General features: G+C 37.5%; 13 protein-coding genes across 41 annotated transcripts; 7 read left to right on the forward strand and 6 right to left on the reverse strand.

Moving 5' to 3' along the window:
* Window positions 1-404: 404 nt before the first annotated feature.
* Window positions 405-1,884, reverse strand: LOC140785772 (NAC domain-containing protein 67-like). Its single transcript, XM_073133771.1, has 3 exons — window positions 1,600-1,884; window positions 1,139-1,443; window positions 405-1,033 (listed from the first exon to the last, which is right to left on the reverse strand). Exons 1-3 carry the CDS (start codon window positions 1,874-1,876, stop codon window positions 512-514), a joined length of 1,104 nt encoding a protein of 367 aa, XP_072989872.1. The 5' UTR covers window positions 1,877-1,884; the 3' UTR covers window positions 405-511.
* Window positions 1,885-3,730: 1,846 nt separating this feature from the next.
* On the forward strand, window positions 3,731-8,842 carry LOC140785795 (pentatricopeptide repeat-containing protein At5g57250, mitochondrial). 4 transcript variants are annotated; one of them, XM_073133833.1, is made up of 4 exons: window positions 3,731-6,408; window positions 6,483-7,181; window positions 8,128-8,281; window positions 8,366-8,842. In XM_073133833.1, exons 1-2 carry the CDS (start codon window positions 3,796-3,798, stop codon window positions 6,564-6,566), a joined length of 2,697 nt encoding a protein of 898 aa, XP_072989934.1. In that variant the 5' UTR covers window positions 3,731-3,795; the 3' UTR covers window positions 6,567-7,181; window positions 8,128-8,281; window positions 8,366-8,842. The 4 variants fall into 4 exon arrangements, with proteins under 4 accessions (XP_072989934.1, XP_072989925.1, XP_072989915.1 ...); XM_073133824.1 differs by adding an exon at window positions 7,788-7,983 and having other exon boundaries at window positions 3,737-7,181; XM_073133814.1 differs by adding an exon at window positions 7,788-7,869 and having other exon boundaries at window positions 3,737-7,181.
* A 70-nt stretch (window positions 8,843-8,912) lies between these two features.
* LOC140785813 (rhamnogalacturonan I rhamnosyltransferase 1-like) lies at window positions 8,913-17,300 on the reverse strand. Of its 6 annotated transcripts, none has more exons than XM_073133854.1 (8): window positions 16,838-17,299; window positions 11,402-11,469; window positions 11,163-11,251; window positions 10,928-11,081; window positions 10,554-10,843; window positions 10,258-10,462; window positions 10,024-10,181; window positions 8,913-9,635 (listed from the first exon to the last, which is right to left on the reverse strand). In XM_073133854.1, exons 1-8 carry the CDS (start codon window positions 17,124-17,126, stop codon window positions 9,374-9,376), a joined length of 1,515 nt encoding a protein of 504 aa, XP_072989955.1. In that variant the 5' UTR covers window positions 17,127-17,299; the 3' UTR covers window positions 8,913-9,373. The 6 variants fall into 6 exon arrangements, with proteins under 6 accessions (XP_072989955.1, XP_072989965.1, XP_072989975.1 ...); XM_073133864.1 differs by adding an exon at window positions 16,272-16,365 and having other exon boundaries at window positions 10,928-11,251; window positions 16,838-17,296; XM_073133874.1 differs by adding an exon at window positions 16,300-16,365 and having other exon boundaries at window positions 10,928-11,251; window positions 16,838-17,295.
* A 1,290-nt stretch (window positions 17,301-18,590) lies between these two features.
* LOC140780695 (probable galacturonosyltransferase 7) lies at window positions 18,591-27,669 on the reverse strand. Of its 2 annotated transcripts, none has more exons than XM_073126404.1 (9): window positions 27,319-27,669; window positions 27,075-27,103; window positions 26,923-26,982; window positions 25,893-25,992; window positions 24,342-24,397; window positions 23,819-24,105; window positions 20,860-21,217; window positions 20,220-20,762; window positions 18,591-19,358 (listed from the first exon to the last, which is right to left on the reverse strand). In XM_073126404.1, the coding sequence occupies exons 1-9, from the start codon at window positions 27,437-27,439 to the stop codon at window positions 19,077-19,079; spliced, it is 1,836 nt and encodes a 611-aa protein (XP_072982505.1). In that variant the 5' UTR covers window positions 27,440-27,669; the 3' UTR covers window positions 18,591-19,076. The 2 variants fall into 2 exon arrangements, with proteins under 2 accessions (XP_072982505.1, XP_072982506.1); XM_073126405.1 differs by having other exon boundaries at window positions 26,923-26,970; window positions 27,319-27,663.
* Window positions 27,670-32,638: 4,969 nt separating this feature from the next.
* LOC140781534 (protein LURP-one-related 8-like) lies at window positions 32,639-33,649 on the forward strand. The gene is made up of 2 exons (XM_073127588.1): window positions 32,639-33,018; window positions 33,151-33,649. The coding sequence occupies exons 1-2, from the start codon at window positions 32,779-32,781 to the stop codon at window positions 33,529-33,531; spliced, it is 621 nt and encodes a 206-aa protein (XP_072983689.1). The 5' UTR covers window positions 32,639-32,778; the 3' UTR covers window positions 33,532-33,649.
* A 1,360-nt stretch (window positions 33,650-35,009) lies between these two features.
* On the reverse strand, window positions 35,010-39,045 carry LOC140781614 (large ribosomal subunit protein uL16-like). Of its 13 annotated transcripts, none has more exons than XM_073127789.1 (7): window positions 38,848-38,979; window positions 37,823-37,922; window positions 36,021-36,206; window positions 35,837-35,889; window positions 35,698-35,745; window positions 35,447-35,553; window positions 35,010-35,335 (listed from the first exon to the last, which is right to left on the reverse strand). In XM_073127789.1, exons 3-7 carry the CDS (start codon window positions 36,152-36,154, stop codon window positions 35,213-35,215), a joined length of 465 nt encoding a protein of 154 aa, XP_072983890.1. In that variant the 5' UTR covers window positions 36,155-36,206; window positions 37,823-37,922; window positions 38,848-38,979; the 3' UTR covers window positions 35,010-35,212. The 13 variants fall into 13 exon arrangements, 12 of the variants coding, with proteins under 12 accessions (XP_072983890.1, XP_072983980.1, XP_072984154.1 ...); XM_073127879.1 differs by lacking the exon at window positions 38,848-38,979 and adding an exon at window positions 38,009-38,061; XR_012107835.1 differs by lacking the exon at window positions 37,823-37,922 and having other exon boundaries at window positions 35,447-35,561; window positions 38,848-39,045.
* Window positions 39,046-40,894: 1,849 nt separating this feature from the next.
* Window positions 40,895-43,228, reverse strand: LOC140780537 (large ribosomal subunit protein uL16). The gene is made up of 4 exons (XM_073126163.1): window positions 43,118-43,228; window positions 42,116-42,617; window positions 41,836-41,917; window positions 40,895-41,229 (listed from the first exon to the last, which is right to left on the reverse strand). Exons 1-4 carry the CDS (start codon window positions 43,125-43,127, stop codon window positions 41,155-41,157), a joined length of 669 nt encoding a protein of 222 aa, XP_072982264.1. The 5' UTR covers window positions 43,128-43,228; the 3' UTR covers window positions 40,895-41,154.
* Window positions 43,229-46,075: 2,847 nt separating this feature from the next.
* Window positions 46,076-47,412, forward strand: LOC140793696 (pathogenesis-related genes transcriptional activator PTI6-like). Its single transcript, XM_073145346.1, has one exon. It carries the CDS (start codon window positions 46,318-46,320, stop codon window positions 47,068-47,070), a length of 753 nt encoding a protein of 250 aa, XP_073001447.1. The 5' UTR covers window positions 46,076-46,317; the 3' UTR covers window positions 47,071-47,412.
* A 1,316-nt stretch (window positions 47,413-48,728) lies between these two features.
* Window positions 48,729-50,609, forward strand: LOC140802736 (uncharacterized). The gene is made up of 3 exons (XM_073158317.1): window positions 48,729-48,815; window positions 48,897-49,817; window positions 50,289-50,609. Exons 1-3 carry the CDS (start codon window positions 48,729-48,731, stop codon window positions 50,607-50,609), a joined length of 1,329 nt encoding a protein of 442 aa, XP_073014418.1.
* Window positions 50,610-53,924: 3,315 nt separating this feature from the next.
* On the forward strand, window positions 53,925-60,444 carry LOC140791783 (eukaryotic translation initiation factor 2 subunit beta-like). 3 transcript variants are annotated; one of them, XM_073142439.1, is made up of 10 exons: window positions 53,925-54,049; window positions 54,228-54,316; window positions 54,509-54,614; window positions 54,930-54,985; window positions 55,083-55,137; window positions 55,275-55,372; window positions 56,329-56,474; window positions 57,490-57,632; window positions 58,214-58,299; window positions 60,110-60,444. In XM_073142439.1, exons 2-10 carry the CDS (start codon window positions 54,272-54,274, stop codon window positions 60,185-60,187), a joined length of 813 nt encoding a protein of 270 aa, XP_072998540.1. In that variant the 5' UTR covers window positions 53,925-54,049; window positions 54,228-54,271; the 3' UTR covers window positions 60,188-60,444. The 3 variants fall into 3 exon arrangements, with proteins under 3 accessions (XP_072998540.1, XP_072998556.1, XP_072998548.1); XM_073142455.1 differs by lacking the exon at window positions 53,925-54,049 and adding an exon at window positions 54,050-54,121; XM_073142447.1 differs by lacking the exon at window positions 53,925-54,049 and having other exon boundaries at window positions 54,129-54,316.
* A 2,118-nt stretch (window positions 60,445-62,562) lies between these two features.
* On the forward strand, window positions 62,563-66,722 carry LOC140802217 (protein NETWORKED 4B). 3 transcript variants are annotated; one of them, XM_073157662.1, is made up of 3 exons: window positions 62,563-62,682; window positions 64,415-64,570; window positions 64,689-66,722. In XM_073157662.1, exons 2-3 carry the CDS (start codon window positions 64,477-64,479, stop codon window positions 66,347-66,349), a joined length of 1,755 nt encoding a protein of 584 aa, XP_073013763.1. In that variant the 5' UTR covers window positions 62,563-62,682; window positions 64,415-64,476; the 3' UTR covers window positions 66,350-66,722. The 3 variants fall into 3 exon arrangements, with proteins under 3 accessions (XP_073013763.1, XP_073013778.1, XP_073013771.1); XM_073157677.1 differs by having other exon boundaries at window positions 62,586-62,682; window positions 64,438-64,570; XM_073157670.1 differs by lacking the exon at window positions 62,563-62,682 and adding an exon at window positions 63,217-63,606.
* A 1,719-nt stretch (window positions 66,723-68,441) lies between these two features.
* On the reverse strand, window positions 68,442-72,829 carry LOC140780768 (transcription elongation factor TFIIS-like). Its single transcript, XM_073126523.1, has 2 exons — window positions 72,437-72,829; window positions 68,442-69,732 (listed from the first exon to the last, which is right to left on the reverse strand). Exons 1-2 carry the CDS (start codon window positions 72,569-72,571, stop codon window positions 68,710-68,712), a joined length of 1,158 nt encoding a protein of 385 aa, XP_072982624.1. The 5' UTR covers window positions 72,572-72,829; the 3' UTR covers window positions 68,442-68,709.
* Window positions 72,830-75,612: 2,783 nt separating this feature from the next.
* Window positions 75,613-100,163, forward strand: LOC140789843 (phospholipid-transporting ATPase 1-like). Of its 4 annotated transcripts, XM_073139708.1 has the most exons (10): window positions 75,657-75,979; window positions 76,498-76,568; window positions 76,647-78,502; window positions 82,326-82,659; window positions 82,834-83,701; window positions 83,908-84,031; window positions 86,059-86,278; window positions 87,363-87,821; window positions 87,908-88,208; window positions 99,695-100,163. In XM_073139708.1, exons 3-9 carry the CDS (start codon window positions 77,077-77,079, stop codon window positions 88,107-88,109), a joined length of 3,633 nt encoding a protein of 1,210 aa, XP_072995809.1. In that variant the 5' UTR covers window positions 75,657-75,979; window positions 76,498-76,568; window positions 76,647-77,076; the 3' UTR covers window positions 88,110-88,208; window positions 99,695-100,163. The 4 variants fall into 4 exon arrangements, with proteins under 4 accessions (XP_072995802.1, XP_072995819.1, XP_072995829.1 ...); XM_073139701.1 differs by lacking the exon at window positions 76,498-76,568 and having other exon boundaries at window positions 75,613-75,979; XM_073139718.1 differs by lacking the exon at window positions 76,498-76,568 and having other exon boundaries at window positions 75,613-75,979; window positions 99,699-100,163.
* Window positions 100,164-116,140: the final 15,977 nt, after the last annotated feature.

Raw genomic sequence — 116,140 nt, forward strand, 5'->3', positions numbered from 1 at the left:
ACAAATTAAGGAGCCTTCTTTGGTATCTAAAACATGCCAAGTTAAACTATTAATTTTACTTTAAATCTTGTGAATAAAAAAAAATTTGAACAGTTTTTGATTGTGAAAGTGGCTTCAAATATTTATCTTAAAGCTTGTAGTCTAGCAGGTTATAGCGATATAAGATTGAGGATGTCAATTGGAGGAATCAACTCTAGACAAGTGATGGATATATGATTAATTATGACTCGATAATCAATATCACTTTCATCCCCTCTAATACAAACAAACTAAAAATGAAAAAGTTGAACAGATATCCTGAATTACTGGAGTATATCCCAGTCGTGTTCACCAACTCTATCTATTATTTGAAGCAAAAGTGGCCACATAACTTCTCAAGAAAGGAGAGAGAGAGAGAAGAGAAATTGTTCATGGCCCATCTCATAATTAAGCAAATGAACTTGTGCGTGTATTCTTTCCCAATAAATATTTTCCTTTTTTTCTTTACCTTTCTACAAGTCTAATTTCTAAATCAGTTTATTCCGAAGTTAGAATTCAGTAGTAACTGCTGAATCTGACTGGAGAAAGATTGGTTAAGCAAACTGTGTTGAAAACCATCCAAGCTCTGATGATCAGTGCAAGAACCATTCTGCCTCTTGGGAGGAGGATGTAATAAGCCATTCATCTCCTCTTCCACCAAGCGACTCTCAGCATGATCTCTCTGGCGTTTTATAGACATGTGATCAGCTACTGCAGCAAAAGAGCACTCTTCTTGTTTCACCTGCTGCACTGAGTTGCTATTGCTGCCGTTACTGATCATCATCAGTTGATTCAAACTTGGATGAGCAAAAGATGATCCATCTCCATCTCCATCTCCATTTCCATGTCCTGGCAATTCTGGTAGATTATCAAGTACTAAATTTGGCAGCAGCGAGTAGTCGAGAAACTCAGAGATCGGCGAAGATTTACGCCCTTCCGAGGACAAGTCATCGTCGACATCTTCATCCTGATGGCTACTCTTCTTGTAGATTCTGCAGAGGACCCAATCATCCAACTGCATGAAAGCAAACGCATCGATCATTGCCGGTAAACGTCATAACAAAGTCCTACTAAAGAAACAAGTAATGTTTCTCAGACAGCGATTAATTAATTTGCTTACCCTCATAGAGGAGGAGTCTCTAAATGTCACGGGCTTGTACGTATTTCTTGCTTGAGGATTAGCAAGTCTATACTCATGCATGATCCAGTTAGTCTTCTTCCCCTTTGGTGGCCTCCCCTTGTAGAACACTAAGGCCTTCTTAACTCCAATGTTCTCATTCCCTCTGCTCTCATAGATCGGCTTATCGGTCCCCGTCGCCTTCCAGTACCCGGACGCCGCCGCCCGGTTCGGCCGGACTCCGTTAGGGTATTTTCGATCCCTAGGGCTAAAGAAGTACCACTCTCTATCGCCAAACGTCGCTTTGGCTGAGAAAAAAAAAATAATTAAAAAAAAAAAAAATATATATATATATATATATATATATATATATATATATATATATAAGAACATCATAAGTCACCAAACAACCATTTAAAATCTCAATATATGTAGTTGTACGTAAGAGCAGACATGATACTAACCAGGGAGGTCCCATGGATCATGCTTGTAGATGTCAACCTCGGCGATGACGGCAACCAAGCAGGGTTTTGAAGCCGCCTGGTTCCTAAGGTAGTGGAGGATGAGCTCCTCGTCGGTCGGGTGGAATCTAAAGCCCGGAGGAAGTGACGGGGGACTTGACATGGTATCAGAAGAAAAGAAGAGATGAAAGTTTTTGGGAGAGGAGGGATGGGGTTGGGTTTTGATGGTTAAGAGAGGTTTGGTGTTTAATGGGAGGAAGTCTAAGGACAGGAACGTCATTAAGGGTTTTGTACTGAGGGCATATTAGGGGTTAACATATGGAGTTCGTGGTAACGTCCTTCTCCACGAATGGCATGGCAAAGTCAACCATGACGTCGTTTTGTACTGAATAATACTCTGGCTATGCAACACGTTTTTTGTTTTTTTAATCATTCACGAGTCTAAAATCGGGCTGAACAAATAGCAGAACCGATCTAAATAAGGAGGCACCTAAATTTTACTAAGCTCTACCTAATTTAAACTTGAAATTAAGACCCGATGTTTATTCTGTCGAACTGCTTCTCCAAATCAACCATACTATTGAGTTATCAACCATCTCAAGCCGTTGGCTAAGCTAACAATCACCATCCCACGACCTCCTTGATCATGAAGAAGATACCATATATATATCTCGTGGACACATCTAGATCACATCCTAGCCGTCCACAATGATCCAAGGATCATCTACAACCTATGTTGTAGTGATCCGTTACAACCCAACCGGTGTCATACAACTATTTTTTTCAAAAAAAAAAAGGTAGGGAAATTTATTACTAACACACTCAGGTAATAAATATTTATCATTAAACTCTTGCTTTTTTTTTAAAAAAAATCTCATTAATTTGCACCTAATAAAATAGTAAATATTTGATTAATAAAAATACAAAATAGCTAAAATACCCTAATTTTAACCTTAAAATTCTATTCAATATTAAAGCCATTATAGATAATTTAACTCATTTATATGGTAACTGTTCATTAAAAAAAACAAATATATAATATTTTCGAGGCATTAAAAGCAAACGGCCTAATATAATAATAAATATAGAGTATACACTATAAAATCAAGTTAGTCGTCCAAATGAAAGAGAAATTTTCCACGCACGTATCCCATTACGATCACTAGTTTAATTCGAACTAATCCAATTGAGCACGCGAATTGGTTTAAGATACTACGTCTCATTAGTAGAAAGTTATGGTCAATTTCGTCTTAAGATCGAGTCGTGTGGTACACGTGGCCATGGTCGACAACGAAGTTAATCATAAAAAAGAATCTTCAAGTGATTACTACGTGGCTAAACTGGAGAGGTTGGAGAGGTCCTTAAGTGGTCCAAGATAACTACTTGTTAATATATACTTGTAGATAATTAATTGGTCACTAAAATTTAGAGCAAGTGCTTGTCATGAGCTTGGATACTGTGACAAGTTTCCGTAGTAAAGTCTCTGTATACTATCAATGGAAGGGATGCTATCAACAATGACATGCACCGCATACGTGGGTGTGAATGCGATGAAGCTTAGGGCAATTAAGTGGTCATCTCATCTCAATCTCCACTTATATACTTCTTTGTTTACTTGAAAATTACGTTATTATCAGCTAACTAATTCGCGTGTCATTCTTTTTCTCTCTCTCTCTTTTTTTTCTTTACTTTTTGATATATTTTTCTTTTGTCACGGATGTGGATCAGGAATATAATTCTCGTCGTCATGCTGATGATGATGATGATGATGATGATGATGATGATGATGATAATTCTAATTTAGCTTAAAAATGTTGAAGATAATGCGAGAAATATATTAGTGCATGTGTATATAATATCTGGAAGGGAAAAATTACGTACCTGCAAATTAACACTTTAGATAGAATGTTTGTAAAGATATTATAAGCCTTAGGCTTGAAAATGAATCGCAGGACCAACGCAATCGAAATCCTTGCAAATTCTCATGTAAACTTTGAGAACAAACTCGGTATAAGTAAGAATTGAACCTCGAGTGGGTGGGTTTGCCACGAAAGGGTAATCAAATGTGACCCGCCCTTCCACACTTGGCCTATGCCCGTCTGAGAAAAAAGCAGGCTAAGATTGACCCTGTCCAAAAGTTGGCCGTGTGTCAGGTCCGCTCTCATTCAGGCATAACCACAAACACCTGTATGGCTGTATATGTATAATTTCCTATCCCTGGAAATAACTTCACTCTCGATCACAAGCATGGTCTTGCCTTCTTGTCTCATCAAGAGAGGCTTAAACCCCTCCATCAAAGACCTCAACCAATTCCTGTCGTCCCTCCTAAGAGCCCAAAAGCTTGAATTGGTTCTCTATCTCTTCTCCCAAATCACTTCAAACTCCATCGTGATCGACTCCAAAACTCGTTCCTTGATCTCCCACACAATCCTCAAAACCCGCCGGTTAGAAGAAGCCGAGCGGTTCATCTCCGACGCCGGAAGATTTGGTTTTCTTCCCCAGAACCGCCTGTGGAACTCTCTAATTCACAAAGTTTGCGTCTTGGAAGGAGACCCTGATAGAGCGCTCAAGTTGCTGCAAGAACTCACGAGGAACCGTGGTGTAGTTCCGTCCGCCAATACTTTTCGCACGTTGGTTTCGACCTTTATCTCTCGGGGTAAGATGGACAGTGCACTGGAGGTATTCGAGATAATGATTGATAGAAAAAATGGATACCAAATTGATAATTTTGTCTGCAGTTCGATAGTTTCTGGGTTTTCGAAGATTGGGAGGCCGGATCTCAGTTTGCGCTTTTATGAGAGAGTAAAAAAGCTTAGTGGGTTTTCACCAAATTTGATAACGAATACAGCTGCAGTTGATGCGTTTGGTAGAGAAGGTAGAATTGAGGAGGCCTGTGATTTGGTTCGGAAGATGGAGGAGAAAGGAATAGTTTTGGATGCTGTTCTCTACAGCAGCTGGATTTCTGGGTATTTGAGAGAGGGACTTCTGATGGAGGGTCTCAGGAAGCATCAGTTAATGGCGGATAGAGGCACAGTCGTGGATGTGGTTTGTTATACTAATATAATTGATGGGTTATGTAAGGAAGGGATTGTAGAAAAAGTAATTGGGTTTCTGGATGAGATGGAGAAGCGAAACATTAGACCTAATTTAATTACTTATACAGCAATAATTGGTGGTTTCTGCAAGAGAAACAAATTGGACGAGGCATTTTGTATGTTTAAGAAAATGGAAGAATCAGGAATGGTGGTAGATGAATATGTTTATTCAATTTTGATTGACTGTTTGTGCAAAAAGGGAGATTTGGACAGGGCTTTCTCTTTGCTCGAGGAAATGGAGAACAAAGGGATTAAAGGGGGAACTGTGATATACAATGCAGTGATAAATGGTTTGTGTAAAGCAGGAAAGACACGAAAGGGAGATGAAATCTCTGAAAGCCTTGTTGCTGATAATTTCACATATAGTACATTGTTACATGGTTATATGAAGGAAAAGGATGTGCAAGGCATGATGGCCGTAAAGCAGAGATTTGAGAATGATGCCATCTCCACGGACGTTGTCATGTGTAATGTGCTTATCAAGGCTTTGCTAATGGTGGGCATGGTGGATGATGCGTGTGGCCTGTTTAATAAAATGCCTGAGATGGGTTTAGTAGCTAATTCTATCACATACTACACAATGATAGATGGACATTTTAAACTAGGAAGAACTGACAAGGCATTGGAGTTGTTTAATGAGTATAGAATAGCTTGTTCATCCTCCAGTGCTGTCTGTCATAATTGTGTTATCAAAACATTATGTAAAGAAGGAATGTTAGATATGGCTGTTGAAGTGTTCCTGGATATTATTGATAAGAAAATATTTCCTGATTCGATTACTTACAGGAAATTGATTGCTGCTCACTTTAAAGAGCATGCTGGAGAGGGGGTCTTGCAGTTCATCCACAGGATGGAAATATCAGATCCTGAAGTACTTTCTTTGATATGCAATGAAGCTGTTGCTTTCTTAAGCACAAAGGATTGTTGTACAGCTGCATTGGATTTGTACATGTTAGTCAGAAGGAGAGGCTTTGCTGTTACAAGTAAAACTAGTAATGTACTCCTAAAATGTCTTCTCCGTAATACAAGTGAACAGGTTGCTCGACTTTTAGTGAGTGATTGCATTAAGTTTCATGGCATTTTTGAACCTAGAATGATTAATTTATTGTCTCGTTATCTTTGCAAGAAGAATGTTGAAAAGGCTCTCCAGTTTTCTAATGACATGGGCAATCAGAATATTTCTGTCACTGTTCTCCGAACAGCTGTTGATGCTCTCAGGAAAGACGGCAAATTTCATGATGCATATAACTTTCTGAAGGAATCGGAGGAAAAAGGCTTGGCTGTGGATTTAGCTGCTTACTCCATGGTGGTGGATGAGCTTTGCAAAGAGGGGTATGTCAAAAAAGCATTAGATCTTTGTGCAAGCATGAAAAGGAAGGGGATTTATCCAAACATTGTAATCCATAATTCAGTGCTTAATGGTTTGTGCCGGCAGGGGTGTCTGTTTGAGGCATTTAGGTTATTCGATTCCTTAGAATGCAATAATGTGCTTCCAACAGTAATCACATATGCCACTCTTATAGGAGCTTTGTGTAGAGAGGGATTCCTGCAGGATGCTAATGAATTATTTGAGAGTATGCCCATTAGGGGCATCGCCCCTAATACACGTGTTTACAATTTGATGATAAGTGGATATTGCAACTTTGGATTAGTTGAAGATGCATTGAAGCTTCTTAATGACTTGGAGGAAAATTGTCTTCTGCCGGATGCTTTTACAGTAAGTGCTATTATTAGCGGTTATTGTTTGAGGGGTGACATTGAAGGTGCCTCAAGTTTCTTTGATGACTACAGGAGGAGAGAAATTGTCCCAGACTTCCTAGGTTTCATGAACCTCATAAAAGGATTCTATGCAAAAGGAAGGATGGAAGAAGCTAGGGGTATCCTAAGGGAGATGTTTCAATGTACAGAAATAGTGAATTTAATAAATAAAGCTGGAGATGAAATTCATGCTGAGTCACTAGATAGTCTTCTATTACTTGCATGTGAGCAAGGCAGAATTCGTGAAATCATAGTTATCCTAAGTGAAATCAGATCCATGTCTATCTCTTCATTGCATTATACCAGTGATAATAGAGTTATACGACTCAAGAACTTGCAGAAGATCGGAGTTTTAGATATTGATACTGCAAGAAAAGGTCCTGGACAAGGAGGTTCATATCCGGTGGCATTTGAAGCTACTAGAAATTTCTATGACAGGTCAAATCTCAATACTGGACAGAGAGATGTAAGTTATGTAAATGGTTGTCCACCCATGGACGATCACAGTGTCATGGAGGGCGATGAGAATCTGATAGGGAAATCACTGTATGATGACTTTGATATATATTATCCTGTCATTGCAGCACTCTGTTCAAAAGGGGAACTGCAGAAAGCTAATAGTGCAGTCAAAACAATGCTTCTAAATTCAGGATAAGATGTTAATTTGGGCTTCCAGAGCTTCTGGGAATTTGTTCTTTGGTTCTGTACAAACTCTAGCTAATTGATCCAGAGGTATGTTATTGTTTTCCACTCATATGAGTTTTTAATTCACTTGTTTGCTATGATAAGATATACCTCCTCCAGATAGTTTGAATTTTATCTAGAGGTATCCTTTATTCCCTTTCTTCTCTTATAATTTGATGCACACAAATGAAGTCCAAGGGATCTTGGAAGTACACTTGAGGGTACTCGTATAGATTCAACATAAATATACCATCTTTATTCAGAGTTGGAGCATCTAACTGAAGGTCTTCTTCAGATTGTTGATACACACATTAGCCATTAGGTAAGCCCTGTTTTACGTAGGATAGCTGCCTATTATGTGACAAAATAAACTCCACATACATTATCATTCTTAATGTTCTCATTCTACACAGTAGACATATTGGTCAGTCTTTTTCTCCTTCTTTGGCATAGGGATTTTTGTCAATATAGCAATATACAAACATAAAATCAAACAAGTTATTGAGGGAGTCACTTCTTGCCCTTATTTATTTATTTATTTTGAATGCTTTCTTTTAAAATTGTAACAAAGTGGAGCTGATATACTTTGTATTCAATGTTGTATCCAGCTTATCTCACTACCTTTCATATGACCCTTTCACCTTTTGTATTTAGATATGTATCTATTGTATCTGCTCTGCAAAATGGGGATGGATGCATGGTTTGAGTCACCGAGACAGCCTCATTCGAAAATGGGGTAAAGACTGTGTGATCTTGCCCTCTTCAAACATCTATGCACTATGATGCTCTGTCTTAGACATATTTATGCATTTATCGTGAGGTTTTCAGTTCTTCAGTAATATCTTTTGAGGTGAATCATTCCCAAAGACTGATGAATGTAACTTTTATTAATAAAGACCACAATTCTGTTTTTTTGGATTCATCCATCTTGAAGTTTCTTCAAATGCTATATTCCTGTTATGTAAAATTTATTCTATATATCATTGCCTTGCAGCAATCTTTGATCACCATGGATGGATCTCTGCTGCCGAGAACTATAGGGTAGCAACAACTCATGCACGTCCAGATCTTCACATAGTGCAGTTCCTGCGATTGTATGGCATACACCAGGAAATGAAGTCATGGCTGTTCCTGATTTAATCATGCAGGTGACTGTCTATGTCCTTTTTAGACTTGTGCTCAAGTGTTTGTACTTTGTGTAGAGTTCTTAGTAAACTGTATTGCTTGCCTAGGTGCTTGCTGGAAGAAATAATCCTGAGCAGGCAGCGAGCATGGAGCTCCCTCGCTGATGATCTTGCCCCATGTTTGGGATTGTTTGTGGTGAGGCATCTGCAGAGGATGAGACGCTGAAGGATATGGTGCATTAAAAGTTACAGCTGAGTCTGCTGATAAGTATCTTCACTGAACAAATAAGCTCTTCTCATAAGCAGAATTGTATCAATCTTTTATTAATATGTAACTAATCATTCCAGTCTATAGAAGCAGAGAGGCATACTAACAGCTCTGATAGGCAACTAAGAATTATCTTTAATCAATTTTTATTTCTACTTATTTTTGTAACAGCAAGTGTTAATGAACTGCAGTATCAACAGTTCTCTGATTGTAAAACGGATTAGAAAGAGTGCTCCAAATGCCCTGCTATCAAAAATGTATCAACTCTGAGAATTTGCACAAATAATGGGAAGAAAAGCTTACAATTTACCAGTTAATTTGGTATGTTACCAAAATTAATATAGCTTGAAAATTGATGCAGCTCAAGCTACATTTGAACAGTTACTATTGTTGCAGCTGGAGGTGATTTGTATGAATTTCAACTTGCCAATGTTTCGTAAAAGAAATGGGATACAATCCTAAGAGATGATCGTGTTCATTATTACAGCGCTGATCAATGAAACAAAGAAGAAAAAAAAAAAACAATTGAAGAATCAAAAGAACTAATCTATAAAAAATGACAAAGAAGTCATCAAAAATGCAGCTAAGGACACCAAGGGACGCGGGCTGATATCACTTTTTGGGATGCCTGACAAGCTTCAATCTGCACAACCTAAGCTATGAAGGGGCAACCCAATTATCACAGCCTTCCTCCTGTTTTCTAATCCAGAGTAGACTCCAAAGTGCATTTCTGTACCACAGTTGCTCTTCAAACCAGAGTTGGGAAAAGAACTTGGTCAGCTGTACAACTAGCTGCAGGTCACCTCATATTTTGAAGTACATTGTGGTTAGAAGAAAGTGAGCAATTTTTATATATCAGAGTATCTTGATTCAGTTCTCGTATTCCTTGGAGGGCCAAGGCATTCTTGAGGATTGGCATAAAAATAATCCTCTTCCTTAGGCCGTCCAGGAAGAACTTTCCTTCTTGTAGGCTGGCCCATGCGATTCTTGTGTACCTCTTTAACGGCAATTGAGAACTCATCCCACGATAGTTTACCATCGTGAAGAAGATCCAAAACCTTCACCAATTCTCTCCTATCCAACAGGATGGTCTTACGAAAGCCTGTGTACCTACATAGACCAAGAGAAAGGCCTATCAGCATATTTTAAAACCATGAAACCCCATGCAAGGATTAATTTTGTCCAACCAGAATATTCAAAAAAAAATTCATAAACCAAGAGAAAATTTTATATTCTTTATGATATTTGGGTAAATTGGAAACAGTCTAGTAGATAGTTCTCCCAATTTGCTTGATTCATAATGTCTGTCTCTATCAAACTACAGGATCAAATACACATTCTTTGGTTATGCAAGTATGAATTTTTCTGAAGAAGCTATTCATTGATTTTGACAGGATGATGGGGCTCCTGAAAGCATGTTTTTGTGTGTGCTGCGATATTTGATTAGTGATTAATGCTAACCAATAAATGAAGCAACATCCCAAATTTGGAGGCAAACCTGCGGTGTCCTTCAACAAGTTTTGCCATATTCCCATCATAACTGGGAATGAAAACATCACTTGAAACAGAAACCAGATAATCCAATGCTGCCATCTGGGTTGAATGGTTCTGGAATGGCCTCAATTCATCAGGAGATAGAAGCATCTCCTTTCTTACCTATATTTAGAAGGAAAGAAAAAGTATCAGGGGAACATCTTATATGAAGATTCAGGAGAAAAGAAATACTGCTTACTATTTTAGGATATGCTGCCCTCAGCATTGCCAGCCTTCTTTCACCACCATATATTTCACCAGAGGCAATGTATATTAGAGTGTCCCTTCTGAATCCTAGTGCTTTGAGCACCAATGTAATTTCCTCAGGTGTAAGCGGACATAGTCCTTCCAGCCTTCTCATTTCAGAATCAATTTCCTTCTCTTTCCACCATGGAAATGCATATCTGAAGGTTAAAAAAATGACCCAAGATTACTAAGTATTAGGCCAAAACAAATAAGAAAAACAATCACTAAAGAATAAAATAAACAGCAAACCTCATTCTTGTGAGTTCCTCAATTTCGCCTTCAGAACATCCATGTGTACAACCAGAAAAAGATAACATATCCATCTCATATCGCAAGTGGAGGACAACAAAGAATCCACTTCTTTGAAGGACTGATATAAGCTTGTTGCCTAGGGCCTCGATCTGTGGAGTAAATCTTATTGCCTCATAGTTAATACGACAACGAAGCTTTTGAAGCTTATTGGGGAGACCATTGTTTGCAAGACGGGCATCTGTTTTATTGAAGTGGAGTACTTTGTGCTTCCTTACAAGAGGTAAGATCTGAAAGAAATCAGTATCCAAAATCACATCCTTTTTTAGACAAAACAAAAAGAACTACCCATAATTTGAGACAAACTCTTGTACCTGTTTTAAGTAATATTTTTCACTAGACCAACTGACTGGAGGCATCGAGAATGGAATTTTCTTACTGAATTTCTGAGGAAGCCTTTTGACAATTTTCACTTCATCTCTCAATGAATTTATGAAGTAATTTACATTAAAGATATCCCCAAAATCACTGCAAAATTTACCAACTGCATCAAGACAGCAGCAACTAAAATAGTAATACAACATAGAGCAAGCAAGCAGAAGTCCAAACCTTGGATCAGCCCAGAAAGATGTTTTATCAAGTTCAGGAATTACTAAGGTCAAATTAAGATAGCGTGCAACAGTAACCATATCACAAATCTGCAAGGATCCATCATTTTGATATGAACTAGAAATTAGCAAACCAACATATAGTCCAACATTAGCATATTACTTAGTCACCATGTCTTGTAGCAAAAGGTGACCTCAGAAAGAATCAACTGGAAGTATATTATGATAAAATTTACATACCGCTGCTCGCATTTGATTCAGGCCCCCATTGCATGACACCTGAAGATAACCATTGCTTCTGTAAACTCCTGTACAAGATTAAAAAACCTCACTATATCAATATGCAAGGTCAACTGCTAAATGCTCTATGAGCAATATCCAACAGGAATGGCTATAGAGCAAGAAAATTTGCTACCATGGCTAATCAAAATGCCTGAGAGGAAAAATGAGAAAACAATGAACATCAAGATAAACCAAATAACAAGAATAGAATGGTGAGAAGACTATTTATTTTGTCATACTTAATGCCAATATTATGGTAATTCTGTATTCCATAATTCTTATGCAACTATCCCCCCTTTGAATTAGAACTCAAGCAGATGACATCATGTAACAGATCTTAAAGTAAAGATAGAAGAAGAAAACGAATAAAAGAAGATTTACTGGGATTATTTGCCATCTACTGCACCCGGCATGCATGCAACCATGAGAGAGAGAGAGAGAGGGAGAGAATTGGTTTACGTGGCATGGTCATCCATAATATTGGTTTCCTCTAAGTACCGTTGAAGAGTCCCGCATAGTGCCCTTCTTATACTGTTAGAACCCTCCTATAGATGCCGACAAATGCACACCCCGGTTGTTACGGCTTTGGTTGTGGAAACCAAGTTCCCAAGTTCAAGTCCTCTCAAAGATGTAAGCTGGAATTTATAATGGAATTGCAAAAGGCGCTGGATGTGGAAACTCCAGTGATGTCGCTACTGCTGGTCCTGCTGGCTGCAGTTGATGTGGCTGACCTGTTGGGCCCTGTAAACTGTAATTGGAGAAGGTAGGCCACATGTCATCCAACTCACCTAGTCTATCGGCTCATCTAATAATCCTTTTGAAGAGTAAAAGACATCCATAGATAACATACAAACTAACAATGGAGTTCTAATTACAGGCTCAATAACAAAAATGTGGTAGTCAAGGAAGATCCTATTATCCAAATTAGACAAACAGCCAAAGCTAATACCATTGGTTTTTCTTTCCACAACCTGCTTTAGCTGCTATTGGTTTGTTTTCTAAGAATCCACCTTCGTCAGCTCAGTGACGAATTTGATACGTGCCTATATATGGTCAATTTAAAACAATCCTATTGTAAAAGTTAGCTAATAGTTTATTTGCAGAAGAAATAAAGGTTCCAATAGTTGAAAGAACCAATTTTGGGATTGAGTGTTCGAACGACCCTTCAGGTTTTCGAAACGTAAATTCCCGAAAGCAGAATATTAAATAGGCATTCGAATGCATTTTCAAACTCCCAAAAGAGGAACTCTAGTCTAGGTGTTTTATTTATTATTTTTGTATGTTGGGCAATAGGACTAGAGAATGTTCTATCCTATTGCTAAGTCTAATCGAGTCAGGGAACCACCTATAAATAAATGTCGTGTGCACCTGGTTAATTATCTTGGATTATTGAAGTTAATTTGCAAGATCGTCTCCTTCCTCCTTATTTGACTACATCTAAGCTTTAAAACCCTAACCACTATCTAGGATATTCATTGCTATCTTCCTCTTCGTCTAGTCAAACCCCCTTGATGCTAAAGAACGACTCTACTTCTTCTCTATCCCTTTTCTACTGACTATCTCGACTTCCCTCTTTGTCATCTCCACAACCCTAGGCCGATCACCACCATGCCTCTTCGACCTCCCCTTTCTTCGATCCATCTCGATAGATTCGGTCCCCATCCCAAATGTATCTCAATCTCAAAAGTAATCTACTATCTAATCATTTGATCTAGTTACATCTTAATTTTGGAGATCTGCGGTAACTCTAATTTTCTGTTCGTGAGTCAAAATCTAATTCCGTCTTCAGATTTGGACTCGCAGAGATTATGGGGTTAGAAAGGTGATCGTTACACCTATGTTTAAAGATTATCTAACAGACTAACTATATGTTTTCTGGAAAATATTCTCAAGAAATGTGTGACATAATATTTTTGCTCAAATATGCTAAATCTAGATAATAAACTAATTAGATTTCTTAGCAATCAAATCATTAACAAACAATCCTATAAATGCTTTATTGTATAATCCTGCTCCCCTAGCACCTCTAAGCAAAAGCATCATTTGGGAAGGTGTTTAAAAAGTAAAGAGGAATCCTAGCTAATGTGTTTTCTACGGTCACAAGATTCACAATACAATCTATACAAATTGCAAGAAAAGTAAGTGAAATAATGACGAAGATGCTATTCAGGTAGATACAACACTTAGCTAGATTATAAAGAGAAGGTTGCCAAGTTAGCGAGTTTTAGAGAGAATCTAAGTATGTTTAAACAAGACAAATACTGTTGGAGGAAAGAAAAGAATAGATTGTTTTCCACCTTCTGGAGTTTAGCAGATTAGTTATGAGTTCAATAGATCCTGTTAGCAGAAAGACAAGTTCTCACCTCCTTGAAGCATTCCAATCATCGAAATGGCAAATTGTAAGGGAGAAAAGTCAAAAATAGCAAAAGATGGGAGAAAGATGTTACTAGATGATGATGATGATGATAATAATAATAATAATAATAATATAATAATAATAATAATAATAATAATAATATTATTATTATTATTATTATTATTATTATTATTATTATTACTAGTACTAGTAGCAGTAGTATTATAATAACAAAAATAATAATAATAATAATAATAATAATAATAAATAACAAGAGAGATGTAGAAGCTAAAGAAAGAAGGCATTGGAGGATCATTGAATAGACACAATGGAAAGAGAGAAGATTTAATATTGATTTTATTCAGATAACATTAAGTGAAACAATATTTCGCGTATTCCAGCCATGTCCTGAATATAGAGCGATAAACTTTGGTCAGCAACTATCTGAAACCATAAGATCTTGCAACAAAATCTTTTTAACTATAAAAGTATAGCTCTAGAATTTTCTTTGCTGGTAAAAGGAACTAAAGTTTTGACAAACTTATCATAAGGCAATACGAGAAACCAAAACAAATATCATAAGGTTCTCAGTTTCAATCTTCCTACATCTTGCTGTAGATTGACTTTGTAAGAAACTTATAAGGGGAACACTTTCAGAACCTCAATCAAACTTGTAGCACTGAATATGAGATATTCCTACTACCACTGGCAACACTGAATTTATTGGATTCACCTTTTTGAATAAGTAGCCTATTCAACCCCACAATTTACAGCACGCCGGAGGTATATCACTGTCTTAAGTCTTCACTTCTTGCTTGGGGCTCAAAGAGCCAAAAATAGGAGAATTTACAATCATAGCCCTCTAATAACTAATAACTAATAACTATCTTAATGTTCTATTCTTCTTTTTTCTTCATCTTCACTATTCAGATGAAGCTCAGGATACAAATGATGTGATAAAATAACTTGTATTTTACTGGAGAAAATATTCAACAAAATAAATACATTGCGAGTTGTTTCACACTTCCATTACTAGAGAATCTACAAAAGAAAGCAGATCTGAATGAAATGGACCCAATAGAATCTTCTCCCACACATCATATTCATATAGGCTTTTGTATTATGCTGACTAAAAGCAGAAAACTGTAAACAGGATAATCAGGAAATGCATGCATCAAAATAACAAACTTCATTTTTCTGCTTGATGCACCATATAATGATATAACAAAAAATGCAATGACATACAAGAATAATGTCAAGGTGGTGGGGATCAACGTTTCCTAGTAGCCCTCAACTCATATTTTGACCTATATAAAGATTTTCTATATACATATATATATATATATGGTTCCTTATCTAATCCCTATATAGATAACAAAAAAAATCAATTAAAACTAAGCTTATTGGAATATTGAACAGATGATACGATAGAAGTCATGTCATTTCCACCTTTAGCTTGTTTATATGCTGAGAAGTCATGCCATAATGTCATCATTGTCATACTCTACCATCAATTTTTACTTCTTCTGGATAGAAAGAGGCTTAATGTGAAAAATCTCTTAACTATTGGTCTCTCCTTATTCAACAAAGCTTTATCAATCATATGGTCAAAGTGATTGGCGATAATGGCTCTAAATGATAGTTTTCTTGGTAGTATCATGGAAATTCATTAATCTTCTGATCCATCAACAGCCATGTGCCTCCACATTGATAGTCAAGAGACTCAATAAGTCAATAACCAAGCATTGCATGGAAGCCTCTTCGCTGCAGTCAATCCATGAAATTTGGAAGCCTTTTAGCATTATATTAACATTGTCGGTGTTTTCTTTGGCATAGAAAGTAGCAGCTTCTTCTGGGTTATACAATAGTTCAACTATTATACCATCTAAGACTTCTTAGCATCAAATTCTAGGGCATCACTAGAGCTGATTTTACATGCCACACATCCAAAGGCAAGTAGATGTTGAGATAAAATTATGATGACAGTAGGGCAACAATCATACAGCTGTGTATATAGAAATTGAAAGAGGCACGCATTAACATGATATATGTAGCACCAAATAAACGCATCCTTTCTTAAGCCAAGAAATTCGAACCTATACTGTCACCCATTATAATCCCCCATCCTACAAAAGAATCTATCCAATTCATGAACACACCCCTTAAATATGCCATTCATAATACTCGACCAAAAGAAGCTAAGCATCACAAAACAAGGACCAACATCATCATTAAACGAAGGCCAAAGATTCCCAAAATCCAAGCTTAATATGTGAATATATTCACCCACGACATTACCCACTCCTGGTGCATTGATCCACCACTAGAAGCAACAGATCATAAAATAAACAATAACCAGACCATAAAACCTAATCCTTATCCCTAATTCCAACCCCTATCAACACATAAGGGTAGTACATGAAAACCATAGATTTCAATGCCCACTTCAACAGAACCAGTAAAAGATCCAACCATCACAATAACCAAGGAAGGAGAGTACGAGAGACAGAGAGGTATGAATGCATTCGCCCACATCATTTCCCATTCCCCACGCATCGATCCACCACTGCAAGCAACATCCAAGATCACAAAGCGAACAGTTACCAAACCCTAAATCACAAATCTCATAAAATATTCCTAATCCTAGCAACGGAGAAGCTAAAGCAGACCACAAACAGAACGACATTCGACAAAAAGATCGAAGCTTTCCTCTTCCCAGCTCAACAAAATCTGGAAAGAGCGAACCTACTCCACATGTATCACGCGATCACCCAACTTAGTCAAATCAAGAACATCGTGCGAGAAGAAAGACCCAATCTTGATACATGAACCTAACGGTCACCGACATCCCTTCCCCCATCCCCCACGCATCGATCCACCGCAACAAATATCAGTAATTAGAACACAAGCCCAACCACATTCGACTTAAAATCCAACATTATTACCACGCAAGATCCAACCCATCACAAAAAATCAAGGAGAGAGAGAGAGAGAGAGAGAGAGAGAGAGAGAGAGAGAGAGAGAGAGAGAGAACCGACTCCTTGGGAGCAGCACGGGCGGCGTCGAGTGGGCCCCGCGAAGAGCGCCGTCCTCGCCGAGGACGGAGAGGTTGCTTGCGTCGGCGGTGGCGTTGTTTACGAGGCGTCCGCGGCGGTCGAAGCAGGACGCGGCGGGCCACGAGTTGGGGAGGCGTGTCTGCCAGACGCCGGCAATCGACGTCAGCTGCATCACCACCGTCCAGATCAGCGCGCTAGTCCCCACCCGCAAGATCCAGCGGCGCAGGCGGCGCCGCGGCAAGAGCTTCCGAGACCTCGCCTCGTCCGCCATCGCCTCTCGGCGGCGGTCGCGTAGTTCCAAAGAGAAGCCGGAAATAATTCGAGATCAACGAGAGGGGGAAATGGTAAAAGGGACCTCCCTCTTTCCAATTGCAAAGAATAGACTATAAAGAGAAGTTAGCGATGTCAGAAAGCGGAGTACGAACTACGAAGGGGACAATCCGCCCGCCGATAGACTGAGTAGCCTGGAGGGAATTAGGAGGCTTTTTTTTTTTAATATTTTATTTTTCCTTTATTAATTCTAAATCTTTATTTCACCAACCGCAGTGACCAATCAACGAAAATTTCCCTTTTATTAAAAATTATTATTATTACATGTGTTATTATATTAACAACGAAAATATACCAAAAGGTAGGTGATAAACAATTAATTTTACAACAGATAACTTTCAATTTTCAATATTAATTTCTTATCAAAATCGAATCCAATCCAAATTTTTTTTTTCCCACTTTCGCTTTGACAGCGTGGAAGAGGGGAGAGAGACGGAGGGGAGTGGGACAGGTGGCAAGCAAGAAGAAGAGTACAAATATGATATACTCCAATCTCGTGCGACATTTCCTCCGACTGGAATGGCGCCAAAAGTCATGCCATGTATACAGACACGTGGCACAACCTCAATGCGTCGTTGGCAGTTCTCGTAGGATTTGCGATGAAACTGACGGCGGATTGGGCTGGCTGGGTTTGGTAGGTTTAGACATACATTTATTTAACTTGAAAGACGAAAAATATTTATGCAAAAATTTAGCATTAGTTTTTTAGGCTACTTTTACAATAAGACCCTTGGATTAACATTACTTATCTCCACATACGACCTTTGATAGAACTCTATTTTGTAATACAAACACTTTTCGCAATGCAATCTTAAAAGTTTCTTCCAAGTATATTGAGAGTTGTTGACCAGATCAAAAGAGTTTACTTTCAAAATTATTTACTCAGGTAGTCCATCCTCCAAACTTAGTATGAAAAAAAGGTCTACTTTTTTCTTACACTATACTGTATGCCACTTTATGGTTTCGGTTAAAAGAACATTATTTACACTATTTTTTTTTCATCTTTTCATTCACTTTATATCACATCAAAATTAACTGTTATATTTTTATTCTAAAATATAAGTGAATATAAAAATAATTATTTCTAAAATAAAATTCTCATTTTAAGAATAACAAAAAATAATATCTATTCTAGAATTGATTCCGCTTGAATACAAAAAAATATAAACTACTCCTACTATATTTTTTAGTTGCAAAGGAAGCTCAGCAAGTCTTCCATAATAATGCAAGATGACTGCTCTCTGCTAGTTTATGCCCACTAATTACAAGTGCAAAATCAGGTAGTGGGGGAAAGAAATCCCTGAACAATAGTTCAATCGCATGAAGTGTTTTGCAATCAAAGTTTCATTCAACAATCAATGTGCAATAGTTGAAATCAAAGAATTTAACAAATCTTAACAAAATCTGAATAAACCCTTATTATTAATAATTAAACAATAAGGGCTAAAAATACAGTAGAAAAAAAAAAACAACTCAAAATGACAGCCTAACACCATATGTGCCATGCTAATATATAAATGATCCAATTATGGTGCAAAATGAATGATAAGATCAAACCCACATTGCATAGAAGCACCTGTGCGGAGATTGATAGCTACTGGATATCCTTGATTTTACAAGAAACTATCAACATCTAAGAACTGCAGATTCAAGATGCTCTTCAAGTCCAGTAAACAAGTTCTTCTGGATCTTCTATTCTTCTCGGATTAAATTGTTCCTACAGCTACCTCTTGGCCTTGTGCTGTACTGACCTCCATACGTATGCCATATGACATAGCTTCCCTTTGGGTAGCTACAGTCATCCATCCGGCACAGGCAAAATGTATTTTAGCCGATAGACTTAACAATCCAGTAGGACTTGTCAAATTGCCTAACCTTACACTATCCTTAGCTATAAATGTACATTGCACTCATCCAGAAACCGCTCTTCTTGCGTAAGAAATTTCTTCCAGTACTTCTTGTGATCTGGTATACCTAATTCAAGCCAAGGTTTCATGTTGCCATTATAATGCAACGATATAGCACTGCTTATAGCATCCTCACTGATATCATAATCATAGCCAAGCCCTGATAAACTCCATGTGTCATTCAAGGGATAAATGAGATCTTGAAAGGCCAGTAAGCTTATGGGCAGTGCTGCAGCTTGCAAGGACGCCCCCTTCCTACTTTGGAACTGTAATATCAGCAAATACAGCACGAACTTTAGAGCCAAAATTAAAAATGTCATTTATAGTATTTTTTTCAACAAATATTCCATACTTTATAAAAATAAACAAATTCCAGCTATATTTAATGCATTTATAGTTTAGGATGATTTATAGTTTAGCATGAAAATTCTATATGTTAAAGGATTGTATATGAATTACATGTTCTCTTATCTCCTCCGAAGTAAAAGAATATTTACTTTGATATATGAAAGAATCTAAATGCCTCTCTTTGTCCCCCGCTGGGGGGAGCCTAATATTAATTTTAAAAAAAACTCATCCTGGAGTGAAGGACAGAACACAAAAAGCCTTTTTTTTCTGGAAATGGAGAGAAAGTCAGCACTCGAATGAAATGAGGTGTCGACCAGTTTTTCAAGACAAAAAGGCACAGGAAGCAAGAGAATGACATTTGTTCATAATCAGTATCACTATCTAATACCTACAAAAAGACAGACAATACTATTCTAGTTGCCTTCACTTAAAGGAAAATTTAGAAATTATTTTCAGGTTGGATCCTAGAATCATATAGTTCAAATGACAAACAAGTACAAAAATTAAAGGATGCTGAGGAATCTCAAATAGTTATACGACAATATCATTTAATAGGACTGTATCATAACTCAAATAGAAAGAACAACACTTTTATTACCAACTATCTTGGATATAAGCAACACCAGTTGTTTAAGATTGCTATCTTTTTCAATATCTGAATGATGTAAAGAAGTGATTATTAAGATAAATAAATAAACACACAGTGCAGATTCCAGTTTTGCTGATATAAACCTAAGAATGTAGGCTCACTATAACGTCTCCTAACGATTTATACTGACCTGTTGGAGGATCTGCAGATACTTCCCTGTAACATTAAGCTCTCTCCACTTCTCCAAATCCACTATATTCAAGCCAGACATCCAGGAACAAGAATAATCATCATAGCTGTTCTCCCTCAAGTATCTTTTTAGCTGACCAAATCTCACGCGACAAAAATTAACAGCACCATTTACCTTTTCTCCCAAATCAAGGTTCCATAATGAAGAAAGGTCATGCTGGATGACCACATCATCATCCAATATGATCACCTTCTTCAACTTCTTGAATATTTCTGGAAGAAGAAAATGCGAGTGACTGAAAATTGACAAGTATTCTGTACTCATCCTTGCAGCGGGTTGATCAATGTTACGAATGGAAACACGGAACTCCTCAGACAAATAGAGTTGCTGAAGGCCCACATCACGCAAGTTCTCGAGACTATGTTCGTCATAGTTTATGACTTGAACAGCTGCTTCCATATAAGAATTTCTTGCAAACCAGAATTTCATGGCATAATAATTCTGTGAATCTGTTAGCAGATGAAAAACCATATTTCCTGTTACCTGTAAAAAAAATTGAAAAAAATAGTAATCAATGCCAATAAAGCATGACATATTTTAATGGCTAAACATCAATGTACTAATGTACTACCTACACTACCTCAGAACTCATCACAGTTGAGTTGATGACAACAGAAGCTGCAAGAACATTTCTAGAGAATACGATATAGTGCCTGTATTTTGGGATATCAAATTTATGAACATTCAAGTGCTCTAAGTCCACTGGCGGAGATTTAAAGTACTCCACTGTCAACCTCATAGACAAACAATGGAGACTTTTGGGCATTGTCTGAACACCAAGATTGTAGAGGAAAGCACTTTGCTTCATATGAAAGTGAGCTTCATCCTCTGTAAGATCAAGTATCTGCCTGAGTTTCTTGTCAACATTATTGCAATCTGCAGTGTGCGACTTGGCCCTTGCAATTGTTTGATCCATTGTTTTAATCTTCTTTCCAATACTAGAAGTAAATAAGAATGTCATCATCATCCCATATAGGCAATTTAAAGCATAATGGAAAGCCCAAAAGCCCTTCCAGATATTCAGAAGATACAAGATATAAAGCAATGAATTGCAAGTTCATCCACAGCTGAGAGAAACAAATTGCAGAATGTTTGTAACCTACATAATACATTTTCATGTCTTAATTTTGTCCAAATAAATAGGAGCATATTATTCAGAAGCATTTTCAGTCTTCAACAATCTGTTGTACACTTCGTTAAATGCCAGACCACAATTTTAGCATGACAAAAGACCAATCAATTATAGAATAAGAAGTATAAGTTCCCACTTGATAATGGAGGTATTTCTATCATTATCCACAGAAGTATTGAAGAGTCTATCCCTAGATTATTGATCTTTGATCATTAAAACACTATCTCAAGGAAAACTAAGAAGATCCAAACACGACCCCTTTAATATTATTTTAATACAAAAAATTTTAAATTAGTAGAATTTTAAAACTATTAATGAATCTAGGTTTCTCTCTCCTTGTCATTTGACATCTCATTCATTTTCACCATGTCATTATCTTCTCCACCTCTCTCTTATCTCTCCTCTACTCTTTTTTCCCCTCTCCATCGTCCAATCAAAACCAACTCTTCTCTCAACCTCATCCTAACTCTCTACCTCTGCTCTCATCCTTCCCTTTCCCATTCCACCACCCTCCTCCTCCAATGCACTGTCGAGCCAGACCCTACCTTCCCCAGCTAGCGCTGCCATTTCTCCTCCGCTCTCTTGCACGATGATTCCTCCTATGGTGAGATACTTAGATGTGGTTTAAGAGGGGAGATACTTAGATGTGATTTTGGAGAGGGGGGAGAGGTGGGGTGGGGTGGGAGAGAATAGATGTTTTTGATTGGATGGGATAGAGCAAAGAAAAAGAAGAGAAATGAAGGGGAATGGGAACGGGAATAGGAGAGATGAGGAAGATAATGAGATGGAAAATGATAAGTAGAGAGAAAACCTAAGCAGGTAAATAGTTTAGAAGTGCTACAAAAATTATATTAAAATAATATTAAACAAGAAAATAGTCTCCAAACAAGAAAAGCTCAATCCAAAATTGATCTTCACAAATCCAAGAAACATCCATGTACCTGCCAGAGAAATTATGTTATTATTGCATCCAAACTCACAATGAGAATGATAAGATCAATGGGTTCGAGAAACTTTCTTGACAATAAAGATTTGTATTCTAGGGAAGAAAAAGGATCGGATATGAATCAAATAGCGGTCAACCCACATTAGGATTTAGTTCTTTGCTTTAGATATGGATCGGATCTTAAACGGATACTAATACAAATTGAATACGGACCGGATCTTAAATGGATTTGGATACGAACCAGATTTTAAACAGATTTTATACAAATTGGATACCTATCGGACCTTAAACAAATAAAAGTGCAAATAAAGATGAAATATAGATAAATTTATAAATGGGTGAATCTAAAGCTAAACATATCCGGAGTTTAAGGATATGCAATATAATAAAATTCACTAGTATATTTATAGATAAATGGAAATTTGAAAATGTATCCTACATCCATATTTAACAATGGGACATATATTATGGAAGATGAAAGGGCTAACAAATTATAGCCAAACAAGTTAAGAGAGCTAGGAAGTTTAAGAATCTATTAATACTAGTGGATTGAAGTTATATATTTGTGGATGACCAAATATCCGAATATTTGAATCCGAATCTGTATAGGAATCCATATCTCAGTGAAGTTTATAAATTTGTATCCAGATCCAAATTCAAAAAAAATTTCAAATTCCTATCTGCATTTGAATCTGGGTCGGATAAGAAATTTACAACTCATATCATAATATCATATGCTTTTCAATTATGGAACAAGGTCAAATCAAATATTATCCAACTCATTTTCACCCCTATCTGTATCACATCATCCTCCACTCGTAATTCTCATGTGTAACAGCAAACCTAAGATTATATCCTGAAACGGTGTCTTAACTACGGATATCCATGGCATGATTTGTATGATCCTTAGTTATGGGTAGGCTCAGATGGAAGCAAAGATAAAGACTAAATTTGCAAATTTCACCTGCATACATGTCGGATATATTACAGCTCCTTTAAACATTTTAATATATGAAGCATACCATTTCACCTCATAAGTACTAGGGGGCTAGACTATTCTGCTACCCTCGAACTAGAATATGTTGGATTTCAAAATCGGATCAATAAATTGAGACAATAGCCTATAGTTGCCTTGATATGTGATTTAATCTAGAAGTTAAAGATATGTCTTGGCTTTTGTTAATTTCATCTGTTCACAGCAATTACACAAATTGAAGAAAATATGAATCCTTGACAATATGAATCCTTGACATTATCTGACTTCTTATTAATAGGAGCTTGTGAACTTTCAAAAATTAAGTAATGACTATACAGTTTTTGAGTGATCTCTTAATTCAGGTCCTTGCTCCTCAGGATTGTACCATCCAGCAGTACTGTTATCGTGCATATCAAGTCTTCATGGAGAGCATAAGGACATAAATCAACAGAACTGCAGAACAGAAAGTAGAATTTAATACTTACAGAGGTGGAAGATCAGCATCTATAATGGCCTCACTAAGCATTCGTTCATGCTCCTGAATATTCTGCTTCAATAGACGAGATAATGTCTCCTCCCCACGAAGCTTCGTGATGCTTGGATAGTAAGCTCTAGCCTGAAATAGCTGATCTTTTAGTTTTTTAACAACTAAATCCTTCATTTCTTCTTTGTTTTCAATGGACCAGAGGCAGTAGCTCCCAAATTCAACTTGGCAGGATTCTTCAGTCTCATCATCATTCAAACCTTTGGCTTTCTTCTTCTTCTTGTCATTCTTGCCATACAGGACAATGTAGAATGCATGAACAATATAATCATAGAATATGAAAATGAAGAAATTATGAAACATACAAAAAAGTCAACTAAAATATCAAGTTGCCAACTTAATTAGCTAAAATGTAACATAACAAATATATGAATCACTAAAGTATTTAATAAATTGAAATCATCAGCTCAAACCATATCTAGTAATTTCCTTTTTGCATTTGCTAATATGAGAGGAAGTCTTACTCGCATACTCAAAGCTAGAGGTGCTTTTGGTATAGTGGTATGTGGCGTAGGAACAACTGCATTTAACGGAAGAAAGCACAACAGTAAGTATTTGAAATATTCGAATTGAGGGAAATGAAATGTGAAGAGAGTAAAAGAAACAGTCAATAGAAGGTAGATTACTAGGTTGATTCCCAAAATAGGCTCACATTGTTACATTTTTCCCATGACCAGTATGTGGCCAGGTCATGAGATCAGACATGAAAAGCAAAAGTAGATTTGCACCAAAAAGACCTGTAAGTGATGTTGGACAGGTTAAACATTTTATATATTTTCCCTTATATTTTAGAACCACTACCAAAGCTGGTAAGGAAGTTCATCATAAGCTCCTCCAAATTCCTACTTGGTCTTATGGAATGAATACACCACATACCACAATCTTATTTAATATTGTGACTCTTTTATGTAAAAAAAAAAAAGAGTTTAATTCGTATTAGCACATAAACACATGAAAAATTAAAGACTAATATCTAACAAATTTTGCAGCCTTACACCAATAAGAGAAATAAGAACAAGACATTGCTAAGTTTCTGCAGTTCATTTTAACTTTTCTTGCTTTCTCAGAATGCTCCTTTTCTATTTCAATCTACAGGTAAGTAGGTAAATGGTTATTAGTTTGTCCCTAGCCCCTTCTCAAACCAGATCAAAGCCAAGTACTTACTACCTTTTATAAAGCCCTAATAGGATAATACTCAAATCCAATGTTCCGAGTATCGAGATTGGAATCGACTGCCTTAAAAAACAATATGTATCAGACCATTCATAGTAGCATGTATTTTTAATATACATAAAAATCTAAAAATTAAATGAAGAAAGATATAAAGTATAATTTATTCACACATGAAGTCTAAAAACTAAAAAAATATTATTTTCTCAATCTTTATCTCTCTCTCCCTTTCTCCCGCTCACTCTCTCTCTCTCTCTCTTCCCTCTCTCTCACACAAATAAAAAATCCATTTCTTTTCCTTTCTCTCACTAACTCTCTCTCTCTCTCTCTCTCTCTCTCTCTCTCTCTCTCTCTCTCTCTCTCTCTCTCTCTCTCTCTCTCATCTCCTCCCTATCTCTCTGCCATCTCTAATCTCTCACTCTCACCCAAAGAAAAAATCTCACTCAAACCCTCTCCCTCTCCAACTCCCCCTTCTCTCTCCCTTTCCCTTTCATAGGGTTCGGGGTGGGATCGAAATCAGTAGAAAGCTTGCTCAAATCATATATTAAAGTATCAATTGTACCTTTTCATATTGAGTAAGGTATCACACCAATGGCAGAGTCATTGTGGGTCTTCTTACTATTTACTTGCTAATAGAAATGAGAACAAGACATTGCTAGGATTTTGCAATTCAATTTAATTGTTCTTACTTTTTAAAACCTCTCTCCTTTTCTACTTTTATCTACAGTAACTGATTATTAGCTTGTTCCCAGTCCCTACTCAAAACAGGTTAAAGCCTAATATGTGCTATCATTAAATATGCTCTAACTACGCAAATCATATATTGAAGTATCAATGCAGGATACCTTTTTGTGTTGAGTTAGATATCACACGATTGGCAGAGTCATTATTGGTCTTCGTATGCAAGTTTACGTTATCTTCGAGTGCTTTCTCTTCCTCAACATCCTGAGAAGCAGAACGTGAAGATATCTAAATCAGAATAGTCACTGGATAAATTATTAAAATCAAAATATTTCATCCAACTAAATACCAACCGTAGCAAAAAAGAAACACCATCCATAAATCCGTAAAAATTAAATAAGTATAATTCCTATAAGAAAAGTTAAAATGAAGCAAAAACTGGTAGTAGCATTAAATAAAATGATTGTTACAATCATTAGTAAGATATGCTAAACTGTGAAGAGCTTAAAAAAAATCCCAGCAATTGCTCTCCAAAAGTGTAAAGAGCACCTTCAATAAAATAAGTAAATGACACAAACTGAGAATGTTGCTCCATTGTGATAGCATAACAGACATGGACACTACTCTCTTGAGATGTTAATATATTTTGAACAACATACCTACCTGAATCAAGTAGAATCTTTCAGTCTATCACCATGTTGATTACTTCCAATATGAAAGACAATAGAAAGAATGCTTATAAGCAACATTGTACTGATGTGCTTTGAATATATATCACACTATTGACTTTGAGCATAGAGTTCCATAACCTACCATTCTGGATTTCCATAAAAAATAGCACCTCTAAAATTGAAAGGTAATGAAGCACTTAGCCCATGATCATTCATGAGTTGATAATACAAAGCAGCTCGACTTACAACAAGCATGATCATAAATAAAAAAATTAAAAAAAAAAACTCCTTTTATTCTATCCAAATTAACATATCTAAGAGAATTCTGCAGTCTATGGCAAAGAATCAAATATAAGGCTTCCAATGCGGTTAACAACTCAAATGACAATATGGAACCGTTGGCAAAGATGGCCTAATTTATTTATTTTCCTGTGACATGAAGCAAAGACAATAATTGCATATTTCACTACCTTTTACACCAACATCCTATGACTACTCAAAAAATAAATAATGCGAAACTAACCTCTGGCAAATCTCGGCCACCTTGACCAAAAGAATGGAATCTAATCTCCTGCAGATCAAGCTTAGAAATCCACTCATTACCAAATAGCACCATAGGACCCCAAAAAAAAAAGGCAACCAATCCATTAGCACTTCACGTCAAAATATCCTTACCTGCTGCAATCGTTCATCGGTCACATACCCTGCATAAATAATCACAAATAGCATCACCCACCTAATCCATTATAAGAATAACAGACTATTTCCTTAGACCATCAGAACAATCACAGAGATCTCTTGATCCGAGATCCGTCGGAAACATATTACAATGGCAACCAAACCGTGATTTCTGAGTCGAATCCATCTCGGATCGGAGAAAACCCCTAGGGATCAAAACAAGATTTTAAAGATAACGCACCTGCAGGGAACCGACCGAAGAGGAATGCGACAGGGACGAGAAGCGAGCAGACGACGAGCGCAAGCACCGCCAAGGCGGGACCCCTCCACCTCCTCTTCGCCTGCTGCAGCGTAGCTTTCATCTCTCTCCCTCCTCCTCCTCCTCCTCCTCTTCCTCCGCCTACCTTCTCCTATACACCAAATTGGCCATTCACGTAGATTACATTCTGCAATCAAAATCTTCTTCTGTGCACAAATTCGGGGAATTGCTTCTGCTTTCGAGTTTGGATTCGGTCGGCTTTTTTGTTCGTTACTATTTGTGATCTCGAAGAATCAAGAGAGAGAGAGAGAGAGAGAGCGAGAGAGCAGTAGTGAAGGCGAGAAGAACGGAACAAAGTGATGTTTATCGGATCTTCCAAACAACACCGGCTAATAATTGTTGATTTGTTAGTTAATAATTAGATTTATCCAACTACTTAATGAGGAGTGAGCGAGATTAGTTTGTTATTTTTGTTGAGATATGGAAAAGTAGGGGAAAAAAAAAGAGATTAACATTATAATGACGCCCTGCACTTTTTATATTTTGCAGATTCACACCTATCTTTTTACTATTTATGCTTCGAGCCTCATATTCAAAAAAAAACTTATTTTAAAGAACTCAAGAGTGTTTTCTAAAAATTTATAATTTGGTACATAACATGAAGCCAAAATAAAATTTTAGTAGTAGTGAAAGTGCACGTGTATCCACCTACAATAAGGAAGTAATAAAGGGTGCTAAATGATAAAAAAAAAAGGAAGATATAATATAGCATGGACCCACGAGTCCAAGAGCATTTAATGGATGAATCTGAGACCAGTACTTATATTTTTGTTCTCATCTCCTTTTTCTCTCTCCCTTTTTAAGACTCTTTGTCTCATAAGCGAACAAAGCCGAGTCCACATCGACCAATTTGGTGACCCGTTACACGTCTTAATCAGAACACAGAGTTGAAACTTTTCTTTTTCTTTTTTTCGAAAGTTTACAAAAGATTCCCTGCATTTTGTGTTTATTACCATCGCTATTCTTTTGTACAGCTATTTACTAATAAGGCCCTACATTTTATTTTTATTATCGTCTAAAGAATATCATACTATTAGTTCGCTTAATTGACAGTTATCTCAAATTTTTTTAAACATTAACTCAGATAGACAAATAAAGATTTCATATTAAAAATAGATCAAAACATAAAAGTCCACAACATTGTTGATAATTTGCGATGACTACTAGAACAGAGATAGATAAAGTTATTCTTAACCTACAATATAAGTACTCTTTTGACAGTAGAAGGAATCATCTTATCACATCTTATCGCTTCGTTGTGAAGTTCTTTTTGAGATTCACCACTTTGAGGGCTAAAATATATTATTATTATATTATTGGGGTCCTCCTAGCTTTCATATGTACCTCCATTTAATGGTAAATATATTATTACTATTCATTTTATTCCTACACCAAAGTTCTCATCATAACAAGTCTTTTACCTGGCAAAGTGATCAAATTGTAGATGTGATTAAGTAGTAGTCCATGCAATCTCTTGCAAAGCCATAAGTAGTAGTACAACTAGAGCCTAGAGGCCCTTAGTTTGAATCACAACTTCTCAATATCTTAACAAAGAAATTAAAGATAAGTTTGAAATCTTTATGTATATGTATATGATAGTATAATATCAATCATGCTATAAGCCAACTAAGGATGGATCTATTTATTAAACGAGTTATTGAATTACATGAATTATTTAAAATTATGTGAGTTATATTCAAATTATAAGTAAAATTATTCAAATAAATTAGTTATGTGAGTCAATACATTTTTTATCTGAATCTGATTATATTAAATCCAAACTCACATTTATGTCAAATAAAAAATTATCACCCTTAGCCACAATAAATCATAAATCTTGAATTCGTTGGCATAAGACATGGAGAAGATTACAGAATAATCTCTCTTGTTGCTGATCATAAACTAAGTAATAGAGAATCACAATAAGAGAATACTTTATAAAAAGAAAATTTGACACATTATGTATGATATGTTGTTAATATGAAAAGTAGATGAATAACTTAACACCTTAGAGAGAGAGAGAGAGAGAGAGGACGAGTCCGGTCACACGCATGGCGCATGACTCTACTCAATCATCTTCCTCTTTCCCCATCTCACTTATAAATCTTCTGCAACATGCCACAAGCATGGCGTGCAGCATGCGGCGGCCTCAAGCTAAGCGTCACACACTTCCCCATTTTTCTTTAACTTTCCCTTCTCTTCTTCTCTAACTCTTCATCTCTATCTCCTCAGTCGGAGCGAGCTAGCTCCGGCTTAGGCTCGGCTAGAAATTAATTTTGAGCCTTAGAATTGAACTCAGGCTCGGCTCAATTCAACTCGAGCCAAGCCTAAGCCGGGCCAGACCAAACTAGAGTCTGAAATGAGCATATCATCAAGCGCCATTCAAATCGAGCCGAACTAAGCCAAATTGAGCCCAACCCAAATCGAAGAAGAAGGAGGAGGAGGAGGAGGAGGCGGGCTGGCAGGGCACCACGACGGCACACGGCGACTTGCTGCTACCGAAGGAGGAGGAGGCGGCAACCGCGGCACCGTTGCTGCAGAAGGAGGAAGAGGTGGGGCATCACTGTCAAAGGAGGAGGAAGTGGCACCGCTGCAGCTTTGCCACTACCGAAGGAGGAGGAGGCGATAGCCACGACATCGCTGCTGTAGAAGAAGGAGGAGGGGCACATTAACGAGCCTATCGAGCCAAGCCCGGCTCCAGCTCAGACTCAGCTCATATTAATTTCGAGCCGATTTTAGCGGCTCGGGCTCGGCTCAGCTCTGACCGAGTCGAGCCCAAGCCAAGCCCGAGCTGCTCGTTGAGCTTGACAGCCCTATATATGTCCTTTGTTTTTTGGAAATGAAGTGATATGGAGTGATAATTAAGATTGTCAAATGTAATTAACTCTAAATTTAACTCGGTATACATGTTGCTCAATGTTTCAATTTAGTAAATAGGACGTTATGTTTATAAATAAATAAAAAAGAGTTTTACATGTAGAGTATTATTTTATAATTATCTCATAATTTAAAGGAATAGTAGTACTAAAGTAGTTGATCAACCAATACTACAAAATAAAAATTCTTCATGTTCGTACCACCTACGTACTAAAATGTACTAATTGTATTTTATTAAGCAACTCTTAATTTATATACTTTCATTTATAATAATTTTAAGAGCAAGTGGCCACTTTGAGAATTATTTATTAGGTATACGTAACTATCGTTGCACTTGCTATCATCTATATATACATTCACATATATACACTTCAATAAACCCATCAACTTCGTATTATAGTTGTCATGCAAGCTGGATAGTTTTCATGGTAGAATATGTTAAAAACTATTGCTGTCAATATATATTCGAGCATTTATAATTATATATCCTTACTTTTTCTATTAAATAGCATGATAGAGTAGCCATAACTAACTTATTTTATTAAATAATAAGTATACAGCTTGTTTAATTTTGGCAATATGCAATCATGGATGCATATATATTCTCTACAGCTCCAAATAAAGTACAAAAAGGGTGTTAGATAAGTCACAGACTTTGTCAAAGAGGAAGTCCAAAGAAATTAAAAAGTTTTCTCTAGGGTTTCATTGATTAATATAAGATGAATATATAGTACTAATGTGTACATAAAAAAAATGGAAACAATAAGGTGTACATAATAGTAAATAAGGAATTAGAGGGTCATATCCTCATTAGTGCATAAAGATCCATACCGTCCAACTAACAAATAAATGAAGAAAATAAATTCACTTCACGCCCAAGATTTTAGTGAAGATATCAGCAAACTGCTCGCAAAGAAAAAAAAATAAAATAAAAGAAGTTGAGTAATCATAATCAACCTTATTATGAATAGTATGGTAATCAATTTCAATGAGTTTGTGAGAACTTAGATTCTTGACAATTTTCTTTGGTTTTTCATTGATCAATAACATAAATATATAGTGCAATGCTCTAATAAATAAATAATATACATATATATATATACATATACATATATATATATAGAGAGAGAGAGAGAGAGAGAGTTCCTTTTTAACTTCTTATTTTTGGGTGCTCATAAATCCTCATGGCCATCGTCAACTTGCTCATTAACATCACATGATGCTAAAACTTGGGACCAAATGGAAAGAGAGATTCATCAAAGTTCACATCAGAAGAATGTGATAGACGAAACCTAAAGTTTGTCCCTTTTTTTTTTCTTTTTGTGAAGGATGAGTAACTCATTTGATTTTATTTTTTTGTCCTTATTAGTTATTACCCAACATGTACATTCATTATTATACATATATATATGATTCTCTTGTAACTTAGTCCTTTATACATGTTAATAATTGTTCCATCTTCTTAATAGTTCCTTAGACCATATAAGATGGTGACATATATGTAGGCCGGTGGACAAATTAAAGCTTAATTTCTCTTGCGTCTTGGCCTCTTTCTATACTTTGTTTCCATGTCAAAAGATGGAATATTAGGAATATTGCACGCTTGTATTATTGGATTAGCACCCTCTTTTTATATATAATATATATATATATATATATATACAAAGTGCATGCAACCATACGACGACTTGGATAAGTTGTAATATGCTATCCACTAGCTATGCCACATACTACGTGTCATTGTCTTAGGTTTTCTTTTCTTGCGTGTATATCTCTCTTTATTTGTTTGTATACCTTTTCTAAATTTTAAACCCATATATCCTTAACCGAGTTGTGCATGAATACCGTATAGGTTATATTTTGTCAGTATAACTTTCTTAGGAAAAAAGAAAATAGCTTTAAAACAAGACAAAATATATACAAACTAGAAGGAATATATATATATATATATATATATTGCCATTTTTTATTAAAATTGATAAAAGTTATGAGTAGTTAGTTAGCTTTGAGAGTATTCATAAAAAAAAAGTAGAGATATTAAGATTTGCACACCAAAAAAAAAACGGTATATTATGCTCTTCTAATACCTTTATACTATTGAGATTAAGGTTATTTTGTACATAACTACCTACACTTTTATTATATTATTATGAAAAACAAACCTCTTCGTTGGACGTTGACGCCAAAATAACCGCCCACAGACCACAAACCCCATGAAACTTATCGCCACCATCATATGTTATTAAGGTCTTAAATCCCTGTCATCCACCACGTGGCACTCCCGTAGCCACGGAGTTCCGTTTACCTTTGAAGTTAAGAAACACTAATTATTTAATTAACACCCGAATGCCCCCAGCTTAACGTCACGCCAGGTAATTTCTCCCATTTGACGAGGGCGTTTTCGACCATAGGAGGTATAAATACCCTCTCCCTGGCGACCAGCAGAGACCTCGCCAGCGGTCTATCTCCTTCCTCTCTGATCCAGGCGGCCGGAACCCTAGAGGGATGCCGAAGGTACACCCGAACGCCGACCCGTCGGAGGATACTATGCCTGCCGTATCCGGCGATGGCGTGGCGTTGCTGACGGTGTGGAGGAAGTCGCTCCTGTTCAACGGGAACGGGTTCACCGTCTTCGACGCGAAGGGCAATCTCGTCTTCCGCGTCGATAACTACGCGAAGGGGAGCGGCGGCGATATCGTCCTCATGGACGGCGCCGGTAACCCGCTCCTCACCTTTCGCCGCAAGGTGATTAGATCATCTATTGCTCTATTTTGCCCTTCTTTCTGCGTCCAATTTGGTCGGATATTTCTAGAGTTGTGCCTAAAATTTCTCGATTTCAATTGAACAATTAAGTAAAGTTTCTTACCACATGTGAAGAAGCTGAGCCTGGTCGAGTGTTGGCAAATCTACGACGGCGAGGAGTCGGCGAAGCCGAGGTTCTCCGTTCGGAAGCACGTGAGCCTCCTCCACCCGAGCGCGCTGGCTCACGTGACGCCACACTCGTGCACGGCGAGGAGCGGCGGCGGGTGTGAGGTGGAGGGCTCCTACTCGGAGCGCCGCTGCGTCGTCTACGACGAGACGCGGCGGCAGCTCGCAGTCATTAGGCGGAAGGAGACTGCCACGGGAGGCGTCGCCATTGGCCTCGACGTCTTCCGCCTCGTCGTCGAGCCGGGGGTTGACGTGTCCTTCGCCATGGCCATCGTTATACTTCTCGACCAGATGTTTGGATCTCGTAGCTGGATGAGGCTACTTATTTAGAGGCTAATAAGTAATGAGAGGCTTTTTTCTTTTCTTTTCTTTTTCATGTCAATACTTTAAAACTTCTTGTGAAAAAAAAAACTCTCACATACTTGTAAATTGGCTTCGTTTTTTCCCAGAGTTTTTTTTTTTTGTTGTTGTTGTTCTTCCAGTATACCTGAGAAATAATTAAATCTAATTCTCAAATATTTTAAAATATAGAGGTTATATGGAACAAGAATTAAGCTGGAGTTTGGGGTTCTAATCACGGTTTAAAGTTTCACCTGAGATAAAACAGTGATGGGGGGCTAAGGACGAAAGTATTAAGACGTTTTATTTTGACATTTATACTGACTGGATCACAATAAGTTAACTGGAGCCGAACCCAAAACTTCGAATCAAATTGTATTATTACCTTTCTACTGATGAGTATTTATTAAGCCCTGCTAAAATGAATCATACCATTATGTGCCCACCTGACGTATTATGCACGTAGTTGGTGAAAGTAACAAGTGGAGAAAGGAAAGCTGCGAGAAGACAAGCAGTAGCTAGAGAAATCATACCAAACGACTCAACCATTAGTTTCCTACACTCCTGTTATTGCATTTGATGATAACAATAATAACACACACATCTGTGCTTACCAGAGTGGGATCAAGACATGGATGTCTTACAGAATCTGAACACAGAGACATATACAAGGTCTATCCTCACACACCCAGCTGCAAAAGATATGATGTGAACTGACCATTAGTTGACTAAGAATGTTTTTCACGAAAATCACATAATCAGAGCAAGGATCAGTGCCCCTCAGCACACACGGTTATACTAATTTAGACAAACAGTGCTACCCTAACCAAAATTTTCTGGAGAGCGAGTTCACAGAATCAATATCCAATATCCATCCAACAGGAGCGGGGGCACAAAATTTGAGGGGGATTGGTAGAGCCTAAATTTTGGCTAGAGCCTAGTGGAGCAAAATGAGTTAACCATTATCTGGTCCATATTTAGCCTTCGAACTCTTGAATAATGAAAAAAAATTTTAAAAAAAAATTATGATAGAGCATTTGGAGGGAGATGAACAGTCAAATTTTTCCGCAAGACTGCCTTCGCATGCTCATGATTCTCCCCAAAACTAACAGGGCTTCGGAAACATTTATTCCCACATAAGAGAAGGGTCTCCTTTTCAGACTTTTCCAACCTTTGTAATCATTAATTCTTTTCCCCTCTTCTCTTTCTCTCTGTAAATTCTTTCTTTCTAAGGGGCATTCATTCTGTGGAAGTTCTATACCAGTATAGTTATGCTTGCATAACAAATATTATATCGATATAAGTTATTATAATATTTATTTATAAATTACTATACTGTATAATAATTATATTTGATGTAACATAAGGTTAAAATAATAATTTAATAAATGACTAAAATACTATTTATAATAGATGGATGAGAAGATGAGAGAAACAAGAAAGAGATACTAATGTAAGGAAGCTTATACTAGTGTAAGATTTTTCTTGTTCTATAAAGTGAGCTCAGGCACAATATAATTGAGTTTTACCCTTTCTTCTCAAACAAAAATAAAATAAAAAATATAATCCAACAAAGAGTAATAACTAGCAGCAGATTCCTACTCATGAAAAGCTGCTGCAGTCTGCAGCCAAGGGAACACGATACAGAACTGACTTAAAGATGTTTTAGCAACTAAAACATGCCTGAGCAAAACGACTGCTTTAATGAATGCACAGAATCTAAGAAGCTTCTGATGCTTGCAATAAGGCACTTACAGGTGGGCGTGCAGCAAAATGGCCCATGGCATCCAACTAACTGCACAATTAAATGCCAACAAAATCTACCTTAGCTCTTGCAAATAAAGTAGAGTATGACAGGCAATACTCAAGAAACACATTAAATCTGTTCCTGTCACACTTCACATACGATTGAATCATTGTTGACAATCAAAGAGCAAAAGCATGTGCAAAGGATGAGCAGAATCACAAGTACAAGTGAGCCCACATGAATTGCCGATGAAGGAGGACTCATTCCTGTATCACTAGTTAGAATAAAACATTAGAAACTAGAATTCTTATAGGTTTTCGTTGTAATGGTTTTTTTAGAAGGCAATAGAAATTATGGCAGAGATGAAAGCAACAGGCTGCATAAGGAATTGCAAGTTGCAAAAGCGTTACCATTTGATAGAATAATCCTTTCGTAGCAACAGAGGATAGTGGAGAGCTCTGTTAGAAAAAAAGAAGCAACATCAAGCAATTATGCACTCTTATAAACTAGGGGAAGTCTACATGCTCCAAGAAAAGAACGCAGCCTGACGTGTTCGAGTGCCTGCTGCAGAGGAAGTGGTCACTAACAAGGGCAACAGGTATCTGATATTAGGATGTAGAAACATGCTAATATTAGAGAATGCGATAACATTTCCATGAAAATTATAACAAACAAAAGAGAAATGACACAAATAGCATATAGATGTAGAAATAGAAAAGGCAATCTAAGACACCTTAGTGTTCGTCCACGGAGAGATTCTTGGGCAAGATTTTCATTGTTGTTGTCCTTGCAACGAACCAAAAGGAGGGCCTGAACAATGCTAACTCTAGAACAGGTTCCTTGAGGCTTCCCAAAAATACCCCTCATTCCAGTCTATCAGCTCCAGCCTCCGGCACATGAAAGCATCTTGTTTGACGTCCTGTACCAAGCATTAAAGTTCAAAAAACTAAGTCTTTGAAAATGAAATGTTAAACTTGTGCAAAGCAATGATTGTATTTTTATATCAAAATGAATCTTGTTAGGTTTTTATTATTGGCAATTGTGTACAAAATATTCTAAGTGTATTTATACATGTATATGAGCTTTTATACAAGTCTAGAAAGTATCTGTTTTGAAGAATTGCAAGATTATTGGAGAAGAGTTTATGAGTATATATCGCCTTCACACCACGTTCACAGCGCATTCACAGGGCGTTCATACAGACAGAGAGCAGCGTTCGCAAGCGCGTTCAAACGCAGATATATGCGTTCGCACAGACAGAAACACCGCGTTCACAAGCGCGTTCGAACGCGAGTACATACGTTCACACAGACAGAAACATCGCGTTCACAAGCGCGTTCAAACGCGAGCGAACGCGTTCGCACAGACAGTAAGTGATGTTTCTGCGCGCGTTCGAATGCAGCCTAGGCCGTTTGAACGCAACCTGTAAAAATCAAGCTGCCGCGTTCGAACGCACTTGGGCCCGTTCGAACACACTTGGGCCCGTTCGAACGCACCCGGGCCACGTTCGAACGCACCTACGAAGTTTGTAATTTTTGGACTTTCGTGAGTTCGAATAAGACTTGGATTTGACTTTATCTTAGAGATCTTATATAAGTATAGTGATGCCCTAACTCTATGGTGGTTGGTGAAGCAATTTTGAAGGAGACTTCTTGAGGCTACATCGTTTCTTCAACCAACAAGGTCCTTCTCATCTACAAAGCTTAATCTTTCGTCTTAAGGGCTATCTAGATGAAAGAATAATCTCGAGGGCTACTGAGGTTGGACATCAATCACGAGAAGCAGTGAATCATGGGTTCTAGCGAGCAAAACTGAGAGGAACAAAGTCGTTTGGATCGACGGGTTATTTTGTGAGTCGGTCTTGTAACTGCTACTATTCTAGTGATTGGTTTTGATCCAAGTTTGGATCCGTAGTTTTTTCCCGTTTGGGTTTTTTCCACGTTAAAATTTTGGCGTTCATCTCTACTTTCATTTTTTAATATTTCTTTCGATTTTATTTAAGCAAACGAGTGATATCATTGCCTAGGGTTTAGATACATACGTGTGTTTAGGTGTTTTTTAAATCTAATGTTAAGTATCAAACAATGTAAACAATAAAATTAGAGAGAAAGCGACATAAGTAATCACTGTAAATATCACCATATTCTCATTAGCACATAAGACACAGCCGCATCGCTAACAAGAAGTATCAAATTCCTCAAAATAAACAAAAGTATCAAATGACATTTACTCAGTGGCATGGACCAAAATGTGCATTGAGGCATATAACTATATAAGTGATGGTATGTGTGCATGTACGTTATAGATAAGAGCAGAGCATCAAACAACACAAGATATCCATGTATAGCACAAAAGTTAAATAACTACTGATCTCAACATGCTATGGATACACTATTAATAGATAGCAATTTATAAGATATTGCATGGAGTGCTTGGTAATATACCACATGGTAAATACCAACATAGAATTCTATGCCCAATTATAGGCTACTGTTTAATAATAAAATAATACTCAAGTTATGGACGTCCACTCGCCTGGATTTATTGGACACTATCTGAATGCACCAAGTCCAAGCGCTAAGAGTCTCCTCTCTCGAACCTCAAAGGTCCCAACTTAAACTAATCCACAATGAGTCTGTTAGAATCATTCTCATTTGGTTAATTCCTCTACTAATAGGCGTTTGAATACATATATGGTGAAGGAAAGAGGGCCATACGTACTGTGTTCAGGAGGAATGTTGGTGGAGAAAGGGAGGTGAGGGTTAGAGAGATGATATGCGCACTCATCATAAAGCCTTCACATTTCTTATACTTCATGGTTACAAGAATATTAAAGGGGAAGGAGGGCGATAGCAAGCTAGATAAGCAAAAAATATACACATATATCTATCTAGTCATGCGTACATATTTATACATGACAAAACTTATAAATAACCGAATACCAAAATACAGACAAATGCATATATATATACACTTCATCCATAAGGATAATATAGCCATGCTTAGTTGTATAGGGTTGGTTCTAGAGAGAGCCAAAAAGAGTGATGAGCAAATTCTAAGTAATTTCTCCATACGGGAATGTTGAAATTAACAATATGAATGAAGGCTGTAACACATAAATGAATGCAGTCTCGAACAACCTTGACATGCATGTCCATCTAATCAATCAAGGGATGTATCAAACCGAGTTCTTGATTCAAAGAAGGAAACTACAAAGTCTCTCCTTATTTACAAAAGGAGTTCAATAATGATGAGTATAAATCAGTGCAAAGGTAGGGTATTTAGGCTTTAGAATTTGGATCAAACTAGACACATTAAAGATTTCAATAGTAGAACATTTCATTAGGATCAACAAATCCAGATTGACTTTAAGTAATCGCAGAGATAAATTATACAGTCAAGCATGGTATACTTTATTTTTTAAGCCCACTTGTAGAGATTATTATATCCACCCTTGGTTAATAGAGTTCCAAAACTCCTGTAAACTAGACGTAAACGGCTTATGAGATAGTTAGAGAGAGAGAGAAGTGGTGAAGAAAAGAGAGTGGAAGAGAAGCTACCTACTGCGGTGACGACCACAGCAACGTCGATGAGAGCTACAGCGACTTTAGCTGCCGCGGCGGCGTTGGCTGCGGCAACGGCGGCTGAGACAAACAAGGCCGCGAGAGGAAGAAAATTAGAGAAGGGGCCGCAATTTTGTGAGAAGGGAGGGGAATTCTTTTATTATTATTATTATTATTCTTTTGCGGGGTGGGGGTGGGGAAGGTAATTTTGGGGTCAGGGGTTTAAACTGTTGTAGTATTGTGGCCAATGTTCTTTTATGGGGAAAAATTATATTTTACTACTGTATTACTTTACCCACTTATGATTATATTTAAATTTTAAAAAAAAATTCTAACATATTTGACCGTATCATAAGTCAAATTTAAAGATACTAGTTATAAAATATTAAATAAACTTCACAGTGCATCTAAAATTATATTGATTATATAACAAAGATATAATAAAAGGTTAACTACACTTTAATCTCTTATGATTTGGCTTAGTTTTACAAATCTACTCTGCTCTTAACCTTACATATATTGTCTTAAATAAAATGCATTTTACCATACAGAAGTTGAATTTGAAGATTTTTATTAAAAATAAAATTATAGATGATTTGATAGGCTTTCACATATATCTAAAATAATAATAATAATATAATTTTAGATGACAAAGATAGACATACATATATTTAGTATATTTATAATATCTTTATCATTTAAAATCTAATTAATATTATTTTATATAAGCATATCTAATCTTTTATAACTGTCTATGATTAAATATGATGAAAAAAAAGTACATTTTAGCCAGAACTATATGAGTGCTTAAGTTAAAAATATACACAAATTTTATGAAATTAAGTCAAACCACAAAGAAGTAAAATATAATTTTTATATAATAAAAACATACATCTGATTAATATATTTATCATGTTTTTATTATTTAAAAACTATTTAGTATTATTTTAGATGCACGAGCACGAAACATTTATTCAATTTTATAGAACTTTATTGATGATATTCAAATTCAACCTCTAATTTAGTTTAATATTTTAAGAAAAAGATTGTTGTAATTTAGTCTATACTACAAGGGCGTAAATTAACATAAATAAAACTATAGGGTAAAAACCATCAGATAAAATATAATTTCACTTTCTTCCTTTATAATTGTCGATACCATGTCCAATCGTGTTTAATGACCAAAATATAAGATTATCACAATCCCAAATGACCAAATATTGATACTAATTAAACCCCCGTTCACTTCTACCAGTTCCTATGTCCAGTAACTAATTAAGTCAGATATAGTAATAATATACTACACACTTACACAGTAATTGTATATATCACATAGTAATTAAAGATAGACATTTAAGGAAATATACGTTTTTATCAAGTCACTAATTACTAATATATCATTTAAAGTAATATACTAAGGGTAGAGTACATTTTTATAGTTGAGGGAGTAAAGTTGTACTGAATTAAAGTACCAAGAGAGTGTAATTAAGGCTATTTAAATTAATAAAAGAGTAGTGATATACTGATATCTTTGCTGATAGTAATATAGAAATTAATAAAGAATATATTTAATTCCATATCATTAAATAATATAGGAAAGTTATGTTGCATTGTAAAATGGGGGGCTCTATCTCATGCCTGCTAAATGTACTTACATGTTGTATATCATCACCAACACTGGAGAGATGTAATGTTTATCAAACAGGGCTTATTGTTAAACCCAAGTGAATTGTAAAAGAAATGATACCCGTCTAAAAGTTTCAATCACTCCCTCAGAGAGTATTTGCACCAAAAACAACAACAACAATATTAGACTCTCATAAGCACTTTCTATGTAAATTATATAGTCTAGTGGTGTTCCGGCTGCTCTCGACTTATAAAAAGACCCATTTGTGCTTAATGCTAGATATTTGCAACAAAAGAAAAGAAGTGAACTAGCCATCAATTAACGATGTTCTCACTGAAAAGCACATAATCAAAGCAAAGAAGTAAAGCTCAAGCCCCGCAGCAAAAGTAGACCATTCATAACCTCACTAATACTACCTTTAGGCATAGAGTGCTCCACTGACCAAAATTTATACTGAAACAGAGTTCTCGAGATCGACATCAATCCAACAGGAGTTAGGGCACACAATGCGACAGAAACATAAATGTGCTAAAGCAACATCCAACAAAGAGTAAAACTAGCAGCAGACTCCTACTTATGAGAGAAGTTGCTGCAGGTAAGGGAACACAATACAGAATGAGACTTAAAGATGTCTTAGCAACTAAAATAAGTCTGAGCAAAAGTACTGAGTCCAGAATCTAAGAAGCTTCTGATGCTTGCAAGAAGGCCCTTCCAGGTTGGCGCCTAGCAAGTGGCCCATGGCATCCAAGTAACTGCACAATTAAATGCCAATAAAATCTACATCATGCCTTGCAAATAAAATTGTATGACAAAGAACAATACTCCAGAAACACATTAAGTTTGTTCACAATGCACTTCACATGTAGATGAATCATAGTCGGCAATCACAGAGGTAAAGCAAAGGATAGAATAAAATCCTAGGGAGCAAGAAAGGGGTATAGCAGAACACCAAGTACATTTAAGCCCTCATGAAGTGCTGGGAAAGAGGACTCATTCCCACATCACTTGTTATACCACCAGAGGAATTTAAGAGTAAAATATTAGAACCCAAAACTCCTAGGTTTCGTTATAACTATTTTTGTTGATAGAAAATTCTTAATGTAACAGAAGCAACATCAAACAATTATGCACTTTTATCAACTCAGGAAATTCTACATGCTTCAAGCAAAAAACATTGCCTATGGTGTTCAAGGAGTGCCTGCTGCAGAAGAATAAGGTGGAACAGCTTATCTGATATTAGGATGTAGAAACATGCTAATATTAAAAAATAAGATAACATTCCCATGCAAATTCTATAACCAAAGAGAACTGACATAACTAGCATATAGATGCAGAACTAGAAAAGCAATCTAAGATACCTTAGCATTGACGCCATCAGGAACAATTCTGTTTTCACTCTTCCACTTCAAATAATCAGTGCGGCTAAATTTGGTAAATCCCCTGAAACATAACATTTCAATATGAACTTCCATGTCATTGAAATAAAGAAGAATTCTGACAAAAAAAATGCATATATGGAATATCTGAGACTACCCAGTAGAATGAACATGTCAAATACCATCATATTCATAGGGTCAAACACTAAAATAGAATTAAAAGAACACCCTCAGATAGGAATAAAAAAGATCTAATATTTACCACTTCCGGCTGACGATGATCTTTTGACGGCCAGGGAACTTGAACTTGGCACGACGGAGAGCTTCTTGGGCATGATTGCTATTGTTGTCCTTGCAACGCACAGAGAGGAGGACCTGACCAATGCTGACTCTGGCACAGGTTCCTTGAGGCTTCCCAAAAGCACCCCTCATTCCAGTCTGGAGCCTATCAGCTCCAGCGCATGAAAGCATCTTGTTGATACGCAGTACATGGAAGGGATGCACCCTCACCCTTAGATGAAAAGCATCCTTCCCAGCAAATTTGGTCATGTACTTGTTACAAGCAATACGGGCAGCCTCAAGAGCCTCACTCGAAACATTCTCCTTTTCCCAACTCACCAGATGAACACAGAAGGGAAACTCATCAACTCCTTTCTTCTTCATGCCGACATCATAGATCCTAATCTTTGGATCAGGAACACCACGACAATACCTTGATTTTGGGTAAGGCTTGTTCTTAATCTGACGATAGCATCTTGCAGGCCCTGCATGCGATACATCATATCATCTACTTTTGTGACATAGATATATATCTGAATCATGGGTATATGATTGCCAAGGCCGAGCGACTAGATCTAACAGAATTTTTCTAGACGGCAATCTAGCTAAATTCTTCCAATACAATTATCGAGCTTAACGAATACAAAACAACACACCAATCCAACAAGCAAATAAGAATATGAATTTGTAAGTTCTCCATGCTATATAAGATTCCGTTCATATGATCACTTTCATAACATCAATTTCATACCATCAAGCACGGTCAAATTAAGATCCAAATGATAAGATGTTCAAATCCAAGTAAGCGAAATCCGCAAAGCAACCCACTTTCTCTAATCGTTTGCACAAAACCCACATATATGAATCGGTTAACAACAAATCGCTTAAGAAATAAATCTAAATCGATTCCATCATCAAGGATTAGAGCAACAATCGATTACAGCCAAAAGTACTTTTAATTGAGAGTAGAGATCGAGATGCTTACTTCTCCCCATGGCGAAATCCTATTGAGGAACGACGGAGGCGAAGGCGTAGAAAAATAGTAAACCCTAAAAGGGCGAGACGCCAAGAAGAGCATTATATAGAGAGATATCCTAGCCACGAAAACCCTAGGAGTGGCTTAAATGGGCCGCAATATGGGCCTTAGTGGTCATTGTTTTTTAGTTTGGGCTGGGGTAGTGAATGAAACATTGACATAAGTTACTTGGGCTGGATCGGATTCGGGCCGGGCTGAAATATTTCAACCCTATTGCCCATTAGCCCGTTAGCCCGTGACGTATCAGCCGAGGCCCGAGGCCGAGGGTCAGGCATAATAGGCCACGCCTAGCATCGAGAAGCAAGCCTATTCCAAATATGGGCCAAATAATTAATGAGCGATTTGCATGACAAAAGTACAAACCCCTTAGTTCTAATATTGGCCGTTTTATGCTCTTTAATTTTCGAACAGTAAATTTAAGCTCTTTTAGCTTCTATCGAAAGCCTAATTTAGAACTCTAGATTAATTTAGACGCACTAAAAAAATATATATATATTCTATTATAATATACAAAATAAATTATAAGTACTTAAATTATCTCTATCTTTTTCATCATCTTTTTCACTTTCTAAAAAAAATAAAAATAATAAGAAGAAAAGTAAAAGAAAGAGGAGGGAGAAGGTAGAAGACGAGGAAAGACGGTGACGGACGACAATGATGGATAAGATAGGTAAAGAAGATAGTGAAGATATATAGAAAATGAGAAGAAATGATCAGAATATTTTAATAATTTAATCGAATTATTTGTGAGACTTTTTAGCGCAAATCGGTCCCAAGTAAGTGGAAGTCTAAAAATTCATTGTAATGTGCTAATGGGAATAGTGTCAATATACTTAGTAACTTGCAAGCACTAATATATATATATATATATATTGCTTGGGGCCCAAGGAAGTCTTAGTTGGTACTCCTTCCTGGTTTGGAAAACCAACTCTATTTTATCTTGCTTGGTCCCCAAGTCTGCAGTTCGTCGACTGCTTGAGGACCAGGTTATCGGGCAGGATTACTTTCAACTTTATCTTGATTTCGTCTTTCGTCTACTAATTATTTTTTAATGCCTTATTGCGTAGGGCTGTTAAAATAATCGAGGCGGTTCGAGTGCGAGCTTGGATTTTAAACTAAGTTCGAAAACTAATTTTGAGGCCAAATTTAATCATGAACCGACTTTATTAAGTAGACTCGATAAATATGGACAATATTTATATTTTTGTTGTGTTTTAAAATTCGCTTAAGTGCTCTGACCTTGTAGATATATTTTATAATTTTATAGTTGAATTAGTTTAAATATAAATTAAGCTTGATCATACTCGAAATTAAGTAGAAATTACTTATTGATCGACATATTTAAGCTCAAACTCAAAATTAATTCGAATTAAAATAATTTTAACTTAAACTTGACCAGAAGAAGTTCATAGTTGTGGTGGATTACACCCCTGGTCTTATATTAACAATCAATGCACTGTGGAGGGATACTTTAATTAGACTATATAAAAACTACGTGCTTAGGTGGTAATTTAATATCAGTACCACAACGGAAGCAGTTGAGATTTTATTTCATCTTAATATTAATATAATGTGATTAGATTTGTGACAAAAGAGTTAGCAAGTGTTTAAGGTAACCATCTCATCTGACATATCGTATTAAGAGGTAATAAAGGTATTTTATAAAAATTAACTCGATTGTCTCTCGAATTAAATACGGAATTAAAGTCTCACGAGTCTTACGCGGTCTGACAATTGCACGACACACATACTTTCTATAATTAATACGTAGACTTCATTGTACTTAAAAAAAAGAAAAGAAAATCCCCAATCTCCTCTTAACATTTGGTCTAATTACCATCAAAAGATTTCAATTTGTCAAACCTTATCGTACTAATTAACGTAATTTAATAACGGAGGAGTACAAAAAGAAAATCTAAAAATTAAGCATTACATCGCTTTACAACCTAGTGTCCTTATCGCCTTTTTCGTCGTTGGGTTTTTTTTTTTTTATTTTAATAATAAAAAAAGGTGCCACGTGGGAATCCAACGGCTGGAAATGTCTTGTCATTCCACGTGGCTAAGAGAGAGACCGAGGAGGACAAAAGATTAGATATTAATTATTTCCATTATGTGCCGTTATAACCTCATGACATAGTCAGTCATCCGTCCATCTATAGTATTTGGTTTTGCAAGACTGACCCAATAATGTGTGAGGAGACACAAATCTTTGTCCAAGTGGGAAAGTTTTCCTTGTCCTGGGATAAGATTAAGGGTTGGAATCTTGATCCAAGTGTAAGCATCGGAACGCAATAAATAAAAACTCTCGCTCACTAGTCACAAGAGTTGAGTGTATTAAGCCGGGCCCACGACTACGAGACCAAGGCCCATACCTTAAGGTGGGCCCGCAAATATCAGGTCGCACGATGGCCTTCGGTGGTCCCCGCAAAGGCGGCTGCCTGGCGTGCGAATTTACCGGAACGCCCTCGCGTTAGGACGTGGCAGGGATGCTGACGTGTCGGATGTGGGGTAACGCTTAGGTACGAAACTGTTCTGGCGGCTAACACAATCGCGGCCGTTGGATCGACTGCGCCTGATCAAATTCTGGCGGGATCTTTTATGCAGATAACACCCTGAATTTGAATGAAAATATTTTGTCTTAATTTTTGTTCTTACAACATTATAGGCGATTGAAGATGAGGGTGTTTTACGCAAATATCTCTTGATTCTTCCACCCATGTTCTCTCTCGTACGATGATACCGATAGGGGTAATTCGGTAAATCCCAACCCGTGGATCTGGACGTCAAGTCAGCAAATTTGCCAGCTGGATCAGGAGATGGGGGTAAAATAGTAAATGGATAGCTGCGGAGATGGGCGCATCCAGTTGCCTTAAATATATTCACCACTCCCCCTCCCTTTCCCTCGCTCGAGACTTTTCTCTCTTCATTCTTTTCTTCGTCTCTCTCTCTCTCTGTCTCTCTCTCTCTCTCTCGCTTTAAAACCCTAGCTGAAACCCCAACCTAGATTTTTCTCCCTCTTTCTGGGATCTTATCCCTTCTTTGTGATTTTTTTTAGAATACTTGAATCGATCCACAGCTTTTCCCTCGTTGAATTCTTTTGATGATACCTCGAATCAAGTGTTAAGAGTTATCGATCCATAGCTCCGGCGATGGATCTAGTAAAGTTTTCCAAGCATGTCACCTCGACGAGGAAGACGGTCTCCGGCACAGTGAATCGCTGTAGATCCAAGAAGGCTCCCGGTTTTCGGCGAAAGCTCGTCCGGATCTACTTCACCGACGCCGACGCCACCGACTCCTCCTCCAGCGACGAGGAATCCGGTGAACTCATCCGCCATCAGCGGGTGAAGCGTCATGTGCGCGAGGTAGGGATCGAGTTCTCCGCGGCCACTCGCCGCCCTACGGCGACGCCGCCCTTATGTGGCGTCCGGAGGCGGTTTCGAGGTGTGAGGCGGCGCCCCTGGGGTCGGTGGGCAGCGGAGATCCGAGATCCGGCTCGCGGAAAGCGGCTCTGGCTCGGGACCTTCGACACCGCCGAGGAGGCTGCCGCTGTCTACGACGAAGCGGCGGTCCGGCTCAAAGGAGCTAACGCCGTCACCAACTTCCCGAAGCCGACGCTAACCGTGCTAACGGAGGTAACGGAGTCCGTGATCTCCGACTCTTCCGAAAGAAGCGACCCCGCCTCTTACCCCTTCTCCTCGCCGACCTCCGTCCTCCACCACGGCGATTACCAGACGCCGTTCGATCTCCTTGGCCACGGCTGCCGCGAGGTGGACGCCTTCGGCTTTGACGTGGACTTCTCGCCGTTAAGTCTAACGGACTTCCACTACCCGCCGTTATGCTTGGATGAGGAGCTCGGCGACATCGACGCCGACGACTTCTCCGTCGAGGTCGTTACGGTTTAGCGGGAGTACAATGACAATACTACCCTCGCCCTTTTGTCCCCCCTTCACCAGTCCGCGCTCCTTTTCCTCGTGTCGAGTTTCGTTGGGATGGCGGGAGTTTTTTACTAGTAATTATATTGTTTATTTAATATATTATAATGCTTAATTAATCGATGCAAAGCTTTTATTGTGTGTGGAGGCTTCGCGTGAGTGTGTAGTGTGTAGTGGGGGGTGGGGGGAGAAAGCGTTCCTTAAATTCCACGGCTGGGCGTGGAAAGTCGTGCATACATTTATATCTTTGCATTGCTTTGTTATATATTTTGAGGTGCAATTATATATTTTATGATAATGGGGTTTCATTTATTTGGATCTGGAGGGCTTATCGGTGACGTGACACGGCATTGGCTGTTGGATTAAGTAGCAGTCTTCGCGCGCTTTCTGGTCTGGAACGGAAATGACTGAGTTACCCTTCATCTGGCCGCCACCAGGCACCAGTCCACCACCTTGGGCTTGGTGGGGCCCAATTATGGGTCCTTCTTTTATATATTTAAGTAAAGAGATTAATCTATGACCAGTGCTTTTTGACTGGCAAAAGATTTATATACCTAACAGAGATCACTGCATACAAACTGTGACGCAGACATTGGTGACAATTATTTATCCTTTAATGCAGCTCCTAACCAACAAGTTGAACCTAGCTTGATGTCTTACTACTAGGACACTATTCTTGCTTGAAGAATTGGTACTAGGTCACTACTATTAATATCTCCAAACAAAGACGGCTTCTGGATCTTGTGATTTTGGGGATAAGATCCGTGCACCACATTGAGACAAATTAACCATCGAAAGTAGACCCACTCCAAATTATGGTCCTAGAAATAATCGACCGGGACCTCTATAGAATCAGCTGCTTGTGTTATTTTGTTATCCATCATGGTCCCAAGAAAACCATTCGATTTCCAGCAATTCCCCCTCCAACTATATGTGTTAGATTTGCACCTACCTTCCTATCAAGTTGTGTATCGTGCGATGGGCAATGGGGGGACGACATGATGCGGGACGACGACGGGTACCGGCGTAAGTCCATACCTTGATGGGCCAGCCCGGTTCAGGCCACATGGGTGCATGTCTATGAGCAGGGCCCATAACAGTGAGGTTTCCCTTGTACCCACAAAAGCAGAGTAGCTGGAGTGGAGCCCACTGTATCCTTTTGTAGACTAGCATGGTCCATTTGATTACCACCCCTAATGGCCAGTGAACAACCCTATATTGGCTCTGTTTCTGTTGAACAATTGCTAATAAAAACATTAAACAATATATATCATGATCTTTCCCATACTTTACTGCCCAGTCCACCCCTACTTTATTGTAAAAATATTTGATACGGAGGAGATAATGATATTTGGATAATGGTGTGGAGATGAATTAATTGCTAATTTTTGGTTTTGAGTGCTATTTTCATGTTGAGTGCCCTTCCCACATTTTGCTAGCTTAACTCACTGATCTGGGTGACGGATGGGAGGCAATTGGTTCGCATTGTATCATATCAAAGTGAGATCCCCAAACCTAGCTATAGTCTATAGATCAAACAAAAAAGAAAGTAAAAAACCAAACAGCAAATCCAACTCGATAATCGACGCTGTCTCAAAACACATCCTCGAACACCTATGATGATTAAGATGGACATGGAGAAGGAGTACGATCGAGTCAGTTGGTCGGCGGTTGAAGGCGCTCCAGCGGATAGGTTTTCCGCCGGCATGGTGCAAGTGGGTGCATGCGTGCATCTCGTCTCCCCGCTTTGCACTGCTCATCAACGGAACCTATCAAACCGGGATTACACCGTATAGTGGACTTCGGCAAGGGGATCCACTCTCTCCCTACCTCTTCATAATAGTTACCCAAATATTATTGAGATTCTAAATGAGAAAGTGGACAACGGGCAGCTGCAGGGACACAAGAAGGGAGATGTTCAGCTGTCACACCTACTGTACGCAGATGATCTGCTCCTGATGACCAAGGCTTCTGCTGACAATGCTCAGTGCATTCTGGAAAGCTTAAACCAATATGGGAAGATCACAAACCAAAGAGTTAACTTTGGTAAGTCGGAGATGTACCTGCCAAGGAGGGTAGGTGTGGATGCCAGCAAACAACTCAGCGATCAGTTGGGGTTAAAGGTGGCTAGCATGCCGTTCAAATACCTCGGCGTACTAATAGCGAGTAAGAGGGTGAAGGCAAAGGAGCACCAAACCATGGTGGAACGCATCGACAGGAGACTAGTAGGCTGGAAAAGAAAACTTCTCTCCCAAGCAGGCAAGCTAACCATGATAAAAGCAACGCTAATGGCGATACCAGCTTACTGGATGGGCAGTACATGGCTGTCGGACAAGGTTCTGGAGGAGATAAACAAGAAAGCTCGCGCCTTCCTTTGGGAAAATAGCACCGGCCGCGGACTACACCTGATTAGCTGGGATCAGGTCACAATGGCTAAGAGACAAGGGGGACTTGGGGTTAGGAGGCTTATAGATACGAGAACGGCTCATCTAGGTAAGCTGGTCTTCAAGGTTCTCAACAAGGAGCAGGTGCCCTGGGTCAAACTCATGCAGGCTAAATACGAAAGCCTGCACCCGTGGGAGACAAAGGCCACTTCCAATGCATCTTGGGTGTGGAAAGCTTTAACGCGCACAGCCAACCAACTAAAGATGGGATGCCGGGTGCTGGTGGGGAATGGCAGAAGCACGAGAGCTGCCTATGACCCTTGGACTCACGAGGTTTCGTGGAGCAGATAACCCAGGGAGATAGCAGAGTCACTAATGGTGGACAACCTAATGGTGGCGGACATCATAGGCAATCATCAATGGTCCTCGGAGAGACTCTGCAGGGAGGCGGGTGCAAACATGGCCTATGAGGTATCTACCTTCCTCATGGGTGCAGCCACCATAGAGGACAGGTGGATCTGGTGGCCACACCCAAGGGGAACACCTTCTGTAAAGGCTATCTACTCTTCCATGCAGCCTAAGCAAGAGTAACAATGGGAAGGGTGGAAGATCCTCTGGCAGCTACCTGTGGCTTCGAGGATCAGAATATTCTGCTGGAAACTAATCTGGGGTAGGCTGCCAACGAAAGCCTATCTTCAATATATCCAACTAGGAAACGACGATAGATGTGTCATGTGTGGGCTGTTCCGGGAGACGACAGATCATCTATTCTTTGCATGCAAATATAGCCTGGAGGTGTGGCAGGTATTAAGCGATAGCGAGGGGGTTGAGAGCGCTTGGATGAACCAGGACTGGATAAGTAGAGGCTGGGATATGAACAAGGAGGAAGACTTGAAGATTAAAGGCCTGATTGGTTGCACCCTATGGTCAATATGGAGACAAAGGAATGCAGTTGCGTTCGGAGAGAAGAAGATGTCAGAGAGAGTGGTGGTAAGAAGAGCTGAAGCTTTAGCCAAAGAGCACTGGAAGACCAGGAAGGAAAGGCAGATGAAAGGGAGGAGATGCAGCAAGAGGTGGGAACCACCTCAAAAAGGGTGGATAAAAGCTAACACTGATGGGGCGTGACCAGCGGGAGCGAGCCAAGGCGGCGCAGCGACAGTCTTCCAGGATGAATACGGAGACCTTATCCAAGCAGTGTGGGAACCGTGCCCGGGGAACTCGGCGCTGGAAACAGAACTGTGGGCGATCCGGCTGGGGTTGAGGGTGGCCTGCCGTGAATAGAGAGTGATCATAGAATCAGACTGTCTAGAGGCCATCAAATGCCTGCAGAACGTGGAAAATAGTCCTTGGCGCGCTAGAAACATGGTGCAGGAATGCCTTAGGCTAGGAGAGGAATGTAAGGAAGTTAAGTATGTACACGTAGGAAGAGAGTGTAATGCTGTAGCTGACTGGGCAGCGGCTAGGGCCAGTGTATCCTCCGGTTCGATTTGTTTCAACCGAATAGGACACGCCCCCCAGAGTTCTATAACCTTATTGCGGCCGACGTAGATAATGGGTCGGTAGCGTAGAAATATCAAGCTGGGAACAGCTCCTTGAATTCAAAAAAAAAAAAACCTATGGGCTATGGCAGTGGAGGGGAGAAGGGTGGTAGCTGAGAGACGAAGAGAAAAAAAAAAGGGAAAGAGAAGAAGAAAGAGAGAGATCATTGATCGTTCACTCCTTTTGTCCCAATTAAGGCTGAGGCTAAGGGAGAGATCCATGAGACATGGGCAAAATCCATGCTCTCTAAGCTCAGGAAGGACAAGAGAGAGCTACAACCACGACATGGAAGCTAACACCTTGCCGAATCTCGCTAACATCATGCTCTCACCGTCAAGAGTTTAGGCATCAGACGACCTGGCCAATCTTGATTTCATTGATCCCCCACCGGCAGAGGCATTGCTCAGGGCACTCGAGCCACCGCGAGCTGACAAAGACGAAGGATGACAGAGTTCTCACTAGATCCCATGCTCTCCAAGATGATCGTAGCAGTCGCTTCGGAGAAATATAGAGTGCTCCAAAGAGATCATAACCATTGCCTCTTTGGTGTCGTTACGCAGTTCGAGGGCAAAAAGATTCATGTCGTTTCTGCAAAGAGACCCGAATGGCTGGCTCCATGAGATGGCTCCTCACTACTTTACAAGCCAATAGGGCCATTTCTGTAACCTAGTTTTATTATTCTTTGTCTCGATAAGAATGTGATTATTTTGCTTCTTTTTGGGTTAATTACGTCGACACGACATTGAACTATACTCGGTTTTCACGGGATCGTCTAAACTTTTTTATGTCCCTTAAACTTTGGGGCAAAGTGAAATCCAACTATACTCCTAACAAGTCAACTGGGTCATCAATTTAATGAGCAAAAAATATTAATTTGTGAAAGTATCTAAATATCCTCATCAATTCTCCTCACCCCTCTGCCTTATGTCCAGCATCGTTGCGGGGAGCCCAATAGAAGAGGAAGAAGAAAGTGAGAAGCCAATCTGGAAGAAGAAGAGGAAGAGGAGGCGGAGAAGGGTGGCGGAAGAGGATAAATGCAAAATTTTGGGAGTGTGTTTTTACCTGTGAAGGAGCAAAATAAATTTATGGATTTGACCCACTGTTCCTCTTGTTTTGAATCTATCTTGGTAGATGGAATTTATTGGTGTAAGTTTTCTGTCTGATTGTCATGTACTGAGAAATACTAGTTCTCAATTTTGTCTTGTAGGATTTAAACTAATTTTCATTTGTATCATGTAAGAGAGTTGGAACTGTTGTTTGAACTTACGATGTTGAGTGACCTCTTATTGCAGTGAGCTCCATTCCCAGAAGAGATATGCCTGTTCTCTAATTACAGTTCCTGCTCTCTCATTGTTTATTGCTGTCTAGGCCAAAGCAACATTAATTTTGCTGGAAGAAGAGGAGGAGAATGGAGGGGGAAGAGGATAAATGCGACATTTTGGGAAGTGGGTATTGGCTAGGAGAGTTGGGTGATGAATGAATATTGAGCTCTTTATATATGAAGCAGGGGAGGTAGCCGGTAGGAGAGCTCTTTATATAATGTGCGATCGACGCAACAGTCGCAACCCCGCCGATGTCGCCAGAATGCAGTTGCAACCCCCCGCCTCCTCGTTGCCCAGCGTCGCAATTACCGTAGCGTCGGTCTGCGACGGTGAAGGAGAGAATCGGTGATGGTGAAGGGAAAGAAGATGATCGAAGGTCTTTTTTATATTTATATTATAAGGAAAATAAAAGTATATTAATATATATCTTTTATCTTAATTTAATTAAAGAGTCATATAAAGGTTATGAGGACATTTAGGTTATTTTGGATTAATTTCGTCAGAAATGCCGTAAGCTGACTCCCCCAATTTTTTTATGGCATACCAACGGAAGAGTAATATTGAAATTTCTTATAAGTTTAGGGGTAATATTGTAACCTAAAAAAGTTTAGGAGGTCTCCGTGAAAATCAGGTATAGTTCAGGGGGTGTCGACATAATTAACCCTTTCTTTTTCATATTAAACTTAAGTTTTTTTTAAAAAAAACAAGGAGCTGCTTACAGTTGAGGAGTGGGCTAGGGCTTCTAGATGGAGGATGGTGGCGAAATCTGGGGGCACTGGGTCACCCGGATCCACATAAAACAACGAGCCTCATGTTATCCATGCTTAGCCACATAGTTTGCCGCACGATTTTCTCCCGAGAAAATATGATAGACAGAAATTTAACCAAAAGAGCTAAGCAAGTGGAACACTCAATAACTAACCCTCTTAATCTCCTGGGGCACCCAACCTTTTTATCCAATGTGTTGACCAACTCTAGGGAGTCTAATTCAACTACTAGGTTGTCATAACCTTTAGCCACTCGTGGCCCATAGACCTAGTCCGAGGGCTCACACCTCAGCATGCGAGTCGACTCCCCCTGGGCAAGACTCCTATGTCATAGCTAGGAGCAAATAACTCGTTGCTCTAAGGGGCGTTCTGGGCGAAGGCTTGTGAACTTTGATCCAATCTAGGTCTAGAGGTTTTCATTTTTCCCTTCTCTGCCTAGCTCAAGCTAATACGAACATGATGAGATTACTGGGATCCTAAAATGATTTATATTATTTGATGATAAATGAGTAATGTAGTTGTCCGATCATAAAATAAGTTAGCGGGTCATAAATAATCATATTAAATTAAAGTAATAAATATAAATATGACTAATTTAAAAATAATTTGAACTAAATTATATTAAACTTAACCCGTTCAAGCCTTCTGTTTGTTGTATTTTGACTTAAAAGTGTTCGACAAGAAATTTCAATGTGTTAAAAATTTTACTCGTCAAATCCACTCAACCCAATGATCGAATCATCAATATTATTAGCTTCGATCAAATTGACCCGTTGGATCGGATCTGATCATGTCTGAACCGGAGCTTCTCGTTGAACCGGTTATCCTCTCTTTCTTTCACTAAAGCTTCGGGAGAGAAAATTTTCTGTCGGCAGACTCGAAAGAAAAGAAAAGAAAAGAAATCTATTTTACTGTATTTAGCTTGCATTTAGTTCCCGTAATAACCCTAATCTTTTTAGATAAATTCTCCCATTTTTAGTCGATCTTGTATTAGATATTTAGAATTAAGGTTTTCTTTGGTTCGGTGCTTCTTAATTTTAGATCCCTTTGCTCCATGCAATATAAAAGGAAGAAAGGGAACTAATCGTTGATTCCTTTCCGAATTTTCTATTTAGGGTTCGATTGGTGCTGTGTCTGAGAGGTAAAAGAGGTATCCACTATGGCGGGCGAGAACCCATCTGAGACGAAGGATGAGGTGCAAGAGGTGAGATTTCTGTAGCCCATACAGTTGATTTATTTTGTCTCATGGATTGCAATATGCTTTAGTATGTATACCCAAATCATTGAATTAAAATAATTTCAGCATTCTTAAGTTGTAAAATTGAAACAGTACTCTTTTGTTCGTTTTATATAAGAATGCTTATGAATTCTTTTGTTTGTGGTGATTATCGTGTAGCTTGCACCCTTTGATCGTACAAAGAAGAAGAAAAAGAAGAAAGTGGTGATTCAAGATCCTGCAGATGAGGTAGAAAATCTAGCTGAGAAGGCCGAAAATTTAAAAGGTATGCCTCTTGTGGAATTAGTGATGTATGGTGGTAGGAACATTCCGTCAAGATAAGTGTAGTAAGAACAAAAGGAGAGAGGTGACCACTTTGAGAGGATCATATATGCCAAAAGGCATGTACATGCTTATGTAGAGGAGATTAGAACTCGCTGTGTAAAGGAAATATTGCAGCTAATTGAGGAAGAATAAGAAGGAGATGTTCTGTTACTCTAATTATCAAGGATTCCTATTTCTTGTCCCTGTAGTCTACTAATCTTAGGTGCAGTGAAGATAATTTAGGTTTGCAAAAATTGACACGCTTTTACTCGTACAGTTTCTGAGTCAAATGAACCAAGTTTTGTTGGCATGAAAAAGAAGAAAAAGAAGCTGGTCAGTTTGTATTCTCTGTATCTGATGTTACATGCTTATGCTTTTGATTTGTGGAAGGATGCCAACTTTGTGGTGATGCTATCTCTTATCGTCTCAGGTGGAAACTGACTTCCCCAATGATGACAATGGGGACACTGGAGAAGACCTCAATGGTAAGCATCCATGGTTTCAAGTGCACGATGCTGTTGTTTTGCAAAGGTCGTTGCGCTATTGGGTGAATGTAAGCAAGTTTAGCAATCCTCTGTTATATCTCAAAGAATTACAAGAATTATGTTTGTTTCTTATCCAGATGACCAAATAGAAGAGGATGAGGAAGGAGAGGGCATTATGCTAGGAGGTGCTCAATATCCTTGGGAAGGAAGTGGCCGTGATTATATGTATGAAGAGGTATGCTATTCTTCTTATACCAAGAGTTCTTCAGTAGCACCTTTTGGTTTTTTCCCTCTTAACGTAATTATTTTCCTGAGAACACCCCCTCCTCTCGTTGGCCTTTTAAACACCTTTGCATTAGCCTTCTGTTTTCTAGATTTTTTTAGCTTAACGCTGCATTTAATAAATTACATAATAATGATGGTTTGACAACTACCTCATCAAGAGATGGGTCTATTCAGCTGATCCAAAATTTGAGCTGATCATAGATCCAGCATGTTATCACTTATCAGAGTGGGGCTACAAGATTATCATTTGGGTGCTATACTACTATAGTTAAAAAGTAATTTGTCTTGGTTAATATATTGAATTCTATCTTTGACTAACCTTATGGCCTTAGGTTGGAAAATTATTTGTGGACTTAGTCTTGATAAAAGCTAATGCAACATAGCTAACTCCTGATCATGTGATTTATGAGCATGATGGACCTCCCTAAATATTTAAGTAAGTTGAGAAGAATTGGATCAAAAGAGTTAAATGCAAATGTTAATGTGCTAGATGTGCAAATCATTGTGTTGTCTTGAAAAGCATATCTTACTAGATGTGTCTGTGATGGTATGAATAAGTTTGTATACTCAGAAATAAGCAAGAAATGTTTCCATATCCTTCCTATTTGTATCTTGTGGCCAATGTATGCTTATTGGATGTGGAGTGATTATGAGGTTGTAAGAACTGACTTGATTTTCATTGGAAATTTCTGTAAGAAAAAGGCTTATGTTATTCAAAGAAATTTTTTGGATCTTGCAGTGCAACATAAAGTTTCTATTCTGGAGCATTCTTGTAGCTATAACTGATTAGTTTTTATATATGTGAATCTCCTTTTTTTCCTCTACTTTTGTTCATTAACAATGTAAATTTGTGTGGTTCCAGGAGGATGACGATATACATTTTTTTTTCATTTTTTTTCTTAACAGCTTCTGGGTAGAGTTTTCATCATACTACGAGAAAATAATCCAGATCTTGCTGGAGATAGGCGTAGGACAGTTATGAGGCCCCCTCAAGTCCTCAGGGAAGGAACTAAGAAGACAGTATTTGTGAATTTAATGGACCTATGCAAGACGTATGCTTCTGTGCTCCCACTCCCTCATGCAGTTTGTTGTCTTTGGCTTGCTCTATATGACTATATGTGACCACTGATTTTTTTCTTTCTTTTGACTTAAATTTCTCTAACGGAACTAATGCCATTTACACTTACAGTATAGAAGGACTCCTGAGATAGTTCATCAATTGACATATCTTAAAAGTATTGGATGATGTTCTGTTTCATCTCTGTTTCTCTTTCCTTTCTTTCTGTGTGTGTGGCAATAATGCAAATCTTTCTCTTTGAGGACATACATACTCCACACTAGGGAAAAAAGGAGACTGAAGTGTCTCCTGCCAGTGATTTTGATCTGCTATATATAAAGCAGTGATGTTGTAAATGTCATATCCTCATTTAGGATTAATGTGGTAATATCATGCATTGTCTTGCTGAGTGCTTTCTTCTTTTATCTGCCTTATACCCTTGAGGGACAAAAAGGATTTAGTATGCATTGGTCATGCCATATGCCAAAGCATGCCTCCAATCTCCAAGAAAAGGTGCTCTCTATTGGATCCATGCCATGATGGGTAAATTTATGGCTTACAATATGTTAGATGTACTAGCTTAATCTAGACATATTTAGGACTTTGAAGTTCATTTTTGTAGTTATGTCCACACCCATAATTATTTGTTAGTCTGAAGTCATCTCAATTCCGGCATGTAGGTTCTTTTGCTTCCAAGTATCCTGTAAAAGACCAAAGACCACAGGTCCAAAAGAATTTAGTTATGCAAAAACTTAACCTATCTACAGTATGCTTGTGGCCAGCTATGAGAATCTCCTTATTATCTGGTTCCTTTTTCCATCATGAGATCCTTGTTTCCTTGCCTAGAAGCTCTGATTATGATACTTACAATGTAAACAACCATTTCAAATCGAGTGAAAAATAAACCTGAAAGAAGCCTTTAAGATGATAAGATCTAAACTTATGTACCCACATACACAATGTTGTAATTTTTCATTGTGATATCATCTCTCAAAATATTTGCTCTCCAGGATGCACAGGCAGCCTGAGCATGTTATGATGTTCTTGCTTGCTGAAATGGGAACAAGTGGATCTCTTGATGGGCAGCAGAGATTGGTTGTTAAGGGAAGATTTGCTCCAAAGAATTTTGAGGGTATCCTAAGAAGATATGTCAGTAAGTTTATTATCTTAATATCAGTATTTACATTTACGAATTGTTTTGTTACTTTATGCTGATCAAAGTATTCTGATTTACAAAGAAAATTTGGTTGTTACCAATATCAGCTTGTCCTTGGCAGAACTAAAGTGCATACAGAAATGTCATATAAGTAATGCCATAATGGTGTATAAAGGGTCTGCTTGGATCCCATATATTTCTAAACGACCAGACTTTGTGTTGTCTTCACTGTTTGGAGATAGTACTCAGAGTCATGATGATTTCTTCCATAATGGACATGATAAAATTACACTTGCTGTTTCCTTTTCTTTTCATTTTGATCTTTTGGTGGATCTACTACTGATATTCAGTTGTGCATTTAACTTTTGTGTATTTCATATGAGTTTGAGAGTTGAACCCCAAAATGTTTTTGAATCTCACAACCAAGGGTAGATCATGATGTGTCTTTCAAATGCATGTTTCTAAAGAAGGATAATTGATAGTCTTGCTATTTTAGCATTTGCAAATATCATGTGCTTTTAGTTTCCTAATTGTAATGGACACATATTTCATTGTTGTAATCGTCATGTTCTTTTCAGATGAATATGTCATATGCAATGGCTGCAAAAGTCCGGACACCATACTTTCTAAGGAAAACCGTTTGTTCTTTCTTCGCTGTGAACAGGTAACTGTTTGAACTTGCTGCTTTTTCTGGTTCATTGTTAAAATCTCTTTCCAGACTCTCTACATCAATGACTTTCATTTTGGCCAAGGTCTATAATCAACATTATACTGGATACAGGTCTATATTGGTACATGCATTTATATCATAATAATCTTCTTTTATTTTCATCCTTTTTAAAGAGACCCAAAGAGGAAATTTGTAGTTCCTGTTTTTTCTAATCTCCTGTTTCCCTTTTTCCTTGATATGTTTAAAATATTAGCTATATTGATTGATCAATTCAGATCTAGGAATAGTGATCTTCAATGATATCAATCTCCTACATTCATCATGTTTGATGCTGAATTCTGTTTCTAACTGACCAAATTGTTCTTTCAGTACAAGTTGGTAATTTTCTGGATCCAAGTTTTTAATATTTTTAGAACCTTTTCCTGGTTCCTTTTCAGGAAAAGAGATTATCTGTTGATCAACCCATATATAGAGACCCTTTAATGTAAAAATTGTGGAGGCACAACTTGTATTCTGAAGACCATTCATTGAGTTCTTAGTGCGACCTATTAGTCCAGCCCGATAGGACCCAACCCGTTATCAGACCCAATTTAGATTAGATTTGGGTAAAATATTCCTGGCCTAGATATAGATTTTGATACGGATAGGATTTAAAAAATATGTGGATACGGATTCGCATACGATTTAAAAACTCGGATATGGATATAGATATGGGTCAGATATAATTTTCCAGATATGGATATCAGATACCTTCTTTGGATAATTTACAGTTTTTAGTTTGCTTGTTTAAATGGTGAATATTGATATTGTTATAAATGATGCACTCTATGTTATTTGTAGAGATTAATTTTGCTAAATCTATATGTATTTGACATACAATTTCTTTTAAAATTTTTAATATTTTACGTTAACTGTCTTCAAAGAAAAAGTCATAATTCATTTAAAATTCGATTCACATGCGTTTAAGATTTAATTCTTTATTTAAAAATTATCCGTATCCATTTTAGTTAGAAAATAGTTTTAAATTTTGCTATTTGTCTAATATTTGTATCCACATCCGTATTCGGACAAAAAATATGAATCCGGATATGGCTTGAGCAATATCCAATCCGTTTTCACCCCTAATTGGCCTACATTATTCAGGAAGCTTATTGCATTAAAACCTCAAGCTTTCTGAGGCATTAGACTATCTCCTTGTTGACCTTTCATTGCATATTTCACTCTTCTTTAGAGATGTAAAAATACCACAAATAAGGAATTATACCCTGAAGTCAGTTCCATTTCTTGGCTAGGAATCCTAAAACCAAGCACATATTCGAGGTAACCAGCTTTGTCTTTCTTGAAAAGTGACACACAACAAGTATTAGGTCTTTGTCAAGCAGGAAACATTAGCTACTGAAGATAGATCGTAATTAAGTTTAGTTTTGTGCTCTCCAAAAGATAGCTAGGAATCATACCTTCATAAAGTTATCAGCTTTTGCTCATTTGCCCTTCCTTTCTCACTTCTGAGTCATGAGATGCTGCAAGGAGTCACTTTTTTCAAATGCCATAATTCTCTTTTTCTTCTTTTGAGATCACACTGTTCTTTTTTCCTGCTCTTTGTTTTCTTCTTTTTGTTTGTTCTAGATTTACCAATCAAGAACCATTCTTGATAACAAGCTCTTTTCTTTTCCCCGAGAAGAAATGACCCCTTTATTGTTGTCAGTTGACAAATGTGACAATGTTGATCCTCTTAAATGTAATGGCTGCTGTTTCTGGTACTTACAACTTCTCTTCAATCAAGTAACTTTGTTTTATCATTCAGTGTGGTTCTGCACGATCCGTTGCACCCATCAAGGCTGGGTTTGTTGCTCGTGTTGGTCGTCGCAAGGCTGGAACATGATTTTCATTCTGATAATGCCAACGTCACTTTGATGCTAATATAATCTATATTAATATTCACTGACCATTTACAGAGGAATGTGATGTTATTAACATACAAGGCTCATTTCGAGATATTTAGACGGTCAGGCATAACAGGATGATAAGATGAACCAGAATTTTTGCGTGAGTTTTTTTCCTGTAACTTTACTCATTGTGGTGTTTGATCTTTTTGGTATAGAGACTATTGGTTGTTTGCTATAGATTTTCTTTTTCAAACTGTCACCTGACTGTTCTGTCGCTTTGATTTCAAATTTTCAGTACTCAGAGGTTGTTGCATGAGATATCTTTTCATGATTAACTCTCTTTACTTTTTATGGCCATTTCAAAATATTACTTTAAGACTCCTTGAACTATCATAATCCTTATAGGCGGGGTTACATCTTTGACAAAAAAATTGGTTTTACAAAATTATTTTATAACTTATGCACGTTGAGAGGGAAAAGAGAGATTGGAAGCATTGTCATGATAAAACTTACATTGCGAGGGGGAAATATAGGGAAGGGGAGGGGAAGAGAAGTTGAGCGAGATTTAGAGTTTAAGAGAAATGAAAGTAGCAGAAATCGTAGAGGAGGTTGCTATTGGGAGAAGGAAATGTTGGTAGTAGAGGAGAGGAAAAAAAATGACAAAGATTGTGAGGAAGCTGAGTATAAATATATCAATTTTGGCAATTCTGGATGGAAAAACATGCAATAAGCTAACACAACCGCTATTTGAAGCAATTGAATAATTCAGAGGTCTTAATGTAATGCTTAGTTTCTTTAGAGAGTACAAGTGATTTGAGTAATATTGGATCATAATTGACAGGGACTTTATATAATTTATACTACTTTTTACCCTCATTGGCTCATTGCAAGTTTGCAACTGTTAGCATTTTGGTTTACAGGAGTGCTGATTGCGATGCAACTGTCATGACCTTATTCAACTCCGAGATAGCGGAGTTTTTGTTGGGATTGAGACTTATCTTTGTGACAGTTCATCTTCCATTTTATGTTAAATCTGATTGTGGAATGTTATATTTGGTTGGACTCTAGTTGGGTTCAACCAGATATATCTACAGGCAAAGAATAAAGAAAGAAAATGTATAGTGCTGCGTGAGATTTATATGCAAAATTCTAACTAGGAAATCTTTTGTGAAACTCAAATATGAGAGAGTAAAAAATCCTACGCACTTTAACACAACCTCTCACATAATTCTTACAAAATTTCTCTAATCTCTCTATATATATATAGCCAACTCAACTATCATATGATTTACTTATTGCTGAAAAATATCAGCGCTAATGAATTGCCATTAGATTTTAATGAGATATTTAATAATTATAATTGAATTAAATGCTTAGGTTTATAATACATAGTAGCAAGTTCATGGATGAGCCTTTGGGCTGTTATCATAGAGGAGCCTACCGCTTATCCATCCAAAACTGGTCCAAAATCCATCTTGAGTCTTGACCCTTTACCTCCTCTCACCTAACGCTTTGACCCTACAATTTGACCCTACAATTTGACCGTCCTCCTCCACCCCCTGGACCCCACCACTTCCTTTCCCTCCGGGCCGCGTTCTTTTCCCGCCGGATCCATTCTCCCGCAAATCTTTCGCTTCCCCGTCACGCCCCACTTTGACTATTATACCCTCACAGTCCTTCCCAATTACACCTCCCCCTCCATAGCGAAAGGTGACAAGAAGGGGGCAAACCCGTGGAAAAGAATGACAAAAAAATAATTGGACGTCGGCTGGCTCCAAAAAACGAAATCTTTTTTTAAATTTTGAAAACCCCGCGCCTGCCGGATCTCGGAGGGTTTGCCGACCTGTCAAGCGCCACGTGGACCCCACCCGCGCCTCCCGGTGCGATACACGAGGCTTCTCCTCGTTTCCGAAACTACCCCTCGCCAGATTAAATCCTAGGCAAAAGAAAATCTCGACATTTTTTATTTTCTTCATTTTATGAAATATAGAGTTAAAAATTTAAAAAAAAAAAATTATAGAATTTATATCCCTTTCCTATGTCACGTATTGGGCAATCATTCACTGCTTGTTAACTATGTGGACCTCGCTGCTGTTATCAGGACAGGGTCAATCTCGGCCGTTCGTGTTGTTGGGATACCCCGTTAAACCCAAATCGGACGGCTTAGAGCAGTTGGCTCTGGCCCAATTACTCAACCTAGTGGTTTGCCTCGGAGATGGATACCGCGTGAAGAGCTTCATAGCTTTTGCCTAACGACATAATTAAAGCCACAGATTTACTAAAGCTATGACTGCTGCACTTACCAAATATTAACCTTTTGAACAAGGGCATTTTGGTCATTTGACTTAACTATATTAAAGTGCCCCGACATGGTAGGAGAAAGCTCTCAGGAAGCTCTCAATCTCTCTCTCTCTCTCTCTCTCTCTCTCTCTCTCTCTCTCTCTTCAACTTTGTGCTTCCATCTCTACTCTTCTAGCGGCCGTTTGATCGGGTAAGCTCCACTACTTTGGTAATCTCTTCTGCTGTTAGTTTTTGTGCGATCTTAAAATTTAACCTTAATCTAGTTCATTTCATGTTTGAAGAGGAGTTCTTGTATGTGGATAATTACTCCTTTTTTCTTTCTTTTTTTGTGTTTTTCCTTTTTCTGGACATGAGTTGATGTTTTTCATGTGAAGAGTGAATTTAGGAATTTCATGTGTGTTTGTTAGTCGAAATGAGCATTTCAAGAATAAATCCGTGTATTTGTTTTAGTCCCATGTTGGATCTGTTTGGCTACAAAAACAACCCATCCCTTGTTAATTCATGATGAATAGTCTCCGTTTACTCCATTTTTTGGCTTGTTTGTCTTTTTTGTGCAGGGTAATGGAAAAATGGACATAATCGAATGAGTTATTTTTGTAGAATTTGCCTGAAAATAGGAATCAAAAGGCAGGGTTTTTTTTTTGTAATTAGGGATAAAGTGTATGGTGGCGATATGCAAAAACACTAGACACCTTTTGTGTATATATTTATTTATTTATTTATTTATTTTAGATAGGGATGGGTGCCACAATCTTATCTTATCATTTAATTGACATCCACCCACATGCATCCTAAGAATGATGGAGGAATGGAGAGCGTAGCAAAAATTCGTTGACTCAATTTGTATGAAGGATAGAGATATATGAGAAAAATAAATGGACGGTGAGAAGCAGATGAATTGGGTTTGGGTAGTTGGCCATCTGTTTTATATTAAATGAGATTAGATTACCGGAAGGTCATTTTAATATATCTTTAGTTGTTTTTCTGCTTGCATGTGTCCATATGGGTGTGAACTGTGAAATTGACCATGATAGCTGGGTCCACTCATTTATTTGGATTCATTGACCAAGCGGTTCAGACCAGGAATCTTTATCCTTGTGTCTCGTTTTTTCAGGTGAAATTTTATTGCATGACTTATTTACCAGGTTGGTTGAAGTTTGTGTCATAATCAGTTTCAGGAATTGAAAATGTCACTTTCACCTTGGATGTGCTCAGTTGTAATGCATGTGAATTCTAGTTAAGTGATTTACTTGTGTAATAAGAAGTTGAAAGAGGTTGATTTTGGTGCTATAAATTGATAATGGCTCTTTGGCATATTATTATTGCAGGAGCTCTTTGGTTTTTTGCTTGATGCTAATTAATGGTTTTGCTGTTGTTAATGTTTTTGTTTGTTTAGTATAAGTTTTTGTTAAGCTATGTTGGACTCAAATATGTTCTTCTAGGTAATTCAACACGACTTTGCCCTTGGGTAGGAAGGAGTCTTCTTTATTTTCACTTGGTTTCTTCAGAAAAGTCACTGAGTTTGTTGTTTCATTGAATATTTTGAAAATTTATGAAAATGTGCCATAATTTAATTGGATTTGTGCAGGGCAAGTAACCATTTACTCACATATACAGACTATTATGTCAGAGTAACTCATTGCTCTATACTTGTGTACATAAAGAAGTATCTTTATTGCAGTAAAATAAATTAAATGTTCTGAAGTAACTTGTGAATCTATTTAATGATATTTTCTGTATGGTCTATAATTACTGCACCTATTTATTTGCCTCAGTTGCTAATCGTCTGATGTTCACATAATTTCTGATCTGTAACTTTTGTTACCAACAGTAACCCACATGTTTTGTACTCGCCTGCCAAGTTCCATTCTGGGCTATAATGATTCCTTTTTCAGTTCTGATATTTTCTCTTTTGACCACAGAAGAACTTGCATTCTTCTCATAGGCACTGCATTGGTTATAGTAGGACTATCGATTGTTAACAATGAAGCGGATGGTATCCAAAAAATCACATTCATGGTGGTGGGATAGTCATATTAGTCCTAAAAACTCAAAATGGCTTGCTGAAAATCTTGAAGGTATGTATTTGAACCCTTTCCAGCACATAAGTAGAAATGAATCAATGTATAATTATCCTGAAAACACTATTTAATTTGCATGAGGTATGCTGAATACACTATTAAACTTGCATAACAGAGATGGATAAACAAGTCAAAGAGATGCTGAAACTTATTGAAGAGGAAGGGGATTCTTTTGCAAAGAAAGCTGAGATGTATTACCAAAAGCGTCCGGTGCTTGTCTCTCATGTTGAGAACTTCTATCGCATGTACCGTGCTCTAGCTGAGAGGTATGATAATGTAACAGGGGAACTGCGCAAGAATATCCCATCAGGGCTCCAATCACAAGGTTCTATCAGTGGGTCAGATATTGGTTCTGAACCACCTTCTCCATCACCATCACTGTCGCCAGAGCTTAACCCCGATCACAAATTGCCACATCAGAAGCCAGGGGCAAGAGCTGCTGGCTTTGATGTCTTTCTTGGCTCTGGAGGAAGCTCTGACATCTCTAGAAAGGATAGTGATGGGTCTTCATCATCTTCAGAATCTGACTCCGAATCTGATGATACCAAGGAAGAAAATGGCGATGGCATTTCTTATACGCTGCATCACAGGATCCTTGAGCTAGAAGATGAGCTTCGTGAAGTGATGGAGAAACTTCAAGTGCAAGAGGAAAAGAACTTGCGATGCCAATGTGATTACATGGACAATGGGAATTCTGATATTAGTTCGAAGGTTTCAGAACTGGAAGCTGAGCTTACCGTAACAAGACAGAAGCTACATGATTCGGAAGCAGAGATAATCAATCTTCAAAAAGAACTTGATGAAAGAACCTACTCCCTGGAAAATGAGACTATGGTGCTGAGTTTAAAAAAGCAGCAGGTTTCAGAGTTAGAGGACCAAATCACTGTATTGGAAGCTGAGAACTTGACGCATAAGCATGAAATTGAGGACCTAGAGGGAGCAATCTCCACTGCAGCTAAAAACTTTGAAATTGATTTATCTGTTCGTGATTTGGAGATTGATAGATGCAAAAAGGAGCTTGTTGATGCATTTGAAAGATATTCACAAGATAAGTCCAATCTTGAGGCTGATGTCATAAAGCTAGAACGTGTTACCAAGGATATGAAAGCAGAACTTGAAAAAATCTCAGAGGAGAAATCTCTGCTTGAAGACCGTGTTAGGGAGTTGGAAGAGGTAGCCTATAACTTGAAAACTGTGGTTGCCAATTCATCTGAAAAATTCTTAGAGGAGAAGTCTGATCTTAATGCAAAAATCCTTAATCTATCAGAGTTCAATGTTGCCCTTGAAGCTGAGCTTGCAAGAATGGAGTCCCATCTTAAGCAGCTTGGTGCTGAGAAGAATGAAGCACTTCTTGAGAATGAAAAACGAGTCTCCCAATTAAGTGGGAACCTAGTTGATCTTACTATGAAACTTGAAGTGCTCACATCTGAAAAGGAGGTGCTTGGAGATAAAGTAGCTGCTCTCATGAATGACATGAAGTGTCGTGATGATAAAATCAACCAGATGGATGAACACTTGCATCAGTTGCATTTGGAACATGCAAAGCTGATAACAGAGGTTGAGGCGGCACAAAGGGCTAGTGCAGTGCTAGGAAAGCGAGTGAAGGATCTAGAAGAAGAGGTTGATAGGCAGAGAGCTGTGATATCTGATAGTGCTGAGGGTAAGCGTGAGGCCATAAGGCAGCTTTGCTTCTCCCTTGAGCATTATCGTGATGGATATCGTGAACTCCGGCAGTTGCTCCAAGGGCACAAGCGGCCTTTAGTGATGGCAACCTGAGCTTACCTGTGATAGTGGAATATACTTGAATTCTTGACTATTTATGCTCCTGCTCTTTAGCTTTATTGTACTTAAAGCTCTAAACTGTCATTAGCACCCTTTTATTCTTTTCACTTTCTGAATGTGATTATATCATGGTAGTAGCAGCTGTTGAGATTCGTCAGTCATCCATTGTTGAACGGGGTTAATGTTATTGATCAGTAGGTTTGTAGGTAGGAGATCAAGTATATCATCTAAGGTTTTGCTTTAAATCCTTATCCTTGACAAAAGACATGATGGTGAAGTGGATGGTGTGATGATAGTTAAAAATTCGATGTACAAAAAGCAGAACTTCTAAGTTGAATTTAAGTATAAACTATTTGTCTTTCCTTTACTTTCTTTTTATCTTTGAGGCCCTTCTGTTCTATTTCCTATTTTCTGCTGGTTTTTTTTCCTCTAAAAGGAGGTAATTTCCTATTACTACTGTTTCGAATTTATATAAATCCTGAAGTTTAATGTTTATGCTGTGATCTTTGAACAGAAGCAACACTGCGAGGATGTGATTTTTATGGGTTCATGTCTTGGTTACACAACCTATGTTTCTTTTGGTGCTGAGCACTAATTTTGAAGACCTTATTGCTCTTGAACAGCCTAGCAGAATATCAACATAAGAATCTAGTTAACGTCTAGCTCCTATTATGTTATTAACACAGGGGCAGTTGTGGTCATGATGATTACCTTCTCTTTGTGATTCTCTTTTGTTATTTGGGTTAGCATGTTGTTTACTGTCTGTCATGATGAGAATACGTACTATTTGTTACCTCATGCATCATTCACTCCTTTAAATTAGCATCATATCTGCAGTCCCTGCTCTCCCTTTGGATTTATAAGTGGATTACTCACGAGTTTTTGACCGGACTAGCTCTACTATAAAATTTATTTATCAAAATGGACAACATCTTAATTTAAATACTCTATTTCACTGTAGTCATAATTAAAACACTTAACTGTTAAGTATTTTTATAAGTAAAGATTTTCTGGGCCAAGAGATATGAACTATTATTCAAAATATTTTAATAAAACTGCTGATAAGATTAGCACTTTAATTAAAACGCTTAATAGCTAAACATTTTACTTAAGACTATAATAAAATAGACACATTTTAGTATTTAAATTTACAGATCATCTACTTTAGTAAATAAATTTAAAAAAATTATTTTGGTCAACAACTCGATTATTCACTACACTCCCGGTTCTCCTCGCTGGATTGATGATGTTACTAGCCAACAGAAATTGACAGCTTCAAGAAAAAAAAGAAAAGAAAAAATCTCCGTGTGACCAAATAATTCTAAGCCCAACATTGCAAAGGATTTAATGCAACTTGCCTAACTCATGTCAGTGAAGTGAAGTTCGCTCCAACTTGAAAATTGTCTGACATACCAAGTTAGTCCTGCAGTATATGCTCAAAGATGTAGCATCAATCACTTCTGGGGAACTGCATTCGTCAACTCTATTCACTGCCAAAGAATCAAATGGATGCACATAGAAGAATCAATCTGATAGCACTTCCATCTTATAATGACAACTGCATTTGCATTGAATTATGTTGGAGGAGAGATCACACGAGCCAGGGAGGGTATGTTCTCCTGTGACTGTGCAAAAGAGTATAAGCTTATAATAATAGAAAGTAGCTACTTAGTCGATGATTAGCCTATACTCCATGATTATCTCCGTTGTGCTTTCAATGAATCTGTGTCATCATTCAAAGGTCAAAAGTAAATATTATGTCTCCCAGCATTCACGTGCAATCTTATCTCTTATTAAGGTTTCACGAGTAATTCAATGATACAGAAAAATACAGCAGGCATGCCATATCAAGTGTCAAGAAGCTGTGTACTCAACAATACAGGTGGGATTAACTTGAGAACAAATCCCAGTCAGAGCAAAAACCAGCTTTATTCTCAAACAAAATGGCGACAATCAGAAGTCTGCAGCCACAAAAGATAATAAAAAACGCCCAGGACAAGCCAGTGTATCGGGGGTCTTATGAATCAACAATTAAAAATGATAATACCTTATTTGCAGATAGAATAAGTGGTGCTAAAATAAGACATTGGAACTAAATCCTCATCACTTAAATTCATAAATCAAGTTAGGCAAGGCAATTACACAGCAGGGTTGGAACATTCTAGAAATGTACATTTCACTAATACAATAGAGACAATAACTGTCATTCCTAGGTGTCATTACAAAGAAACCAATTTTCTTTTTAGAGAAGTTGTAAAGAGACTAAGTTAAGGACACCACAATTATAATGACCAATTTGGTGACTACCTACCCAACTATGGGTTAAAAACCTAGAACACTGCCCATAATGGCAATTAACAGAACTTCCAATGGTTGTTGCAATTCACACATGTCACGAACGTAGTCATTGGTTCATCAGCAGAGCGCGTTTGCAACTGATAGTACGTCGTCTTCCGCTGTCCACACCGTCCACATTTGAACTGATCAGTTGTTGCTTTAGGAGCTCCAGCTCGCTCACATTCAAATAAGGCTTTCTCTTTGATTTGCTGATTTGCAAGTTTCCTCTCATCACTGGCCATTTCCTCAGGTTTCATCTCAACTAGTTTTTCAGGCATCACATGTCCAAGGAGAATTTTTCTTCGGAAGTCTGGGTTATTGTTATCCTTCAGGTTGAACATTATGGACCTGTACTTTTGCTTTTGAGCTCCCGTTGGAGGTCCTAATTTTTCAAAGAGAACAGATTCAACAGTAACAGCTACACGGAATGGATCACATGCATATACTTGATCGAGGATATTCCTAACTTCTTCTCTTTGGCTTTTACTAGTCTCATCTAGGACTTTAGAGAACGCCTCAGCAAGAATTTCCCGGTACTTATCTCTAGCAGGATTGTTGCATTTTATAACTGATGTCAGCTTTGGAGGGCGAAGAGGGTCTGATGTTGGTTTCTTAATATCATACGCCTGCTTTTCTTCCTTGAGAATCCTCCCTGCCACAATAGCTTTACCAGCAGAAACTTTCTCAACCCTCCCTGAGTCACTTCTTTCTATCTTCATGATGTCTAATTTTGTCAACTTGTCATCCTTCAATTCCACATCACCAATTGTATTCTCAGCCTTCAGGTTTTGAGATATTGAGACAGTCTCACTCTTAACAGCCCAAGAAGCATTTGAATTTCTTTCAATCTTAATGTTCTCCTCTTTCTCAGAACTCCTCACAACCTTCAAAGAATTCTTTTCTCGTGGGCTGTTATTTTTTGTACTACTCTTTGATGTCTCTTCAATAACTACGTTCTTCCAGAAATTTAATATGTCTGAAGCAACAGTCTGGATCCTCTCTTCAGCATGTTTAGTGAGGTAGCGAAGACGTTTACCAACCTATAAAAGGAAGGATGAAAATAGTAGGGACAAATTAGCAACTTGGCAAATTAAACATAACACATTAGAAGGAAAAAAATTAAGAGACTGCCCCCAGTAGAGATCTAAATGAAGATTTTTAGCGAGCTCTGAGATAGCAAATATTTAATAATGAGAAAAACTAAAATATCAGAAGTAAAAAATAGCACAAATGTTTGAATATTTCATTTAAAAATGGTAGCAAAAGCACAAAGCCGGCAATATCTATAATCATCAGAATGCAAAGGCAAGCAACTATTTTTAGTAATACATCATGATACATAGAGAAAATTCATTGAATCAATAATATTATACATCATGATACCCTGTTTGGAAACCCCAAATCCATGGAATTTCAATTAATTTGGAATTCTATTTTCTTCAAATCCATTGTTTGGAACGATTAGATGATGAGATTTCGATGGATTTGGATATATTTCAGTATATGTAATGAATCCAAAGGTCAGATTTGGATAGAAATAATTTGCCACTTGAGTTAACTTTTCCAAATCTCAAAATTATGGATTCAAGTATTGGTCGATCCTAAGACAGATCTCTGTTTTGCTTCTCATAGCTGATCCCGATCCCAACCCGAAATATAGCATATGAGAGATAAAGCTTCTCTTTCTTTCTTTTTTGTCTCCCCTAAGCCATCCGACGCGAATTCATCCTCGGTAGACATCTGGTGGGCTCCTCCGATGACGATCAGGCTACCTCAACCTCCAATGAGCTCAAGTATGTTTTTTCTCCTTCCCTATCTCCTTTTATCTAACTCCTCCCCTCTTTTCTCTCTCTCGAGACTCTCCTTATCTCTCATTCTTTTGTTCTCTCCTCTCCCCTTCTCTCTCTCTCTGACTCTATTACTGTAGCAATTCTTTTGCTATAGTAACAGAGAGCGAGAGAGAGAGGGGAGGAAGAGAAAGGGACTGTTCTGAGAGAAAGAGAGGAAATAAGAGGGGAAGGGAGAGGCTATAAAGAGAATAGAGAAAGGGAGTGATTAGGAGGGAAAAAAGAGAGATAGGAGGGAGGCGTGGCAATAGAGAGATTGGGAGAGAGAATTATTTTATTCGTGAGAGAAAGTGAGTGGGAGAGATGGAGAGAGTAGTACTTTTTAAAATTTTAAATTTTAATTGAAATTTATTTATATTTATCTATTATTAATTTTTAAATTTTAGAAATTTTCTTGATTTATAATAATTTTTAGAATTTTTACATAATTAAAAAATAGTTTGATATTGAAATCCAATACTGGCGATGGGAACGGCCGATATGTATCATTTTTTTCAAGTTACCGATCTCAATCCTGAATCTATTATCTTGAACCTCGAGTCAAAACTAACTAATATTTTGTTACATTCTTATTGAGGCCTAAGGATAAAATAAGGTAAAGGAATCTAATGAAATGAATTCCTGCCTCCTTTCAAACAATGAGGTCAGATAGATTTCATTCCAGTTCCATTATTTTCCAAATGGTTGAATTCATTTCCATTCTTTCTAAATTAAATAAGTTGAATTCCATCTAGAATTGATTTCAAACATACCCTAAGGTCTTGTCTAATTCATGCATAAGATTTTTTAAGATTAACTTTATGCACACCTCTTAAATGTAAACCATATATACTTAACTTCACTCACATTTTGTTACTTGGTTGTAAAACATAATGATTACCTTGAATAAGTTAATAAGTTTAAGTAAGAATTCGTGTTTAATTATTAAACTGTGAATAAATATATTACCTCTAATAAAAATCTTGCTTAAAATTTTTGCATAACTTTATTACACCCTTCTATCTATGATAAAATTTTGTGCAATAAGTTATCACGTGACTTACCTTATATAAAATTTGACAAAAAAAAAAACATAAGTGATTGTTTAATTGCAAAATATATTTAAGGGAAACATGATTCATAAAAAATACCCTTACAAAATGTCACCTAAAAGATTAAGTTCAAAAGCAATTAAATTTCACAAGTTATATAGTAAGACAATTATGGGAAGATTGTCTCCATCCAAGAGAATCTAATCGATAAGAGAAGAGGCTATACCAGACTAATCAGCATATCATATAAAATCCCTCTGTTCAAACACATTAACAATTCCATAGCTAAAGTTACTCTATTCTTTGTAGAACAGCCTCAAGCAAACACCACAAGAATCTTATATTCATATGACAAATCAAAACTTCTTATTCCTCAGAATCCCAAATTCCACTAATACCACCTAAAACATCATTGACAAAAGTCACAGCTACAAGAACCATCCTTTCCACTGTCCTAAATGGCAATACCCAAAAAACAGAAAGGATTTTTCAAACTCATAGGTTTCTGTTAGTTTTGAGTGTCAAATCGCTACAGAATCTGAAAAAAATAAACTTTGAGAAGTAAAACTCTACGCAGAACGTCATGCCACTGAGGAACAACACCTGTAGCTTCTTTTCATTATCGAGATCATATAATACATAAATGGTGTCATTCCATTGCTCGATAGATACCATCCTAACATATACCACCAAATATTCGCTCTTTTAGCTAGCCAAATGCCTTTATCCGATGCCCTCTCCACTACCAAATTACAGAGACAGATATAAAAGTGGAAACTTTCTTCCAAATCTAGAAAGGAAAAGGACCCCACCGGTGGATATCAACAGACCAAAACTATCCTTATAAGCCAAAAACAAGCGCCTACCTGAGTTTCCACGAGAACCTTCGTCGACACCGGAATCTTCTTCATCCGCCTTAGCGCGTCAACGCACCGCTCCACCTCGGCCGCGTCTGCCGCCTTCTTAGCGGCATCGAAGGTCTCGAGGAGCTCCTTCTCCATTGGATCCCAAAATTTCAATCACGGATAAACAAAAATCGCAAATAGAACAGCAAAAAAGGGGGAAATCGAGAACCCAATGGCCGAATCCGAGAAGAGCTCGGCAATAGAGATACAAGGAGATCGACGGGTAAATGTAATAAGTCGTAAACCCTAGACGCGGCGAAATTGGAAAGGAACTCGGGCTCGTCCTCCGGCGGAGGGCCCTACCTACTCGGGTTTTCGCGCGAGGGTAAGAATGGCAGAAAGGAGGAAGATCGTTAATACGGAAAGTAAATTTATAGATTTATATTACCGTCGGTAGGTCGTGGATATGATTTTTACATAATTGCCACTATTTTTTTTAAATATCATAATTATCACTATATTCTTTTAAAAAATAGAATTGTCTCTAAAAATCTTTAATAGAATATCTCTTATATATTTATTATTAAAATTAGTAAATATATGTAAATGACTCTATTACCTCTTTTTTAAACTTAGAGCGTAAAATATTTAATCGATATTTTTTACCTAGGGGTGAAAACGGATTGGATTAACTATGACCCAACCTGCTATCCGACCCGAATAAAATTTTTTTATCTGATTCGGATACGGATTTAGATACGGATAGAATTTAAAAAATATATATTTAATTATTAATTTTTACCTCATATAAAAATAAAATATATTTCTTTCTACTGTGATTTTGAGTCTAATAATTTATAAAAAGGTAAAATAATATTTAAGTTGCATTTTAATTATGATTAGTTAGATATAAAACGTTTTCTTTAAAAGAGTACAATAATTTTGTTAGAAATTATAATATTTTGAAATTAGACATAAGTATGATAAGCGATCTAGACATCCTGAAAAAAAATCATTCCATTAAATTATTTATTATATATTTTTGTCAAAAAATAAGTGTGTGTCAACGCGATTATTTACAGATAAAATAATTATTTGATATCTTCTATTGATACAGCGGGCGAGAGATCTAATAATTTAGAAACTTTAATTTAATTATATAGATAATAAAAAAAGAAAGAATATTTATATGTATGTTTATATCCATATAAATCTTCAAGTATACTTATTATACAATATATGTACATGCATATATACTATATATAAATGACATATCGGGTTTGGCAGAAAACAAAGCTGAATATTTTAATATTTTATTAAACAGAAATAAGATCCAATCACTTCCGAATAAAATAACAAAAAGTGTTTAAAGTTAAATACACTACAACGTCTTATTATTTTATTTACAATATCATAACTTTATAATTAATAGTCTATTTTAGACATGATATATAGCGGTGAAGATGAAAGAGAAACAAGCGTAATAATTCTTAGTGGAATAACATAATTATTAAAAAAATAATAAATGCTGAACTGTTTAGTATTTTTTTTTAACTCGGTTATATATATAAAAAAATTAAATAAAAATTTAATTACTGAATTAGATTAGGAGTCTCTAAACCAGTTCAGGCTGACGAAGTTCTCTTGGTGAACTCAAACCAAACGGGCGTTTAGTATTAAGTTTAGGTGTGGTTTGGTGGAGAACTGGGAGAAAAAAAAAAGGGACTCAAAAGAGTAGAAAAGAAGAGGATTCTCGTGCTTGCAAATTAATTATTGCGCGAGGATGTGGAATCACGATCTGGACCAAAGTCCTTATTATGTTCGCCGACAGCTCAAATTATTCGGAGACTTTCTTTATGCGTGACAAATCTGGCGAAGGTATCAAATTTATACTACTTGATGGTTGCTTCCCACAATAAAAATACCAATAAAATTAGCAATTTAAAATTTATAAATAAAATATTAAACTAGTCGCTGTTTTATTTACTACATTAATTAATTCAGCATTTTAAACTAGACTCTAGTATTAATCTAGATAGATGTATTATGTTCGGAAGGAGGGTTAGTTTGGTCAAAAAGTCTTTTTCTTTGAAAGAGAGCTAGATTGCTGAGCTACAAGCAATCTGTCAAACCAACGCAGGTTGCCTTCATCACTCCAGGGAGCAAAATACCACTGTTCTCTTTGGTTCTTCTTTCCTCGTTTCACATCCTAGGGTATTCATTTAGGTTTGTTCCCTTGTGTAATAATGATGAAATATGTATAAATATTTTAATTTTTAATACTAGAAGAAAGAGAGCTAATACTATTGCTAGTATAAGTTATTCGGATGTTTAATTCAATATTAGTATAAGGAGTAATAATTATATTTGATATGAAAATATTGTGAATTGGTTATGTTTTAAACCGGACGACGAAAATACTCTTGAGCTGACGGAAAATAATATTTCAAAAAATTCTCCACATTATGTGGTCATAACTCCGCATTGTGCGGGTATGTGCAGAGTTATAACCCAATACTAACCTTGCACTAGGGTGTGCGGGACTATGTGAGTATGCAAGATTAACTTTAGAGAGAAGAGAGAGAAAGAGGAGATAACAACTATAGCTAGTAATTATGTGCTGTCATCTCAAAGCGTAAATTAGTAACTTTGATTTATTAATAAATAATTTTTAAAAAGTTGTACAGAATAAGATAAGAGAGAATGTTGAATTAGTGTATTAGAACAAGGTAAAATATTATTTAGTTATTACATGAGAATAAGGAGTCTTATTCTAGAATAGGTTTATTCCTATCAGCACAATTTACTTTAAAATAATTCTTTCTTATACAAAATATAACTCTTTATTATAGAATAATAACTAAATATTATAATAACTATATTCTAGAATATACATACTATTCATCAAAATTATATTTATGCGAAGAATTAACTTAATTACTAATTTACCATATATATATATATTCTATCAATTTACTTTATATTAAATCAAAGAGTATTCATTTTATCTTTTCTTTTACTTTATATTAGATCAAGTAATTATTATATTTTTATTATTCTATAATAAAAAAGAATATAAATTTTAGAATCCACCTTACTCCTAAACGCCTTAATTATTTCACTTTACACCTTGTTGTGACGTGGCAAAATTAAAATTAGTCACGAGAAATTTCTCTAAACGAAGTCTTGGGTCCAGTGACTCCTGTCAAGATATATTTACGGAATACAGCACGTACACCGTATAAATCCTGGTAGGAGCCAAGAGAGATTCGCGCTCCTCCACCCGTTTCCCTTCCCTTCCCCCACCCCCCTCGCTCTCTCTCTCACCCTCTCTCCGATCTCGCCTCTGTTGCGTAGCGAGAAAGAGGGGAACCGAAAAGAACAGCCTCTCGTTCTCCAAAGCCCCTCCGATCCGAGTCAGAAGATCCAATACAATCTCAGCCTCGCCCTCGAATCCAAAAGATCTGGTCTTTTGGCTGCAAGGAAAGGCTCGATCTGCGCGATTTGGCATCAAATTCGGCGCCGTCGGTGATTCTGAGGTCTTTCAGTGCTCAATCCCTTGAGGTAGGCCGATTTGGATCATTGATCTTGTTTTCGATCCAATGCTGCTTTTATTGCGCGTGTCTTGGGTGTGTTTTCGGTACATTATTGGTTTTATTAGATGAACAAAGGTGAATTTTTGAATAGATTAGGGTCCCTAATGACGGGTTTGATGCGGTTGTAGACTTGCTTTATACCGCTTTTCTGATTCCGGGAATTGAATGGAATTTTTCGAGTTCGCTACAGAAGGTCGTCATGATACTGTTCGTGAAGATTTTGTGAAATTTTACTGCTTTAATCTGTACTTGTGTGTTTTGTACAGAAAGCACCTAACTTTTTTGGGAATAAAACCTACCTCTTGGGTAATTCGAGGAAAGGTGGGGCAGGGACTTCTAGTCTAAACTAGAAAATATTTGAAGTCATGTTAAAAGAGAAAAATATACACTGGTTTTTCATTATTCATCTGACGGTATGCTTTTCCAATTTTGTATCATTTTGATGACTGGAGTTTTTTGTTGACCGTGCTTCACATTATTTGTTAGATTATCACAATTTTGGAAGGTATAAGGTATCATTGGTAAAGCAGGAGAATAGATGCTCTTTTATTTGTCAGGTACTATTGCTGAATTTGTGGCAGTTTTAGATGGACTACAGTATCTGAACCTTCTCTTCCTGGTCTGTTTTTTTCAAGGTCGAAAAGCGGAAAAGGCACATAACATTTTGTGGAACTGTCTTGATGGAATTTGGAGAAGCTTTAGGGCGTAGAGATTCTGCTTTCAAATGCATGGGATGGATGATTATGTACGACTTCAGGTCAGTCCTTGGTCTTGTCAGAGTTTTATGTTGAACTTCAACAACGGCCATCTCCAGTCTTGAAATATGGTTCTTCCACTTCATTCACTCCTTCCACATTTAAGGGCTCTCGGAACATCTCTCTGATTTTTGTCGATGGAAGAGAGGCCATTTCTCTTGAATGTTACAATTGTTATTAGAGACATCTATATGACTCTGGTTTGAGCAATACTATAGATCATATTCAGCAGGCAGATTAGCTGTTTCTTCAGCATTTTCTGCTGGAATGCTCATAAAAAGAAAAAAAGAAACTGCTGTATTGGGTTAGGATGGAGTTACAGCAATTTCCATCCTCCCATGAAATTTCTGTGGCTATACCTGCCCAGGAGAAGCCAAACAAACATCTGAGAATCCGCCATAAAAGTGTGCAGTTCGAAGACCCCTTTACCTCTGAGGACGATCCTAGATTGATATGCATAAATGATCCAAGAAGAACAAATGACAAATACGAGTTCACAGGCAACGAGATACGAACTAGTAAATACACCGTAATAACTTTCCTACCCAAAAACTTATTCATCCAATTTCACCGACTAGCTTACCTGTATTTCTTGGCCATTGCTGCTTTAAATCAGCTTCCTCCTTTAGCTGTATTTGGGAGAACCGTCTCTCTTTTCCCCCTCCTCTTTGTGCTTTTTGTGACTGCTATTAAAGATGGCTATGAGGATTGGCGGAGGCACAGATCTGATAGGAAGGAAAACAACCGGGAGGCACTTGTTATGCAATCTGGTGAATTTCGGACAAAGAAGTGGAAAAGTATATGTGCTGGAGAGGTTGTAAAAATCCATTCCGATGAAATGATCCCTTGTGACATAGTCCTTTTAGGAACTAGTGATACGAATGGAATAGCATATATTCAAACAATGAATTTAGATGGTGAGTCAAACCTAAAGACAAGATATGCTCGGCAGGAAACTACTTCCATGGCCTGCGAAGAAGGCACCTTTTCAGGGTTGATCAAATGTGAGCAACCAAACAGGAACATTTATGAATTTACAGCCACTATGGAGTTCAATGGTCAGAGGATACCACTTGGTCAATCAAACATTATTTTACGTGGCTGCCAGCTTAAAAACACTGATTGGGTTATTGGCGTCGTGGTTTATGCTGGTCAGGAGACAAAGGCAATGATGAACAGTACTGCATCACCTTCCAAAAGAAGCAAGCTGGAAAGCTACATGAACAGGGAGACCCTTTGGTTATCTGTTTTTCTCTTTGTTATGTGTGCAGTTGTGGCTACTGGTATGGGTCTATGGCTTAAAAGTCACATGCATCAGCTTGACACCCTCCCTTACTACAGGAGAAAATTCTTCACTCGTGGGCGAGATAATGGAAAAGATTACAAGTTCTATGACATTCCTATGGAGATATTTTTCTCATTTTTGAGCTCTGTTATCATCTTCCAAATAATGATACCTATATCTCTGTACATCACCATGGAACTAGTTCGATTGGGGCAGTCATACTTTATGATTGAGGATAGACGGATGTATGACAGTAGTTCAGACTCAAGATTTCAATGCAGATCTCTGAACATTAATGAGGATTTGGGTCAGATAAGATACGTATTTTCAGATAAGACGGGCACACTGACTGAGAATAAAATGGAATTCCAGAGGGCCAGTGTTTATGGAAAAGATTATGGTAACCCCTTGAATGTCATTAGTCATTCATTGTGCCAAACAAACACTCAAGGCAAGGTTACTTTTTCTGCCTTCTCTCAGTCATCTTCTCCCTTGAATTATTGTGTCCTATTGGTAGCCATACTTTCTTTTATTCTGATAGCCATGTGGAAATGTGGTTGCCTATCTGTCTATCTCAACTGTTTCATTATGATACATTGATTTTCACTTCTGCTTTACATAATTGATTAATTCTGACACGTTTACATTTTGCAAGATGGGTGATAATGATGTAGCACAGATAGAATTGAATTGCGTTTAGTGCGTATGTGTAGATGACCTCAATAGGGCGTAAGGATCTTTTAATCAGGGATAGGCTTCCTATTGGCACACATTGTGCCGATTGATGGTCGACATAGTATGTCAGTCGTTCCTACTGAAGTAAAAGGCTGAGTAGTCTCTCATGGCCACCAAAATCTTATTTCTCTCGACTATCACTCCTTCTGAGTTGCTGAAAAAACATTTATCTAGCCGATTTAGATAATTAGGTCATAAGACGGCTTTTTTGATCAAACTTCTACTTGCTAGTGGCATGCCCATGCTGATGGTTTACATGGTAAGGCATTTTGTCATCCTATGACTAGAAAAGTGCTAGGTAGCCTCATTACACCTGTTGATCTTCATTCCTATTGTGAATTCCCAATCACCAAATGCAGGTAGAGGGAGGCAAAGAGAGAGGAGTAGGGAAAGAGAGTTGTATGACAAGCATAGGCAGCATGGTACCTAGTAGGTTGAGGCTTGTTAAATGTAGGCAGTTGAGGTGTGGCAGACGCTAGGGTTTTGATGATCCACTAAGCGGATAATTAGATGCACCCAAGAAGAGTATATGGACTGGCATCCATGATACTTTTCTTCTTGTGCCGCTAATATGGTGACATGATAAGAGTTGATTGGTACACATGCTGATTGGCATGAGAATCTATGTTTCCAGAATATATGACGACAAATCTATGTAGGTTATAAGAAAAATAAAGTTGACAAATGACAAAATGGGTAAATTAAATATGCAACAATGATAAGATAAGAACCTATTTAAAACTACGCAATTACTTTTTGTTAGTAATAATGTGCCTTTTGTTGTAAAGAAACAAGGTTAAAGTCCTATAATTTTTACTTTACACTGTTCTATGATAATTTTATTATCTCGTCTTTTGTGAAAGGTAGGCCTACGCCCCATAGAAACTGTCCCTTGGCCCGTAGGTCCTGACACAAGGTTACGCCTTTACCTACATTCCACAAAATTGTGGACCACAAATAGGATGTTCGATGTTTCCATGTCTGTAGATCTCGTATATATTAAACTCTTGGTGCTAAGCTGCATATAATAAGGCATAATTATGTTATACAATACTTTGCATCTCTTCTTTTTAGTTCTTTATGTGTTGATTAGTAAATATTGAGAAATTGTGCTTAGGATCTACAAAAGAATCTCAGTATCTAGTGACAACTTCTAGCCTGATTTGATATAGGTTCCCATGCTGTAGTTGCTGGATGCCCGTTTCCTCGCATTGTAGTATGATATATGTTGTGGGCATAGCCTGATTTGATATGGGTTCCCTTGCTATGTGCATTCTGTTATTTTTGTGATAACCAACAGGTTGTGATCCTATAACATTCAGCAATGACCTGTTCTATTTAATTATTTTTGATACATTTTGACTTTGCCTCTTTGATATATTTGGTCTTTGAGATTTCATTTTCACTAAACTTGGTGCTAAGCTGAGGGTATTAGGGATATTTATGTTATAAAATGGTTTATCATTTGCTTTTGCAATCCCATTTAGGTGCTTCTAGTGATGGTTCTTTATGTTTTATATCATAAAGTTTGTTACATTGTCATGCTAATGTGTTCAAATGTTCTCACCATTATAGAAAAGTGGCTAGAAAGTGCCTGACATGGATGCTTCAAAATTTTTGCTTCTTTGTAACTATACATACTACCTAAACGCTAGCATTACATATGATGTCCTACATAAATTTTTTTAAATTTCAAATTAACTATAGATGTTCACAGATTAAGAAATTCTAAGTTTCTAATTGCTTAATATCAAACCAAGGTTTTAAAACTCGGGATTAATGTAACAGTAAGAAATGTGGAGTTATAAAGTGAGTGAGAAAGAGAGAAAAGAGAAATAGAAAAAAAAAGTTGAAAAACATTTACTCGAATTCATCAAGTATGGAGTCGCTAGAAGAGCTCGTTGGATCGGCTGCTAGATGAGCTCGGTGAAGTATGAGGAGTGGGAGGAGAGCGTGTGAGAGAAATAGAGAGTAAAAGCTGAAAATTTAAAAAGAAGACAGCTGATGACATCAATTACTATGTTCCCCAAGTCGGATCTATTTAGATCCGACCTAAATCTTTAAAACAAACTTATTTGAAGTTTTCAACTAGTTTTAGCCGAGTTATTGGCCGATCCCAAACTGAAACCAGCAAGTAGACTGGTTTTGAGTTAGGATGCCAATCCCACGTTTTAGCCGATCCTTCTCGGGATCGACCAAAACTGGGATCCATGGTAGAAATATAAGTCATTATGCATATGGTTTTCATACATTATACTTTAAGTTCATATAATATTTTGTGGTTATTAATTTTTAAATTCCCTTTGACTTCTGGATGCCAGCCTATCCTCCTCCCTAGTGCTTGACACCAAAGGCTTTCTGTCCACCTATCTAATTCATGCTACACATAAGCTATATACCAATGATGGTTGTGCCGACCAGGCACTCTCTCCATCTCCTTTTCTCTCCCTCTGGTTGGCAGTGGAGTCTCTTTTCTCATGACACGATCAGCAAGTGCCATGACATGACCATCATTGCTATATACTATAGGTTCTCATGCCTTCACTTCCTAAAATTGTCAGATCTATAATTATTTATACACTGATTAATTGGTCGTTACTCTATAATTATTTGCCTCATTTTTTTCAGTTTTTGTTGAATAAACATAATAAGTTATATGGTGGAACAAGAAAAAAAGCTCTACGATCTATTACTCAATAGTCTTCATAAGTTGCAGATGTTGAAAATTTTGAACCTTGTATTGCTTAGCAAAAGGACAAGAGTTCCGGCACATCATATCTGATCACTGTATTTGCAGTGGTCATAGTTATTTTTAATTGTAAATTTGTAATGTTCATCAGTATTGTTCCTTATAAGCTTCTTGGGGCTATATTCCCTCGAGAGGCTGAGACCATGTAGTACATCGGTACTAAGGAGTGATTTTACACAAATAGAAGGTTCCTTAGGAGGATGGTAAGGACAAAAACTACATTGGGGAATTAGTGAGAAGGAATATGATAGTTCTTGATTTCGACATGAATCAACACAAGTAGAGATGAATAGAGAAAAAGGATCTATAAATTCCACCCCAAATAGTTGAACTAAAGGCTTGATTATTGTTATTGTTCTATTTGTTGCAAGCTGCTCACCAAAAGTACAACTGTTACTAGTATCGTATGTGAAAAGACCTACAATTTTCTGCCACGATGGTAGGTGCATGACTTTTGTTAATGTTATAATTTTCTTTTCTCACGAACATTGTTGTGGTATCTTTGCTCAAACCTAATTGTGATATGTTGTGCTTTCCGTACTATATTTCTGATTGAAATATTATCAGTTGTTGTCTTGGATGGCCATTGGTCCATCAAAGATGGTAAGTATCCTTCGAGTAAATTTGTTAATTGATGATAATAAAATAGGGGAATGTCAATAAAAATAAATAATCAGCTCCTTTAGCGAGTGTTACTAGATGGAACAAAATGCTCGGCTGTTGCTCATCAACTGGGTTATTCGTTTATTCCGTACTTTGTGATGACCTTATCTTCTGTTTGGTTATACAGAAGCATTGGGAGGTCAGAGAAGCAAGCTTAAGTCAGAAATGAATGTTGACCCAGAACTTGTGGCTCTATTGCACAGAGATTTGGTCGAAGATGAAAGAATTGCTGCACATGAATTTTTTCTTACTTTGGCAGCCTGCAACACCGTCATTCCAATGACTTCACGGTTTTCATCTCCTGGTTCAGCCAATGAAGTACATGAAGTAGAAGCAATAGATTATCAAGGTGAGTCTCCTGATGAGCAAGCTCTTGTAACTGCAGCTTCAGCTTATGGGTACACTCTTGTTGAACGGACAACTGGTCACATTGTTATTGATGCCAACGGGGAGAAGATAAGGTAGAGTTCTCACTTGTTTTACATATATGCTGATTAGTTTTTCTTTCCAATAAACTTCCGTTTTATGAACAGAGAATGAGACCATTTTGGATTTCTGATACTGGTTATTTTCCTTGTTATTTAAATTTTTTTCAACCTGCATTAGCTTATTTTACTGATGGTTTCACTATAAAGCAGGTTGGATGTTCTCGGTCTCCATGAATTTGATAGTGTGAGGAAAAGAATGTCTGTGGTGATAAGGTTTCCTAACAATTCTGTGAAGGTTCTTGTGAAGGGTGCTGATAGTTCAATGCTTAGTATTCTGGACATAAAGAGTGATAGCAGATTTGTAAATTCATTGGCTGCTAAAATAAGGCATGCAACGGAAAACCATTTGAGTAATTACTCATCACAAGGTTTACGAACCCTGGTAATTGCTTCAAGGGATCTGAATGATGCTCAATTCAGGGAATGGCAGGAGAAGTATGAAGAAGCTAGCACTTCAATTACTGAGAGATCAGCAAAGCTCCGGCAAGCAGCAGCTCTGGTTGAGTGCAATCTAAATCTTCTTGGGGCTACTGCAATAGAGGATAAATTGCAGGATGGCGTTCCTGAAGCTATTGAAGCCCTTCGGCAAGCAGGAATGAAGGTTTGGGTTCTCACAGGAGATAAGCAAGAGACTGCAATATCAATTGGTCTCTCATGTCGACTCCTAACCCAAAGCATGAATCAGATTATTATAAATGGCACTTCAGAGGATGAGTGCAGGCGTCTTCTGATTGATGCTAAAGCCAAATACGGAATAAAATCTGCAGATAGCAGAAATGGAATCATGAAGCTGAAGACAAGCTCAGCCTGTGAATTTCTTAACATTCCAAAATCAAGGATGCTTACTAGTTTAATACCTGATAATGGACCACAAAACCTCAACTATGCTGGTGCTGCCACTGATATTTCAGAGTTTTGTGGAGAGAAAGGGTTAGGTTTGATTGATAACTCATTAGCCCTCATAATCGACGGGAACAGCCTTGTCTACATATTAGAGAAAGATCTGGAGTCAGAGGTATGAAATCTATTTCCTTCTTCTAAATTTATTGGATATGAATGATTTCAAGATTTTGAGGGCATGAAAGCCTTTTTTAGTCCAGCATTAGCTGAGTTGATTATTGAATGTCTGGTTGCATTTGCAATTAAATAGGGGTACTTTACATATTAAGTTGTATTTTGCCTTTCCAATCATATGGACTTAAAACTTCCCTGTTTCTGCAGCTATTTGATTTGGCAACTTCCTGCGCAGTTGTGCTATGCTGTCGCGTTGCTCCTCTTCAAAAGGCTGGAATAGTTGACTTAATCAAAAGCGGAACGAATGACATGACTCTGGCAATCGGTGACGGTGAGATTTTAATTCAAACTATTTCCTTGTTTTACTTGAAAATTATGTGCAAGCTCAGTTGACCACAAGCTGCTGGTTATGTATTTTTTTTTCAAGAGTTATGATGCTCGCAGCATGGACCTTTTTGGGTGGCCGGCACTGCCTGGGCTGTGCTGCATGGAACAGCAATGGCTCTAAGGTGATCCACCACATTTGTATCTCCTCTAGGCAATGGTGGATCCAAAGATGGTCATGCCACAGCGTGCCAATCACCGGATGGCACAACACGAGCTGCGACGCTTGTCGGCCGCGCCACGAGAGGGAGAGAAAAAGAGGAGGGAGACTACTCACCTTCACTCTTTGATCTCGCTGTTGCCGCTCGTCGCCGACCTCGTCGTCGCCCATAGTTTGTGTGCCCGGAGGTCATCAGATGCGAGTGGTGCCTCCATTGACGACCTCCGGCACGCAAACAATGGGTGACGAGCTCGACGATGACATCAACGATGAGTAGGTTGCTGCTAGGTGGGGTGCCGTGCGGCACCCCTCGTGCCACATGCCAGTAGCTACCGGCATGCCTTGTGCCGGTCGGCACGGCCACCGTTGGGTGGATCACCTATTGGAGGTGCAACATTCCATGGATTTGCTTGTCATTTATGATTTGTGCTGGTATTATGCCACCATTTCATAAAGATGATTAGACTATCTTTTTATCCTATAAACCAACGCATGAAAGATTGGAGAGTTGTTTCAGACTCAGTTATATGATGTTAAGGATGTCAAATAACAGAGCTTTTTTGCTTTGTCTTGAGAAACAGATTCCTTATCTTGTCTAGTATTAAATACGAAAAGTGAAAAATACTAAAAGATAAAGTGGATACTGAATAACAATAACTGTAAAAGGAATAATGGGAGTATATGTTCATTTTATATACTCACATATTGTTTCTATTGTCTGTTATCATCTCTAGAATATTCCAGAAAATTCTATTCTCATAGGAGAGAAGAGACCACAGTTATGAATTCTAAAATTTAGTTCTCCAAGTTCTTTTTTGAGTCATCACAGACACTGCCTTATTTTACATCTCTGTTTAAGTATATGAAAAGTTCACCTACATAACTGTAACTTATGTCTCTTTTTTTGTGTGATGTCAGTCAGTCCAGGAAATATCTCCCTTCATTAATCTGAGACCCAAGGAAATATTTGCTGTGTTTTTCCTTTCATTTCTTTAGACATGAATCAAGGAAATTCACTAAAGCAAAGTGTATCTTATTTCAAGGATTCCAAGACTTCATGCTTCTTTTGTCATCTTCTGAAGCCTTTGCTGGTTAATGCAAGTCTCCTTTTGACCAATAACCCTCTTTCCATCTACACTCTCTCTACCTGAATTTATTGTAAACCTTTTGATTCAGATAGGTTCCTCTTTCAACAGAGAAGCATAAAGATCTGATAACATTGTACATACCTTTGAAACAACAAACATGTTGCCTGCATCAAATAATCACCCTCATTTCCATTACATACATACATATATGTATGTATATATATATGTACGCATATATATATTCTAGTTTCTAGTATATGAATTTTCTTTTAAAATGGGTAAGCTCGCGAGTCGCAAGCATGGATTTCTGTAAGCTTGATTATCTTGGTCCTGTAATCAAAACGTTGATCGTTTGGTTTTCTAATAGAGTTGCTTGAAATATGATTGACTTTGAGTGTGCCTTTCATTTTGTTAGTCCTATCTGTTACCACTTGAGGGCATTGTTTAATGTCATGGTACTTAATATGACTATAAGACTTGCTCCTTGCATCAAGAGGTTATGATTTCAGGTCTTGGAAAAAAACCTTCTCAGAAATGAGGTTATGATTGTTTATATCTTTTTACCGAAGACTTTGCTTAGGCGAAAGCTTCATGCATTAGGACACTCTTTTCTTTTAAAAAAAATATTGGTTAACGCTTATATACTTTATCTCTCACAACTATTGAAAATCTGTTACTAAAGGGAATGAGCTTATCCCTTTGACTTCAGTCCTTTTTCCTGCACAGGGGCAAATGATGTTTCCATGATCCAGATGGCAGATGTTGGTGTTGGGATATCTGGTCAAGAAGGTCGCCAAGCAGTGATGGCATCAGATTTTGCTATGGGACAATTCCGTTTTTTGAAGAGATTGCTTCTTGTACATGGACACTGGAATTATCAGCGTGTTGGCTATTTGGTTTTGTACAACTTCTACCGGAATGCTGTATTTGTATTAATGCTGTTCTGGTATGTACATCAACATTCAATATCGACTTGATAGTGCTATCTTGTTTTTTGTTTATGGTTACATTATACGTATCTCACTAATTCAAGGACTTGATATGTGCATTATTTCAGGGTGTATATTTTATAATTCACTTAAGTAGTTTAAACTTTTAATATGCATATCTCTTTTGCCTTAATCATATTGATGCTTGATTACTAAGATGCCATATAACAGAAGAATTAATGAAAAATGAAGTCCGCCGTTTGTTGTTTAGGGAACGTTGAACCAGAGAGAGCAAGAGATTTGCTACAGGAGATCTTATTATTCATCAAGAAAGTTTGAAGGAATTGAACACTAGAAGTTCTAATGGATTCCTTTTATTTTCTTCCAATTTCCAGAGTTCCATGGAATTGGATGCTAGAAGTTATAAGAAAGGGATTCCTTTTATATGCATATCTAGTTTGCCGTGTTCAAAGGTCTATGAATCTAATCTTTGAAAATTGAAATGATTAATTGACCCGTTACTTGGAGCATATGTAAATTTACTCGGCTCAATTTGAAGCTCTCAAAATTTTCAAAATCATGAATTGCCTGAAATACAACTGCAGCTATTTCTTGGAAGGCGTTTGCTATTTGCTAATTGTTGAACAGTATAGTGAGTTAGTGACTGCTAAGTGGGTAACATATACTGCATCTGGGTCCTTTACATTCAATCCTGTGAAGAGAATTAAAAGAGATCACATCTATGAACAGTTGTTGTGTACACTGCTTCCCTTTTGAAGGCATCATTAGAGTTTTTTTTAATGTAATTTAACTTGTTTTATTCTTTCTTTTTGAGAAATACTTATGTTTTTTCTCTGACACTTAAATGTGATTGTTATTTACATTATTATAGATATCCTTCTTTTTGGAGAAAAGTATTTCTTCTTTTTCTTCCTCACCATGTTTTAAATTCTAACTTCTAAGTGAAAGAAAATATACTTGTACAAAATAATGGTGCTTCTTTATTAGGTACAATAAACAATGGAGTTTCAACAACTATTGCTTTCTTAATTCTTAGGATGCTAAGTTTATTATAGTTATCATTTCAACATGGATATGCAGGTATATTTTATACACAGCATTTTCTGCCACTTCTGCTTTAACGGATTGGAGTAGTGTCTTCTATTCTGTCATCTATACATCAGTACCAACAATAGTGGTTGGTATTCTGGACAAGGACCTGGGTCATAAGACGCTCCTCCATTATCCAAAACTTTATGAAGCAGGGCATAGACAGGAGAGCTATAATATGAAACTTTTCTGGATCACAATGCTTGATACATTGTGGCAAAGTCTTGTTCTATTTTATGTTCCATTCTTCATTTACAGGAACAGTTCAGTTGACATATGGAGTATGGGAAGTTTGTGGACTATAGCAGTAGTTGTGCTTGTCAATGCTCACTTGGCAATGGATATCCAGCGTTGGGTATTGATTTCCCATGTTGCAGTATGGGGTTCTATACTCATTACATTTATGTGCATGGTGATAATAGATTCCATTCCACTTTTCCCCAACTTCTGGTTAGTTTCCACTGATTTCTTCCTTTTTGGGTGCATGTTTCTATTCAACAGCTGTTTTAGTTATTGTGCTCTATTATATGTGGCAGGACAATATACAATCTAGCCACTACAATAACTTATTGGCTCAGCATTCTCCTTATAACAATTCTAGCATTGCTTCCTCGATTTCTTTACAAAGTGATCCATCAGATATATTGGCCTTCTGATATTCAAATAGCTAGGGAAGCTGAAATCCTGAGAAAGCTACCCAAGCAATTGGGGTTGACACCTGATGATGATGTCAGCTAACAGATTCAGTGTGCTTCAATTAACTTCACCAGGCTTAATAATTGGGACATTATATGACTTCAATTTTGACATTGTTCAGTTGTCCCCTATAGTTTCTTGGTAAGTTGAAGTTAGCATTTTTGACTACCACTATCATTTGAGCATTTCTTTCTTTCCTTCTCCTTACATAGTGTCATATTAAAATTATTAACAAATATCATCTTTTGAATTTCTCTTATAAATGTTAATTTTATGCTTGTTATCTCACTTTGACATTGTTTATGAATGCTTAATCTTACTCTTAGCTTAGAGCATAGGCTATACACAATATACTCACTGTGGTGCTTTATATGTGGGCACGACTTTATCCTATAACTGTCTTAGATGAAAAAGTACCGGATGCTAGCCGAGTAGCCATAGTTGAAATTTAGATGACATGTAGGTTAGCTTGCTTTTAGGTCCAAAAATCCTCAACCTGAATTTTAACCATCTTATTTAGGTTGGAATAAGAAGATCAATCCCAGTCAAGGGTGATAAACCCAACTCTGAACCATTCATAAGCGCTTTGGCTTGAAGTGACCCACACCTTGTTTGTCGCAATGACATAACTATGGAGTAATAAAGTTACAGAAGAATATATAATATTTCAAAGAAAGCAGCAGTGTAAATGCAAACTAAAAATTTTAAATGGAACATGGCAAATTAAAATTTTATGTTATTTCCTTCAGGTAATCAAGTTTTTCAGCCACTAGCAAACAATCTTTGGTGTTTAAAATTAGCCATTCGTTCTCCTTGAGAAACAGAAGAACAACCTGTGATGCAAAAAGAGCTCTAATTTAATAGTTTTCAAGGTGGGCTTCTCTGATCTGACAAACACCAAAATTGGTTTATTGATAACACTTTGTTCGTCTAACATCTCTCCAATTTTAGCCAGCCTTATATTTTACAGAAGTACTAACTTTCCAGTTTCCACTAACCTTATTCTGCCTGTGGCATATTGTTATATTTATAGTCAGATAATAAATTTAATATTGACCGAAATTCTTCCTTGAACTTATCCTTTTCTTGTGTCCTTCGCGAAGATTTAGAAAGAAATTTAAGGAAGATTACTGGCAGGGTTTCTAGGTTAAGATGGTCTAATAAGACTGCCTTTATTAACCAATTAGGATTCATGAACAAGGAATTAACTCAGGGCCTATTTGGCCACTTAAATTATAAGTCAAAAGATGTTTTTAAGGTTTCACAAAAAGTTTTGTTCCTCTAACTGGTGATTTATAACAGTTGGGGTCCTTGTAATACTACTGTATCTTCAAAGGAGGCAAACCCAGAATTGTAATAGAATATAAAGTAATCAACTTTGGTCTTCTGGAAATAGAATATTTGTCATGTATTGTAAGGAACTTTAGTCACACACACGTTTGCAGGTCCTTAATACAGAAATCTAAATATACTAATACATATGCTATAGCATTATTCATATGCATATGCTTATATGCACATGCACATACACATACATATGCACATGCATGTACACACACATATGCATATGCATAGACATAAATATTCACATACATCTAGATATACATATATACATGAGTGTAATTGTGCCGAACTCTAATCAGCTTGGTTCTAATCGTAGAATCAAGCTTGAATTGATATAATTTCAATTCAAGCCAATTTTGGGCTCGAACCTAAACGAGTTGATCAATAAGCAGATTGAAGCATAAATCGAACCTGATCAAGCTTGAAATAAGGCCTACTTCAATAGTGAAGGTTATATCACACCAAAATTTAGAAAGAAAAATAATCTAACAAGTAGGTAAGTATTTGATCTAAAATCTCCATTCATTTGGAGAAGAGATGATGTGATAGAATTCAAAATGACAAGATGAGAGTCATCTGTATGGCTTATTCCTGCAACATATAGAAGAGACAGAAAATTCAATAATCTGTATCACTGTAGGCAAAAAACTTGAACTATAAAAATATAGACATTACAAAAACATAAACTAATAGAAATCTCCATGCATTTGGAGAAGAGAAGATATTATCAGAATTCAGAATTACAATTCTACAAGATCTGAGTCCTCTATATGAAGCTTATTCTTGCACCATATAGAAGAGATAGAAAATTCATTAATCTGTATAAGTAATGCAAGAAACTTTCTAAATGAGTTTACCTAATGCAAAATTTGAAACTAATAAATTATAGTCACATGCCCTTCACTCCTTGCTAACATGCTCTGATACTCAACAGCCAACATTGCACTTAGGCAAATTTTAGAACATAAGTACATAATGCTGCCAACACAAATCCAAATTAAACATATATGACATCATTGCCAATGCAAATCTAAGTTCAATACAACCAAAAGTATGCAGTGAATTGTCAATAACATCAATTTCTCATGAAGCCACCTATTACAATAGTAAAATTTTTTAGTAAGTTAAATAGTTAATATTGATAACTACAATGTATAAGAAAAATAGTGTAGACTCTAGAAGTTTCACAAAAAACATTCTCCATAATAAAGGAGTTACTCTACTAGTATAAAACAAGCATTAAATCAAGAGCAAGTATCAACTTTTAACTAGTGGATAACAGACTAATATTGATACACATATGTTAGTGCAATTAATTTGCATGTTTGTTAACTTCGGAATCCAACTTCCTTAGCACACCAATGCCATTATCACGTCAGGATTCAAAGAATTACAAAATCATTAAGAACCCTTCCTCCTACGCTAAAAGTAGACTCAGAGGAATAATAACTGAAATAGAAATGATATCACGTGCTATCTTTGAAATAGTAGGAAACTTTAAAATATTTAATTTCCACCACTTTCGAGCATCAAATTTGGTTATTGTTTTATCAGAATTAAGCATCAACATTTGCTCATCCAAATAGATTTTCTACTCAAATTTGATAGGTTGGCTTGATTTTGATGATCCATAAAAACAATTGAATGAGAGAAATCAAGTGGTAGTGTTGTATCATCTGGATTAAAGGCAGGAAGAAAAGGCACAACAAAGTTTCAACAATTCTACTTGATGATTTTTAAGTACATAAGTATTATAAATATCATGTAATACTTCTTTAACCTTCTAAATATTTTCTTCAGCCTCAAAATAAAATATATCTTAGGAAAATAATATTCTACAAGCTTCATTTTAAGACAGATTTAATATTATTGCTATTGTCATCAATGTGTTGCAAACTCTTCAATATTTGTCAAATTTTATCTTTATCTCCGCGGTCATATTTCTCAAAAAGGGAACATCACTTTCAGATGCAATGTTCGGTGATTCTTTCACTTCCACATTTTAGACAAAAAAAGATTAGCTGTTGGATATGAACTTCCAAAAAATATATTAGTGACATTATAAAATGTTTCAGGAAATATTCACACCATTTGGGCCTTTCTTAAATCATCTTCAGAAGGAAGCCTTTTATAATTTGCATCTCTGGTTCCATCCTGTTGGAAAACATTTTTATAAAACAATGCATGTCCTAGTATAATGTAGATCGAGTTTCAACGAGTAGCAACATCTAAATCCAACCCTTTAGAAGTAGAAATGGATAATAGCCTTGCAATTTCTTTGAATTTGTGAAGGCATAAAGGGAATTTTTTTAAATAAGTGACACTGCATATGGTGTTACCAATAACATCTTATCCCATCTTGAATAATTAAATTAACGATATTTGCACAACACCTAATATGAAAATGTGTCCCTTAAAGACTAATTTTCCTCTAGCTCTAAATTCTTCGAAATAGCTTTGACTGCAACATTATTAGAGGTGATATTATCCAAAGTGATATTTAATACCTTGCCTTCTATATCCCAACTAATCAAACATTCAATTGTAGCATCTTCAATAGCAACAACAGTGTGCAGAGATAAAAATTGATTACATCTTTATGTAGTTCTCAATTAGAATCAATAAAGTGAGCAATCAAAGACATTACAACTGACATTTTGATTTGATGTCCACATATCTAAATATTGAATTGATTCTACTAATATCTTTAAAGAGCTTTTTTAGCTCTTGCTTTTCAGTCTCATATACTTTAATGACAATTTCTAATTGTGTTTCTGGACACTCCCTTATTATGTGGATTTAGATATTTAAATTAAATATGGAACTAATTATGCTCCACCGTACTAAAGGGATACTCATGTACCATAATCATTTTGTGTATAATATCCCTTATTAAATTTTGATTATACCCAATGCAAGTAACTTGTGATATTGCATTTCTGCAATAGAAACTCCACTACTAGTGGAAGCTGAAGGAAATGAAAGAATCATTTGTTTCTTAGCCAATAGTCCAATGCATTCTTTCGTGTCTCTTCAAATGTGCAGTGGTGCCTAATTCAGGCACAATAGTTTGTTGAGCAATGCATACATTGAAACGTTTCTATATCTACTCCTTTTTCCATCACTTTTACCTTCTTAAAAAACTGTCATACTTCAAATGTCTTTCTTCTACTCCTTTCCTGTGTAATCTTATTGTTTTTCCCTTCAAATTGTACATCAACATTAGGTACATAATCACCTATTTGCATTCTACATGCAGTTGAGAATGCAACAATTCATGTGACATTCTACATGCATTAAAAAAAAAGCACTCATTACTACCAAGTATGCATTCAGAAAATATACATATAGTAAATTGAATATTTTATACATGCATTCAAATAAGAAACATTTATAAGGGAACTAAAACACCTCTAATATACTTCATTAGGTGATAAGATAAGGACTCAATATCTGTAATAATGCTTTTCACAAATAGCCCCACTATCCTATTAAACAATGACAACGGTTGGTCAAGATAAGGGATTATATTGTATACGATCATTATTATTTACAAAACTATCTAAACCCACATTAAAATTAGTAACAGCCTAATCCTACCGACACCATCACGACTTCACAAGCGAAGAAAGACTTGGTCTAGGGACTCAATCGATACCAGTTAACCCCATCACCTTACCCTCTCTCATATACTCCCCAAACTTTGTTCCCTGAAAATAAAAGAAGAGGAAAAAGGGAATGGTGGAAGAAAGGTCGATCTCACCTTGAAGACATGAAGTAAGATAGTCAAACTATCAAGGGAAATCCAAACAGCGGCCGGTGGCGAGGGAGAACCATGAGAAATGATGGCTAATGGGTCGACCGTGACAATGGCAAGCTGGCTTGTGGACGAGATAGGGAGTGGAGCTACGGAGCAATGGAGGTGGAGTGGCATGGTGGAGATTAGAGATGGGCGTTGGGTTTTAAGTTTCTAAATTCAAGCCCTATGGAGTAGCAAATAATATAGTATTATTTGGAGCCTTTTGATCTTGATCTAAAGGTTCATATTAATTGTATATATTATATATTATTTAATATTAAATATTATATTAGCTGATCTTGATCAACCCGGCTCATGATCAAGTTTGGCTCAAAATTAATTTCGAGCCAAGCTTGATCGAGCCTTAGCGAGTCGAATTCAAGCTGAGCTCAAGCCAACTCCATATTTGTACATGCACATCTACATGTTCATTCACGTATACATGTATAAATTAAACCCACATGTGTATACACGTATAAATGTGTACATGTATTCCTATGTACAATTGAGCTTCAATTGGCTCTGCTCTTCTGGTAGTCTATGCAGATATGAAGACAAATCCTAAAGCGAACTTGTTTTGTACAATAAAATGTTAGTGTTTCCTTCTCAGCTAGACTATTTACATTTCTAGAAGATTTTCCTTACAATAACTTGTTGTATGAGCCTTATGATGTGAACCGAGTTGTGCTCGATCTGAATCATGAACATTTCTGTGCATTCGCTAAATATTCTCTCGATGTTGGAAAATTACGAAACCGGTCGAAATAGCTTCGTGACTTTCCTATCTATGTCTTTGATGTTCAGCCCCTCAACAGATTCACAATCTATCTAGGTCAAACCTGGTCGAGAGTTCAACGGTGGCATTGGTGGTAGATTTGTTTGTGATTGCGGTTTAGATGGTAGGAATGGTGGATCAGCTTGTAAATGGTGATGGAGATGGCGTGGATATTTGATGCTGGTAGTGATGAATAGGTAGATTGATACTTTAGTAGAGAAGATGATGAAGAAGTAGGCTGGCACTACGAGACTAGGCGTATTGGTGGTTGAGAAGGGAGGAGAAGCTTCGGTCTTTGGTGTAGGGCATCAACTTGGCTTGAGAGAACGTGAGGGAGGCTAGAGAGGACAAAATTGAGAGATAGAGGCAACGCAATATTCCTTAATTAGGGTTGCACTCCACATATATATATATATATATAGTCTAACTCTAGACTAAATAATAGATAAATTAATAAACTTAACTAAACCAGTCTCCTTATCTTTCTAGGATTAATTCTCTATTTCGCTGCAGATGGATTCTGAATATGAATAAACATTGAACATGAAAGTTCTAAATCATGACGTCATCGATTTTATCCAACTGGTTTAAATGTTTAATTCTCCATTTTGAGAAATTTATTTTGAATATTTTTTGGAAACTGTGTAGAGCTTAATTGCACTTAGCTAATTAAATAAATGCTAATCTACTAGGAGTTGATTAAATCACATAAGCTATAAGATAATAGACTCGATCCATCAAGCCCAATGTTCCTATTGATATAATTCGATATTACGAACCAGATCTGGAATGATCCGTTCGTAAAAAAATTATGAAAATTTAGGTGGAGGTAGCCTCGTGAGTTATGGTTCTAATGACTCTGATTTCACCTAAATTGGAGTCAGGATGAAAAGATAAAAATAAAAAGGTGGAGATATGTCAGAGAGGGTAGAATGGTAAATATCTAACGTTGTGGCGGTCGTCGAAGGGTGGTGAACGACCAAGGGTGGTGGTGGATGACCGTATTGTAGGGTGGTTGCTGGAGGAAGGAGGTGGCTAGGGTTTGGAGAGTTGGGATGTTTCTACGGCTATGATCTACTCCTAGAAAAATAAAGCGATCTAACGGCTAGACAAAAGATAAGGATGAAAATAATAATTGGCTAAATTCAGATTTCTTCCAATGATAATTATCAACACATGTCCACCCTTATTTATAGGAGTAAAATTCCTAGCGGATCGGATCCACATGCGGATTATATGATTTACTTGAAATTCAAAACAGAAAGATAAAGCTAAGTAACTAATTTGACTTGACTCGATTTAACCCATATGGTCGGATCGTAACAATCCACCATGCTTTCGACACCTTGTCCTCAAGGTGACTAGTCTCTCATGTCTTTGTACTCATACAATTTGTCGTGCCAATCAGTGGATTCAGGTTCGTCTTCCTCGAGTCCGCCAAGGAACATGACGTGGGCTAGCTGGCGCTTGCATTTATGATCGGGGGTAAATCGGTCGTCACAGTAAAAACACACGCCTTTTTTTCGGCGTTCTTCCAAGTCGTTGGGTACAAAGCGGCGCGTGATCATCTATCGGTTAGGCTGAGCCATTGGTGCAGGTTGAGTCGGGGCAGATGCCGTCTCTAGTGGGCTGTGGGCTTGGGCCGCCTTTTTTCTCTCATTGCGGATCTGGTTCAGTTGATCCAACTTGGACTCTATCATAACAGCTAAGGAGAAGGCCTTGTCAGAAATAGTGGGCCTCAAAGCCTTGACTTCAGCTTGAATGTCAGGCCTAAGCCCACTAATGAAGGTACTCTTCAGGCTCGAGTCAAACCAGTTAGTGACTCGGTTGCATATCCGCTCGAACTCCTCCCAGTAAGTTTGAACTGTTGTTGACTGAATCAGCTTAGTCAATGTGGCCTGAAAGTCCTCGTACTGGGTCGGACCGAATCGAGCACAAATCGCATCCGCAAAGTCCTGCCAAGACTCCAATGGTCGAGTCCGCTCAGCCGACTGGTAACACCTAATCGCCACACCCTTCGAGTGAAATGAGGCTAGCCCGACCTTCTGGTGGTCGAGCGTGCCATGTTACATGAAAAATTGCTCCGCTAGATAGGTCCAATCTAGGGGTCTCCTCTAGAAAATTTTAGAAACTCAAGCTCGATGGTCTGAGCTTGGATCCCAAAATGTGGTATGTCATCACGGGCGAAGTGACCTTGGGGTCGAGGTTGGTATCGTGGGTCATAGGCCCACGGGTTTGGCTCATGTCGCCCCCGGGCTGCACGCGGGTTTAGCTCAGTCTAACGACGTGGGCCCACCGGTGCATTCCACCATTCATCCTCAAGCTCGTACTCGTGCTCGGGGTCTTGTTCATGGGTTCCAAACTAGTTTGCACGAGGTGGTCGAATCGGTTCGCAAAAATTTGGCCTGCCTCGAAAATCGTGTGCTTCATCTCCTTCATTTCAATAACCTAACCTTAAGGCTGAATTTGGAATTCGGCCTAGAGGCGTCGCCATAGGGTGCATGGGGGGCGGTGGCAGCTGGGTTTGATCAGGGGTCGCCGGCAGTTGACCCCTGGCTGGTCCTCGTGGTGGTGGAACGGTGGTGAGCGGCGATGGAGGGCCAAACTCCAGCTCAAGCTCGAGTTGGTGCAGCGGCGGCCCTGATGCGTCGCCGGCCGATACACTAGCCCCCGACGGCTGCGGAAGGGACCAGTGGCCCCATTGCAAGGGAGCAGCGGCGGCGGGAAGCCGCGGCGGAGCCACTCCGACGTAGGGGTAGCTTCTCATGGCTGTGGCTGCCGAGTTCGGCCACCCGACAGTCGCCTGCGGCGGCCATCACTGGCCGGCAGTGGGCCAAAGGAAGCCGGCTGTGGTCACTGGTGGGCGTGGGAGCGTCGAACTCGTGGCCACCAGCCGCGGGTTTGCTGCAGCGCGAATCGCCGTTGCTGGCAGTCTTCTAGCCAGTGCCAGCTTGAACGGTGGTCGGGGCTCGGGTCTGGGGGTCCCATGGGAGGGATTAGACATGACGGCGGGGGCTGGGAGCGACTGGATGGCCGTTGGTGGGAGGCTAAGGTTTTCAGCCCTAGCTCCCACCGCGGGTGGGGAAGATAGCTCAGGGGCCGTCTCTGGCTGCTGCTTCGGCATCGATGCGGCGACGGGCTCGGCCTGCAGGGATGGAAGGCGTTCCTCCACGACCAGAGGAAGGGTTCTTGCTGGCGGTTGGGTCTCCTCTCCACCTCCTTCACGATTTGAAGTTGGTGGCCGTGGTTGGGCTATTTCTGCCATGGCCGGCGGCGCTGGCAGCACAGGTCGGTGGAGGGTGGCTAGTAAGGCCTCCGTCAAGGCCTGGATCAAGTCCTTGAGGGCGGTTTGGATCTCTTTCGACTCAACCAAAAATGCTTAAAAAAAAGCTTTTGCCCACGCCGGTCGCTCGTCGTGGACAGTTGCTGGGGTTTGAGGGGGTGCCAGATCAACTCCCCCAGGAATGGAGATGAGATCGTGGTCCTCCATGGTCGATCCCTCCTCGTTGGCCTTGGAACACGTGTTAACCATCTTCCGAGGAACGTTGGCTCTGATACCAATGTTATGTATCAAATCTAGAACAATCCGTTCGTAAGAAAATTATGAAAATTTAGATGGAGGTAACCTCATGAGTTAGAGTTTTAATGGCTCTAGTTTCACCTAAATCGGAGGTTAAGATGAAACGATAAAAATAAAAAGGTGGAGATAGGTCAGAAAGGGCAGAATGGTAAATATTCGATGTTGTGACGGTTGTCGGAGGGTGGTGGATGGCTCGTATTGTAGGGTGGCTGCTAGAGGTAAGAGGTGGCTAGAGTTTGGAGGGTTGAAATGTTTCTACGGTTATGATTTACTCCTAGAAAAATAAAGTGATCTAACGCTTAGACAAAAGATAAGGACGAAAATAATAAATGGCTAAATTCAGATTTTTTCCAATGATAATTACCAACACATATCCACCCCTATTTATAAGAGTAAAATTTCTAGCGGATCGGATCCAAATGCGAATTATCCGATTTATTTGAAAGTCAAGACAGAAAGATAAAACTAAGTAATTAATTTGACTCGACTCGACTTGACTCAACTTAACTCATGTGGTCAGATCGTAACATCCGACTTGACCTGGTTCACATTACTCTAATTGCAATTGAAAGTAGAAATAATTGAAGCAATTAGCCTTAGAGATTACTTGGCAAATATCTCTTGTATGATTTTCCTTGGCTAGGGATTCAACAGTCTTAGAGGGTTAATGTCAGAGTTGCCGTCCTGGTCATGTTTGAGTTATGCTCTAGTCAGCCCATTTTGTTGGGAGAAGGCTTCAATAATGATAATGATTGTAATGCCAGTTTGTTGGCAGCATATGTTGATCCATGCCATGCAGTGCGTTAAATCTTGGGCAATACATGAAAAGAGATCCCTACGGGGCCATTTTGACTAATTGGCAGCATGCTGCATGCCAAAAACAAACGACACATTGCTTCAGTTAGCGACAATGATTAAAATAATGCTTTACCTTTTTACTTTTTGGTAGAAAATGACCAATTCAAAGATGTCCAATAAAAAATAATGAAAACGAGCATTCAAGATGAAAGATTATGATATAAAAGGAAAATATAATTTACACCCTTTGGTTAGACCAAAATATAGAGTGCCTACTTGGACTTACGTTTGTTTCCCTTAACTCTCTTATAATTCAAACTTAAATATAACTATCTCACATATGTTAACATAGAGAATCCAAAATGTCCTTTTTATTTTATAGCTACTAATTTTAAAAATGATCCTTTTTGTGAATATTAACTCTTAATCTTTCTATAATATAAAATGTAAAATGGTCATATGATTAGCAATTTTAATAGAAAATTATCTTTACTGTTAGTTTAATAGAAAAACTAACGATTCGCATAATAGGTTAAGTGACAAATAAAAGTTCAACAAAGCATTTTGGAATTTGACCTAACTACATTTATTTCCCCCTATAAAATTATTATCATATAGAGGTGAATAAGAAACTTCTTTCAAGTTATCCTTGAGACAACTGAATAATATATACTAAGTTCACAGGCATAGATTTTTTAAGTGCAAATTAAGGGCATTTGTATTATTATCAGATAGAGGTGACTAAGAAATTTCTTTCAAGTATCTTTGGGTACAAATGAATAATATATACTAAGTTCACAGGCATAGTCCTTTAAGTGCAAATTAAGGGCATTTGTGTGATAATTTTCTCTTGAAGGAATCAATAAGGGGAAATAAACTAATAAACTGTTATAAAGGTTAAGAAAATAAAAGGGAACATTTGATACCTTGTACTCTCTCTCAATCTCTTTAAAAGTTAAGAAAAGAGCTGACCTTTTTGTTCCTTTCTAGAATGTAGTAGAAAGGAACTGCATGGTGATCTAGTGGTGCAAACTTTCAATCATGGTGGTTTGTCTTTATTATGTAGATTAATCTAACAGAGGAGGAAGTTCCTGAGTAGGTGGGGTTCTTTAATGTCTTTATCCCATTAATTGCTGGCAAACAATTTTCTTTTGTCTATGTATCCTGCACGATTGCGTTGTATTTACTTATTGGAAAACATGTACACAACTTTTTCTTAGTGGAAAGTACATAATATATATACGATAGTCTTGTCTGTGCATTCATATGGAATTAAATGTGATTGAGAATATTGCTAATGCTTTCCCAATCTTTTGGAAACTTTTCCATAGGCAGGCAAGGCTAGAGCTATTGGTGCGCTTGTAATAAGAGAGCCCTATCTATGACGGAATGCCTCCAAGATAGACTTGTGAATGCTGTGAATGTTGGTAATCACAGGACCATCTGTACAGATATGGAAGATGTAAACATGATGCAAAAATCTGCTGGAACAGTGGCGCAGTAGGAAGTTAGGGTACATAGTTGTGAGAAAATTACATGGTTTTCTTTTTTCCTCTTACATTTTCTTGGAAAATTTAGGTTGATGGTATTTTCCGTAACCATTGTGCACATATCTTCTGTTGAGGAAGAGAAGCTACTTGGAGAAAGAATAGCGATTGTGTGCAGTTGCGTCTGTGAGTAAGTTACCGAGAGTATTTTGTACTTAAAGTGATGATCATGTAACTAAGCTTCATTTGTTCTTTGGTTTAATTGTTCCTTTAGATGCAAAGATGATAATTTAAAGGGTGTCATCTTCATCCAGATTTCTATGTTCATGTGTAGATGTTATCTGCATATTGTTGCTTTTGTCTTGTACGAGCATGAATTATGTGCCTGCCAGGCGATACTGTTCGTGCCGACCAACATGGATGCATCACCTATTATTGCCTGTATGTTGTGGCCATATTTACTATGTCATCTAGGACTGGCACTTGATATTTTTGTTCGAGTCCAAGCTGCAATTAAAATTGTATAGTTCTCTATCGCGAACTGATCTTATAAGATTTTTGTCAGATACATCTCTCGGTTGATTTTTCTTTCCCTTGAGAATTGGGAACAGACAATTTAGAGGGTCTGCTGGTTTGATCATAAGAGCATTGGTCATGGGTCATGACCGTGTTTCTACTGGTATCTTTCTTTTCTCTTAGTGAGAGCTTGCTGCATATTTCTTGTTTTGGACTTGCCCAAGTGCTTGTTTATTCTTCGTTTTTTGACACTTTCAGTGGCATTTGATGACATAATTTAAGAATGAATCCATCAGCAATAAGTATAATACAAAAACCCAACCTATGCTAAATCAAGATGTAATATGTTCTCTTTGACCATCTACTTTGATGACCAATCCAGATTATCCACTCATCTACTGATTCTCATTAACAACGAAAAATTTGGATGGGCAGACGGTGAGAGAGATTCATGCTAGAAACAACCATTGTGGAGCTAAACACCAAGCAACAGGCAAACTCGCCTAAAAAACTCTTGATGTCCTCCGGCAAAATTTTGGCTCAAATATAGCAGATCATCCAACGCCTGTAATAACACCATCACCTCCAGCTCTGTCTTTATTTCCAACTAGGGAAAAGATTTTCAAAATTCTAAAGCTTCATGTTCTTCTATTATATATCTCTCTTTTCAATCCTCAAGAATTTTTTTTTTTTTTATGAGTTTCTTAACCCATACAACGATGCTACGTTATCTCTTTTGTTGGTATGCAAACTAGCTAGTTGGATTTTCTCTAAACTCATATCTTATATTTCAAGTTTGAGGACAACTTACTAATTGATTGGGTTTATATATGTCTCCTACTTTCAATTAAGCATGTCCAAAATAAGCTTTGAAGTTCTCTGTTCTAACCACTACGTAAAGCCTCAATGGCTTTCCCTCCTCACAGCAAAATTGCTTTTTTAACTTCTTTCATTGCCGCCATGTATTCTTCATTTATTTTTAATAAAACCTTAATAGCTCCATTTGAAAAAGTAAAATAATAATATGTTAAAGATCTCTGTCTGTCCAAATCACCCGAAAAATGTAACGCCCAAATTATCACGATGAGTCTCTGACAAATATCTATAAATATCTATTTCACTGTCTGCTAATGCACTTTGCTTCGATAGGCTATGTAACAACTAACAACTGAACGCCCTAAAATATTCCGGTGGATACAAGCAATCAAAAGCCTTCTTTGTTGCATCCTTCTTATCACGATGAATCTTATTCTTGTAAACTTTGCTTATAAAATTTTTTATTTTACTTTTTTAAATCTTTAGAGTAACGGCGTCCGGACCGTGAAGAAAGGATTTCTTCTTTTCTTTCAATGCCTAGTTTGAATGTCAAATATTCAACATCTAGTCAATGGACCCAATCAGATTTCGAGCAGTGATCCGATTAAGTTAAATAACTGATTAGATTAATTAAGATAGATAATATGATTATTCCAATCCCGTCTTTATTATTAATTCTCGATTTAATTGAAAGTAAATTGACTCTTCTGATTTAGGCCCTATATAATTCAAATGCAGTCAAGTACCCCCTGTCGACAGAGTCAAGATTTTCTATGAGGCGGGCAAAATTATCAAGATATTTAAACTATTAAAATAATAATAATAAAATTTTATATTTTGATTAATGAAATAATACCTATTTGCTTAAAATATCACTAAAAACTATATTTTTTCTTTTACATACAACATATATTTATATTTTTAGTCTAGAATCATAAATTTAGTTTTATTATCACTAGTTTTTTTTAATAGGGCTCACTATTTAATAATGAAAACTAACTTCTTGACAATAACGGAAGTAAGAGATCAAAATATCTTTTATAATATTTATTTCGAGTTACATACATAACCATGCATAAATTACCGTTGAAATAATACCTAAATTTCTCTCGATCATCTCCATCAGATCCTATCTTTTTGTGTCATGTTATGCTCAAATTTTCTACTCCTTAGATTAGAATCAAATCTATAAATTAATTTTGAAAAACATATGTGAGGTGATGTGGGGTCGGGTGAGGAGGAATAGTATTTACCTCACATCATGTACCTCTCGTGACCTCTATTATTTGATTCTTCTTTCACCTGATAATCGGATAGAAACTGTTGCGGAAATCTCCAATGGATGGAGTGCAGCAGAAGCATCGACGAGCAATCCCAATCACCTACAAATAAATCCAATGGAATAGTAACGGACAAATGCAAGCCAAATTAAAAAAAAATCACAAATACGATGCTAACGGAAGATTAATAGCAAACAATCAATCTAATCACGAATAAGAACCCCTACTATAAGTAATCATAGAGAATAAAGAGAGAGACAAGATTTACGTAGTTCAATAATACGCCTATATTCACGGGCAGTGTAAAACTTCAATCTACTAAATTTCTCATATTTTTTCCTTGCATAATAAAGCCTCAACTTAACTATTTACAAGGATGACTTGATGGAGAACAAAACCTTCGAGGTGTTTGACCGCACGTAGGCCATTTAAATGCCCCGGAATGCTAATTCGGAACACAAGAGGGCGTTTACACTTCTAGGACCCATTCGAAGCGGGGATTTAGGAGCTCAACAACACGTCACCAAGAACGAAGAGACTTAAAAAATTAAACGGAAGTAGAAAAAGAGCCTATATGCCACAACAAATCCATCCAAATACAATAAAAAGGGTGAGAACCCTTACATACATTATCAAAATAAAATACAATAAGGGAACATAAATTCGTTAAACATAAGTACAAAATAAAGCATGAAAGGAAAGAGCTATCGCCTTACAAGATAAACTGTTACCATGTATCCTGCTAGGGTACTAATCAATCTGCATCAAGTATCACGGAATGAGCCTAACACTCAACAAGTGCCACTATCACTAGTTAAGCATTATGGATAATAATACACCCAGCATGAAAAAAATACAAGTGCACTATGCAACTGAACATAATATAAATTGAAATATATATGTCATATAATTGGCTAGCATGGTTTGACAATACTACATCTATTTTATCCATCACTTATATATGACACACCTTTCATACAAGCCTCGGCCACCAACCAATGCTAAAAAATTATAGCGGCTCTCCTTGAGGCATAGACCTTAGTGGTAGTATTTCTTACCTGTTACTTGACGAATAGCATGACCAGTCATCCGCCACTACAAACTAGGGGCCCGAGTCATGAGCCCATCACATAAGTTAGTATCGCACATTGGTATGACCATCTAAGTCTGCGGCTCCACATCATGGCACCGCTATGCGGAAACTCATGAGCCTTCGCTAGGGGTGAAAACGAATCAGATACAGATCGGATAATGCTCAACCCACATCCAGATCCATATTTTTTGTTCGGATACGGATATTTAACGGATAGCAAAAATTAAAACTATATTCTAACTAAACAGATAGAGATAATTTTCGGATACGGTTCATATAATTTTTAAATAGGGATCAGATAGTTTTCGAATACGGATCGGATCTAAAACGGACATGTATTGAATCTTAAACGGATTATGACCTTTCTTTTAGACACAATTAACAAAAAAAATAATAAACCATTTCAATTGTCCATTTATACAAATAGAACTTAACAAACTTCAATTAACTTCAACGTACAATCACTTCATTCACATTAATTTAAAAAAATTAAATTCACACATATTCAAATACAAAGTCTAGACAAAAGTTAACATTAACTTCGGGAAAATTAAATTAACACAAACACAATGTAAGAGACGCATGGATTAATAAAGAAGAATATAAACTTACAATTTTACTTTTAAAACAAGAATTAGATGTTGGGTAAAAAATGAATTGGAATCAGATAATTGCAAAACAAGAATTAGAATTAGATGTAAACTTACAATATTACTTTCAAAATAAAATTCAGAATCAGATAACTAGATAACTGCATTGAACCCAAAACAATAAAATAAACCAAATGCTAATTAAGGAAGTAAAAAAGAAGATTAAAATAATCAATTGCTAATTAACAAGCAAACATAGATAATTTAACTCTGAGCTAAAATTAAAGTACCTATAAATAGATAATTTAACTCAAATTACATATAAATTAGTGAAGTGATGGAGCTTGGTGACAATGACGGAATGGTGATGGCCGTGGAGTTTGGTGATGGCGACGGAGTGATGATATCGATAGAGTTTGGTGACGGAGGAGGTGGAGCTTGGTGACGGCGACGGAGTGGTGATGGCGGTGGAGCTTGATCGCGGCGAGCTAGAGGGAGGATAAGCTTGGTGAAGCGACGAAATGGTAATAGCGACGAAGATTGGTCACGATAGAGATGCGATGGTGGCGGAGAGCTTAGGTTGGCAAGCCGTCGAGCTCGAGGAGGAATCAGAGGAGGCGAGGTTGGTGATGCCACGACCAAGGAGGTGACGGTGTCTGGTGATTGGTGATGGCGAGGACACCGAGGAGAGACTTTAGAGTTGGGGGTGGAGGTGGCTATGGGATCAATTTTGTGGGAGATGGAGAGGGTAGGGCTAGGGTGTAATAGATGAATTGGGTATTTAAATAGCGGGTAAACATATATTCCTTATCCGAATTCGTATTCGATAATATTAGTTATACCCATATCGTATCCGGATCCGGATATTTTCTTAACATACTATCCATATCCGGATATTTTCTTAACAAACTATCCATATTCGGATATTTTACTACACTCTTATCCATATTCATATCCGAATCCGGATCGGATAATATTTTTCTATCCTTATTCGATCCGATCCGAATAGGGTAGTGAGTCGGGTCGGACTTAAACTGACCTGTTTTCACCCTTAGTCACCGCTCATGGATGCCCTTACCTTGCGTCATTATGTACTGCTAGGTCTATGTCATTCTACCATTACTCTCTAGTTTAAACACTTTAAAAGGGTTGACTATCGCTAATTGATAGTATATCACTCATCACCCTATTACGGACCAAATTTGGAATGGTCTATCCGTAGGATGATTATGAAAATTTAGGTGGAGGTAGCCTCGTGAGTTATGGTTTTAATGGCTCTAGTTTCACCCAAATCGGAGGTCGGGATGAAAGGATAAAAATAAAATAATGGAAATATGTCAAGGAGGGCAGAACAGTAATATCCGACATTATGGCGGTCGTTGGAGGGTGGTGGACGACCGTGTAGTAGGGTGCTGCTAGAGGTAAGAGGTGGCTATGGTTTGGATGCTTGAAGGGGATCTACGGTTATGATCTACTCCTATAAAGATAAAGACAATCTAACGACTAATGTAAAAAAGATAAGGACGAGAATAATAGCTGGTTAAACTCATATTTCTCTCAATTCAATTCAATATATTTATCAATACATGTCCACTCCTATTTATAGAAGTAAAAATCCATAGCAGATCGGATCCACATACAGATTATCCGATTTATTTGAAATTCAAACAGCAAGATAAAGCTAGCTAACTAACTAAATCAGCATTCTTTATTTTTCTCGGATTAATCCTTTATTTTGCTATACATATATTCTAAATCTGGAGAAGTCGTGAATATAAAGAGTTGTATATCTGGAGGTTGGCGATCTTATCCAGCTAGTTTGATATTATTTGGATGTCTGTAGAATATTCTATAAATGAATAACTGAATTTATCTAATTAAATAAAATCCTAACCTTCTAACTAAACCAAATAAGCAAATAATATAACTAGACTCAATCCATTAAGCCCAATCTCTCCTTGATGTGATCCGATCTGACCCGGCTCGCATCACACCCATCACCCGGCAAAACAGCTGCCTGACCCTAACTGAGGAGGTGTCGAGTACTGTTGAGACGTAGAAGTCATCCCCCTTTATAATTGTGCCTTAGTGCTAATGGCATGATAAGATACATATGACTAGCATAATGGCATGATAAGATACACATGACTAGCATAACTTAATCGTAAGAAGGTGTATCTAAGCATGCGGATGAATGTACATCATAATTAAATTAATAAAAATTATATCAAATAATATGTTAATCCGATAGGTTTCAATATGATAAATAAATTAGTATTTCATAGATGCTCATGTTATCAATCATCACATAAAGTGATAATACAAGAGTTGATAGACCACTTTTTTGGATTTGCTATAATTCCTAGGGATAAGTAGCCTCCACTTTAATCATGGCTGCTCTAAGGTGAGTGCTAGTCCTAGGGTGCTCTAAGATAGAATCGTTAAGTCAGCACCTATTTCTAAATTTAAGGGATTGTAAAAAAGGGGATAAATAATACTATGAAAATAACAATAAAGGAGATGAAGAAAAATAGGGCTCAAACCTTGCCTAGCACAATAATGATAGAACAACAACTCGAAAAGGCTTGGGCTAATAGGCGGGCCAAATGATGCGAACCGAGTCTGATTGGATCAATTCATGGGGACATTGGGTTCGATTGATCGAGTCTATTTATTTTTTAATTATTTTATGACGTAAGCGTTTTATGAAAGTCTAGTTTAGTCATGTGAGCCATTAAGGCAAGTCGAAATAAGTCATGACAGCCCTTAAGACAAGTCTAGTTAAGTCAAGTAAACTTTTAAGGCAAATCTAATTAAGTCATGTCAGCCTTTAAGACAAATCCTAATTCGAGTCAATGCAGCCTTTAGGGCTAATCCTAGTGGGACTTGTTGTAACCTACCTCTCTATATAGAGGGGTTTGGCTCTTTGTTAAGCATCCAAGTATTGAGAATTAATTGAGTTTAGTTATTTTCTTATTACCGTATTTACTCTTTTATCATAGCCGTTAGATCGTCTTTACATTTCTAGAAGTAGATCATAGCCGTAGAATCTCCAAAGCTTCCAAATCCTAGCCACCACCTTCCTTTAGCAGCCAGCCTACCCTACGACTGTCCACCACCACCCTTGGCCGTCCTCTACCCTCCGATGACCGCCGCAACGTCGGATATTTACTATTCTGCCCTATTCTAACCTATCTCCACTGTTTTATTTTTAATTTTTCATCTTGACCTCCGATTTAGGTAAAACTAAGCCATTAGAACTCTAACTCACGAGGCTACCATTACCTAAATTTTTATATTTTTCTTAAGTCCGGATCTGTCCATATTTGGCTCGTAACATTAGTATTAAAGCCGACGTTCCTCGGATAATAGTGAACACGTGATCCAAAGCTAACCTAGGGGAGATTGCGGTCATGAAGGACCAAGAACTCGTCTCCATTCCTGTGGAGATTTCCTCAGCACCACCAACAACTATCGACGGTGAGTCTCCATCGTAGACGAAAGCATTTTTTAAATAATTTTTCATCAAGTCGAAGGAGATCCAAACCGCCCTCAAGGACTTAATCGAAACCATCCTCAATAACTCATTTCAGCCCACCCACGAACCGACCATGGGAGAAACCACACACACCATGATGGTCGAACAAGAGTGCATCAAATTGGTGGAATATGGAAGCACCCTAGAGTTTGAAGTGGATGCACCCCTTGAGTGCGCACCTCAAGGCCCGGCCCCACCACATGATGATATGCCACTAGCTGAAAACCCACCTCATCCGATGGCTAGGGCTTGCTCTGATTTGACAACACCTAAGATTTTGGCAAGACCATCTATAGCTATAGTTTGGCTCGAACCACTAGCGATTAGGATTTGGTCCGAGCCAACCGTGGCTAGCGCAAATTATGACTCAAATAAGTGGGCCCTAGAGCAGAACCTACCATGGGGCCCTCCTCCTCGTGACAGACGAGATTCACATGAAGATCGAGGACATGCAATTCGAGAGCATTAGTAGGTATGGAAACCACCATGGACACCTTGAGGACAAGATAGTCAGAAGCGTGGTAGATTGATGCGAATCGGGTCTGATCGGACTAATTCACGGGGACATTGGGCTCGATTGATCGAGTCTATTCATTATTTAATTATTTTGTGATGTAAATCTTTTAGGTAAGTCTAGTTTAGTCATGTGAGCCATTAAGGCAAGCCGGAATAAGTCATGATAGCTCTTAAGGCAAGTCTAGTTAAGTCAAGTAAGTCTTTAAGGTAAGTCTCATTAAGTCATGTAAGTTTTTAAGACAAGTCTCATTAAGTCATGTAAGCTTTTAAGACAAGTCTCATTAAGTCAAGTAAGTTTTTAAGGCAATTCTTATTCGAATCGTGTCAGTTTTTAGGGCTAGTCTTAGTGAGACTCGTTGTAACCTATTTCTATATATAAAGGGGTTGGGCTCCTTGTTAAGTATCCAAGCATTAAGAATTAATTGAGTTTAGTTATTTTCTTATTACTGTATTTACTATTTTATTATAACCGTTAGATCGTCTTTACCTTTTTAGAAGTAGATCATAGTCGTAGAACCTCTAAAGCTTCCAAACCATATCCACCACTTTTCTCCAGCATCCACCCTACTCTACAGCCATCCACCACCACCCTTGGCCCTTTGCCACCCTTCGACGACCACCGCAACGTTGGATATTTATCATTATACCCCGTTCTGATTAATCTCCGCTGTTTTATTTTTAACTTTTTATCCCGACCTTCAATTTAACTAGAGTTATTAGAACTCTAACTCACAAGGATACCACCACCTAAATTTTTTCAATTTTCTTACATTTGGATCTATCTAGATTTGGTTCGTAATAGCAAAACCTAGCCCGAGATAAGGCTGTCGGGCTAGGCTAAGCCTAACCCATAGCCAAGGCGCGCTTAGACTAGGCAAGCCCAGCTCGACCCGACAAGCTCAAGCTGGCTCTACCCAGCCTAAACCCGAGCACTCTCGAGCTAGGCACTACCCAGCCTGTGCTTAACGCGCTTTAGTTGGACCACCCAGCCTAAGCCCTAGCGGTAGTCCCCCTACTTAATCGGCTAGGGCGCTGCATTAGAGGGGAGGGGCTTCCTCCCCTCCCCCTAAAGAACCCAAACTCTCCACCTTCTCCCTACCTCTATCATCCACATGAGGGGGAGGACCCACGCTAGCAACCAACTATTACTAGACTCTCGAAGGCCGAATGAGGATGGAGGCGCCATGCCCAAAGCGCCACGCCATCACCGGCTAGAAAAGAAAGAGCGAGGGAGGAGGACTCACCGACGACAACAGCTTCACCGGCCTGACCAAGACAATGACAACCACGACGACGATTGGATGAAGGGGAAAAATAGTGGAATGCGAATATTGGTGAGAGGAGTGAATCGAGAGGAGAGGAAGAAATAGAGACAGAGAGAGATGGGAGGGTGGCGGCCCACTACCTAAGACCCATCCTCCACGCACACCAACGGTGGCGTGCATAGGGGGGCTGACCTGCCCCTCCCTCTCCCTTGGCCTGATAAAGGGACTCCTTTGTCAGGTCAAGCATGGGGTAGGAAGAATGGAGATGTGAAGGTGGCCACGTGCCCCATCCCTCCTTATTTTTTTGGGCATTACACGTTCGAATGCCCCTAGAGGCTGTTCAAATGCCTCGGCACAAGAAGCCTGAAATGATTGATCTATAGCAAGTTTGTTCGAATGAATTTTATTACGGCCGCTCTCGAGAAAGATGATTGTCTATCTGATTTGTTAATCTAGACAGATTTCAACACGGAACTTGCGAATGCAATATGAATCGATTTAATCGTTGGAATGATCTGAGATCAGATATGTTGTTCCTCTAGAAGTTAGAAATCCAACGCAGCCGGAATCTCATCGATCGAGCTAGTAGATAAAAAATTATGAAGAAAATAGTGACTAAGGGCTAGGAGCTGGCGGGATGGATATGGGTTATATGGTTAGGATTTAAGGGGATGATGATGGCCATGATTGATGGGTTAGTGCCTTGAATAAGATGAGGTAGGAGAGAGTTTCTAGATATAACTGGTCGCTAGAGTGAGGAGGGAGAAGTGACAGAGGATTAACCTCGGCCATAGAGGAGAGCTCTGGTTGGATTCCGAGAGGGAGGAAGGAGGAAGGAGAAGCTCTCTTAAGCTTAGATGCAAAAATCAATAATTCTAAGTTGGTTATTTTTTCACATATTTGGAGGCTAGCCAATTATTAAAAAATTCTAAACAAATTCTAATACGAAATAACTTATTCGACATGCGTTCGAACGCTCCTCGATCGCGTTTGAATGCTAAAAAATAGAGCTCTAGATATGCGAATGCGAATCAGGCATTCAAATGTCCTCCACTTGCATTTGAACGCATTAGCAAGAAGTCATCTTATTTTCATAAAATACAAATAGAAGATGATACAATTTGAAGTGATTTGATCATGTCTAATCTGTATCTAAATCAAGAACCACAACTGATCCACTCCCATTCAAACAAATATCTTGATTTAAGCCAATCTTCAACAATTCTCCACCTTGGTGAGAACATCAAGACTTTAATAAAATTCCTCTCCACTAATGTAAAGTGATTGAAACCTACCAAAATACACCGCTATTGAATTTGCGTCCTAAGACGCCAAATCTAAAGGGATCAAACATGTGTGATATTTATTAAGTCCAAACAATGTTCGAACTTGACTTTTATTACCAGATTTGTCAACGTATCTATAAAGTTATCTGTAGTCCCAATCTTGCAAAAAGAAATATCTTCTTCCTTCAAAATTTTGGTCACAAAATAAAATCAGACATTAATATGCTTTGTTCTAGTGTGAGGTGATATAGTGTCTGCTAAGGGGAAATAGAATTCCACCAGGAAAAGCAACTCGAATCTACCTCTCCTTCTAATGGCCTCCATTGTTTGACTTTTCTTTCACTTGAGAATTGGATAGAAACTTCTTAGAAGGTTTGTTAGGTTGATAGACGGTGATAAGAGCATTCGTCATGAACATGTTTATAACTCGGATCTTACTTCTCTCCATCCAAGCTCAAAACCGCCAGTCTGCTGCATGTTTCTCACTACGGCCGGGTTTGCCATCTTACTTGTTTTCTCTTTTGCTAGACATTTTAGGGGCTGGTTGGTTTTGATTTTTCTAAAAGTGGCTAAAAGGCATTGTTTGGTTTAATACTTTAATATATGTAACATATAAGATAGTATTTTGAGCTCATATACAGTTTTCTGCATGCGTGTCAAAAAACAAAAATTCCACTCCTCTCTCTCTCTCTCTCTCTATATATATATGTATATATATTCTTAATGAACTCGAGTATTCTTCGTCTTTGCTGCATATATCTCACTATGAAACTCGCCCTCTTGCCTGTTTTTTTTCCGTTTGTCTTTAATATTTCTTCACGGGCTTATGATAAGTAGATAATAGGACAGGAGACTACTGGTTGATATAATCAAACTATTAAAAAGGAATAATAATAATAATAATAATAATAATAATAATGAACTTTTATATTATGATTAATGAAATAATACCTATTTGCTTAAAATTTCACTAAAAACTATAGTTTTTCTTTTACATACAACTTATACTCTAATTTTTAGTTTAGGATCATAAGTTTAGTTTTTATTATCACTAGTTTTTATAGTGCTCACTATTTAATAATGAAAACTAAACTCTGGCAATAATAGAAGTAAGAGATTAAAAAATATATTTTTATAATATTTATCTCAATTCAAATACAGATCATGCATAAATTACTGTTGAAATAATTCCTAACATCTCTTGATCATCCCCATTAAATTTAACTTTTTTTCTGTCATGTTATGCTCAAATTTTATATTCCTTAGATTAGAATCAAATTTATAAAATTTAAAAGAAAATAGATGATGTGATGTGGGGTTGACTAGGAAGGAATAGTATTATAAGTAAAACAGTATTCCACTGGGAAAGAACCTCTCATCTACTCTTTCATTTTAGAATTGGATAGAAACTTCTTAGAAGGTTTGTTAGGTTGATAGATGGTGATAGTCTCACTACCGACTTGCCCTCTTGCTTGTTTTCTCTTTAGACACTTTCAGAGACAGACATATGGAGTCTGTTTGGTTTGATGTATTTAAAAGTATTGAATAGCATTGTATGTTTTAATATATATAATATAGTATTTTGAGATAGCATTACTTGTGAGCTCATGTACAGTTTTTTAACGTAAAAATTGGGTGCATGCATATAAAAAAAACAACTTAAATTAACCCTCCTCTTCTCCGCCCCAACCCAATAATTGCTCCCAAATTAAACACCTATTTAAATTCCACTCCTCTCTCTCTCTCTCCCTCTTTATATATATATTCTTAACTCAAGTATTCTAACTAATCTAGAATATTGATGGTTACTTATTTCTTATAATATTTTGAATTTTTTTGCCAACTTTCTGCTATCCAACGAGTACTCTAATGTTTTATTCTAAATATTTTATTAAACCTTTTATTTATTTTATCTCGAGGAAAAGAAACGTGCTTTTGTAATTTTAAAATTTTGTTCAATTTTGCCTTAAAAAGTTGTTCAATTCTTCTGTTACTTTTAGATTTGTACCGTTTGACAGTGCAAATCATTGCTATCACATAGATTTTAATGCATGAAACCAAACATATATTCAACAAAAATAGTTTCACATAATCCAAACAACCAAACAAGTGACTTACTTCTCCAGATGTAGTATCGACAAATAGACGTATATCTAATACATATGCTTTAGTAGATACAAGAAATCAAATAACATTTTAATAAAATAATTTAAGAATGAATCCATCAGCAATAAATATTATTGAAGATTAATCCCTTCTATGCTAAGTTATCATTCTATAGAGGATGCTTCCAGTAGGCTAAACTAAAACCCATCAGCATCATCTGCATCTTTGCAATGACTTGTATATAATATATGACTTAGGCCGTTTGGAACTAAATCAAACCAGCTAGAATTCACATGATTTCAGTTATTATATTTTAGAATTGACTTCGATAACCAATAATTGGTCGAATCTCGTATATATTGTTCTATAGTGGATAGGATCTGACCAGCAATAAGTTTAAGGAGAACAAAGTCTCGATCCGTTCCTTCCTAGATGATACCAGGAATTTAACATCCTAATTAAAAGAAGAAGAAGTAATTGAACAATCCAAAGCGTTTGGCCAAATAAAACTTAGATAAAATCTCGGTTTTGCAAAAGCTATTTACGTGGTGTACTATCAAATGATACAACCACAAATGGCCTATTGCACCAGAATCAACACTAAAAAAAACACTATTTTACAAGGACATATAATCAAAACCTCAAAATTGAAAATTTATGTTCTTGTCCCGCGCTGTGACCTATATAATAAGGAAACAAACAACATTTACAAGACAACGCAAGTGCAGCGGGAGTGAGAGGAAGGAAGTTCTCGGAGCGCAAAGAGATCAAGCAGCGAGACGAAGGTAAACTTTTTTAGAGTGTTTGTCAGGTTGATAGTTTGTTGTAATAACAAGCTGTTCATGAGCTTGATTCTATAGGGAAATAAATTTCTCCGAGAAATTAACGAGTCTTTGCTACATATTTTCTCACTATGAGACTTGCTCTCTTGCCTCTCTTTTTTTACTTTTCCTTTTCTCTTTTATACTTCTTCACGGGTTTATGATAGATAGCAATTAGGACGTGGGACTACTAGTTGGTATGATCTATAGAGGAAGCAAAGTGTCGGATGAGTTTCTCTACCGATTCAGATCCGCCTTATTTGGACTAAGCCTCAAATAATTCAGAAGGATGATGATAATTCATGATTTTATATGATTTGAATGAAATGATGTGTTTCATCATGATTTTATACGAAATTTCACGATCTAAACTGCTGAATAACATGTTTGTATTCATGACTTTAATTTGATCATTGAAACACTTTTTATAGTTTTTAAGTAATTATGATAACTACTTTGTTCAATCTAAACGAACATTAATTAGTAGAATCTTATGCTCTTTTTTTTTAATACAGTTCTTCTATTTAACATGCATGTTTCTTGTTCAAAGCTGATGATTGTTTCATACCACAAAAACAGTTTAATAGGAGGTTCTTTCGTTCATGAGAATAATCAACTAAAATAATTTGAGATTCTAAAGAAATATGGAACCTTATAATCTCCTTTAAATCCTATATATTTAAAATATCTAACAAACGATGAATTTTTTTTGGTAAACACTAGCTTGTAGAGATCCGTGGAAGCGAGCATAAAATCTACAGCTAACATTTTGCATGCAGGACGAGGAAGATGTCGTTGGAATTCGAAGCCACAGATGGTAGTCGCATTGTAAAGCCACTCTTTGCCACCGACGAGATCCAGGTTCATAATTTTAAGATAAAGTTATAAAAAACACAGTGTATTTTGACTATATTATATTTCGACAATTTGGTGAAAAATACTAATTAAGCCACACTGCCATCGGTTAGATATATATACTTTAAGCCAACGATTAGAACTTAATTGTAGATCCAAATTAAAGCTCCAAAATAATTTGTAGACAAACTAAAACACGACTTCCAATAAAATATGATCGAGTCAAGCCTTTAAAATTCTGAAATTGTATCCAATCCCATGAGGTGCTTACTAAATAAAAATTTAAATATTTTTTAGCAAATATGAGGCTTAATTATAAATATTAAAAAAGAGGACTTTATTTATAATATAATCAAAATGTTGGGCGATATTTATAATTTTATCTAGTTTTAAAAAATTCCCTCCAATGATGAAAAATGAGTTCAGCTCGGATAGTTCTGCCCGATGACCAGTCCTAGATTATGCATTTATCTATTAGTTTTTCATTAGTGACCAACAATTTTGAAGTGGCAGACTGTGAGATTCATGCTAGGAACAACCATCGTGGAGCTAAACACCAAGCATCACGCAGACGGCTCGAAAACTCTGGACGTACTCCTCCGGCAAAATCTCGACTCAAATATAGCAGATCATCCGATGCCTCTAACACCATCACCAACACAATCACCATCACCATCATCATCACTATCACCATCACCATCACCATCACCATCACCATCACCATCACCACGACATCCGGTATTAGAGGCGGTATCTCAGTCTCCGATAGGCGACTCGTCTGGACCTCAAGAAGCCACGGAGACAGTGCTGTCAGTTCGAGACCCAGGCGATGCCGAGAAGAAGAGAACACGCGAGGCGGTGAAGAAGGAGCGTCAGAAGATGAAGGCAGTATTCGAGAAGCAAATGCGCGGTTGGATGATGATACTGGCAACCCTCTTCGCCTCGATGACGTTCCAAGCCGGGATCAATCCACCCGGCGGATTCTGGCAGGATGATGTGACTCATATCATCAATAATAGTACCATCGGTAGCACAAAAAATAGTCATTCAGCGGGTTCCCCTATACTAGCAACCACGAGTTACGAGCGTTTTTTGCTGTTCGCTTGGTCCAACTCTTTGGCTTTCGCCTTCTCCATGGGGATAGTCTTCTTGATGCTATCGGAGAAGTTCATTTCACGGATCGGAGCAGTAGCTTTGCGAGGGACCATAGTACTTGCCATGGTTATGGTACTTGTGGCTTTTCAAGCTGGCTGTGGTAGTCTTGATCCAAAGCATGGCCCGTGGGCGCTACTGCCAGTGGCATTCACCACGGGTATCTTCTTGATCTGGACTAGCTTTTCCGTTTGCGTAGCTAAAATGAGATGGCCGGGGAAAAGGAAGATGGAGTCGGCTGTTGCTATATGATTCATCTAGCTTATATTTATTATATATTTTCCGTATGAAAGAAATAAGAGCTAGTACTGCATCGATCGAACTCTTACAACAAGTTGGAATTCTCTTTTGATTTGAAAATGACTGTGCATATGAAGCCGACGGAGGAAAGAACTCCTCTCCTCCGCCTAGCCGAAATGCTAGAGGAGCGGGGAGGAAGAAAACGTTGGTGACTGC

Source organism: Typha latifolia, chromosome 1, assembly GCF_019914945.1.
Source record: "Typha latifolia isolate L0001 chromosome 1, TyphaL0001v2, whole genome shotgun sequence".
Taxonomy (NCBI): domain Eukaryota; kingdom Viridiplantae; phylum Streptophyta; class Magnoliopsida; order Poales; family Typhaceae; genus Typha; species Typha latifolia.

Coding starts and splice junctions, on each gene's coding strand:
- LOC140785813 (XM_073133845.1), bottom strand. CDS start 17,126: ATGGCGGACGAGGCGAGGTCTCGGAAGCTCTTGCCGCGGCGCCGCCTG. Junction 10,844..10,927: donor AAAAATATTACTTAAAACAG/GTACAAGAGTTT, acceptor GATTTCTTTCAG/ATCTTACCTCTTGTAAGGAA. Junction 10,182..10,257: donor GGGCAGCATATCCTAAAATA/GTAAGCAGTATT, acceptor TTCTAAATATAG/GTAAGAAAGGAGATGCTTCT.
- LOC140780768 (XM_073126523.1), bottom strand. CDS start 72,571: ATGGAGAAGGAGCTCCTCGAGACCTTCGATGCCGCTAAGAAGGCGGCA. Junction 69,733..72,436: donor AGGTTCTCGTGGAAACTCAG/GTAGGCGCTTGT, acceptor TTCCTTTTATAG/GTTGGTAAACGTCTTCGCTA.
- LOC140780695 (XM_073126404.1), bottom strand. CDS start 27,439: ATGAAAGCTACGCTGCAGCAGGCGAAGAGGAGGTGGAGGGGTCCCGCC. Junction 24,398..25,892: donor ATCTAACTCAACACAAAAAG/GTATCCTGCATT, acceptor CGTTAAATGCAG/TTGTTCCTACGCCACATACC. Junction 20,763..20,859: donor CAACTGTGATGAGTTCTGAG/GTAGTGTAGGTA, acceptor TTTTTTTTACAG/GTAACAGGAAATATGGTTTT.
- LOC140785772 (XM_073133771.1), bottom strand. CDS start 1,876: ATGACGTTCCTGTCCTTAGACTTCCTCCCATTAAACACCAAACCTCTC. Junction 1,444..1,599: donor TGATCCATGGGACCTCCCTG/GTTAGTATCATG, acceptor TTTTTTTCTCAG/CCAAAGCGACGTTTGGCGAT. Junction 1,034..1,138: donor GAGACTCCTCCTCTATGAGG/GTAAGCAAATTA, acceptor GCTTTCATGCAG/TTGGATGATTGGGTCCTCTG.
- LOC140785795 (XM_073133824.1), top strand. CDS start 3,796: ATGTATAATTTCCTATCCCTGGAAATAACTTCACTCTCGATCACAAGC.
- LOC140802736 (XM_073158317.1), top strand. CDS start 48,729: ATGGACATGGAGAAGGAGTACGATCGAGTCAGTTGGTCGGCGGTTGAA. Junction 48,816..48,896: donor TTTCCGCCGGCATGGTGCAA/GTGGGTGCATGC, acceptor TACACCGTATAG/TGGACTTCGGCAAGGGGATC. Junction 49,818..50,288: donor ATGACCCTTGGACTCACGAG/GTTTCGTGGAGC, acceptor GAGGTGTGGCAG/GTATTAAGCGATAGCGAGGG.
- LOC140789843 (XM_073139701.1), top strand. CDS start 77,077: ATGGAGTTACAGCAATTTCCATCCTCCCATGAAATTTCTGTGGCTATA. Junction 78,503..82,325: donor GTGCCAAACAAACACTCAAG/GCAAGGTTACTT, acceptor TTGGTTATACAG/AAGCATTGGGAGGTCAGAGA. Junction 84,032..86,058: donor GACTCTGGCAATCGGTGACG/GTGAGATTTTAA, acceptor TTTCCTGCACAG/GGGCAAATGATGTTTCCATG.
- LOC140781534 (XM_073127588.1), top strand. CDS start 32,779: ATGCCGAAGGTACACCCGAACGCCGACCCGTCGGAGGATACTATGCCT. Junction 33,019..33,150: donor TCCTCACCTTTCGCCGCAAG/GTGATTAGATCA, acceptor CCACATGTGAAG/AAGCTGAGCCTGGTCGAGTG.
- LOC140780537 (XM_073126163.1), bottom strand. Junction 41,918..42,115: donor ATCATCGTCAGCCGGAAGTG/GTAAATATTAGA, acceptor GTTATGTTTCAG/GGGATTTACCAAATTTAGCC. Junction 41,230..41,835: donor CTGATGGCGTCAATGCTAAG/GTATCTTAGATT, acceptor TTAATTGTGCAG/TTACTTGGATGCCATGGGCC.
- LOC140793696 (XM_073145346.1), top strand. CDS start 46,318: ATGGATCTAGTAAAGTTTTCCAAGCATGTCACCTCGACGAGGAAGACG.
- LOC140781614 (XM_073127713.1), bottom strand. CDS start 36,154: ATGAGGGGTATTTTTGGGAAGCCTCAAGGAACCTGTTCTAGAGTTAGC. Junction 35,890..36,020: donor CTCCGTGGACGAACACTAAG/GTGTCTTAGATT, acceptor TCCTAATATCAG/ATACCTGTTGCCCTTGTTAG. Junction 35,554..35,697: donor AAGGATTATTCTATCAAATG/GTAACGCTTTTG, acceptor CTAGTGATACAG/GAATGAGTCCTCCTTCATCG.
- LOC140791783 (XM_073142439.1), top strand. CDS start 54,272: ATGGCGGGCGAGAACCCATCTGAGACGAAGGATGAGGTGCAAGAG. Junction 56,475..57,489: donor TTAATGGACCTATGCAAGAC/GTATGCTTCTGT, acceptor TTTGCTCTCCAG/GATGCACAGGCAGCCTGAGC. Junction 58,300..60,109: donor TCTTTCTTCGCTGTGAACAG/GTAACTGTTTGA, acceptor TTTATCATTCAG/TGTGGTTCTGCACGATCCGT.
- LOC140802217 (XM_073157662.1), top strand. CDS start 64,477: ATGAAGCGGATGGTATCCAAAAAATCACATTCATGGTGGTGGGATAGT. Junction 64,571..64,688: donor GCTTGCTGAAAATCTTGAAG/GTATGTATTTGA, acceptor CTTGCATAACAG/AGATGGATAAACAAGTCAAA.